The sequence below is a fragment of the Rhinichthys klamathensis genome, unplaced genomic scaffold (genome assembly GCF_029890125.1).
Source record: "Rhinichthys klamathensis goyatoka isolate OS25496 unplaced genomic scaffold, OSU_Roscu_1.1 h1tg000059l_1, whole genome shotgun sequence".
Classification (NCBI taxonomy): domain Eukaryota; kingdom Metazoa; phylum Chordata; class Actinopteri; order Cypriniformes; family Leuciscidae; genus Rhinichthys; species Rhinichthys klamathensis.
The window spans coordinates 3,509,481-3,634,896 of NW_026606604.1; the positions used below are offsets into that span (position 1 = coordinate 3,509,481).

Consider the following 125,416-nt stretch of genomic DNA (forward strand, 5'->3'; position numbering starts at 1 on the left):
TTGTTACAGGAAATTGCATATAATAGTGTTTTAATGAGTCTGCTGTAAATGACCTCATCATTAATGCTTTGTTTTATCCTTTAAATTACTTTCATTTGCACATAAGACTGATTGAATCACAAAGGTGATCTCAAGAGCAAGAGACTGAAGACTGCATTTCATTAGCCCGCATATATGATCCGTTTTCAGATAATTGTGCTCAACCATCAACTGGTATTAAAAAACAAATAATGTGGCAGTTGATTCAGTAGGCCTCAAACCACAATAAAACAAAGACATTGTATCGCTTCATATTCACTTATATTAGTACTAGGAAACTCATGTGAATTTTAAAATAATATATGCTTTATGGAATCCATTTTACACTTCATAGTATACACTTTGCTCAACTGCTATAGCATGGCGCTAACAACGCCAAGGTCAAAGGTTTGATTTGCAAGGAACATACTATGAGGCACTTTGGATAAAAGGGTCTGCCAAATGAATAAATGTAAACCATAAACTGTAGCACACATTTCTGTGCACCAAAAGAGCATGTATAGTAACATAATGTGGTCAGATGGGAATTTTACACATTTCGCTTCAGTTACACAACTGAGAGTGTGCATAATGTGTCCTGCTAAAAACAAACAGCTCCAGTCAAATGTTTGGACACACCTACACATTTAATGGTTTTAATAATACAGTGTAAAAAATGTAATTAATAGATTTAAAGTGAGGAAATCTGATGCCTATTTAAATCAAATGTATTTAATTAAATATTATATATTATTATTATGAAATAAAATATGTTGTGGTCACTGGTTTATATTTAACTACTAAATATTTGTAATGTTGTAGTTTAATTTAGTTTTACTAATTAGGGAAATGGGATTCATAGTAATAGTACAGTGGGAAACAAAAGAAGTGGTATGGGAACAATGCAGTGACCCAAAGGTCGTAAGCCTCTATACATAATAAACTATAAAAGTACTTGTAATTCACCTTATAATGCATTTTATGGTCTCATGAATAATTGTAACCACAATTATGATACATTATAATACTTATCTATTAATTGTTGCACCTTTAGAAAGTATAATGCATTAAAACACAACAAACAACCAATTTCAGAAGAAACAAGGAGTCTTCAAATGTTATAACGCATTTTAACTTTGGTTACAACTCTTTATGAAAAGATATAATGCATTATAACGTACATTATTAATACCTGGTGTTACTAAAACATCTAATAAGTAAGTTCTTAAAATTAGCCAGATTCCAACTCTCAACCAACTTCATGAAGTACATCCTGGGATGCTTTTACAACAGTTCCCGTGGGTCAGATGATGTCCAGATCATTGCTTGATCCAACTTATTCATAAAAAATATGTTTTGATGTAAATAAATATGTAGGTGCAATGTATGTCTATCAACTTAATTTCAATAATTCAAGCATCAACTTTTAGTTTTTCTCAAGTTTTTTAAGAACATGAGAAACAAATCCAGTCTAGTGTGTACAAATGTTTGACTAGCAATGCTTCTACAGCAAGTCAAGAACCAGAAAAAGCCTTCAATATTCAAATAAATATCAAAACACTGTTGGAAAAAAGTCATGTCCTGCTTGTTTGAACTTCTAGTAGAAAGAACAATGTCCACAACGTATCCAAAAATGTCCATTCACACAGTCACAGTTACCATCCATCCAAGGCCCGTGAGAGAAAAAGCGTGAATGAAGCAGTGGGTTCCCCACAGGACTGTCAGTGCCACACTCAGCAGAGCCATCCAATCTGTGCCAGCGAGCTGCGTCTCCACGTGGGCAAGGCAGGGAGACGTAAGCATGCCACACCTCCTGGAATGTTCCCACGAGAAGGAGGTGGTGGAGGGGGGGAGCTGTCAGGGGCTTGTCATAATGTTCCTCTACAAGATCCTCCAAGATCTTTCAGTGCAGGTGTTCCCCTACATCACATCCTCTTGTACTTCTCCCCTCCTCCCACAGCCCTGCCAGCACGCGCCCTTCGCTGCGCCACCTGCCATTATGCATAGACATGTAAATTTGCTTGTTTAGCATGCCCCCTTCATTCCAGCGCCACACAGCGTATGCATATATGCAAAACAGAGGCACGCGCCGGGCTGGAAAGGCTGGAGAATCCACAAACACACAGACCACAGCCGGTGGAGGACTGCACAGAGGTTCCTGAACCGCTTCTGTGGAAGAAACAAGGAGTAACATGGCTACATGCAGCATTGATTCATCCGCACCGGCCAATTAATTGTCCTTGGCTGCCTCAAGAGTGCTTTTCTTATCTATTTTTTTAATGCAGAATTGCATATTCAAACTGGGTGGCACAGGAGTAATCGGTGGCGGAATAAAGACGAGCAGAACTTTGCTCATTTCGTCCGCTTTCCGCACTGATTTTCTGGGAAGAAAAAAAACTAAGGCTTCATTAAAATTGCCAGTTGTCATCATGCATATGACATGTTCTGCATGCTGAATATCATTAGCGGCTAACATTTTCCCTCTCGTTTTTTTTTCCGCCGCGGCTCCGTGTGCCAGTGACGATAATTATCAATCAGAAAGGACGCCATCAGTATCCACGGATCATTGTAATGAGCTTGACACACGCATATTTGATCACGTTTTTCCCCACGTCCAAAAAAAGAGAGAGAGAGGGAGAGAGAGAGAGAAGAAACACGGAAGAATCCTTTGAAGATCCCTTGTGTGATCTTTTGTGTTGAGTTATGAAGACACTCCAACGCTTCTCTCATTTTCAAGTGTATTTTCCCTCATGTAAGGAAAAAAAAAACTGCTTTGCACGCATAATAGCCTTTAATTCTTCCCGACATGGCTGGCTTTCTGATCCATAAAAATGAGCTGCGTGCGATTTGCATAGCCACATTCAAATGAGCTCCATTGTGCGGGGAAGTGTAATTAGCCCGGCTCTGCGCGGATGGGTTAAGGTCTCGTTCGCCAGCCTTCCTCATTTAAAAAAGCGTCATTGTCTTCACGCAAACTAGCATTAATTCCGACAGGAGTGAAGAGAGTCTGATCCTGATGAGCCGTTAGTTTATTCCGCTGTGCTGTTTGTTGGCTAATTTACACCAAGCCCCTGCTGCTCTTCCCTTAAGCTATCCTCTTTGTCTTGCCTTGAAATTTACAAAATCTTACAAGAAATCAATACTTAATTGATTATTCACTTTTCCGCAGCTTCAAACGGCTCGTGCGCATTAGATCCCACAGCATTCCCTCCTTCTCCCGGGCAAGCAAAAGGCAGACAGGCAGCAGGCTGGAAGCAGGGAGAAAGCTGGCTAGGTGGCAGAGCTCTTGGAGGTAAGAGCAGACGGCTGTAGCGAGAAACCATGTGAGGAGCTTAGTGGCCGAGTGTGTACACTGGCAGCGTCCCGACGGGAAAACAACACTGGTCTTCACGGACAGGAAAAAGTTCCTATGTGTGCAAGGATCCACCGCTCACACTGAACTCATCAATGGAGGAGGACTAGAGGACATGACTAGGAAAAAAAACAGCAAGAGGCATTAACAAAAGGACTTTTTTCAGACAAGGTGTTTTTTAGTGTTATTTAGATGCTAAATTTTCTCCTGCCTGATATCATGGTCTTTATGCGTGTGGCACCAGCGTGGACCGGGCAACCTGCCACCTGGCCCTCGGAGAGCCCTTATCGTGGTGGGGGCAGGAACACGTTCCACCCGCCTCTGACAAGCAAATGAGGATGGGAGGAACGTAACATTATGAGCAAATTGGCAGGATGGGAAAGCGCATGTGAAGGAGGCAGATGGCAGATTTGGCGCTGTGCCAGCCCTGCTGCTGCGAACACGCTGAATAACTGCACACCGCAGATTCTGCCACTTGTTGCTCCGCCGGGCCCCCTGCCATCCCCGACGAGTGGATTGCTCACGTGTGCTCCATACGCAACAAACAGAACTTCCGCAAACGGGAGCTCGTGTGTGCGGGGAGGGACCAAAACTGAGCCTAATGGGAGGCTGGCATTCATGACTGTGGATATGCACTGCATGCTAATAATGTGCTGAGTAGACAGACACGCGTCCACCCGCCTGCCCGCGTGCCATGGAAATTATGTCTTCCGGAAAGCCACCATATTTAACAGCATGGGATGCCCTGAGAAAAAACGATGCAAGAAACCCACCAAGGAGGACAAAGCCCATCCCAGAGTAAACCAAGCTGGTTTTGGAGGAAGCAAGCTGTTGGAGGAGTTGAGGCAGAGCAGATTGGTCTGATGGTCTGGATAAAGGGAGACATTATGGGATGCCCAGGGGGCTTTGCAAATCAAACGCAATGTTTGAAATAGAACAGTTTTGAGGTACATTACAGGGAAGTGCAATTTGAATTGCCAATGAGGTGATGCATATCTGCATGTTAATTAGAAGGGTGCGAGTCTGCAGCCCCCAGTCTGTTACCGATGGGCTGCGAGCTCGTCTGCGGGAACCGGCGCTCGTTCCGAATAAATTACTGCCTTTTGTTCTCTCATTTTGTTTTCCGTTAAGACACAAACATCGAATATGCAGTGAAAAGGGGGTAGGTGAAATTAAAATTATTGATTGATCCGGCATCCGTTTGAGAATCTAATTAGACGAGACATGGACAAAAGCTGATATTGTAATAGATCGTCTCTGTGTTAGCAGTCAGATTGTGCCGGGACGGCAATTTATCTTCCTTAACGCAACCTGGATATTAAAAACTGTAATCAAGCAAAGGAAAGCTGCTGTACTTTTTTTTTTTTTTTTTTTTTAAATACAGATGATGAGAATTCTGCTGCTAAAAAAAGGTAGGTTTAATGGGAACAAGCACTTGTGATCATTTAAATTCTGCATGGTGACTGCACTTACATTTTTTTGCTATTATGGAAAGTGTACTACTGGCCAAAAATGTAATAAATGCTTTTTCTTCCACTATTTAGAATTTGTGTGATTATTTTGTATCCCATACGGTTGTGCTCATAGAGATAAACGGTTGCCATGTGAACATAAATTGCTTATTTATGGTGGCGGAGAAAAACGAGCAGAATGAGGGGTCATTATAATAAGTACCGATAATGAGAGAGCAGTCAGATGTAGAAGTCAGGGCTATTGCAATATAAAAACATCACGCAACATGCAAATGTTGCTTGCAACCGCTTCAGCAGCAGCTGATGTCCTCATTCAGTGTATGTAACCAATTTATATATATGTCATGTGTGTGTCCCCCAGTTCAATGTCACTCACGCAGGAGACCAGCGAGGGGAATTCTGGCTAATGCATATTCGACCGCAGCCGTCTGACTTCTCATTCAACTAGTGTGGCGGCATCATGTCCTTGAATTAGAGAAATAACTTCACCCTACGTTCCTTACTCATAAACAAAAACGTGCAGGTGATCGAGCTGCGTCCCCTGGATACCCTATAGAGAATAGACTTGGTCAATGGCTCCATTTGTCATGCTGATCTAGAAGGTATCAAGAGACAAGAGAAGTTACTCCAGCGTGGTGCTCGTTTAAAAACAGGAATAGCAATAATTTCACCTTAATTTCAATACAAGTGTTCTCATTACGTTTTCCGTTCCGTGCTCGTTTAGAGTGTAAGAAAACATCAAGGCCTTCCGTGGTGGTATCATCACGGTAATGGTCTTTCATTTTGCAAGGTCATTAGGGAAGATATTAATGCCGTCTCCTGTTTTTATATGCATAGCTAGGCAGCGGCTAGGTCAACATGTTGAACTCTCATCTCTCAACAAAAGGCTTTCTGCTCAACAGCCCCATCCACACACATCTTTTAAGTGCTCTTTTATGCATATGAAGCCTCTCTGCTGAGATTGACCACAATATTTATGAGCTCTAGATGAGGTGCATATTATTATTGTTGTTATCTGTTTCAGGGAAATAACATTAGCCGGGGCGCCGGCAATCATCAAATTGCCTGATTTATGCATCGGTAATGCCAAAGAACACCCTTTCGCAGGACAGAAAGGTTGTAAAAATTTGTTTTAGCAGATTAATTAATCAGTGACGGCAGCCACGCCTCCATTTAGTGTTTTTTTGTTTGTTTGTTTTGACGGGAAAATCCAAAAGGCAACCTTAAAAAAAAAACTGAAGTGTTGACCTAAAGTGCAACCTGAAGAGAGCTGGTGAGGAGGAAAATAATGTGATCCACTAAAGGTATAAAGCACTGCTATGTGAGCTGTGTACTTGAGTATGTACCTGGAACGCTCGATAGGCATCCATTCCCTTGCTCGCTGACAGTGTACATGGTTTATTAGCTTGTCTTTTTTATTCCTGGTGGGTAAAAACACACAACAGAGGTACTGAGGAAAATACTGTGAAACCATGCAGAGGAGACTTCATCATTTAATTTAACGTTCTTCAAAGCTTGAAGGGTAATTGGGTACATTTTTTTACTAACTAAGCCATTCTTCTAGCTGGGGCTTTATTCTAGGGTCTTATGAAGTGAGTTCAACCCTTGAAAGACACTGAAAACTGGTAAAATCATCTTAATTCATGCATGTTGTGTTTACTTACACATGTCTACGCTAGAAAGTCAATATCTGAAAGATCAAAGTATGGGGTTTAAGCTATCAACTTTTTCATTAAAACAGGGATTTTGCCACAGACATTGTACCTCACCTAAATCTGCAAAGTAAATATGAGGATTTAGAGCTCCAAAATGATGTGTCTGCAACACGGGTGCCACCAAAAGGTGACACAAAGCCAATATGCTTACACCAGGTAGGAAGCCACAATTCTCCAGTGTTTCCATCTCATTTACATACGCTGTCCTCCCGATGACCTGCCTGAGAATGCATATACATGTCTGACGTGATCTCATTAGTATTCAGATGCAAAGTGTGGTTCTAGCATTTTCATGCTTTGCATAGATGATATCAATAACATACAATATCAATGTGTTGACAGACATCTAAACGTAAATCCTTCATATGTACAGGCATCATGGACTCTGGAGACATACAAATGTTTACAAGTCCTTTAATTGAACCATGAATTCATTCTTTTAATTAAAGAAAAATATTTATTTTATTTTTCTTGAAATAAATATAAAAAAATTAATGTTGCCACATATATTTAATGTAGATAACATAATTTGACATTAGAAATAACAAAATAGAATGAAACCTTTATATGAATATTAATCAAACAATTGTAAAATACACAAATCAGTAAATACAATCTTAAGATTTAACATCTTAAAAGCTGAAGTAAACGTGTAAAATCCTCCAGTTTTCTAGGTTTTGTCTTTTAAAAATCTATAACATGTCTTTCCATTGCTTCAAAATAAGTTCAGCAATTTTCAACTTTTTTGTTATACAAGATTCAACTCATTTTTTAAGTCAGTTTAATGTAATTTAAGTTGAAAATACTTAAACATCAGAGTTGATTGGACTTAATTTAAGGCAGCAACTGTATGTGCGTGCGTGCCTGCGTGCGTGCATGAATATGAATGAATGAATGAATGAATGAATTGTGCTTGAATTAGGGGAAATAATCTGTGCATTTGCAACAGAAGGATGAAGGATGTCTATTGCACTGCATCCTTATGAGCAGATGAGAGCATGCTCCACACACTAGATTACAAAATCATCCTTCAAAGTCATCCATTCAAAGATATCCCGCAGAGCAAAACAAACATCTCGCACTACCTCATATGGGCCTCGGTCCACTCTGGGCACATGAGACCTTCTGTAAACTGATAAATAAGCCCCCTCTGAGAACAACTCCTCCATCACTGATGAGACCTTCAAGGCACAAACCTAGCAAGAATTCTCCATACATGACATTAAGGAGCTATTATGTGTACCCGAGAGTAGGATTACACAGTGTTTTTTTTTGTTTTTTTTAATCCTGCTCTTTGGAGGAAAGAAACAAGAAACATATTTGAGAAGGCTTGAAAGGCCAGAGGAGGAAAGGTACACATTCTCATAATAACCCAGAGAAAACTAGTCCTACCTTGAGCATTCTGAACAGCCATTATGAGGGTAATTGATTGATTTGCTGAAATCTAAAGGGAAAATAATCGTGAGAGTGCTATTCAGAAATCGCATAAAACGAAAGAGCAACATTCATTACAGCTAATCTCTACATGTTCGCACAGTGCACTACGGGAAATGAGAATTGTTTTCTGAGTACCATGGATCCTTGGCATGAATCTTGTTGTCTAACTTGTGCAGGTTAGTTAAATAACTCATAACAAAACCCAATTAAGATACCGTATGTATATTCCCTTTTAAACCAATCTGAGGTTGGATGGAGAGGCATGGAGTAAGATCTACTTTCTTTGGCCTCAACCTCTAACTGTACACTTGCCAAAAGGAACCTACAATAACATGGAACTACCATGACTTTATAGACATATGGGTCAATAATGGGATGCTTTTCTGTCTGATGTATTTATTTATTTATGCAATTAATTAATACAATGACTTGAACATACCTCTTCTATGATGAGCATTTTTTTTTTTCTAAATTAAAGGTTTGTTAGAAATGTTTGGGGTTTTTTTTTGGGGGGGGGGGGGGGGGGGGAGGTGACCACTTACTGTCCTGATATTATAATGAAGGAAAAAGCCAATTAAACTATTCCTGGGGGGGGGGGGGGGGGGGGGGGTGCAATACTTGCCAAAGTTATTTCTTAGGAAAAAAAGAAGAAGATAGTTTTACAAAATGTCTTCAATAAAACCAAGGCCAAATCAAGGTCATGTGGATCCACTAATATTTGAACATAAAACAGGACATATCACTTCATACAAGGGACCCCTTTTTCAAGGTCAGTAAGTCCCTCAAAATATAATAACATAATTTGACCTTTTTGTGACTAGGTAGGTTTAGCTCAGGTTGTAAAATATCATGTGCATGACTCAAAAACATATTTTACTTTATTTTATTTTTTTACATATTTATTTTATATATTAAAAAAAGATATATTTTTCATTACATTAAAAGAAATTACTTTATACTTTTTAAAAAGAAAATCACAAAGATGTGTAAACATGTATTCCAGGTATAAAAAATATATAATGCTTATTTTAAAAATGTTAAATCACAACATTTTTAGAGTCATAAAATTTAAATCTTGCTTAAAATGGTGTAAAGTGTTTCAAAACCACATGAAATCAAAAACGAATTTAAAAAAGTACATTTCTAATGTCTTTTAAACTTGATTTCAAACAGATGTTTTCTTTTTCTTTATCATGGACATTTGCATAATCAACCCATGTACTATGGAAGTGCCATGACATTTTTGAAAACACCCAATTCTACATGTTTCAGTACCATGGTATTTATCAAAGTACCATGACATTGTCAAATACAATCACTGTACAACACTTGCGAACAACCAAAATGCAAAAAAAGTCACATTAGTTAATTAAAAATAACATGAACACAAAAATGCCTTTCAATCTCCAAGAGTTCACGCAAACAGTCACCACATTGTCCTCTCCATCACGAGCCGTAGCAAAAATTCCCACTGACGTGAACACGGATTATGACAACATGGCTGCAACAGTTCGGCACAGTTAGCCCCAGAGCACCAGTGTTATGACACAGCTGTCTCGCCCCGTTCCCGCCCGGCTGTACCATGTCGCCCAATCTGGCTCTTGTGTCCGGAGGACACCCTCATGAATTTAAACCAGCTTCCTGCCCCTGCACAAGACAGCAGCTCGCAGCCTGAAATTATCATGCAAATGAAGCCTGTGAATTGTTATCGTGAACATGGTTATGGTAGAGTAACCATGAACCTTTATCGCCAATAGAGCTCTTTAATTAAAGATTCAGAAAATATGCAAGCATGCTTCTCTGCACGCGGGTCACACTCATGGAGATTATTGTAAATATGGCCATTGTGAAAGAGTGCACTTCAGGGAAGAGAAAACAAATATTTGGTCCCTCCAGTCCTGGAGACTATGCGTGATGATCTCCATTTTAATGCACTGCGAGTGTGTGCATGTGTAAGAGTGTGTGTGCGTGCGTGTGTGTTTTCAAAGGGATGAATCTCCATTCCATAAGCTCTGATGCCTGGTGTGGTTTTTAATGTTTTCAGACGTAGAGAGCGAGGCTGATACAACGCAAATTACTGCAGCAACAACAACAAACACCTCGCGCTGATGTCAGCCTGAAAAACAGCTCCAATTACATCTGCTGAGAGCAATTGGGACATTTTTAGATTTACGTTTTTCAGACACAAAGGAAGAGCAGTTGTTTACATGCAGCTGCAATGCCCCCATCTGTTTTTGTCCATTATGACAGCACTAATAACAGACGAATGTAGCTTTTCAAATTTTGTGATCTTTGTTTGTGCACAGTGTGCCTTAACCTTTGGATGATTATGCATGTTTGTGCTTACTGTCATCTACACGGTTGCAGAATTATTGATTTCATAGGTTTGATTCGAAAAAGTAATGATTGCTTCCTTAGAGGCTTGATTAAAGCCCATTGGGTATTGATGGGAACGGTACAAAGAGCCATACAGAGCTTCACAGCATCACAATCAGGCTGATTGGAGCTCCGGCGTCACCCCTGCATGCGGATTTGTACCCACCTTAAGTCAAATAGCCCTCCCCCTTCAATCAATAAGAAGGCATCCAGTATATTAGCCTTGTCTGGGAGTTGAATTTCAAAAAGAGAGGAATTTGCTGCTGACATCTTAGCTGGATGTAAAGGCATACTTTGAGACAGCTTACCTGCAAGGGTTTTACGCTACTTAAAAGAGCGAGGAGTGATGTTTAATGCCTCTGTGAATAGTGTAAAAACACAACGGCTGTGGAGCATGACCTGAACGTGTTTAAAAGCGATTCTGGCTGTTTAAAAAGTCAAAGTTTAAAACAACTTGGGTGCACTTTAAATTGAAGTGTTTTGCTAATTTAAGTTTTAAAAAAATAAATAGTACTTTAGAAAAACTAGTTTTCTAATAAAAAAATAGTTTCATTTCAAACAGAGAGGGTCGCCTCCTCGTGGGTGCCACCATGTTGAGATCACATGACCAGCTGTGTCGTGCATTAGACTTTGTAACTAACTACAAATCAAGAATAAAGAATAAGAATATTTTTACCTGCCAATGGTAAAGATGATTAACTTTGTACCAGCACAAAGCATCAACAATGCGCAAAAAATAGATGGGTACTAAATTCAATTAAAGAATGTCCATTTTATCATTATGTAGTTGTATCTGTGAAACGACAGCAAACAAACTTTTTGCATCCACGCCTATAGGTGTCAGTATATTGTTCGAGATCACTTGGATGAATAACAGCAAACAAAGAGTATAAAACAAACAGTGTACTTTTATTTATAGTTATTTAAGTCGCATATATGAAGAATGAAGCTGTACTATTTAATAAAACACTTTTATAGTTAGTCTTTTAAGTTTGATGAAAGAATGAAAGGTTTGGAACAATATAAATGGCGGCAGAATTTCATTTCTGGATAGGGTTTATGGTACAGAATATTTTTTGAAAACTAGCATTTGTCTTGTTTTCCCGCCTCTGTGCATGATCACTTAAGAGCTACACAATATCATCTGATAGGACTCTGACAGACTATCTACAAAGCCATTTCTCATAAACGGACAAAAAGTTCAAATTATTGTTTGACTCGAGGCCAGAAAACAGAGCTGCCGTGTTCAAGCGAGGGCTTTCATCTTAAGTGAATTTAGGCAGTGCAATGCAATTTCACAATCCAAATACTCCAGCTGTTTAAAGTTAAAGTTCCAAGGTAACCATGGCGCCCCTCACCAGGAACAGACGATAACATGTGGAATAAGTTTAGATGCGTTCCTCCAAACATTCCCACTGTCTCTACTTTTAAGGATCTTCAACACCGAGACTATACTTACATCAGGTAAACACGACACAGGTCACAGATAAAACAATATATACAAGTAAAATATGTCTGGAGTTTAGAAAGGAAAAGAGACAGTATGTAACCCCTCCATTAAACTAATTTGGACTTGTTAAGGGTTACTTGTAAAGCCAATGCTAATTACTACCCAACCTGATTATATTTACAAATGCAATTGAGTCTTGCCCGGAATACTTTTATCCATGGATGTCAAATCACAGAAACAGCATGAAAAAACAAGTATCCATTGCCTAATTATGCTTAGTTAGTTTATTTGTGAATCAGTCTTTCTTTCTTTCTTTCTTTGCAGCATGCGGCTTAAATTTTTGCGGTCTTTCATTATGACATGAAATACAATGTCCATGGAGCGAAGTAGACTGTCTGAAATAACATAAATAAGTGGTTTAGAAAAACAGGTACAGGTGGGCCAAGAAAAATGTGGGAAAAAAACAGAAATAAAGGACTGAAAATGATGGAAAGCCATCCAAGGAAAACTATTTTACAGCATTGCAGTTTCTCATGAGAATTTTTGTGCAATACGTAGTCATAAATTTACAATACAATGCTTTGGCTATGTGTCTAGAGATGGGGCGTTGGACTTTGCAGACTCTGAGGACTGATGTGAATCCAACACGAAGTAAATGGAGACAGACACCCGTAACTATCGCCCCTGTAAGTGAATATATAAGCCAGCTATATTCATAAATATTATATATCTTCTATAAGACCAAGCCAAAAGAACTCAGACAATATAATACCATATGGGAGATGAATTGAGAAGGGTAAGGACGAGAGGGGAAAACAATTTGAGAAAAGCACCAATAACTGTATAACAGCATTTATGGTACCAAAATACACAATACAGAAAATAAAAGAAGTAAATAAAGAAAAATAGAAAAAAAGGAGTGTAAAAAAAATTGTAGAAGAGAAAGTTTTTTACTTCTATTTTACCTCAAAGGAAAATAAATTCAGCAAAATTATACTTAAAAATGTACAAAAACACACACAGACACATACCATAGAGGATATGAATGAAATTGGGAACAGGGAAAAAATCATTTTAATAAATGTCTGGTTACAAACATGGTTTGTGTAGTTCATCATGCTCCCAGAGGCTGAAAGATGCACATAAAGAACATTATTAGAAAGTGCAGTTCATTCCAATAAAAGCCTTGGTGCTGAACAGTCCTACAAAATAAAACAGGGATGAGGTGTATGTGTGTGTAAGAGAGAGTGTGAGTTATGGAGGGGATGCACCAGTTCTAGGAGCACGTCCCATGTGCAGGAAGGAATGATGAATGTGCTCAGGTGATCAGGCTCCTCATTAAATAAAATGTAAATGAGGGGGCCAGTGAATAAAAAAGGGGGTTCTGGCAGCATGGCGGGGATCTAATAGAAAGTGCTGGACAAAAAGCAACGGCAATGACAGTGCTTCAGGGCACAGCGGCGTGCCTGGGGTGAGATTCAAAATGAAGCACCCAGAAAATGAGAGTCGAGCAAAAAGGGAAAATGGATGGCGGCTGCAGCCACTAGAGCTGGAGAGACTAGCACGACGGATCTTCCTGGAAAACAAAATAGCTTAAAGCAGCTGAATCTAACATGAGAGAAAAATTAAAAATGGCACAAAGAGGGAGAATAAGAGAAAACTGAGGGGGAGGGAAACATCTCGCACTCCAGACTGTCTATTACGCTGCTCAGAAGGAGCCTGGCTATTGTTAAGGTTATTAAAACAAAGAGAAACATTGAGAATTAATCATACTGCTTGAGGGTTGTTTAGATTTCCTAATCCTGGAATGCCGTGGCTTTGCCAGGTCTGAGCATATAAGCAAATTTTCACTTTAAATGTTTGTATATGCATACTTTTTTTTTGTTGTGCACCTCACAATTCTCCACCAAGAAGGTGCTGGTACCAGATCCAGTGCCTAACCTGAAACCATTCAACTTGTTTTCGCTGAAGAAACAGTGGTTTTGAGACAGAATTTTTTTCTTTGCCAAATATAAAAATATATATATAAATGAAGGAAGCAGGCCTGTAGCATTCAAAATTGCAGGTCTTTCTAAAATACACACGACACTGTGCCATACCTGAAAACATGAAAAATGTTTCACCCCAAAAACGTCTTTGTAAGAAGCCACAACACTTTCACAGCAATCAGAACTCCAGGTGATCTGGAATTAAGTTTTTTTGCAACCAAGCACCATGGTAACAGACGTCACACTGATTGAGTCCACACACATACACACACGCACGCACACACACCAATAGATATTGCTGGATTAATAAATGTCTGACAGATCTCCTTTCCATCCTCGAAACGGGGCAAAGCCAATTCCAGCCTGTGACAATCCTAACTGTGAAAAATGGGCTTCTTATTTCTTTACTTTTGATTTTCTCTGATAGTTCAGAGGTATTTGTTCCTCACAATTACATTTCATACATAGAAATGCATTTCTGGAGTCACCAATATACACAGACAATTCCAGAGTTGGCCATTCAGGAACTGTTGAATGGAAAACATGTAAACGTCGGTTTTATTCAGCAATTGTTAGCTGATGTAGTGAATAAAAAACAGAACAGATATTAAATATAGACCGGGCACTCACATGTGTGGTATAAGCTCTACTCTGACTGCTCAGGTAATGAAACACATGAGCCAACCAGCACAAATTATAATAATACCATGCACAATGGTCTATAAAAAGTGTCTATAGAAAAAAAAAAAATCTGTGGTCTTTTTGACCTGGCAGGTCATGCCTCTGAGGAGTAAAACAAGGACCTAAGGTGACCTTGCTCCTCATAACACAATAAGCTTTTCAGTTTATAGGTAGTTTGTTCATTCAAGGTCATAGCAAAACTAGGTTTAGGACAATTTTTGAAGAGTCTCCACAAGTTTGCGGTGAGTACAATTTTTTTTTAAAGAAATTAATACTTTTATTCAGTAGGAATGCATTGATTGATCCAAAGTGACAGTAAAAGACATTTCTAAAGTTACAAAAGATATTGGTAACACTTTAGTTTAGGGTCCAATTCTCACTATTAACTACTTGCTTATTAGCATACATATTACTAGGATATTAGTACTTATTAATGCCTTATTCTGCATAACCATATTCTACATCCCATAATCCTACCCAATACCTAAACTTAACAACTACCTTACTATAATTATTAGTTTATTGAGGCAAAAGTCGTAGTTAATAGTGAGAATTGGACCCTAAACTAAAGTATGACCAAGACCTAATTTCCAAACTCATTTTCCCATCAAATTATGACCCCAACTTTTGAATGGTAGTGTAGCTCTTGCCATACTGCCATCATGGCTCTCAAGCTTCCAAAAAGACATAAATATAGCATAAAAGTACCAAAAAAAAGTGATCCATGACTATAATCCAAGTCTTCTGAAGTAATAAGATATATGGAACAACAAAACTGATACATTGATGATCTTTTTTTCTGTTCAGTAGCAGAAGACTAGAAACAAGTGCACAAGTGGTATGGACTGCTTTAATGACACTTATGTATTATAAATTCCTCCAAAAGTCTCTATTTGTGGTTCACGTAAAAAAAACCAAAAGCATGCATTCTTAGAATGCCATGAGGGTGATTTAATAATAACCAAAACATTTAGTTTTTTTGTGAATTATGAAAGTGTCAGTGTATTTAAAAAAAACCTTGGATATTTAAGTATCAAAATGTTTTGTGAAATTCACAAGTAAAATCTAATGTGATGTATTTATATCCACTTTTACATTTATGTACATTCAGATAGCCTCCGTGTGTTAGGTCCTTTTGAAAATGAGTATCTATTGCACAATTTGCACCTGAAATGTAAATGCACCATTTCTGACTTATCTGAGATATGTTCGTATACCTTTTTTATAGCGGAACATTTTGTTTCTGAAGCTCCTTACTTTGTAGAGAGGTTTTCAGGCAGTGTTCTTTGATCTTTTTTTCCTACTGCCCTTTCTGAGGAGAGAATATCTGGATGAGTGTGTCTGATTCTAAGCTTCATACTTCATTTCCCTGAAAAGGGACCAAAAGGAATAAACAGAATCCAAACACTCACACAGATAGATTCAGACACTCAATAGCGCATCTCAAAGGCATAGCGGTAACATTGACAAATCTCATGAGTAACATACCTGCGGGGAACTCGAAATCTGCCTCTTTTTTGTCCTCCTTAAAAGGTGCTGCTTTAATAAAACATGCAAAGCATTTTAAACACACACAAAATAAACTCCACACAGAAAAATTTGTCTGAATTAATGCAAAAAAATGCTAATTTTCCTTTACCCTTAATAATTCCCCCTCTGATGTCATGGGAATAAATGCATTTGTTTATTTAGTTTCATCTGCAAAATTCTGCACCTGCGGAAGGATTTATCAAATATTCAGCGCTGATGAGAAAAAGAGGCCTTGTGGACACCAGTAAATGTAAAGCTTTTGTAAAAGAACAAAGATTCAGCATCTCACCTGCTTCCAGTACCGAGAGCCCTGCATGAAGACACTGGCTTAGCATAGGAAGAGTGAGCAACATGCTGAAAGAGACTACTGGACAGGCTAACGGCATTCCCAAAGGCTCCTCTATGCTTTCAGCGAGCTTGTTTATGAAGGTTTACTTTCCACTCATCCTAGGGGTCCACAGTCTACAGGCTTATTGCATGTGGAACATAAGACCACTAGCTCATGTCAGCTGTTAGTTGGTGTCAGTAGCCTATTTGAAATGGAATTTAAAATCTATATGTTCTGCCTCGTTTCGAGCCGAGGCTTTGTTTTCCTAGAAAGGCCCTCAATTTAGGCCCACGGGTTTGAGGCGTGAAACAAACAAGCATGATTTACTCTGCTTTCCTCTTGTAAAATGAGTATAAAAGGCATTTTCTCAAAACAAAATGCTAACAGACAATGTTTATCGTACATTAAATCCAACAAAAATCTGATTGACAAAGACAAATCCGGTAGGGACGTTTCGTATGGGGGCTCTGAATAATTCAATTCATTTTTAATCAGGGATGAGACTCCAGGTCTATCTTCTCTCTGCTGTTTGACAAGTGTAATTCATCAAGGGTAAAATCTAGTCAGTCAGGGAAGTGTCACTGAGGGAGAAATTGACCAGTGGACCTCATGCATCACCATCCACCTACAGCGGCTTGCCCGCATTCTCCACCATGTTACCTGGCTCGAGGTTCCACCCATGTATCATCAGTCATTCAAACCAATTAAGCGCTTCTCAATAAAATAAAAAAACGTACAGTATTTCCAAGCAAGACTGAAAGAGGTGATCCAGAAAGTCATTTTCCTTCGAAATCCCATTAGAAAGGTGAAAAAGTCTAGCTGATGTCATAAAAGCAGGGATTTTGTTTAAGGACTGGAAGGTATTACAGAGCAGATTACTTGTGGCTTATTTTCTTTGTTGGAAAATTACATTTTGGAGTACTGGCTTTCAGCCGCACAGGAACGACGAAATCTCATCCGACCAAGTTTTTAAAGTTTAAGGTTGTCTGCAAATAATCTGCTCTTTGAGATATCGACAACTTTCACCAATGTACACACTGAGACATGTTGTTATCAAGTGTTATCATGCAAATATCTATGCGTTTATACCAAACAGTTCTATATCTTAAGGAATTGTGGGTAATGAAATGGTGTCTGATATCACATCTCTCGGTTCTCATCTTAACATCCCACTGAGCTGATGTTTTGCTCTTGCTACAGTCGACACTACATGATTCTATTGGCCTTCATGCCATAGAGTCAATGGAAAGTCAATAAAACTTGAACTGCCATCTAATTTTGCTACTCTGCTAGAGGGAAAAAAAAGTGTGATCTTTTAAGGTCCCTGCAAAGTTTCCTTGCGTTGTTGAACCTATTAAGTTCCAAACTCGGAAGGCTCGGCTAAATCTAAGTTTTATTTGTGGATGGTTTAAAATAGTGGAAATGGGGCAGGTTAAGTAAGAAGACATTTTAAAAAGACAATGCTGCTTATTTGCTCTTGACCAGTCCATGACCTGTTTACTAGGGGTGTAACGATTCATTAGTTTTCTCGATGCATCGATTACAAATCCTGACGATGCATATGCATCGATCTTGAAACATGTATTTCGAATCGTGAATCGTTTATTTCGGTCAATATTCAATTTAAAATGCTAAGAATCGAATAATTTGCGATTCTATATCGATCCAGTGCTTTAAAACATATAAACATTAAATGACTACATGCGCGAATTAATGAGGCGTTGTGCGGCGTAATTTCGCATCCTCACAGCTCTCACATACTCGCTGCACTCTTACCATCTTTCACTGGATTTCGCTCGCGCTCGGTCCCATATAGCTCTCATCTGCAGATTTTTGAGCAGTCCATGTTTGAGCTCTCCTCAGGACAGCCATTGGTGTTCACATGAGCAGATGACAGCTCTCTATCGAGAAAGCAAGCCATTGATAAAGCTGCCATTTCATTGCGCAGGCACTGCTATGAAACAACGCGTTCGTTGTGTGGGAACGTGACCGTTATTTTCTTTAAGATAAGATACTGAAGTTTTACGGAAATGGGTCATACCCGTCCTGAACAGTTAAAGTGTGTCACCACTTATTCAAGGGTGCGCATTCATTACATGGAAAGAGAAAACAAAGAGTAGCTATTCCACGAGGAAACGTTAGTTAAGGTTTAGTTGGTAAAGTTCATGGTATTTTTAGTCTCACAATGGAAGGATGTTTAATGTACCAGGAACACTTTAAGGTTGTGTATCCATTCCTACAAAATAGTTAGCATGATGAACTAACTATACTTTTAAAGCCTTTTTAAATCTTGGTTTACATTTTTACAAATGCTAATTTATAGGCTTTGGAAATATTTTTTATACTAATAGATTTATTAAAAACTAACATGAACTAATGTTAACAATAGACAAAACAAATTTTTTTTTTTTTTTTGTTCCCACTCTCTGACCCCCGAAGGCAGCTGTAGCCTATAATTCACACCCTGACTAAGACCCATTGGGGGAAGCATTTAAATAATCCTATGAATGCATATAAAAAATTAAGAATCAAATCGAATTAATCGCATCGAATTTTAATGTGAATCGCATTGAATCGAATCTTTCTGAATTTGCAAAAATCGTTCTTGAATCGAAAACCTATGAATCGTGAATCGAATCGATTCGCTGCCTACCCAAAGATTCACAGCCCTACTGTTTACCTGTCATTCATTATAAGGTTGTCCCTAAATACATTACCACCTTCACCTAGACCTATAACCCCTGCAAACTTCCCGACGGGCCTCTGTAACTTTATTTACTGGGTGAAGGTAAGACAACATTGACGAAAAGCAATGCCTTTGCAAATTAATTAGCGGTAACAATACAACCAGGGTAGTCATTGTAGTGACATCACTCAGGACATTTTCACTTCACATACTGTCAAAAACCTCAGCAAGATTCGTATAATATCTCTATGCAAGCAAGTTAGTTCAACTGCAACTTGTTTTTTAGGTAATTTAAGGTAACATTTGAATTATGATTGGTTAACATCATGATCTAACAATGAACAATGGTGTACATTTTGTACAGCATTATTAATCTAGGTTAATATTATTTTTTACATGTAATACATTTTCAACATTTCAAATTGTAAAAAATGTTTTTAATAAAAACGATGTATTATGAAAAAAATAATTAACAATAAGTGTTAGCAAGAAAATGGGTATTTAAAGTTTTTTCCTATAGCCTAAATATACAGTATAGATATTTATCATAGATGAACATTCATATTATAGTCAATGAATAATATATAAAAACATACATGAAAAGGAAAAAAAGAGGAATTTGATTAAAAGGGTCAGTTAAATTTACAAACAACTGAGAACAAATATTTTTTTACTCCTAAGAGGAAGTGATCCGCCAGATATATGATCCTAGTGAATTACCAGGACAAGAATCAATGGGCAGCAGGTCTTGAGGTGTGGCACGGGAAGCCTCTGTCATCCAAGGATACGCTTTAATATATCAGCTCATTTATCTCTGACAAAAGCGCTGTGCCAATCTCCTGGCTAATTGAAAGCTTACGAAAGCAAGTTATTTAAATGACAAAATAGATCCAGGCACGACAGCCAATTAGGAGCTCGCACTCCGGTGACTGCTGAGTGTCAATGCATCTTTGCCTTTCTGGGAGACTCGGAGGAGTCCCTCTGGCCTCAAGGCCACGGAGGTTTCATTAAAGAACATGTCCAAAGCTAATACAAATGAATTATGGATCTCAAACAAATGAGACCTGGACGGACAAATTGTCCAGGCAGATTGAATGAATGAACGTCAATGCGCGAGGGTAAGCAAATTTGCTTTAAGCACTACCACAGATTGGGGGAATCATTTTCATTTTTTTATTAACTTTTCCCAAGATGGGATTACACACAATAATACACAAGTGCAGCAAGTTACTGCAGCTTTACAAAAATAGCAAGTACTTCTCTCGCACAATCTACTCCCTATAGCTCTGGACTCAAAGAGAGGCTAACAAGGGAGCATTCATTATACCTGAGACAAGAATGGAATCTAAATAACCAGGCCGAGCCTCTGCCAGAATACATTGAGAGAGCAATACTGTTTTAATTCCTTATGGGCGCAATTGGCAGGTAACAGAGGCTTTCATGTTGAGAATGACTTTTATATAGAGATCCATCTGAAAAGCAAAGCCCGAGACATAAAGGGACTGCACTTTACACTGTGTGACTACTGCATAAAAGCAAAAGGCACAAATGATCCCCAGTGTCTGATCAAAGCCTCCTTATAGCATTCAGATATATATTTGAAATGGAGCAATTACAATGGAGTCCAATCCAAGTTGTTATACTCTCCTAAAAAGGAGGGGAGAAAAATCATGGAACATTTTATTTAGTTAGTCTGACTCACTCTAAGCAAATCCATATGGCACATGTGTGCAAATGTCAATATTTAACAAAAATTTTGTGATTGTGCTCGTCCAAGACTTAACATGCACAAAGCAAACAGTGATTTCAGGCGTGTTTTCTGAATGAGCCTCTGACATTTTAACTCTGAGTGATGGAAAAAGAAAAACACACTGATTTTCACTCTTCAAGAGATGTATTCAACACCAATGAGTTCACTCAAATGGCTTCTGGAGGAATTTAAAGCTCATGTATGTGCTAATACTTTCTCCTATCTGACTTAATTTACAGAGACAACTATAAGTAAGCCATTTGCAGGTTGATTTCCGCGAAACGTCTAAAAGCATTGGCGCTTTCAAAACAGTGGTTCTTACTCACCAACTGTGCAAATAAACTGTGTACAAATGTTTTCACATAAATCATGATTAATTAATAAGTCCACACTGAAATGTATTTAAATTTATGATAAAAAAAACACATACAAACAAATCCACATACTCCTGCCACCCTTAAATTATAAATACACACACACAGACATATACATATATACATACATACATATATATATACACTCACCGGCCACTTTATTAGGTACCCCATGCTAGTAACGGGTTGGACCCCCTTTTGCCTTCAGAACTGCCTCAATTCTTCGTGGCATAGATTCAACAAGGTGCTGGAAGCATTCCTCAGGGAGTTTGGTCCATATTGACATGATGGCATCACACAGTTGCCGCAGATTTGTCGGCTGCACATCCATGATGCGAATCTCCCGTTCCACCACATCCCAAAGATGCTCTATTGGGTTGAGATCTGGTGACTGTGGAGGCCATTTTAGTACAGTGAACTCATTGTCATGTTCAAGAAACCAATTTGAAATGATTAGAGCTTTGTGACATGGTGGAAGTAGCCATCAGAGGATGGGTACATGGTGGCCATAAAGGGATGGACATGGTCAGAAACAATGCTCAGGTAGGCCGTGGCATTTAAACGATGCCCAATTGGCACTAAGGGGCCTAAAGTGTGCCAGGAAAACATCCCACACACCATTACACCACCACCACCAGCCTGCACAGTGGTAACAAGGCATGATGGTTCCATGTTCTCATTCTGTTTACGCCAAATTCTGACTCTAACATCTGAATGTCTCAACAGAAATCGAGACTCATCAGACCAGGCAACATTTTTCCAGTCTTCAACTGTTCAATTTTGGTGAGCTCTTGCAAATTGTAGCCTCTTTTTCCTATTTGTAGTGGAGATGAGTGGTACCCGGTGGAGTCTTCTGCTGTTGTAGCCCATCCGCCTCAAGGTTGTGCGTGTTGTGGCTTCACAAATGCTTTGCTGCATACCTCGGTTGTAACGAGTGGTTATTTCAGTCACTGTTGCCCTTCTATCAGCTCGAACCAGTCTGGCCATTCTCCTCTGACCTCTGGCATCAACAAGGCATTTCCGCCCACAGAACTGCCGCTCACTGGATGTTTTTTCTTTTTCGGACCATTCTCTGTACACCCTAGAGATGGTTGTGCGTGAAAATCCCAGTAGATTAGCAGTTTCTGAAATACTCAGACCAGCCCTTCTGGCACCAACAATCATGCCACGTTCAAAGTCACTCAAATCACCTTTCTTCCCCATACTGATGCTCGGTTTGAACTGCAGGAGATTGTCTTGACCATGTCTACATGCCTAAATGCACTGAGTTGCCGCCATGTGATTGGCTGCTTAGAAATTAAGTGTTAACGAGCAGTTGGACAGGTGTACCTAATAAAGTGGCCGGTGAGTGTATATATATATATATATAAGTGTATAAGAGTGTATAAGATGCTAAAAAAACAGCTGCAAACAAACTTCCGGTGTGTGCTTTCTCTGTTCACCTGGATTGAAAGCAACAAATTGTAATTGTAATTTGTGAAATGTAACTAATTTAACCACAACTTTAAAGTTAAATAAACCAGGGAGTTTATGTGTGAAGCCCAAAGTATACTTCAGTTTTTACGTGTACGTGAGGGTCCGCGTACATTGCGCATGAAGCAAATTTCGCCACCAGAATAAAGGGGTGCAGGTATGACGTCAGAACCCGGAAGACTAATTCACCACTGGTTCCTTTGAGATTTTCCTATGGGGTTTTATAATGGTTAAATTAGTTATGTGTAAAATAAAGCCTGTGGTAAACTTTATTTATGGTAAACTTGACGATACTTTGGTGTTTTGTTCCACAACGTAAATTATACACACCCATAGAAAAAAAAGCTAATTTTGAAGCAGTTATGTTCATTTTTGAAAATGTACATTTTTAATAAGTAACTACAGTAGATAAGACAGATTGGGGTGTGAGTGTGTGCAGTGTACGTTGTAGAACAATACGTTACAGTATAGTCAAGTTATGTTTACCACAGGCTTTATTTTACTCGTATATTGAAAAACCCATTATAAAGCCCCATAAGAAAATCTCAAGGATCCAGCGGCGAATTAGACTTCTGGGTTCTGATGTCATACCTGCACCACTCCTGTACTGTGTACTGTATGCGCGCTGCCAGATATTTACATTTTTAAGAATGCAAAGACATTTTTTCTCGGTCATAACTTCTGGAGAAAAATAGCACAGACACTGGATAAATATTAAACTTCCTAGAGCGCATGTGTCGACCGCCTGCATTCATGCATTCTATCAAAAGGAGTTAGTTAGTTCTATATTGCGCATTCAAATGTACACATACGCTAGTGTACATGTAAAAGAAAAAAAAATTAAGTATACTTTGGACTTAATATGACTGAAAAACAGGGATGTCGGGTCATCCTACACTAGTGGCAAAAAATTACATACTTCAGTTTTAAGTTCCAGTTTAAATCCAGGCTTTAACCCACATGGTACATTTTCCATTTTCAACATCACCCCTGAATGTTCCTGATTATAACGGGCCTAAATTGAATATGAACCCAAGTTACACAAGAACATGTGTGTCAGTCAAGTAGTCCAATCTGAAAACAGCACAGGCTAAAAGAACAATTACATTTCATGCGTTTTCAAACTGCCCTCCTCCTACTCTAAATTCTTGAGAGAAATAAAATAACAAACCACACAGTCCCGCGGTTTACGTGTAGCCGTACGTCTCTTTTATAGAACGTTTTCAAGCATATTTCTTTCATTACAATCTGCGGTTTGGACGGATTTGTCCTCTAAAGCAGTATTTACACTATAGTCTTAACAGTTCACTCCATATTCCAGCCAGTTTTGGACGGCGATGGAGAAAACCTACGACCGCCTGTGATGCATTCATGTCACCACTCTAGAAAATCTCTTTAAGAAATAAAGTTGTTGTTAAGCAAAACACAGAATGTGCATTTAAACAACACTGAAGCCAGGCTTTCAGTTCCTCAACCTTCCCGTGACCCGTACGGAACCACACCGGCTGTAGCCGCTACTGTATGGCACAGACTTCCCTCCGGAGGCCAGAGAAATCAGGACGATTCAGTGGAAGCCAGCAAACATCTGCCAGACATGTTTGGGCAAAAAACAGTGCTGTAATATACATTATAGGCTATACATGGAGCGTCGGGTCGCATGGATACACAGAGCACACAAAAGACAACAAACTAAGCATGCTGGTGGTTTTCAGGAAGGATGGTTCTGGATTACACAGGGGAAAACACAGGAAACATCTCATGGGAGCATTAAATACAGCTCATTCTAGGTGATCAGAACTCTTTATGAGGAAAACATTTATTTTAGTGTGAAGGGAAGGGTAGAGTATAAATGGTTTCTGTGGACTAATAAGAACTGACGATGAGTCCTATTTACCCATTTGGCGCGGAAAGACAACGGAAACCCAGCTTATTTCATGACTGCAGATCTCAGCAGTTAAAAATGTAGATAAACCAGATGGTCTCTTAGAGAGTATGGAATTTGCATTTATTTATTTATAATGGTCTAACACATTTCCTGGTGATTGTCTATATTGGGATTCCAGCTGAACGAAGCAGCAGGGTTGGAAACGTGCTAGAAAACCGCACATACGTGCACGGTCATGCCAAACCAAGTTCATCAGGGAGTTCAGGGCTAAATCAATGCATACTTTCCTCAATCACATTCATTCCAGCAATTCAGTTTAATTGGTTTTCTTTTCTCTGATGGCTGAGTATAAGGAAGGATTGACTGAAATATAGTATTGTTTTTGACAGAATGCTTTAAAATGGTCTTTTTTGTTTTGCATTATTGTACGCACACACATATGGAGAGTTCTAAAAAAAAAAAAAAAATCTGAAATTGTTTCTGCTCAGGACATATGGAAATATTTCTTGCCCATGGTCTTAACAAAGAGTGAATGAGCCTTGACCATTATTTTCATAAAAGCAATAAAGACCTATAATTACAAAAATGCCAATAAGAATTTATCTTTCAAAAATCTATAAAGCTATTAAGGGTATAATTAAAAAGATCTGTTATTTTTGCACAAGCGTCTGTGAAACTTAATCATGTTTATTTTCACGCAAAGTCTTGAACAAAAACATTAACTTTGAAATATTAATCCAATCTCCCTTATTGATAAAAATTCAACAGCGAACACAAAGCCATGGCTCATACATACATGCATCATTACACTCTGCCGCAATTACACAGGTTCATTACCTTCCCAAGAGCATCAACAGAGAGAAAGAGAGGGGGAAAGAGAGAAGATAATTGCATCTTATGACACCCAGAGGTGCCTGTGGGCTGAAGGTATGATGTGAAACAAAACAATGGCTGGTTTTTACATTTCATATCCTTGAAAATTGAACAGATTCTATGAAATATGATATTCAGCCTAAACGTACCTAGCAGCCACTTACTCCTCCTCACTAACCTATGACTTTTTGAGCGTAAAAAAAAAAAAGTGTCTGGAAAAAAGTATGGCTCTTTTCGATGCCCAGCGCCCCTTTCCCCTTCATCATGGCCAAATGTTTTGATCCACAACTTATTTAAGCCCTGGATATTAAGCAATTTTCCTAGGCCTTTAACGGGATTTGATTCCCTGAGGTCAATCCTCCCCGAAATGGCCATTTCTTTACATTACCAACTCAGGTATGATGCTCCAACCGCATCCCATCCCTCCCCCTCGTCCTACCGGGGATAAATAATAAATGAAAGTGGTATTTGAGTCTTCAAATCATCCGACGGGTCGGCAGCCCTTCCTCAGCCTGAACTTTGAGAGACGTGTAGTGCAGCCTTCCCATGCTAAAGGTTAGCCGCTTGGACAGGCGCCCCGGTTTACGCTAGCGAGCGTGGGCAGTTTATAAGCATCTCCTCGGCATGTCATTGAGAGACTTTTCATGGTGTAAATCCTTTTTTCGTTCTCTTCAGGGGCGGGGCGAAGTCGGGAGACTGAGAACAATAGGAGGAAAAGTTAGCATGCTCCCTAAGTATATATCAGCAGCTAAGCTGCTATTTTGTATTGATTTTTCCTGAAGCCATGCAATTTTGAAAGCTTGTAACAGAAGATGAGATAAATATCATTTTATTTACTCAGATGGTCTTAGACTGGATCGGCATGTTGGAGAAGTAGCGACAAGAAAATGTGGACCAAAAGCAACAATTTCATATAATTGTTTTCAGACCTAGATCACTTTTCCTATCAAATTAACTTCTGAAAAGAGAGGAAAAGAAGGTCTATCTGGTTAATTAAGAACCATGAAAACAGAACAAACTCAAAAGAGACAGATGCTACTCTTACAGGAAATAAGGCAATGCACTTCTAAGTAATCATCTAAGAATTTAGAGAGGCAAGTATGACGGCAATGCTTAATGTCATCCTGTCGGATCCAAAAACACACAATAGCTTGTTTTCATATGACGTCACGCCACTGCGTTGCCATGGCGCGAAATGCAAATGGAGGGCAGGAAGTGATTTGCTGTATTTAGAAAGCACTATAACAAACTCAAAATGCCTATGTTTTGCGTCGTTTATGGTTACTTAAATCGATCAAACCACGAGGAGTTTTTATCGTGTACCAAAAGTTGTTGTTCATAAGGGGGGAAATGCAAGAAATTGACCGAAAAACTCCGGGAAAACGGCTTGCAAACCTACGTCTGCGGTCGGGAGGAACCGAATGGGAAAATGCCCGTGTGTGCCGTGATCACTTCGTCAAAGGTGAGTTTATACAACTTAAGTGGCTATGTTTGTGTAACGTGTAAGTTAACGTGTAACGTTTACGAACTTTGTAAAGTCAAAGTATGTCTGTAAGACGAGGTAGTTGCTGATATCTACCGCCTCGATGGCTGGAAATCTTTCAATTCAGTTGAAAATCGCTCCTCTTAATAACGTAAGGATCACGTCCAACATGTTTGATTTTTTGTTTATATCTTTCTCTTGTAAAATAGTGTGAAAAGTAGTACAGTACGGACTTTCCTCCATCTCGTCCATTGCGCTCTTCACTCCCTGCCCTCCATCTGAATTTCGCGCGTCATCATAATCACGTGACTGAAACCCAGCTATTAAACAATGAATGTCTTGTGAAGTGTGGACAATTACTAACTGAATCATGCTAAAAGAAAAATGCTCAAAATGTTTTGTATCTACCCTAGTACGCTTGTACAGTATCCCTCTTCTTTTTAATTTGAAAAACTTGCATTTAAAGGGACACCGAACACTGAATGAAATTCAGTCATCAACACTCACCCTCATTTCATTCCAAACTTGTACTATATGCTAGCCTGGTTAAAACCAGACCATTCTCAGTTGTAACTGAGTTATGGTCTGGCAAAGCGTCATAGACAAATCATTTCCAGAGGGGCGTCACCAACGGACGTCGCGGATAGACCTAAACCTAATCAGAGCGATGAAGGAGATGACGTATGCAGAGCGGCGGAGAAACTCCGAGTGTTGTTCTTTACTCGGTTTTTAACAAAAAGGAAACGTTCAAATCGCTTAAAACAGACGCGATAGCTGATTCGAACGAGTGATGTTCGACGGCGGCATCCATCTTTGTAATGTAGGCTACAAAATCTGCTTCAAAATCCCAGCGCTGTCGACATCGTGTAAAGCCGCCCCAACGTTTCTGATTGGTGCCTCGATTTCGACGGATTGGAAATGGGCTTGAATGAGCTCTTTGCCAGACTAACTTTCAGAGCAAATCTAAATTTGCCAGAAGTTGTCTGGGTTTTCCCAGGCTAACTATATGCAATTCTTTCTGCAGATCACGAAAGAAGATATTTTGAAGAAGTTTGGGGTCCAAACAATATAGGATGCCATTGAAGTTCATTGTATGGACGAAAAAAAAAAAAACAGATTCAAAATATCTATTGTGAAAGACATGCATGTTGGAGCGACCAGTGTTATTTTAGTATAATTTATACACTATTATAATATTAATATTTAGCTTTTATTTTTATATTTTCAGTTTTCATTTCATTTTAGTAATTGTTAGTTTTTGTCATTTTTATTAGTTTAATATTTCCAAAAAGTTTTAGTAGTAGTAATTTTAGTACTTAAACTTATTTATTTGAGCAAATTTCCATTCAAGTTTAAGTTTAAGTTTAAGCTATCTAATATTTATTTTATTTTATTTCAATTAAAAAAACAAAAACAATTTGAATAGTTTTTGGTGTAGTTTTAGTTAACAAAAACAACACTAGGAACAACATGAGGGTAAAAAACAGATTTCTAATTTTTGTCTGAATTTTCCCTATAAGACTATTTGATTTTCTGTAGAATCGCTTAGCATCTCAAAAAGAGACCCTTACAAGCCCCGTTTCAGCAGTCCAGCAGTCATTTACATTGATGATGTAGTGTGTCAGGCTGTTTTTCACTTCAGTCTTTACAGCCTGTGTTATTTTGGGAAATGCTTATTAGCTAAGGTCAACTAATTATTTGTACGCTTAATGAAGGTCACTATTGTAGTCACTCTTCCCTCAGAGCTCTATATGTGATTGGGTTAAGCACCCTTGTTCGACCCGTTTCATCGTTTGTCTTTAGACTGTAGTGGACTGAGGAAATTACAGTCTGACAGTAGAACAATGGCCTTGTTTTTACCCTGTATGCAACCATAGGACAAATACTTTTATTTTCATTGCACTGTGCTTCAATTCCTCAAGCCCTTCACAGACAACAACAACTGCTAATACGGTCCTTTTACTGAAATAATGAGTACAGCAGACACAAAGACGAAGATGTTCTTGAGTAAAATATTTCATTAGAAGACGAGATGGCATAATAGAGTCAAAATAATGAAGCCTTACATGAAACTATAGGAAAGATGTAATGCTAGTTGAATCAACAGCAGCCTTGTCTGACAACCCATAAATATCTGATAAACAAAAATAAATATAAAATAATATTCTTTAGCCTTTCACAGACACCATAATGAATCATGTAATCATAAACAGATCAATAGAACAGTCAAATATAGAAATATGACAATCCATGAATTTCAAACTTTATTATAATAATTATAAATGCATGTAGTTATGCATTTCAAACGCTATTATATTAATTATAAATGCAGGTAGTTTTGCATTTCAAACTTTAAATCTGGAAAGTCTTAGTAATTTTAGTACTTAAACATTTATTTTAGTTCATTTCTAATTCAAGTTTAAGTTTTCTTATATTTATTTTTTATTCATTTTCAAATTTTAATTGTTTTTGTTGTAGCTTTAGTTAACAAATATTTCAATTTTCAATAAACAAAATAAAATGAAAATATCAAACTTTCATCTATAAATGCCATTACGTATATTATGGATTTATTTCCATCTGGAAAGCAAGGAAATAAGTTATATATCTCTCAAAAAAATAAAAAATAAATTCCGGATACAAAATATGCAAATAACGAATAATTCATTCATAAAGTTAGCATCCAATCATTTTCTATTCACAAATTACTTTTCTCCTGCAAATTCACAGTTCAGTTGAATCATTTATTATGACCGTATGAAAGTCTATCTCTCTGAGCCAGTAAGACTGTACAGTTCTACAACATTACCACATTCATTACAGTTTCAGCACAGCCAATCTGCAGTATATATCTCTGAAAGTAGTTTTGAACTGAAACTTCTCCCTCAGTGGGAATCAAGAGTTTTGGAGGATATACTATTTTCCTGAAACACTCAACAGAGGATAAGTTTTTCTGCTATGGCAGAGGCGTTGAACTGGATGGGGTGGGCATCTCTCACACCAGACCGTGCCGCTCTTCCTTGCCCGGGCTCTCTAAGTTGCATGGAAAACCCGGTTTATATTCCCACAGATGTCTAACAAGCTGTGGATATGGTACAGGATTATAGACAGGGCTAGATCAATAGCCTGCTGTCTCTGAGGCATCAATATAGATTATGAATCACAGCTAGGAAGTAGTGGGTGATGGCTGTTGCTGCCAGCTCCGAGGAGCTGTGTGTGTGTGTGTGTGTGTGTGTGTGTGTGTGTGTGTGTGTGTGTGTGTGTGTGTGTGTGTGTGTGTGTGTGTGTGTGTGTGTGTGTGTGTGTGTGTGTGTGTGTGTGTGTGTGTGTGTGTGTGTGTGTGTGTGTGTGTGTGTTTGTGTGTGTGTGTGTGTGTGCAAGCGAGAGTGAGTGAGTGAGTGATTTAGTCTGCTTTAATAGACTCTTTGTTTGGGCAAACACACCAGGCAGTGATCACCACCATCTGCCAGCTTTTTGCATAATGACACTAACATGCACTGATTCTTAATGATAGAGCGAGGACCCGGGGCCAGGACAAATGCAATAGTCAATTATGCTTCATCCTCCCTCTCGTGCTTATTCTTTCTCTGGCTTTATTTCTCCTTCAACTGTCGCTGCGCTATTATAACATTCACAAGGCTCACAAGGACTTGTGTATGATTCAATACTGTTTGACTTCCCCAAATCAATGGCCCGCATAAAGATCCGTCTCAACACGTCTGACATGGGCTGTGTTTAATCGTACCAAATCTCAATCGGGGACATGAGCATCGCACTTCACCCAAAATCCATAACCTTGATGAGTTCGCCCTGAGCGGGAGCTTTACATATCCAACATATTGAAGGGTCTTGATCTGCTTTCCATTAATATTGGCATGTGTCTACATCCCAAAGAGCCATCTATCACAAAAGGAGAGTATGCGGTTACTTAAACACAAACTAAACATGACATCTTCCTCACCCAGAGCTGCCCAGCACCCGCCTATAGCGTAGTGCCCCCTGGCTTGTTATCTCAAAGATTGCTATTGAATACCTGTCAAAGGTTATGGTGCCCGAGGTTGCCCTGCCATGAGAAAAAAGGTGCAATGGGGTCACTGAAATTAGCCCCGCAATATCAAGCATGTTGTGTGTGCCTCGTGAAAATTAGCCTTGCCAAGTGAGTAAATAAGGTATTACAATCCATCTAAGGCCTAGGTCTTCAACCCTGCTCCTGGGGACCCACTGTCCTGCAGAGTTTAGCTACAACACTCCTGAAATCAAACACACCTGATCGCTTGAAAAGTCACAGTCCAGGTGAGCTGAAGCAGGATGGAAATAAACTTTGCAGGACAGTGGGTCCCCAGGAGCAGGGTTGAAGACCTATTCTTCGTCCGAAAGATGGACGTACTACTGCCAGTGCCAGCATTATTTTATTGTCATGTGACCTACCAGTGTCAGTTGCGTCCCTTCAGTTACATTCATGAATCATCTCCAGTGGCCTCATGGGAGGGTAAAGTGTCCATTGCACTTCAGAATCATGGTGGAAGTATAGGTCGTCCGGGGACTTTTCGCCTACTATATGGTAGGGAAGTATTCGATTTCTTGCCTGTAAAAAAAAATTTCTGCCTTAAATTTAAATGCAATCAACTTGGAAGTTTAAGTCATTTAAACTTAAATTACATTTAACTGACTTTTAAAAAATTGTTGAATCTTGTATAACAAAGTTGAAAATTGCTGAACTTATTTTAATGAGTTAAAGTAATGCAAAAACACATGTTGTCATAACTTACTGATCATATCATTTTTTACAGTGACGAGTTGATCTGATCACAAGATCTGGTTATTATGTGCATCTCAAATGTATCTCATAACCACTTGTGATTGGATTTCATTAGCACATTATCAATATGGATTGATTTTTCTCCACACAAAAAAAGGGCACAAAAAATGTTTGGTTGAACAATCTTTCTTTTTTTTTTTGAACAGATTTCACAAAAGGCAAAGATTAGCCAATATGATGCTTCCAGTTTTTTTGAAAAAATGGCAGCCATAGAAACACGTATACTTTAAGAAAAATAATGCAATTTCTTGGCCAGTAAAAAACTTCTATTACCAATAAATGTTGGCAAGGGTGGAAAAGAGTTAATTTTGGACCAAATTTAGTTACAAATGAATGGAAGTCTTTGATGAACCAAACATCTGAAAAAACGGTGAAAAAAACACTACTTTTAAAGATTAAAATGTTCGTTGACAATAAAAAACTGCACCTTAAAACATCAAATCGCATTAAACATGAATTGTGTCTCTCCTCTGACAGATACGGACTGAAAGCCGTTACACCAAAAAAAGACCAGCAAGTAATTGGAAAGAGTCTTTCTGAGAACGGCTTATCATGACTTCTATTGCTTTTAATTCCTGGACATTATAGGATGAAAATGCCTGAATTTATTGTACCCTTTTGCCTCTCTCTCTTCCTTTTTGGGTTCTTTTTTTCTGAGAGGCTCTGGTGCTGTCAAGGTCGGAAGGAACACAGGACGCTGGAAATGATTAATCTGTCAATCTACATCAAAGCTTCCCGCTGCGTTCCCTCCCAATTGCCTCCCCAGCTCAGCGTGCGGAATGATAGGCTCTGCATTCTACTCTTCCAGCTCCAGCGTTCCCACTACAGCAGCCAGTAATATGATGACAAGCTAAAACGTAGCACATAAAATTACTTGTTGGAGCCTATTTTACATCTCTACCCCAGACTGTGCTTCCCTCTCTTATGTCCCAATGGCGGGCCATTTCACCATAAATACAATGATTACTGCTATTTTCAAAGCAGGTTCAAATCAGACACAAAAAAAACCACAATGCCATCTTTACCCGCCTCCTTGTCACAGAACACCGAGAAACAATAAACAATGCACTAACGTCCACGCAAAGGGCAAGTATCTCATGAATCAGATGTAAAATGTGCTATATTTTGAATCCGAGATACGCTTTTTCCAATGTGGTAAACAACAGGAGTGAATAAACAAAAAACAATTTCAATGGCATAATCAGCAGACATCGCCCTAGCACAGAATCCAAATACCATCTGACGTAACATTAAATCAGGACACATGCACTAAGCAGGTCAAAAATAACAGCTAAATAACTTTAAGGGGCACCGGGGCTATTTGTCACATGGGCAAGTTGTCACAAAGACTAATTCAGTAACTACAAAGGTTTTGAGTAAAAAACTGTGTTCTTATAACAAGAGAATTTGTATAAACGTTACATTTATATTGGGCAGGTCACATGTTTATTGATTAGTTACATATTCTGTTGGCCAAAACAATAGGTTTTTGGCACATCACTCAAAAAAAAAATGTTTAAATTTAAGATGTATTTGAATTGCTGATAAAAACTATCCTTAGAATCAGCATAAATTAGTTAAAAGGTATGAGCATGGTTAGAATATGGCTTTATGACAAATCACATTAAACGTATTAGTTAATGTTAAAACTGGGTAATGCAAATTAATCTTATAAGCAATTCAAATACATACATCTTAAATTTATATTTTATGTATATTTATATGCCCATGTAAAAAATAGTTATCTTAAGAAATGTGCTATATAAATAAACTTGCCTGGCCTTACCTTAAATTTAGGCCTAAATATTTTGAGAGCAGAGTTTTTTTACGGTTTACATTTTGCTTTAAAACATATCATAGGCTGTTTAATGGCAGGTTCCCAATTCCCATTGTGACAACTTAGCCAATTTAGAGTGACAAAATCCCCCCCTAATGTCATGTAACCAGGCTGTTGACTAATGGCATAAGGTCTATGCCACACTGAGAAAGTACTTGCCAAATTTCTGTGCAATGTGCATCAGATGGTATGCATCAAGAGACAACGGGCAAAACTCTTTCTTCTAATTGGTATATGGCAAGGCATACTTGTCAATTTTTCGTTCCTTGCAATTAGTACCAGCCTGTTGTGACTCAAGAGGAAAGACTGGTGTTTTTCAAAGTGCAACCAGAGCATTAAGGTGCACTTAAGAACAACACTGTGTCTTCATGTAGGTTTAATCAGAAAAAAGCACTCTTCCACATGCACTCGACTCTTTGAGCGATAACCAAACCACATTATCCACAAAGCCAGCGAATGCTAATTGCGGACGGCCAGTGTAGTTTATTAAAAGTTTAGAAATCAGTCCAAGATGCGCACAAATCCATTCGATTTTTATTAGTGCCTTAAAAGAGTTATGCGATTCTCCGGGATCCAGTCCGCGTCAATCAGCCATGGTAAATTGGATTCTTGAATAGGGAAATCCCAGGGGGAGGGTTGATGCTATCTGGATCAGACGCAGTGTTGATTTTTTCCTAACCCTTCACTGCTCGCTGCTCCTGTGCTCTCCAGGTTCTGTTCTCACTTTAGTACCAACCAAACCATAATACGTATTGATTAACTCATTATAGTGCATTATTCACTTGCTTTGGGCTTGGACTGTGCTTAAAGTCAGCACCTTAGGACCTGTCAGTTTGAGGTGGCCAAGGAGGGAGGTTTCTGGACACCTGCAAGGCAAGGAGGGGGGTAAACTGTGTAGGACAGAAGAGGTCCCATTTCCTGCACTTGTGTGAAATGGTGTCTTTTGCTGATTCACAGTAACTAGGAATTTACTGATGGACTACAAATCAAGACAGTTTTTTTCTGCATTAAAGGCTGCTAAAAATGTGTGTCTAAAACATTTGCAATAAAATAAAATATACACACATGGACATACATACATATACATATAAGTACTGGGCAACGATTAATTGCGATTAATTGCATCCAAAATAAAAGTTTGTTTACATGTGTGTGTACTGTGTATAATTATTTTGTATATATATATATATATATATATATATATATATATATATATATATATATATATATAAATAAATACACACACATACATCTATACATTTAAGAAATATTTGCATGTATATACTGTATATATATTTATATCATATATATTATATATAAATAACACATTTTTCTTAAATATATAAATCCATGTGTGCGTATTTATATACACAAAATAATTAATGCAAAATTATTCATGCAAATTTACGCAAAATAACATGCATGTATATATTTAAGAAATATTTGCATCTATATACTGTATATATATATTTATATATATATTATATAAATATTTTCTTTATAATTAACACATTTTTCTTAAATGTATACATGCATGTGTGTGTATTTATATATACAAAATAATTATACACAGTACACACACATATATTATGTAAACAAACCTTTATTTTGGATGTGATTAATCGTTGCCCATGCAGCACTTGTATGTATACACACATACAATATATAATACACTATATAATATACTGTATAAGAAATACATAGTTAAACCTTTGCATACAAAAAACTATTCACTGAATTCTAAATCCAGCGAAGAATAAAAGAGGATGTACAAAAATGACTCATAATAAGGGTGTTTGTGTTTTCACAGAAAGCACATAATTGAGAGGAAGGTTTTGCTTTCAATAAAAAGATGTAATCTGAGGTCATGGCAGCAATTAGTTTGTATGTCAATGCTCCCATGATGCTCTGCACTGGTTTCAGCCTCCCCATTAGCGGTCTGCTTGCCAGCGAGCCAAAGCTCGTTGTGCAATATCGAGATAATCAGAGATCAGGCCGATAAATGAAGTTTGATTTCAGGGGACAAGGTCAGGCGCTGAATGGACACAGGTCAAAAAACTAGCATCAGGGTGAGCCATCTCCTTACAAGCGCCGCAGACCACGCCGCATGGATGGGTCGACCCCCTTTTAATTCACAAGTCATTTGCTTCATCTGCCGTGTGAAAGCGACACATTAGGGCACCGCAGTGGCCATTGTCCAGTCACGTGACCGCAGGAAAATTAGACCGGCATGTTTTTGTATATTTTCCGCCATGTCCGCGGCTTGCTTGATTGAGTGATTTCCGATACAGCGTCAGGGCGAATCACAATCACTTAATACGATCTTTGGGAAGTGGGGCTGAAGAGGACACAAGTATTAATATAAGACTGTGCAGAAACTGACACTCTGTCCCTAAGCCCTGAGGCAATATTACTTGCGACCCCCCTCCCTCCTTCCTTGATAGAAGAAATGCTGTCTCTATAGCAATTACCTAAGTCTTTTATCAGTCATTTCAAAGGAAGAAAATTAGGGCAATTGTGTCAGGACAGTCATATGGGCAGAAATTGCACACTTATTCGGACCACTTATGTCTGTGACTTTGTTCCTGGATGATGGGGGCTATTGTTCGCTGCCATGTCTTTGAAAGCTTGATTGGGTTTGAGCAGATGTACTGTACCAGAAAGGGACAGCTTTTGTTTCCTCGGCTACTGCTTTTTATTTTAGTTCTAGTTGAATATAAATTACAGCTCTGTCTCTGTTTACACAGAGAGCCTTTTAAAGACATCATACTCCTTATTTCACCGGCCGTAACCAAATATGACGGTAAAAAAAAAAAAAAAAAATCATAACACGACTGATTAAAATATCTGTTTTTATCACATTTATGCGTTTTAGCTCATTTTTTGAGACGGCGGAAAAAAACGGCACTTGAACCGTGGCTTAAATTTAAGTAATTGAAGAGCATGCATTAATTACCAGAGCAGAACATTTTACTACTTACAGGGAACTGACACTGCATATTGACTGAAATTACAAGGGGGGGGTGGGAGTTAAAAATCAGTAAAATTAAAATGAGCAGGATTTATGGTCAAAATCATGTAATTAGAAAAGAGGAAGATAATTGCTCGCAGGACCTAATCCAGCGCCCCGAGTATTGTAAGGGAAAAGCCCCGATGATTTCCTTGCACGAGACGATAAGTCTAACTTAGCTTAAATGCTAGCAATGTACAGCCAGGGACCTGCGAGCCTAATCTATCCCCAGTTCACTGCCCATGCCCTGTTCTCTGTCTGTCTTAGCATATTGATTTCCAAGCTGTCTTATTGGTTCCTAACATAATTATACTAGGAGTAGGTCTCTTAGTGCAGCTAATACATTTACACCATGGCATCTAGGGAAGCTTATAGTCATGTCATTTATTCAGGCAGAGGATTGTGGCTGCTAAAAGGCTGCTGTAAGCAGTGAATTTGAGGATTTTCTGAAATGAGAGAGAGAATTAAGTTGCAGCCCACAAGAAATGCCCAAATCAATACGCTCTCATCAAAAAAAAAAGGCCTCATAACCTATAACCATGAAGATGAACTGCTTTATCTATGGACTGCTATGTGTGTTATATCACAAAAAAAGAATAATCAAATGTGAAAAAAGCCTTAAAGTTAATGTGACGTGTAATTCGCAACCACATTACGTATGTAAAATAGACATATTTCCAATTGAAAAAGGAAAAATCAAAAAGAAAAAAGGAGCAGGACCTTACATACCAAGTACAATGTGAATCTACTTAAACAATGGCTGCTTAAACAAAAATAAGTTAATGTTTCCAGACATCCCACCTCTTCTGGAAGGTCCAGGAGTCTCCCACACAAAGCGACGCCCAGACACCTGTGAATTACAGTATATACAATATCCCGGAAACTGAGCGAGTGAGAAAGCCTGTTTCCACCTGGTATTAAGATGCGTTTTCAGTGAACCGATCCCAAGTGGTCAGCCAACAGGTATTACCGTTACACCTGGTATCATCACACGTTTCAAATGCGTCTTCTGTGACCACTTGCATTTGGGTTTTGTGGAGACCCTCGGCTCTTTTTTCGTCACACTCAACTACAGCGCATCACTCTCTCTCCTCTCCCATCATGAGTGGACACGCCCCCTACCGCTGATTGGCTACAAGTTTGCTGTGGTGCTTGGTCCGATCCACTTTTCTTTTTTTTTATCCCTTTCTGCACCTTTAAAGTTAACTACACATTGCCATGTAAACAACTAGTCAGTAACTACTATGATTATTTTAATTCACTAAAAAGAACCGACTCACTTGAGACCTTCATTCGGGAATCGGGCTGCACTGGTCACGCATGTTTTTGACTCACTATTAAGGACCGTTTTATAAGAGTAAGGGGCCATTCAAATAGAATACATTTTGTGTAAATAAATAAATAAATAAAAATTGCAAGACAGGACAGAGGAATGAAAAAAAGGTCTCAATATATAATTTAAAAGTTGAACTTGACTAGAGCGCTGCATTTTTTGGAGAGCCTTCTCCTGTGAGGGGTTGTAAAAGACGCAAGACAAGAGTGCAACGGTCAAAGACATCTGTGTAGTGTATGCTTACAAATATAACGGAAAAGCAGTGCAGAGGAATACAAACACGTTCTGTGTAAATGACCCCTAATTCGTTCGTAAATTGGACTACATGAAGACTGCTGTCTGCTTCACGCTGTAGATTAGCGGCGTTGCGGTGCTGCTATGTAGTAGCTCACTTGGAAAACTATGTGGTACGGTGTTCCGAATAAATGTGCGAGAACTGTTAACAGAACCGAATGTCATAAACTAAACAATAAGAAGCTATTTTGCTATTGGTTCACATCATCATAAAAGAACAGATGTTTCAGAGGGGCAAGTTATTACTTTTATTTTAATGAGATTATAAAGTTCTTTGGAATAACACACAGTGATAAATCGTTCACAATAAGACCAGGAGCGTGCAAGTAAGTAAATGGGGTCAATTTTGATTTAATGTTGACTAGAGATGCACCAATGTATTGGCCAATAATCGGAATCGGCCAAATAAAAAGCTATTATTTTCACTATCGGCCATCGGCCGATTGTTTAAAAACAGCCGATGATCAGGGCCGATTATATCCTGTCAATCAAAAGGGTGCAGAAAAACGTGTCCGACTGCAACTCACACTCTCGTGTTCAACTTAGGGCAAGTTAAAGCGTCAATAACGCATTAACAGCTAAAAACAGCTACATAAATGGAGGCTCTTTGACCCTATGAATCACCCGTAGATCAAGCCAGGGTTGCCAGGTCTGCAATTTTTCCCAATACTAAACATTATTTGTAGCGCGCCTCTCATCCAATAATCGCAAATAGCTCTGCGCTTTGTTGAATTCTAAAAAGAAACAAGTGTCATCTTCCAAATTCTGTCCCTTTTATTACGAAATTGAAACAATAAATGGCGTTTTGACGCTCTTAAATGTGAAGTGACAGATCGCTGTAGAGCCTCAGTTCAGGCGGCAGCGCAGGGCCCGAGCCTTTTCTTCCACTTTAATACAAATTATATTAAAAAAAACATGCATGAATATTAGAAGGCATGTTGAAAGATACAGTACAACTAACCAAAATCCGTATCATGTCCCATGTAAACTCTCAACCTTCACAAACTGTGGAAAGATGTCAATAAAACAGCTTGTAAACAACGTCACTTAACATTGCACTTACCTCATCCACTTAGTCATCCGTTTATTAGTTAGCTATTAAAAAAAAACACTAGCTTATTTACTGTTAATTATATATGTATGTTTGAATAAATTTGCCATGAAGACAAGTGCTTATGAAAACTACCCTATATGTGCAACTGAGTTGTATACAAACATTTCATTTTTATTTGGGTGTAATTATTATATCTGAAAATAAATAGCAGTTTAATATAATACCTCTGTTGTTAATTGCAACCAATATTATAGTGTACCAAATGAGATTTTTTTTTCCCATAAGAAAAACCAAACTATTGGTATCGGCCGATTTCACTCTTAATAATCGACTATCGGTATCAGCTGAGAAATGTAATATCGGTGCATCTCTAATGTTGACTTTAAAATCTACTAAGATACAACAGCTACTAGTAGCAGTGAATGGGCTCATATGCTTAGCACAAGATTTACTGTACAGAAGAGACAGTGAGAAGCAAGGCTAATGCCAGAAACAGCTCCCTTGTGCCTCGTACTGCAAAATTAGCAGTTTAATGATATGATCACTCAACAAGCGACCCTGACTGCTTTCCCTTGCATATGCACATCCTGTCAATGGCAGATCATGTTCGCCTGCATCTTACGGCAGAGGGAAATACAGCAGAAAATAGGGTCATTGTCTATTTATTCTTCTCCTCCTAATTGTTGTCAGAGTCTGACCTGAAATTCAGAGACAGTATTTTTCAAAGTCAAGGCTGCAGATGCGCTCGGCCATTTATCACGGTTTGTTCCTTATCCTTAGAGCAGCACGGGCGTGCGAAGGTCTGTTTCTTCTTTAATTCCCAAGATTTTGTTGTTAATGGAGGAAGCTGCCTCATAAATTAAGGAAGCACTCAATTACGGAGCTTGACAGAGGTAGATCAGAGGGCAGCCATTGGTCAACCCTGGCAGGTGAGGCCAAACACCCACAACACAAGATTTATATGAATTAACAGGCATTACCTGAATTGCATTATATTGACCAGCGCCACCAGAGCCCCTGAATGTGCCATGCAGCATATTCCCAAAATTCAAGATGGGCCCTCATCACGGCATATTATTCTCAGAAAAGATATTAAAAAAAACTATCCTTCCTCCCCGACGATACATTTTTCATTTCATCAACAAAGCAGACCCACTGACAATTCATAGCTTTTGCCAGCATCATTTAAAGCTGGGGCTGTCACTTGAATGTCTCATTTCTATTTTATTCATTTCTTCATAGGGATGGCAAGCGCAAGACGCTCTATTCTTTCCCCGGGGGAGAGAGGACAGGCTGAGGGGGGTGTGTTTCTAAGGCTGAGACCCTTTCACACACACAAGCCACCGGCCATCAGATCACACCACAATCAGGCATTCCTCCACCTTGTCAGAACTGGAGGATCAGCCGGCCGCTGGGGCTCACTGGGTGAAAAGAAAAAGAAAGCCGAGCATTTACATTTCAGCTACCAGCGGATGAACCTTATGAATCCATCTGAGGTCACATGTCGAATGCGTCAAAGCGCGTGAAGAATAGAGGCTCGATGATAAATCTAATAAAGAAGCTTTGAGTATTAGGAAAAACAGCGTAGCTGAACAAAACCACATTTGCGTTTGAGAGGAGCCACTTATCAAAGATGATCCAAGCTTGTGGCAATCTTGAAAGCATGTACATCTTTTGTTATGAAATTGCATTGCTCGATAGCGTTTTTTTTGTTGTTTTTTTTCATGCACCTTTTTTTTTCCGTACAAGGTAAGGTATTAATTCACGCTAGACACATTTTGCAAATGACTTTCCTTTAAATCATGTCTAAAAGCCCTGGAAAAACTAATGATTTTTATTAGATTACTATTCTTAAGGATGCATTAGACAAATAGCAGGAAGTTACACTCTGCAGCCCTGGTAATGCAATAAAGTTCCAATTATAACACTTACGTACAATAAGTGGGCTTCTTTTTGCAGCGCTGCACACAAATCATCATTATATTTCTAATGCTATCTGGATGTGAAAGCTTCAGACACGTAATACGTTTTTCCGCCGCCTAAAAAAAACAGGGTAATCGCCCCAAAACTGTCAGGCAGCATTTGTTCGGATATGACGGCATCAATCATACTCTACGGGACACCCTGAAGGTCGGAGGTTAGAGGAATATCAGCTACCCTTGTTCGGTTTTGCCTTTTTATTAGCCTCATCCCATGTGTTCCCTCTCAGTCCCTAGTTTAGCACTCGACGGTGTATTTACAGGGGGTGCCAGGATTAGCCGTTAGCTCATAAACGAGAGCCTGTTCTTTGGCTGTAGGCAAGGATCTGCCTGCTAGGCAACACGGATGACCTCGGCGGCCAGCTGGTCGTCGTTTCCAAACGCAACCGTGTGGCGCAAGGCGGCAGAACATCACACGATCCCGGCCGCCCGGGCTTTACCGCAGTTAAAGGGTACCGTTTGGCTTCTCCTCCGCTCCGCCCCTTTGGCAACAGAGGTAGGACCATGTGACTCTCTGTAGGGAGAGAGGACCAAAGCTAATGAAAGTAAACATGCAGAAACTCAACAGTAGGCTTTCCTTTCAAATGAAGTTTTTTTCAAAAAGTGAAAAACATGTTATTCAGAGAGAGTCAACCTGCAGGGACTGGCTGAGAGACACAAAGGCTGGAGAATGATTGAAAACATCAAACGGCAGTGTTTTCCATCCCGCTGGTGTGGCCTCTGAGATTGCCTTAGCTGGAGATGTTCATTGGTGTCAAAGGATTCCACATTGAACTATAATGATATTCAAGTATCCTTCTCTTTTTTCCTTTCAAGAAATATATCATTCACACAACATTATCATTCCACTAAGAAACACATTGAGAATTTATTTATTTCCTTTCTTCATGGGTTTAATAAGCCTTCAGGGGGACTTCCGACGGAAGGAATCAGTTTTCCGGGAACGTGATGATATACGCTACACATTTCACATAAAAGGTTGGCGGGGTTTAGCACGGCATTTGACCAAAGGTCAAACAGAAACAAAGCATGGAGGGTGGTCAGCTGGACGAGACTGCGAAAGCTTGCCAGGCTCACAGCTCACATCTAAAATAGGATCTAACATCTCTGCCATTTGCAACTATGCTCCTGCAAATAATTATTTATTTATTTTTAAGTCTAATCAAATAAAGTATAGAGAAATCATCAATAAAAAATGGAATCTGGTTATTTCACAAGACCATGAAGGCACAGTCACAATGCACAAATATTCTTTCGAAATATCCGCTAATCAAAATGACATCTCACATTCACTACTAATAAATTCCCTGGAAAAATAATAAAGGCAATGTATAACTGTTGCCTTGGCTTTTGGCTTGCTTAGTTGGGGACATGTAATATTCAATAATATTATTGATCTGCCTTACTTAAGGTGGACGTTGACGCAATTTTCTTTTAGAAACAAACTTTGTTATATTGTTTTCATGTTATCACTGTGAAGCGCTTTCATACAATCTGTATTGTAAAAAGCACTATATAAATAAAGGTGACTTGACTTGACTTGAATGTATAATGACTGAAATATATATACCTGTGTCTGTGTGTCTTCATGGGGACTAAACATCAGTAATACAATAAGTTGTGGGGACATTTTTTGATCCACACGAGGAAAACAGTTTGTAGATCATACTAAATAATGTTTTTTTGAAAATGTAAAAATGCAGAACGTTTTCTGTGATGGGTAGGTTTAGGATTAGGGATAGAATATACAGTTTGTACAGTATACAAATCATAATTTCTATGGAAAGTCATTATAAAACCCAATGTGTGAGTGTGCATGTAACCTACCGGTACTCTAAGTGTTGAACAATTACCTTTTTTGTGTGTTTTTGAATGCCCACCAAGGCTGCATTTATTTTATCAAAAATGTATTAAAAAAAGCAATATTATAAAATAGTTTTACATTTTAAAATACCTGCTTAAAAGTGGATGCATTTTAAAATGTAATTTATTCCTCTGATGACAAATCAGTGTCATATGATCCTTCAGAAATCAATCAGATACACTGATTTGGTGCTAAAGACACATTTCTTATTATTATCAATGTTGAAAACAGTTTTTGCTGTGTAACAATTTTTGTGGAAACTGTGATATACTACCATTCATAAGTTTAGGGCAAGTAAAAATTAAGAAATTAATACTTTTATTCAGCAAGGACACATTAAATTGATCACAAGTGACAGTAAATCGATTTATAATGTTAGAAAATATTTCCATTACAAATAAATGCAGTTCTTTTTTTACTTTTTTTTTTCACCAAAGAATCTTGTAAAAAAGGTTTCCACAAAAACAGTTAAGCAGCAAAAACAGTTTTCAACATTGATGATGATAATAATATAATTTCCCACAATGCATTCGCCTAAACCTTTTTGAATGACAGCCCTGAATGCATATTTGCTAACTCATGAATCTTTAAAGGATCTATAGATGAACTGCTCGATTTGCTCTGACGTTCAGTTATGTGTCCTTAGGTGAAGGCCTGGACTGGTCATGTTTCTCTTTACACTACCTTAAGGTGCTTAAATGCTAATACACTATTGCTATCATAATGACCTATGGGAGATAATGGAACTTGGCCCAGATATGTATGCCAGAGACACAATGGGACATGTTTTTTGACAGTTTTATAATTAAACTACAAAAAAACAGCTCCGTGCTTGACACAGAGATCAGCAAACACCACAAATTTTGAATGAGCTTTATCCAAATCTTGACTTTCTGTCTCGTGTCATATTTGAAGGGTTTTCATGCTATTTTGTTTCCTTTTTATGTGATGTTGAGGCTTTATATTGGGTGTTGTGTTTCTGTACACCTCAATATTCTCTAGGGAAATCAAAACAATTGGAAGGATGTTTGATATCATTGATCTTACTGGCTTTTTTTATGTCAGAGGCGGATCGTAAAACCTGTGCATTTAAAACGAGTAGAACAGACTAAAAGTAGCATGATGAAGGTCTGATGACTAATTTAGCAACCAAAAGAGTTGTTAGTTGTCACTGCAACAGCGAAACTGCCATTCATGTCAGACTTGCTTAGCAAGAGTGAATTATAGAATTAAGTGTTGAAATACAGATGAAATAAACTGATGAACATGAAATATATGAAACCTATATACCTATCCATCCGTGTGTGCGTGTGTGTGTGCGTGTGTGTAGTATCTATATGTCTGTCAAGCCTCAAACTTCAAATGTTCGAATAAGGCTTTGTCAAGCCAGCATTCAGTTTGGCTTGACAAACTTTGCTTTTCTAGTTAAAAACTCACATGAACTAATTTGAATTTGTAATTAATTTGAATTTTACTTCCTTAAATTCAAAGTTGAACTATAATTCGCTTTAAAAAGTGACTTTTTGTGCCATAGAACGCAAAAAGTTCTCAAACCACCAAAGCAGCTCTTTTCCATACAATAAATATACAAGGTGATCATTAGCAAGTGCAATTGCAAATTTCCTCAGTTATGTTAAACAAACCATTAGACTGAGACATCTTACACTTAAAGTGCAACTTTGCTGATTTTCAACCACTTTTTTTTGTTACAATGACAGTAGTTTATGTAAATTAACAATAATTAGGCCTACTCGTTATCTTGTGATCAGTTACATTTATCGGTCCCTTGTTCTCGTTGTAAATCCAAAGGTGATCGAGCTTTCTCTGTACTCGCCCCAAAGCTCTGGAACGGTCTACCCTTAAACATCAGGGCCTCTCCATCACTGGATGCTTTCAAATCCAGTTTAAAGACCTATTTTTACTCTCTCCAAGTGATGCCGTGTATGTATTTTTAATTAGCTGGTGTTCTACGTTATGCATGTATATACATTTTGAATGATTTTGATACTTGATTTTTTATCTTCATTTCTGTTGTTTTTTTCTCTACTCCTTTTCTCTTTATTATTTATTGTATTGTAAAGCACTTTGGATCAACTACGGTTGTGTTAAACTTGTGATCTATAAATAAAACTTGACTTGACTTCTGTGTTACCTGGATAAGAAATTCATATTTATATGTCAGCAAAACTTTTGACAGCTCCATGGCTTTCGTGACGTCCACGAACAGTCGGATCGAAAGAGGGTTATTAACAGAACAGTTACTGTAAGAGTAGTTTTATCACTGAAAATTGTATCATACTTTGTCTACTCTTTAAACAGCATAAATGGAACAATATAGCAACACCCTTCTTACCTGTATGCAACAGGTTTTTGAATCAGCTTTTCCCCTTCCGTTTGCCCTAAAACAGTGTTCGTTGTCATCCAGTTTGAAATGTTGACTACAAACACGAAGGTTTATCCTATTTTCTGTCGCGGCGTTCTCTCTGTATTTACAATTCTTTGCAGCCTCACTCCCACTCCCGCTCTTTGAATTCTTGCACCTGGGAACAATACAAGTCGACACCATTATGACTAAAAGTTTGCTAAGTATTTCCTACATAAGTAAGGTGGTATTTGACTCCGGTAAGCAGATCCATAGCAGACTAGTGGGAGTGGCCTTGGACTGCGACATGCACAGTGCATTATGGGTGTTGAAGTTATCCTACCTATTTGGCAAAAGGGAAGACAACAACAGCCTTTTATCTCAGTTTTCTATAGTCAGGTAGCCCCGATTTCAATAATACTTCATCTTTCTACTTTATAGCCAGCCATGTTTTATTGAAAGACAATTTTGCCAAAGGTGAAGAACCCCTTTAAATATCAAACTAATACGTTTAAGAAAACATTCCCTCTCCCTTATCTTATCAAGGGCACCATGTGATCCTCATTTTCTACATTCACCACCTATGTAGCATGGTAAATTTGTATCTAAATACATTTGAATTTGGACAGGCCTTCGGTCTCATTTCAGATGACATAGGCCACTCCCTCCTCATCACTCTTAGTTTGGCCTGTCTGAAACAACACTTTCTAGTTAAACACTATCTCCATTTAAACAGGCCCAGATGGTGGACTCAGGTCAGATATAGCTGGTGGTATATAGCAGTGGTGCAGCACTCGAGCAGGGGGGAGGGTGCATAGGTGAGCGAGAGAGGGGCGGGGTCTATTACAAAAGAGCCGTCTGGGTCAGACTCAAACCTGCATCAATGGAAAGCCAATTAGCTAACTCCATTCACATCCCAAGCAGGGCCAGACCGTTATCCTCTGAGCAAGGGTCTTCTGGACAGACCGTTTGTTTAAGAAGCTCCCCCTATTTCTTACTCGCCACAGGGGAATGACCTTCATTTAAATACAGCCCCCATTATGGACCCCAAAGGGAAGCCATAGCGATCCCCTGACAAAAATAGCATATGCCCACTGCAAGGCTGGTAGTCGTTAATGATGTATTTTGATAAATTATGGTTTTGATATGACTAAGTTTAAAATAAAGCATTTTAGAGTTACTAAGCATTTACTATGGGAGGAGGAAAGGTTTGCCACCGACAAGCTTCTCCACAAATGGACTCCCATTTATCAGGAACAAAGGACCCCAAAAGTGGCAGAGAGTAATGAGGGGAGAGAATCTCTTCCTTTGTGATAATATGGAGAAATTAATTAAAAATAAAGAATGGTGGCTCCTTCTTCGCTCGCAAAATCATTTATTACAATGGTAATTGCTCCTCCCTATTGCAGGTTAATTCTTTAAACAGTGTTCTACATCAAGATATTCTAATTCTCCTAATCTATAATTCATGATATACTTTGTACCAGGCAAAGCTGTTAAATATTTAGTGAATCATTGGCCCTAAACTTAAATCACCCTGCAGTAACCGCTTGTGTTTTTTAATGCATTTTTCATTTTTTCCATTTAGTTAAAGTGATACACTTGGTGGTAATTTCACAATCAGGGATTAACATAAAACAACTTAACACAATGAATTAATTAACAGACTTTGTGTGGAACTGCCCTACCACACAGCGTGAGCAGTAATTACCATTCTGCTTTATAAAGTTAAGCATGATGCATATTTTACGCTGATCTAATGGAACATTCATTTGGTATTCTTGTTGTACCTCTGTTTACTCCTCATGCTTAAATCTTCCACATTAATGCCGCAGGCCTGCAGAGCAGGAAATGTGATCAGCAAGGCCATGAGGCGTTTCATCACTTCCTGCCACTCCACTACAAGAACTCACCATCAAAACGAAGCAGAGTCATCCCTAATTTGCAGTACATTTTTATATGCTCGTCATAAATGACTCAATATTGCATAAAATATTAAAGAGTTTGCGGTTTTCAATATACAAATTTATATATATCTCAAAAGGTGGCTAGAAAGAATGATATTGTTTAAAAGAAAAATTAAACTGACTCCCAATCTCTAACTAAAATTACTAACTGTATGGTTCTTGATTTGATTGGTTTTTGATTTGATTGTTTTAATGCCTAAGTGTCCCTGTAATAAAAATGCACAAACATATTCATTTATTAATATGCTTGTGTAGTTACAAAGTGCAAAACAGCGTAACACGCATGATTTTATCCAGATAAAACTTGTTTTGGTACATGATGATAATGTACCAGTAATGATAAAAAACATTATAATGTAAAGCCTCAGTTAAATCAATGATGTAACTAACACACAGCGAGTTGTTTGTGTCTCTGAGTGATTCCACATTCATCTTCCTGTTTCTACCTTCTCTTTTCTGGATTCAGAGGTGTGATGATATTCTTTTACGTGCGAGGTCGCCTACTTAGCTGTGAATAACATCACATCAGAACGAGGTGACACAAAGACTCCGTCACCTCACAACAAACAGGACACACTGCAACAAAGTACACAGTTACATTTTAAACAGCCCATTTCAATGATTCATTCAAAGACACTTTGTGCCTGATGTATAATTCATCACTCTGCCGTCATCCCTCTCCACCCCTGTCAAGTAACAAACAATGAGTTTTTGATGTGAATAATTTAAAGTGTGTTACGCTGAGCTAATATTATCCAAGAAGAAGAGGGCTTTTCATTATAACACATAATTTCCCAGTAGACCCTTCATATGAAAAAAAAGAGACTTTTCACCAAAAACAATATTCAACATCATGAGATTAAAAAAGAAAAACAGCATTTTATACACCTATTTGTAGCATGGTGAGTTAAGGTATGTTATGTATATGTTCAAATAAGATGCTGTTTTCTAGTGTGCAACCAATACCAACCAATAACAGGATTTCAAAAAGGGGTTTATACTTCAAAAACTCCATCCCATGATCCCAATGCTTCCCAAGGCAGAATCCAGAGCTCAGGCAGCATCAGAGCAGATACATCAAAATAACTCTGTCGTGAATTATATCCTAAAGCTCCTAAAACCCCCCTCCCGTCCCAACTCTCATTTGTTGTTGTGTGCAAATGAAGCAATTAATGGATTCCCCAGAGGAAACTTTTATTGCTCAGAGGTTGCACTTTCATAGCTCACGAGACTTAATGGAGTTCCCAGTTATGTTTCATTTAAGTATGAACTTTGTTGCAGATGTTTCTCCTGAAATTCTGAGGAGAAATATAAAGAGGAAAAAAAACTAGAGATTTATATAGATAGCATGGATATGAACGGTAATATCATTCATACGAGAAGGTACCATATCGTAAGAAATTGTATATTAAAACAACCAAATCCTAAACCTAATCACAACCTAAACCTTACACCTAAACAAGATTGTAATAGGGAAAAGAAAAGTCATTGATTTGTGGATTATTCAATTGTCATGAGAATTATTGCATTGCCAGGATGATTCAGTTTTGCAATAAATTACAAAAATGCATTGGTTCATAATCAAAATCTGACTTTTGATTACATACATTGTCATCCTGGCAAATCAACTCTGACAATCTAGTGAAGGAACATATGAGATTACTGGGGGTGAAAAAATCTGAGCAAAAACTGTTCTTAATCCAATCGCTACTGTACATAAAAGAAACCATTCAGTTAATACAAATTTTGCAAAATTATGTCCGACTCCTATTATAAATTCGACTTCCTTCTGTGGAACACAAAAGTTTTTGTCCATACAATGAAAGTCAATGGGTTCCAAAACAACACTGGACCCCATTGACTTTCATTGAATGGACAAAATAAAAAGAAAACATGGAGACAATTTTCTACATATTTAAACTGTGTGTTCCACAGAAGTCAGTCAGACATACAGGTTTGCAATGATGGTAAGTAAATCATCAGAATTAAAATTGTTGGGTCCATCTCTTTACGTTTAAATGCAATGCGGCAACCAAAAGTCACAAACCCTATTAAATCCATGTTAACAAGAACAAAAATATACATATTAAACTGGTAACTGTTAAAAGTTCTATCTGTGTGGTAATGTCTGCTTTCTCTTCTCTCCAGCTATCTTGGAACTTCTTTCAGGGTAGATTGTGGTGTACTATCAATATATCAAGGAAGCAGAGGTTATCTATACCATTCACACTATCAGAGTGCAGGAGGAGCACAGAATCAACCCATCAAAAGACATTTTCTATAGTTTCATTACAAAAGATTTAAAAGATGAGGGCCTCAGTCAGATCATTGCAGATACAGCTCTTATAGATTGAAAATATGCCATAAATCTATAAAGTGGAAATAGGCAGCGCACGAGGAGGAGGGCAGGTATTAGTAACCTATTGTATAGATAATTGACGATTTCCTATGAAGCTTTTCAAATGGGCCTCCCATCTTTGAATCACTTTCATCCCATTGAATGTGAGACTCTGATTGTGTGAAATCACCACAAGTACCTTCAATTACAGGAGGCAGTGAGCGTAGGAAATGGCTGCTGTAGGTCAGGAGGAGAAACGGCTCTGTGAAATGGCAGACGAAACGTCGCCTTCAGACAGCAGTCCACATACCTATAAGAGCAGATAACGTTTATTATTTAGGGCTTGATAAAACAGAGCCCATAAAATGAAGCATTTGGATAAACAATGGTGGAGGAATGCATAGATACAGAGACTCTGAGAGATTAGAGAAGAGAGGATGAGAGAGAAATGAAGAAGGGGAGAGGGAATGTAAAATGGGGAGGACAATTTTCACAATAGCAATGGATAGATCCATCTTGAATTATCGATACTTACATCTTTAAATATGACAATTCACCTTCAGATAAATAAAATAAAAAAATAAAATAAAATAAAATAATAAAATAAAATAAAATAAAACAAAAAATAATAATAAAATAAAATAATAAATTAAAAAAAATAATAATAATATATATTTTTTAAATAAAATAAAATGCTGAAAGACAGTAGTAGTCACAAAAAGTATCCAATCACGGCACACATTCACACAGAAAGAGAAAAGTAAAAATGTCATCTGGAGTTATTTCACACTATAATAAATGGCAAAGCTAAAAATTATATTTCTTTTAATTGGTTTGTGAGATGACTAAATTAAAATTTGGTAAAATATTAATCCAAATCTGTAATCATTGCTAATATATGACTAACGTAAAAAAAAAAAATGATGGTAAATGATGACTTTCAAAGATAATGGCTACAATTACCCATTTTAACCTTAGGAAACACAAAAACCTTCCATTTAATATGGATATTGATATTGGTATCGCTATCAGTGATATTAGCATTGGCAGTAATAGGTATTGAATTTAAAAAAATGGTAACATATATCCCAAATTTTTGTCTTCTGCTTGCATGTCAATTACATGATTCATGGCAAAACACACACCTTAATGAAGCCAGGATGTTGCAATAGGTTGCTTTGAGTGTTTTTAAGCATGTTGCTATGCTGTTACTAGGGTGGATGCATAAATGTGACTTTGCAAATGAATAGCACTCTCCTCAAAAAAACAACAACATGATTTTGAGGCATCACCCTTCCCTGTAGCATAAACAGTGCGGGACAAGTTACTTGGCAAAGTAGAATTTTTCCAATCAAACCTCAAACCCTAAATGTGAGCAATAGTAATAGTGCACTAACAAATAGGCCTAGACCAAACCAGAATCCACCCAAGATAGCGAAGGCGCTGTGCTCTTGGACACAGCAGGGGATAATCTCTCAATCAGCGTAATGAGGAAATATATACGGTTTGATCCCAGCAGCTGATGCCTTGCCTCAAGACCAATTTACCTTTTAAATCCTAAAAGAACTTTTTCCACCATTACACTATCCTTCAAAGAGAGAGGGGTTCAAATCCTCCCAACAAACCTTGATTTATTTCCCCTGTTGGACGTCCCTTCTTTGTTTTAATTAAGGCAAATTCCGCCGGGGGCGAGTCGCACGGAGGCCGAAGGGAATTTTCCTAATTATTGTACCCATCAAGACCGAATCTGGGTGATTAAAAAAGCAGAACTTCCGAAGATGCCATATATGACCGGAATCGGAACAGCGGCGTGCTTTTTGTTTGTCTGTGAATTAAAAGGATTTTCCTAAACCATAAACCAACCTTGCCTTTAATGAAGATCTCGAACTGAAGATGATTTTGCCCACAAGATGAGGTTTCTTTCATCAGTACCATATTTCAAAGTGTAATACAAGCAAGATAAAAGCATTCACAGCCTGCTTGATTTACTGCCCAGCATATTAAAATCTACATTGATTCATTAATATGTAAACTGCCTCTGTGTCATTAATATTGGGGGTTGGAAAGGCCAGGCTAAGGCCGTGGTTCCTCGGACCTGTGTAGATTGGGTTCAGGGCTTCTATTTCAACTGGGCCCCTCACCTTTGTTCTCCTCTTGTCCCAAGGGTAAGCGAGGTGAATAAATATGCTTGATTACTTATGGTACACTCCCATCAAGAGACAAATATATGCAATTATTTGAGCGTCTCATGCAGCCATAAGTTAAATGGAATTAAACATGATGCTACCTCCTTCCTGATGAGCGCCAAGATTGGGTTAGAAATGTCACGTAACATTTAAAAAATGACATTTGGCTGCCGTTTCTCTGATGCTTTAGCGTGCAGACACACAAAAAGAGTGGAGGAGCGATTTATAGGACTGGAGCTAATTGAAGTGTGTTCTTATACACACAGATGAAATTACATTCCTTTCATATTTGAGGCCTTTTCAACAGATGAATGCTTTACATTCATTAAATATACAAGGAGAAATTTATCAAAATAGCAAATAGTGGAATCAGAGGCTGCTATACAGATAACCATCCGCCGCTTTGACGATGATGACCTTGAGTTGTAAATTGTGTAAATCATGCTATATTTTAAACCGTCAGCAAAATATCATAGCGCTTGAGATCTTTAATGTGACAAGAACTTGTGTGGCAAAACCTTTTTTTCTGTTCTAGAAATTAAAAATCCAGATGATCTGGTTGCCTGATTTAATGAACAATATCACTTCTCATCTAATTCTCATCACTCTCCTGCTCAATTTGCTCCCCTTTTTAACCTCTAATAATATCATATCATATATCATATATGTTTTTAAGCTAGTTATTTTATTATTTAGAATGAAAATTAGTGTCTTAAATGGCAAACAAAAAAAAAATTAGTGGACACTGGATATAGATAACTTATTTGTAAACAGACCAAATGCCAGAGACCATCTTGAATTATCCATCAATGTTTTTAAAATCCGCTAAATAACATCTAAGTGAAATGCAACTCATTTCTACATGCCCTCTCTTTCTTTCTTCACTCTTCCTAACACCAAGGGTAGATCTGGCCCAGAATGCAGCTTTATCTAATTGGTTTATTGTCTTGAGAAGCTAGTGACAAGTCAGACAGTCATAGGCAAGCTTTCATCAGAGGTTATTTGGAGAAATAACTAATTTCAGTCTTTCTCCCAGCACGGACTCAACCTGCTGCCTCAGAGTCAGGCTCTCTGGAGAATTCATTAAGACAGTGGCATTCCAGATCTCCTAGTCAACAACTAAACATGGCAGTAACCTTTATACTGCCACACTGTCTCGTCTTGCCTTCGCTGCACATGCTTAAATTCCAGTGTCCCACTCATATTAGTAGTTTGCACAGACAAAGGACATGGAATGGTTTACAGAAAATTATATAGCTGTGGGACAATTCTACAAACAAGAATGAAATTAGACCACTCAATTAGACCATAAACATTACTTGAAAATCATTTGCTTGAAAATAGCTTGATATATTAATATTTTAGACATTAGAAAAACTAATGCAGAGAATAGCTAAAGTTAATTGCCTTACTATATGCAGAGACTAGCACCAACACAAAATTGGCTTAACCAATAGCATGCATGATTGTTGGGACTCTGAGTTTGTTTGACCAATGGCAGACAGAGTAAGAGTTTGGCAGCAACTGTTTAAAAATAATCATCAATATTTATTATAAATATTACAATAATTCCAATTCTTTTTGCATTTCTATTAGGCAATTATTCCTATTAGTCCTAATTAACCTAATATTGATATTGTATAATAGTGGTAGACTGCATCACTAATTTAACAGAATTGTTCATATATATCATATCAATATCATAACAGAAACAACAACAATAAAAATAAATAAATAAATATTAGAAGCAATTGTAATAATAACTGTTTTTCATTTTGCAATTATTTATAATGTTTTGTATATGATAACTGGCCTTCAACAGCCTAGAAGGCACAGATTTGTATTATTATATGATCTGCATCACTCTCCTGAACGAACAAAATTGCACAAAACTAATATAATAATTAATGTATATATATATATACACACACACACACACTCACCTAAAGGATTATTAGGAACACCTGTTCAATTTCTCATTAATGCAATTATCTAATCAACCAATCACATGGCAGTTGCTTCAATGCATTTAGGGGTGTGGTCCTGGTCAAGACAATCTCCTGAACTCCAAACTGAATGTCAGAATGGGAAAGAAAGGTGATTTAAGCAATTTTGAGCGTGGCATGGTTGTTGGTGCCAGACGGGCCGGTCTGAGTATTTCACAATCTGCTCAGTTACTGGGATTTTCACGCACAACCATTTCTAGGGTTTACAAAGAATGGTGTGAAAAGGGAAAAACATCCAGTATCCGGCAGTCCTGTGGGCGAAAATGCCTTGTTGATGCTAGAGGTCAGAGGAGAATGGGCCGACTGATTCAAGCTGATAGAAGAGCAACTTTGACTGAAATAACCACTCGTTACAACCGAGGTATGCAGCAAAGCATTTGTGAAGCCACAACATGCACAACCTTGAGGCGGATGGGCTACAACAGCAGAAGACCCCACCGGGTACCACTCATCTCCACTACAAATAGGAAAAAGAGGCTACAATTTGCAAGAGCTCACCAAAATTGGACAGTTAAAGACTGGAAAAATGTTGCCTGGTCTGATGAGTCTCGATTTCTGTTGAGACATTCAGATGGTAGAGTCAGAATTTGGTGTAAACAGAATGAGAACATGGATCCATCATGCCTTGTTACCACTGTGCAGGCTGGTGGTGGTGGTGTAATGGTGTGGGGGATGTTTTCTTGGCACACTTTAGGCCCCTTAGTACCAATTGGGCATCGTTTAAATGCCACAGCCTACCTGAGCATTGTTTCTGACCATGTCCATCCCTTTATGGCCACCATGTACCCATCCTCTGATGGCTCCTTCCAGCAGGATAATGCACCATGTCACAAAGCTCGAATCATTTCAAATTGGTTTCTTGAACATGACAATGAGTTCACTGTACTAAAATGGCCCCCACAGTCACCAGATCTCAACCCAATAGAGCATCTTTGGGATGTGGTGGAACGGGAGCTTCGTGCCCTGGATGTGCATCCCACAAATCTCCATCAACTGCAAGATGCTATCCTATCAATATGGGCCAACATTTCTAAAGAACTACTCGACCTCAGTGCTGCATTTGACACTGTCGATCACGACATACTTCTTGACAGGCTGGAAAACTGGGTGGGGCTTTCTGGGATAATCCTAAAATGGTTCAGATCATACTTAGAAGGGAGAGGTTATTATGTGAGTATAGGAGACCATAAGTCTGAGTGGACATCCATGACATGCGGAGTCCCTCAAGGCTCAATTCTTGCACCACTCCTATTCAACCTGTATATGCTCCCAATGAGCCAAATAATGAGAAAGAACCGAATCTCTTACCACAGCTATGCAGACGACACACAGCTCTACTTAGCCCTATCGCCTAACGACTACAGCCCCATTGACTCCCTGTGCCAATGCATTGATGAAGTAAACAGTTGGATGTGCCAAAACTTTCTTCAGTTAAACAAAGACAAAACTGAAGTCATTGCGTTTGGAAACAAAGAGGAAGTTCTCAAGGTGAATGCATACCTTGACGCTAGGGGTCTAACAACTAGAAATCAAGTCAGGAATCTTGGTGTGTCTCTAGAGTCAGACCTTAGTTTCAGTAGTCATGTCAAAGCAATAACTAAATCAGCATACTAACACCTAAAAAATCACCTAAAAGAGCAAAAGACAGTTGCAGCTCATACAGAACGCTGCTGCCAGGATTCTGAGCAGAACCAGAAAATATGAACATATCACACCAGTCCTCAGGTCTTTACACTGGCTCCCAGTTACATTTAGGATTGATTTTAAAGTATTATTACTGGTATATAAATCATTTAATGGCCTAGGACCCAAATACATTGCAGATATGCTCACTGAATATAAACCTAACAGATCACTCAGATCATTAGGATCACATCAGCTAGAAATACCAAGGGTTCACTCTAAGCATGGAGAGTCTGCTTTTAGCTATTATGCCAGCCGCAGCTGGAACCAGCTTCCAGAGGAGATCAGATGTGCTCCTACAGTAGTTGTCACATTCAAATCCAGACTCAAAACACATCTGTTTAGCTATGCATTTACTGAATGAGCACTGTGCCACTGTTCGTCCGACTGTTTTTACTGTACTTTATTTTATTTTTTATTCTAAACTGTTTTAATTATTCTTATTTGTTTTGATTATTTTAATTTCCATTGTGTATGAAATGTGCTATATAAATAAACTTGCCAAACTTGCCAAAGAATGCTTTCAGCACCTTTTTGAATCAATGCCACGTAGAATTAAGGCAGTTCTGAAGACGAAAGGGGGTCAAAGTCAAACACAGTATTAGTATGGTGTTCCTAATAATCCTTTAGGTGAGATATATATATATATATATATACACACACTCACCGGCCACTTTATTAGGTACCCCATGCTAGTAACGGGTTGGACCCCCTTTTGCCTTCAGAACTGCCTCAATTCTTCGTGGCATAGATTCAACAAGGTGCTGGAAGCATTCCTCAGGGAGTTTGGTCCATATTGACATGATGGCATCACACAGTTGCCGCAGATTTGTCGGCTGCACATCCATGATGCGAATCTCCCGTTCCACCACATCCCAAAGATGCTCTATTGGGTTGAGATCTGGTGACTGTGGAGGCCATTTTAGTACAGTGAACTCATTGTCATGTTCAAGAAACCAATTTGAAATGATTAGAGCTTTGTGACATGGTGGAAGTAGCCATCAGAGGATGGGTACATGGTGGCCATAAAGGGATGGACATGGTCAGAAACAATGCTCAGGTAGGCCGTGGCATTTAAACGATGCCCAATTGGCACTAAGGGGCCTAAAGTGTGCCAGGAAAACATCCCCCACACCATTACACCACCACCACCAGCCTGCACAGTGGTAACAAGGCATGATGGTTCCATGTTCTCATTCTGTTTACGCCAAATTCTGACTCTAACATCTGAATGTCTCAACAGAAATCGAGACTCATCAGACCAGGCAACATTTTTCCAGTCTTCAACTGTTCAATTTTGGTGAGCTCTTGCAAATTGTAGCCTCTTTTTCCTATTTGTAGTGGAGATGAGTGGTACCCGGTGGAGTCTTCTGCTGTTGTAGCCCATCCGCCTCAAGGTTGTGCGTGTTGTGGCTTCACAAATGCTTTGCTGCATACCTCGGTTGTAACGAGTGGTTATTTCAGTCACTGTTGCCCTTCTATCAGCTCGAACCAGTCTGGCCATTCTCCTCTGACCTCTGGCATCAACAAGGCATTTCCGCCCACAGAACTGCCGCTCACTGGATGTTTTTTCTTTTTCGGACCATTCTCTGTAAACCCTAGAGATGGTTGTGCGTGAAAATCCCAGTAGATTAGCAGTTTCTGAAATACTCAGACCAGCCCTTCTGGCACCAACAATCATGCCACGTTCAAAGTCACTCAAATCACCTTTCTTCCCCATACTGATGCTCGGTTTGAACTGCAGGAGATTGTCTTGACCATGTCTACATGCCTAAATGCACTGAGTTGCCGCCATGTGATTGGCTGCTTAGAAATTAAGTGTTAACGAGCAGTTGGACAGGTGTACCTAATAAAGTGGCCGGTGAGTGTATATATATATATATATATATATATATATATATATACACACATACATATACACACACAAATCTCTATATATAGACGTGCAGTTCACGTTCAACAAAACAAAACCTGTGTGTTTTCAGCAGAGTTACTAATTTACTGACTAGCAACCTCTGATAGGCCTGACGCTCGATTGACTGCAATGCTCAACGCTCGTAAAAACTTATTGTAAATAGAAACCTTTTTTGCTCAGAAGGCGCTCAACAAACACTAACGATATTGTTTGAAAGCAGCGTCTATCAGTGGGTACCAAATATACCTGTACTCTCGGTACTACAGAAATGCTGGTACCATCAACTTTTCACTTTTGTGCAGACTGGTACCGGTAGTACCAGTTCGATTGACATATACTAATAATAATAATACACATGCTTATATAATAATAACTCCAAATCTGTGCCTAGGTTTTTGAAGGCCAGCTATTATATGCAAAACATTATAAACAATTGAGACAAAGTCACGGCTAGAGAAAAGTTGTTACTTTAAGGGGATTTATCCCATCTGCTATAAGCAAAGGCAACACGTACAGTGTACCATCTGAAATTCCTACAAACCCATCATGTGCTTATAACATGTCCCTCACCATGCTACCCATGTGCCAGGCTTATGGTGCCAAGTCAGGCTTGAAAAACCCAAAACTGCCTATGGCTCCCACACCACTGAAGGCACAAGAGCCCGTGAAGATTGTGCTAATTTGTCCACTTCAGTCAACATGGATGAAAGCGAGAGAGTAATTATTAATTCATTATTAAAAACTCGTATTATTTATTAGCCCAGGGATGGTGCTGCCCGGTGTGTTTGGCACTCTGTCCAAAGAGGACCCTCTCTGTTGATGAACACCAGCCCCAGGCACTGTACTGCCCCCTTTCTCTGTAGTCCAAGACGAGACGCGTTCCCCTGGGCACCACGCCACCATTCAACCAGGCTTCCACCTGAGACACCAGCTCCACTGTGGCCTGTCATCCATAGGTTTCTTCTGATCATAAGTGACCAGATTCAAGCTTACGAGCCGCAGTTGTTCGCTTCTGACCTGATTTATATTTTGCAGTGTCTGTACACTCAGACCAACGCAAAGGAGCAAAAGAAACCCATTGCACGATGCAACGGCCCAGGGCTAAAGGTTGGCTAGTGATGAAGAGGACTTACAGAACGAGCTGTGATCAGGCCATATTGATTTTTCAAAGCACTTTCAAAGTCATAGCCAGCTTGTTTGTGAATCACAGAGTAATGCACTTCTTTCAGGAGAGCAAGTGGACTTCTATAAATTACAGCAGTTTATTCCATCGCTATGTTGAAGAATACATTTGGATATTTTCAGCTGCAGGAAACGTGTTAAATTGGTTTGCTTGTATAGGCCCTTTTTAAATAATGGAAAATATGTACAGAACTGTATAAAAGTTTGAGAATTTTAATTTTATGTTCACTAAGGCTGCACTTATTTAATCAAAACACAGTAAAAACAGTTAATGCAATTTAAAATTTCTATTCCTATTTTAATACATTTAAAAATGTAAATTATTCCTAAGATTACTCCAGTTTTCAGACTCACATGATCCTTCAGAAATTATTCTAATCTGATGTTTTGCTGCTCAAAAAACATTCCTTATCATCATCACAGTTCAAAACATTTCTGCTGCTTAACGTTTTTGTGGAAACCGTGATAGATTTGTTTCAGGATTCTTTGAAGAATAGAAAGTTCAAAAGAACAGCATTTATTTAAAATTAAAATCTTTTCTTACAATATGAAAGACTTTAGTCACTTTTGATCAACTTAAGGCATCCTTGATGAATAATTTATTTTAATTAAAAAAAACACAAATGTTTGAATCCAAGTTTATATGACAAGATCCTTAATGAAATCCATCTCCATGTACAGCGGATCATAATAAACCCATGGGCAAATAAGTTCTGGTCGAGACAACTCAATGTTGGAAACGTGTCACATTGTTTTGCTTTAGGGGAATCAAGAACCCAGTCCCTCAAACACCTTAAAAACAGTGCGCCAAAAACAGTCTGCGAATTAAAAGCATGTTAATGGAACTGGTGGCAGCAGCCAGGCCCTTGATCAACCAAATGCTTAAGTGTACAACTGCAAAGTGATATTTATGTATATGTTTAAAACTCAATTTAACACCAGGATAGCATAACTATAATGGCCAGTACTTTTTCAGCTCAGGGCCAATCAATAATTGCTGAAAGCACAAATGATTCTATTTTCTTGGGGCCACTGGAATGATGAGAAAATGGCTGAATTTGATATGTAACAGAATATTCTGGCAAATGTGTTAGATAAGATTATCATTACGAAACCATCAGACATGGGGCCTTGAAAAGCAGTTGGAGACAAACTCAAATCTGCACTGATTGATAATGAAAGGATTTCTGCTCTAATCATTGCTCCTAGCTAAAAAAAAAAAACTGTGTTGAATGCATTATTCTGGCTGACAGGACACGGGAGGATGCAGCATTGTTTGTGTCGCCCAGAGACATCCAGCTACAATAATACACTTTTAGTCAAAAAAAAAGAGCTGAATCCAAGCAAAAGAACGATATACAGTGTGTGGTCCAGGAAGTGACAGAACAACACCTACAAAAACATCCGATGTCATATCAATCAGCCCATCCATCACATTACTTTCTTTAAAGCTTTTGAAGAACAAATGCTTTTTTTGTGTCATCTAAACTACTAGATGTGTTCGCTAAACTATTATCTAACATAAAACTAACGCAACACAGTAGCTCAAATACATATTCTCTTAGTTCATATTACAAGATCCAACATAAGATGCATCTCCATGGTACAGATCATTGTAAGAAAACCAGTTCTAGTCAGGACGCAGGTAAGTCCTTAACAAAAATCTATTAAAAAAGATAAACTGACAGATACAAGATTCCCTAGCCTGTGCTGTGGCTGATTGTTCCTCTATATCAGGGGTGCCAAACTCAGTTCCTGGAGGGTTACAGCCTTGCAGTGTTTAGTTCCAACCCTTCTCCAACACACATACCTATAGTTTTCAAATAACCCTGAAGGACCTGAAGGATCAGGTGCATTTAACTAGGAGCTAAACTCTGTCGGGCTGTGGCCCTTCAGGAAGTTTTGCACCCCTGCTCTATTTAAAAAGTTTAAAAAGTCAGTAGAAATAGTGCAAAATGTACAGTATAAATATGAAGGAATTTTCAGTATACAGTAATTTATTTTTTACCTGTATTTTGATTTACAACCACATGGCTTTGTCTTTGTTTGCCATGTCCTGCTCTTGTTCCTCCTCCTTGTTTCCCGTTACCACGCCCTCTTGTTTAGTCCTGGTCTAGTGCTCGTTTGCTTGGTTGTTTTCACCTGATCCTCATGTGCTGGTCCCTTTATATGGTGGCTCTTTCCCTCATGTCTTTGCTGGTTCGTTATGTGCGTGTTATCATTTAGCTTGTCAGTCAGTTCTACAGTGAGGCTATGTATACACGGAAACGATCTGAAGAGAAAACGCAAAAGTGGCGTTGCGTTATCACTTTTTATTCTGCGTTTAGACGAGCGTTATGGTTGGGAAATCCGCGTGCATATGGTGACGCAAAAGTGTGTGAAATTCGATGTAGTATGCACTCCAGGCGGCTAGGTGGCAATGTGAAGCACTGCCACACAACAACACCAATATCTTAGAATATTTTGTACAACTGCTAAAAAGACTCTTGTATGTTTTTCAGAGCTGCTAGGGCAACTTGAAGGTCCGACGTATGGAAATAATCTGACATGTTGGTTGTTATTTTCCTGTACTAGCGCATGCCTGTGACGTAAACGCGTACGCGACGAGAGCCACCGTGAGCAGATTTGCACTTTTACCGTTTAGACGGGAACGCGACGGTGGAGCGTTTTTAAGATCTCCACTCTGGAGGGTGGTTTCACTTTTTTGCGTTTTTAAGCCCCCAAAACGCCGTTGCCGTGTAAACGAAAGGCACATCCGATAAAATATTTTTACGTTTTCACCCGGAATCGTTCTCGTGTAAACGGGAACTGTCAGTTCTGTCAGTTCTAGCTTTAGGATTTTCTTTTGGGGGTTTTTCAGTCTTTTCTTTGTTCCTGATTTTTAGTCTAGTCAAATCCTTTTGCTCTAGTTCTTCCAAGCTTTATTTTTGGTTCACCTCCTGTTTTTTTTCTTTTGTTAACTAATCATTTATTTATTTTTCTCTTTAGCTTGTCTTCAAGGTTGCAGTCTTGTTTTATTTCTTGGTTTACTAGTTCCAGTTATTCATTTATATAATTTATTTTATTTTTCCTTTGCTATTGCTCCAGTTATATTTAGTTTCTTAATGTTTTCTGGTGTTCTAGTTTTTATTTTGCTGTTCTTTCGTTATCTCTTGTTGTCTTGAGTTTTGTCCCTGTCTGCTCCCCGAGCGTCCGACGTGTTTTCCTCTGGAGTTGGTTCCAGCAGTCACCCACAGCTGTCCTGACGTTGTTTCCTGTTGACCCTTCTATTAAAATATTTTTTACAGTGTAGCGCAAACTTTTACAGTTTGCAATTACAAGCCAATATTGTAGTAGCACGGTCGGACGCCTTTCTTTCCACTTTCTATTTAAACTCAGAGAAAAGTCTGAAAAAACCCTAAATCAGGTCTGATAAACCCTCCGTCAATGATGATCCTTACAAAAAAGGATACTGTAGTTATTAATATATAGTGCCCTGTATGACTAAAGCCACACAACACATACAGACAAAAAAAAACCGCCATGGCCTCTAAATGTTAAGCGTCGTTCGGATAAACATTGCTCATTTTGAAAACATAAACATGGCAGTTGTAAACATTTTGCCTTGAGAGCCAATTCAGTATGGGTGGATAAAGGCTTCGGTTAACAATCAGTTAATCAAAACCTGAAGGTTTTTTGTTAAGAGTGTGCTTTTCTGTTTTCAAGGGGTCTAGCTCTCGAACATAGAACCAAAAGAGATTTGTTTTAGTAAAAAGGAAGTAGATAAAACATGCTCTTCACAAGGACGTCAGGCAAGCGACTTCGTCAACTTTGGCACCGTCAATAGACAGACAGCCAACATATCACGAGCAGATGAATGGCACCCACAAATAAATGTCTACCCTGCCTGCTGTTTGAGATGTAAAGCAGATGTAATTCGATTTCTCAGAAAAAGGTGTCCCTTCTTATTTCATTACAAACACCTTGGAAGTCTGGTGTTAAATGCTGTTTAGGTCACCTCTATGCAGTCTAAGCGCAATCTATCTTCCTTTGTCACTGTCACAGATCCAGGGTCAAAGCACAGAGCCACAGAGACTCTGCCTTCCACTGCCTTCCAGAGTTCATTCCAAATCCATGGGAGAAAAAAGGAGGGATTAAAACAGGAATAGCTTTATTGATGCAGCCGTTAAAGGAGACTTGTAGGGCATTCAAAACACAGATGTACAGAAGCTCTGACTTTATCCACTTTTTGCCTAATGATACTGCGTTTTAGATTATGGGCTGCACCGGTTTGGGAATGTTCCACTCAAAAAGACTTAAACCAAATCATAAGGTTGCACTACAAATAATCTTGAATGAGCTGTAAAATGTCCTTCGTGTTCTCATGTTCAGACTTGGTGTTTCAATGTAACGTGGTATAACAAGAATATCTATGGCAAGAGCTCTTTTCAGTCGCTGCATTCGTTTCCTCCTGAGTATCTTATTTTTCCCCTTTGTATTCCGCTATAAAAAAAAGACAACATACTGCGGATTTGTGCTCCGCTCTCCCAATTTAATCTACAATATATCCTATTAATAATTCACTGGAATGCACTGAGAATCTCTCGTTTTCTTCTCAAATCCTCACACCTATTTTCAGGTTTGTTTACACCTTGTCTCCCCTTTTCACTTCTAATCCCTACAAGTAATGTTTACTGGAATGTTTCTAAAGCAGGTAAATATGATATACATTGATGGAATTCACTTTGAATTATCATCACTCAATGTTCCAGTTAATTAACATTTCTGATTAAGGCAACGTGTTACATGATACAGACATATGACTACAGTGATATTTAACATCCATAATATTGCTTTGGAAATAATCAGGGGTTATTCATGATCTGTGGTAGCAATTTGTTAAAGTTTTTAGACTTTTAAATGTCCTTTTAATATCCGATGGTTGAAGGGTGAGTAGAATAATGTCATTTCATCTCATTATACCCAGTTTTTGAAAATGCTTATTGCGTTTATAGAGTGAACCTTTTGCTAATTGTTAAAAGTTTGACAGAAGTTACTCCCATAAGTTGTGCAAAGCAACATGAAGCATTGAAAAAAAAAAGGTGGATATATAGACTGTACTGGTAAAAATCTGTTTACAATTCAAACATACTTGAGAGAGAGACACGCTCTAATAAGGGTCAAAAGGTTAGAATAATTCAGGTTTTTATGATTTCTGAAAGAAGGCTCTTATGCTTACCAATGGTGCTTTGATGAAAAATACAGTAAAAATCTGAAATATTATTACAATTTAAAACAACTGTTTTCTATTTGAATACATTTTAAAATGTAATTAATTCCTGTGATCATTAAATTGATTCAAGAGAGTAAAGACATTTTAATGTTACAAAAGATTCCTATTTCATTTAAATGCTGTTCTTTTGAACTTTCTATTCATCAAAGAATCCTGAAAAAAAATATTTTATAGTAAGTTTCCATTACTGATAATTGAGCATTTGCATATGAATTTAAAAAATCCATTAACTTTGTTATAAGAGATTTAAAAATATTTAAAAAATAAAGTAATTTCAAATATATAAAATACTTGCAAAAAAATGTATTAAAAAATACATATTCTTTCTGCATAGTCATGAAAGCAGTCATATTTTTCCTTTCTATTATTGTCTTTATGGGGAGGTGTAAATCAAGGGTTACTGAAAAACAGAGGCTCTTGGGCTCAAATTTTATTGGACAATCATCACTGCCAACTGGGTTTTGACCGATTAGGGTTCTTTCCCGTAACTGTTGTGGAGTTCTCCAATTCTGCACAATCAACAAACCATAATGAGAACTTAAGCAAAAGAGAGGCCCTCTGGTTCACTCGGAGGGGAATCACAGAGATGCCAGTGTGATTTATGAATTAAACCCATTTTCAATGAAATTTTGTTTAGTTATATTTTGCAGTATATTGTGGCTTTCCCCCCTCTTTCATTACAAACCGAAGTGGCGTAATGAAAACAGTTGCTTACAGCACAAAGCCAAATTTGAGCGCTTATACGGAGGAAAATTTATCACCAGCGTGCTCGTGTAGTCACACACACATGGCCTTCCCACAAACAATGGAGTCTGGGTTTAGCAAAATAGCAGTCTGAGCTACAAATAAACGTAGCCGTGGCAGACAGATCGCCTTGTTCCACTGTGAAGAGGCTGAGTGTGCCATTGTCTTCCCTGAAAAGTATATTCCAAAAATCAATAATTTACTGACAGATTGTATAAAGATCACCCATCCGCGCTTGCAGAGACCTCATTAGTGTAAATACCTCCAGGAAAAAAACGTGCTAATAAATGAAAATAAAATTAACAGCGCCAGAGCTCTTTTAAGAACTTGCCTGCAGTCTTCCCGTTAATTATTTTAGAGACCAAATTAGAATGAGACTAACCTGGCTTTTCACCTTTGGCTTTTGTAAAAAAAATAATGCAACCTTTGTGTGGCTGTATGTACCTAGAGGCGGTCTTTCAGCGATGAGGGTAAACAATTCGCTTTCACTGAAGTGCAAACACATCTGAAACATGAGCCTTTAATAGATAATGACATGCCATGGCTCGGTTTGAAAGCTGCCATGCTAAGCTCAGATTTAACTAGTTCACTGGCAATTTCTAACATATAATGGGGAAGGACAGTGGCTCTTGACAGAATGTTTGCATGCTAAATCAAATGCAGTCTTTTAAACAAGATTTAAGGATATTTAAATTTTCGCTAAAAGAAAAGAATAGGATCACTAAGCACTGGTCTAGAATTTGATGTGGTACATCTCAGTAGGCCAAACATTGTCACAGAAAAAAACAACTTTTCAAAAATAAATGATGACAGAAATACTCAGTTTTTAAACTGAGGGGTGGTAGAGGATATGAGGAAAAACACTAAGTAAACAAGTATTATATACAGAATTTCACATTATGACCATTTTATTCTCCTTTATTATTTAAGTTATTTCATGATTTTATTTCATGATTTTCATGATCAAGTTTTTAGGAAAATAAAAAGTAAATCTGTAGGACAAACAAATATGCATATAGTTTTGTGGGGGAGTTTATCTCGTCTACCTTGCAATTTGAATTTGTTGATCAATTTTCTTGTAATCTTAAAAAAAAAAATTATACAAACAAAAATGTATAAAATGTATACACCTTCCGCCGGATAATTTGCTTAACACTATGTTCTTTCATCATCTATCCACCCTCATGTTACTCACTGTCACTTTATCCTATGGAATACACTATCAAAATGTCAACGCTAATATTTTTCTATACCGTGAAAATGCATACCGTGATCACTGGCTGCCAAGTTTAGCTACAATCTTGCTTGGTTTATATGTATATATATATATATATATATATATAGTAAGATACATCAGGTTGGTATTTGAACCCAGGTCAAAAACCTGCACCACTAAACTATCATCTTACATTAAGAACCACAATGTTAGTTAAATGTTTTCATCCAACTTAGTGAGCATATTTAGGCAGGATAACCAGTGGTGCCCCCTCTGAAAAACTAGCGCATGATGCCCCAGTAACATTCCACATTTACCTCAATAAATGCTTTGAAAATGTTCAGCTTCAGTAAAATAACACTTTTTTGCGTTCTGCATCAAGTCAGGGCATCGAATCAGGAGTAAGGCCCATCAAACTCATCAAAACACTGAGTAAAATTGCTTTAGCAGTAAGAAACGGACTATGCCGCTGACCCTTGCTTTCTCACTACTACTACTACCCGTTCTTCTGATGCACACAAGTTCACCATAGCCGTCAGTGAGCTGGCGCACGGTCATTTCAATGAACCCCGCATAGTCATCCTTCACAGTGTTGCACTGAGCACCATTTCAAGCTTTTCCCACCTCAGCCCTGGATGTGGCCTCCATAGACCCTGGTGCATTCATGTGTTTACTAAGAGAGAAACCGCAGCATCCACAACAGGAAGGTGCATCTTACCAGCCTCTGTTTGGGGAAGTGGAGGTGTTGATGGGGGTGGAAGAGTAACCACAGACCATTTAAATCGGCCCAGTGAGCCTCCGAAATTGCCTTTGGGGTGGAGCAATTGCAATGTTCTAGATCATTAGGTCAAATAAGTCATGGAGAAATTCCAGTTAGAGAGGGTAAATTTGTGGACATTTTGACAAAACTGTATATCGTGGTCTGGTTTCTAAAGATGGGCCAGAGAGTGGGTTTTGCCTAAAATTGCTCCCTACCGTGAGGACAGAGTTAATGACCTCATAGCTCTCCTGTCTTTTCAGATGGCAGCCTGAGCTTCCAAACAATTTATATTGGTGTGACCGATGTGGATTGCAATACATTAGCCAATTTGATACTGAACAGGTCCACATGCTCTTCAAAATAAAAAACAGCCTGGTGTCTTGTGACTTTTTAAAAAACCTCACACCTTCATACATCATGCAAGAAGTGACTCACTGGCTGCTGGTAAAATAACAGCTGGATTTCTGCTATTGAGTAGTTTGTCAGACCGCTGTGGTTTCACCGTGCAGTCAGCCTCAAAAACTACTATCGTTACTACTAAAGATTATAGTTATTTAGCTTGCGCATTTGTTGAATATCTGTCGAAAGGGTCTAGGTACACATGTTTGGGGTTGCAAAAAGAACAGAGAAACTAAACTTAAAATCTTGGTACTTTGTAAAAACCTTTACTTAAAGGGAATGTCAAATGATTCTCATGCTAAACATGGCCAAAGTTTCAAAAAATGAGTTGGACGTATGACAGAGTATTTATGTGCCAAATACACTACTTTAGGATTCGTATAAGTTTCTGTACAAGTATGGCCCTGTATGACGTCATAAAGGGTGGAATTCCTTGTATGGGCACTTCTCCCAGAAAAGCGCGTGCACACATCAACCAGAGCGAGAGCCAGGGCAACGCAATGTGCTTCGTTCGAGTTACGGAAGACGTCGACAGCGCTGTCATTTTGTTTTTAGACCACCAAATCAACAATGTCACCAAAGAAGTGTGTTTTTGGTTGTGAGGGAAAGACAACCGTGTTCAGCTTCCCAAAAAACCCAGCGTTAGGGAACAGTGGATGCAGTTAGTTTTTCAGACGGAAGCAACAGAGTTGTGCAAGTGTGTTTGTTTGTTCCCGGCATTTCGGTGACATGAAAGATGGAGCGGTCCCAGCGCCAAAATATCCCGGTCATGAGACGGAATTGTAGGCGATAAGTAACATCAAATGTCTGTGTTTTGTTGGCAATTGGCACGTAGGGGCATATCATGTCATGTAAACAACACGAACGTAAAGTGAATCAAAAGTTATCCAGGGATAATGCAATGATGTATTGTGCGCACTCTTTAGCTCTGCCCACCGCACGCCCTCCAGGAGCTCGGCTGTTTTCGGAAAGAATCTGTACGGCGTATCTGTCTTCAATAAATTAAAAGCTTGTTCTTAAAAACACATTCATTTAAAATACATGTAATTGTACACATACCACAACTTTTTTTTAAAGTAGTACTTAATTATAAAAAATAAATTTACTGCTTTTGTTAAATTTCTGAGATATGACCTGAAACACATGAAATTCAAACTTTGCCAAGGTTTGTTTTTGTTTGCATGACTGCATATCTACAACAGTGAGCAATTCATATGGTGCTTCTAATCTACCATTCCTAAACTTCAAATGCATTCATACATACCTAGACATATAATATCAGTCACCACACAAACAAATGTAACACAGCAAGTGCTGTCCAGCTCAGCCCACACAAGTTCAGTGTAAACTGCCTTATCAGACAGAAAGCAAGCACCCAGGGTCTATCAGCACAGTGTACATGTCCATAGCGTACACCCTAAACACCCCGCTGCCTGTCTGACCACGTCTGCGGTGTGTCACAGCACGTGAAAACACTTTTCCATGACAGGTAATGTGTTTCCAGTTAAACCCCCGTCCACTTAGCGAAGGGTGGAAATGAATCAACTCACGAAAGCATCACCTCACAGTTTAGAGCAGCAGCGGCTTCATCTAACAGACATTCGAGGTGTGGCGTGGAGCCCGCTCAGCGCCCTGGGTAAAGGACCCACATTGCCAACTGTTAATAGGCTTAAGCCCGAGCCCATTGTCTTTCATCATGGCGGTGGGTCTACTTGTCCATACTGGTCTGCCAGACCAACAGTTTTCACACGTATGTATAGTTGGAAAGAAATGGAGCAGATGTGGCTTTCATCTCCCCTGACAAAGTTTCTCTAGAAATACAAACTCAAAAAAAAAAAAAAAAAGTTTAATTCTCTGAGGCAGGGTATGATCCATTTTTTACAGTGGGCTCACCGCGTTCGCAATGAAACAACGACCCTACTGTTTGGCATTGCAGCCCATATTTATTTTCAATCCATCCTTTCTTCTTTCTCTCATCTTTTAATTAATTTTTTATCCCCTGCGTGCGACTGCAGCCCCTCGCTAGCCTGGCCTCCTGTCGGGACGTTATATTATTCTCAAGCGTAAATGAAGACAAAGAATTTTTCAAATCACCTCCAGTCAAGCACCATGATTTGTTTTATTCATCCTCATCCAACCCCCTTTTTCCCCCACATCCTCATGCATGTGTTGCCTTGTGTGAAGCCCTTCTCTGCTGTTTGTCCCACATGAGGGCTGTAACTTTCATGCCGCTTTAGCATGCGAGTTCACTGCCGGCGTTCTCCCTCTAGGTTAACATCTCCTTTGGTCCGGGGGCAAGTGCCCCGTCTGCCTGCAGCTTCATCTCCAGCAACACCACCAGCCTTTTTTTAAGGACGAAATTTAAATAACCTTCGATTAGAATGTGTCTATTAAAGGCATCCGCACAAGATGTAATTATTTCTTGCACTCAGACTTTTTAATTAACAGTGCAGTGTGTCCACATGTGCTTATTAATATCTCAGCAGCTCTTTGTTTTATTCAAGTTAAGCTTGCAGGCGACTTATACACATCATAATGTAGGGAGGAATGAAGTAAGCTGTGCTACTTTTTATTCAAGTTCCTATTCTCTAAGAAAGGATCAATGAGATGGAGGTGATAGTTTATGTTGAATTATATTTCAAGATGTCTGCTATCAACTGAAATTAGAAGAAAAAAAATATATAGGGCCATAAATATATGACAAAAAAGAAACAAAATCACATACATTTTTATTTTGAATATATATTTTAAAATGTGTTTTATTCCGAAGCTGAATTTTCAGCTTCATTACTCCAGTCTTCATTGTCACATGATGCTTCAGAAATCATTTAAATATGCTGATTTGCTGCTCAAGAAACTTATTATCAATGTTGAAATCAGTTGTGCTGCTTAATATTTTTGTGGAAACCTTTAAATAGAAAGTTCAAAAGAACAACATTTATTTGAAATATAATTTTTCTGTAACAACGTAAAGTCTTTAGTGTCACTTTTTATCAATTCAATGTCTTTGCTGGCATATTTAAAAATATATATTCTGACCTCAAACTTTTGCACCTGACATCAAAGTCTTATTTTGCTGCACATTATTCATATTTTCAACACCTAGACAGGAAAAGTTTAAATACTCATATTATATTTGAACATAAATAACTTAATTTAAAATAGCATTTTCTTTTAATAAGTGGCAAAGCTTGGTTTGGGGGGGATGCTTAATTTAATAATTCATGATTCATATTTGGCCAAATAATTTACATGATTTTTATAATATTTACATTCCACCAACATACTAAATATTTTTTAATTTGAATAAAGTTGCATTGACAAAATTAATCTTACATGCCATGTAGAACTTTTTTTTTTACAATTTTGGACAATATTTGCATTAAAAAAAAGACTTTTCATGTGCAGCTGCGCATAACGAGGCCTTTATAATAATGAAGAAACTTGTCAAAAATTGTGCACTGTTTGCTAGATTAAGCGAGTGACACATCTTACCCAACTCTCCCCCCTACTGTTCCAGCTTTTGAAAACATTGTTTCCACTTTCAGGGAGTTGCACTACTGTGGACATTGTACGGTGTCAGTCTCCAGTAATACACTTGTGTTATCAGCCCATACAAGAGTTTGTAAACTTGACCTTGACTTGACATTTAAAGCCCTTTCTTGAGGTGTGGACTTGTTTTCAATTACTCCACCCTGTAAAAACCCCCCAAAGTGCCATCAAAAGGGTCTCCGATGCATATTTCTGAGGTTGCTCGGCCTGCTTGACACATACAGAACAGATTTCTCAACCTCGATAGCAGCAAAGACACCAGCGCTGAGAGGAAAATGTACTTCACTGTACCAAATCAACACGCTCATGTCACCCACACGGGAAATGAACACTTTTGTTCGGTTTAGCTACTTCGTTCAGAGCAGAGCTGTAATTAACTCTTTGATTGGACATTAATTGTGAACAAAACTGAAATGTCTAATTCCTTAATGGCTTGCTCATACAATATTCTCTGTATTATAAGCCAAGCTGTCTTTCGAAATTAGCGCGCAAAAAAAAAAACTCAGCGACATTGTGTGAAGAGTAGTTTGAGATCTAACAACTGAGATTACTGACCCGATTATTCGCTAACTGATGAATTATTCCCCATTATCTGCTACTCGCTTATTGCAAAGACTAAGGAGTTTATTTAAACAAATTAACTAATTGCTCTCTCTGTTTTTCAGCTGCCGGAGGGATGATAAAATGTAAATGAGAGAGTCATTACCAATTCTTGGCATCTATGCAGCGCTTCGTGGCCTTATCAAACTGCTTTTTACAGTGTATGACTAATGCACTCTTATAATTTATCTTTCTTGATCATATTAAAGTTCATTGATTCCAGACCCTGATTGCGAGGCCGGGCTGGCAACTGTTATAAATGTATCTGAAAGTGACCGATCAAGAGAAATGTACTGCCATACTTCCATCAGCGTAAAGGTTGTGCGTCTCACGGCAAAGTGAAAATGGCAGACACCTTCTACAGGGAGAGGAACAGACCTTTTGTGCACGACTGACCTAAAGGTTGATGAATTTGTTTCCTTGTTTTTCCTCATCTGTGCTACTGCTTGGAAACAGATATTGCTGGATCCGAAGATGTTTTATTTTATGCATAGATGTGTTTTAATTACAGCTGAAACTACAGTATCTGATTTCCATAAAAGGCAGTTTTCTTGCCTTTTGAAATGGGACATATCAAAAGGGTTGTCATTTTGTTTTAAACAGCCAATCAGCTTTAATTACGTCACATCTATGAATTAAGATTTGCTATGCTAGAAGTACAGTAGATTCTCAGAACATTTGATTGGACTAAAAGCTCTGTAGTGCAAGATGAGTCATCAATATTTTTTTAGAAAAGATTGTTATGAGTACACATTAAAAATCAAAGATGGATCTGAATGTAATACACTACCCTTCAAAAGTCTGAGGCCAGTAAGATTTTTGTAAAGAAATTAGTACTTTTATTCAGAAAGAATGCAATAAATTGATCTGAAGTGATAGTCAAGAAATTTACTGTATAATGTCACAAAAGATTTCTATCCAAATAAATGCTGTTCTTTTACACTTACTGTATAAAGAATCCGGGAGGGAAATGTATCACGGTTTCCACAAAAATATTAAGCAGAACAATTGTTTTCAACATTGATAATATATAATAATGAAAATTGTTTCTTGAGCACCACATCAACATTATATTATTTCATAAATAATATTACATATTTTGGAAATATTATGTGACACTAAAGTCTGGTGTAATGGCTATTTAATTTGTATTTGTAATATATTTTCACAAAATTACTTTTTTACTGTCATTTTAATTTTATGAATTAAAAAATAGGAAATAAATTACAAGAAATACAAAAAATAAAATTCAATACAAATTCAATATTTTAAATTAAAAAAATATATATATATATATATATATATATATTAATTCTGCCATGTTCCAGGTTTCTGTATCACTGTATTTTGAAAAAAATAAATGAATATCAATAAAATAAATATCACTATAAAGCAAAAAAAAAAAACTATTTAAATTCAAATTTATAAAAAAAAAAAGTGAGATGCAAAGTTTTCAAAATTAAGGACCACACTAGCATAAAGCCACCCTCAAAGCAAACAGGCATGTACAAACGTTTAATTTCACAGGGTCTTTAAATATCCAACACTATCATGTTGGGGTGGGAAAAGAAAAAGGTTTGCTCTATTCCTACCACCTTACTCGCATCTAAGCAGCCAAGAAGCATCCTAGAACATCAAGGTTTGTCCCAGAGGCCAAGAAGATGCATAAATTAGATATAACATACTCTGAAGGTGACAAAATGATGTGTTTTACTGACCCAGATCCACCTTTGCTCAGCTGGAGTGGGTCATAAACATCTTGGGCGTGCACACCCATCACTGGCCCACATCAAAATCTGTCAATAGCACAAAAAAACAATGACAGTGGGCGACTGGATGAAATCATCCCAAGACTGAAAGAAAACAGCTGTTATGTAAAAGCATAATTCTGCATTGGCTGATTAGTAGCCGAGGGATGAGGTGTAAAGATCCCCATCGGATGGGAGAGCTCAGAGCAACATACACGATCAATATATCAATATGCATTTAAGGGGTCCGGGTTGGACCTCTAATCAGGATTACAGGGTGTCTGCACGGCATCACCCTCAACAAATCAATTAACAAATGATATGTACTCCATTGATATGTGTTCATCCTGCACACGCCAGACCAGTCACGGGCCGTTTTGTCCCAGCTCAGCAAGCCCTTATCTCCTGACGCCGGCGTCTGTTTCATAGACTCCAGCCATGTTCCAAACAGCAGCATTTCCATGCTGTGCCTGCTGGTGTACAATCAAAGAATGTCAGCTTACATTGTGCATTGTTATTCAAATGCCGTCGAGACAATGGGGTTTGATTTCTGGATGCAGGGCCGTGAGGCCCATCTAATCCTCTCCGGGCCATGTTACGGTTTTTCGTCCTGATTCACTCTACAACGTGACGAGTCAGATGGGACAAACTCAATGTCTCATCACCTCCCAGCAGCCCTAGCATATAGTCACAACAGCCCTGAGAATTAATTCTTGACTCGGTTTTAATTGGCTTAGCCTTTAAAAGCATTTAACACAGTCTGTTGCGTATGTTAAATACGGGAGGACTTTTGGAAGAGGGGCAAACGTGCAGAGGACACTGTTTGGTCAAGGTAAAAAGGAACAGCTGGACTTTTGTTTTTTTACCGGTGATTTTCTTTTTTTTTTTTACTTCCAAGCAGTAAAAAACTGAACGGAGGAGGACATGCAGATAATCCTCCCCATGCGGTCTAATCCCCGGCAGCTCGTCTGAATTTAGAGATAGGCCGAAGCAATAAGAATCCCGATTTCCAGGGAATATTCCGTATAATACGATAGATATCTAGGGTCTAATGCGAAATAAAATAGCACCAACAAACTAAACTAAATGGATTGATAGCTCATGATTGTGATTATGTGCTAAAACTTCATGGAAATTACTCTGGACAGAACTGCATTGTAAGCAAAATAAGTTGTAAAATGCACTTCAATTCGTTTTTTTGTGCTGAAACTGTCTGCATATCTGTCATAACAAAAAAACCTTGCATCATGCTTCATGCAACCTCAACTATCATGCATCTTAAAGTCACCCATCTGCAAAATCAACTTCAATGTCAAAGCCACATTAGTGCACAAAGCATAACCTCTCACTAATATATATTTTTGCCTTTTTTTTTTGTTTGCTTCCCAGAAATGGACCACAGTATTGTCTGTTTAAAAAGCCGCTACAAACAAACCAAGCAATAAATCTATTGTCAGATTTGCATCTTTAGCTACAGTAAGTAGTAACATTTTCTTTACCATAATAGCTTGCGGATGCTTGTGGTCTTTTAGCATATGCCCATCCTTCAATTTCTTCTATGTGAAAACTTAAAATTAAAATAAACATCCTCAATACTGGGTTGCTTTTAGGTGTGTACCACTGAGCATTTGCTCATAAACAAATGTTTGTTTTATCTAAATAATGCTATTTGAAATAATTATATTATTTATCTACAATGCTATTATCTAAATAATGCTTTGTAATAATTTAATAATTTTATCTAACTAATGCTTTTCTAAACAGTGGAATACATACTGATGCACCTAAACTTTTATATCTCAATCAAGTTGGCTGGCTTCTTTTTTGATATTTGTTGTTTTGTTAAATTAATACAGATTTGATACAAGATGATTTGAAAACAACTTTCAGACTGGTGAAAAAAATAAAACATTCATTCAAACAAATATTTGATTAAACATAATTTTTGTATCCATTGTCAACGCAGTGCAGCAGCTGCAGACCTTGAGCGGGCTAGCTAGCGAGCTCATTGGTTGCTCTGCGGCAACTGCTGCAGCCTATAGACGAACTGAATGAACTCGCGTCCAATGAGAGGCGCTCGCGCCTTCATCGCATCACAGCCCGCCAAACTGGGCGTGGCTAGAGTGTAAAAAGCGAGGTTCGTAGGCTGCTTCCCTGATTTTCATCTCTTCAGCGAAGCTCTTCGCATCTGATCCACAGAAGCCGCATCGCCGTCTGAGGGGCATTTTTCTTCGCCACCTTTAGCCATCCGGTGACGTATCCTTTTTAGAGCTAAGCTAGTTCCTCAGCGAACTTCACAAAAGAGCACGAGCGTCTTTGTAAAGATGCCTCGCACCACCTGCGGCTCATGCCGCGCCCCTCTCAGCGCCGGAGACCGCCACCTCATCTGCGCTCTCTGCCTGGGACTGGAGCATGCAGAGCTCGCTCTCGCTGATGGTGGCTGCGACCTCTGCGAGGAGCTTCCGATGTCGACCCTGCGGGCTCGACTCGAAGCGTTCAAAACCGAAGCCGCCGCGCCGCCTTTCGTCTCGCCGTGCAAAACCGAAGCCGCCGCGCCGCCTTTCGTCTCGCCGTGCAAAACCGAAGCCGCCGCGCCGCCTTTCGTCTCGCCGTGCAAGAAGAAGCGCCGCTCCCAAAGGCCGCCAGAACCGGTGCTGGAAGCGACTGTCTCGCCGGAGCCTCTCCCTCGAGCCTTGCTTTCATCGCGTCGCGATGTACGTTGCACGCAGCAGCCAGACTTTCTTTACAGTGAACAGCAGCGATGAATAATAAATGTTTTTGTTTTCTTTCACTGTACAATTCAAAAGATTAAGCCCGAGGTCCGACCCGACCCGAGTCATTTGCAAATATTTTCGACCCGAACCCGGCCCGAACCCGCGGGTCCCGTCGGGTTTGTCGGGCCGACCCGACCCGTTGAGAACTCTACCTGCACGCTCTAACAGTCCAGATGTTATGGCGCCTATTCGGCAGAGCAGAGATAGACCTCTTTGCGTCAGAGGAGAACTCTCACTGCCCAGTATTTTTCTCGAAAAGCGAGGACGCGCTGGCCCAGGACTGGCCCAACCGCCCGCTTTACGCTTTTCCTCCCGTCTCGCTATTGCCACAGCTAATGCAGAGGATCAGGGAAACGCGCTGCTCTGTGCTCCTCATAGCCCCGCGCTGGGAGAATCAGACATGGTTTCCGGAGCTTACGCAGCTGTCACTGACAGCCCCATGGCCCATTCCAGTGAGAACAGATCTCCTCTCTCAAGCTCGCGGCACGATCTGGCATCCCCACCCAGAGCGCTGGGCGCTGCACGCGTGGGTGATCAACGACCACCCGTCGCTTTGCCAGAGGAAGTAATAAACACTATCATACACGCTAGAGCTCCTTCCACAAGAAGACTCTACGCGTCCAAATGGTCTGTGTTTTTAAAATTGTGCACCGACAGAGATCTGGACCCACGGACATGTGGGGTTTCGTCGCTGCTCGTGTTCTTACAGGAGCTGTTGGATAAGGGCAGGTCCCCATCCACGCTCAAAGTATATGTGGCGGCTTCGCGGCGTTCGCTGAACCTCTGCACGGCCAGTCACTGGGAGAAAAAAAAACTAGCTGGTCATCCGCTTCCTCAGGGGAGCTAGAAGGATGAACCCCCCGCGCCCCCAATCGGTTCCTATCTGGCATCTTTCTATAGTTCTCGAAGCTATGAAAGCCCCTCCTTTCGAACCGCTTCAATCCGTGGATGTGAAATACCTTTCACTCAAAACCGTTTTTCTGACTGCCCTGTCATCAGTTAAACGTGTGGGAGACCTTCATGCGTTATCTGTCAGCGCTGCGTGTCTTGAGTTTGGACCAAATGACTCCAAGGTCATTTTAAAGCCTAGACACGGCTATGTCCCCAAGGTGATCGGTACTTCGTTCAGAGCGCAGATCATTTCCCTATCGGCTCTGCCAACATCCGATAGCGAATGTGACTTCAATCTCCTCTGCCCTGTGAGAGCACTGAGATTGTATACTACACGCTCTGCCTCTTTCAGACGCTCTGAGCAGCTTTTCGCTTCGTTCGGAGGGTGCACCCAGGGTCTCGTCGCCTCGAAACAGACACTGTCTAGATGGATAGTGGACGCTATTGCTGCTGCGTACGCGTCAAAAGACCTGCCATGCCCGTTAGGCATTAGGGCTCACTCCACTAGAGGCATGGCCTCCTCGTGGGCGTGGTCCAGCGGGATTTCCATTCACGACATATGTGTGGCAGCGGGCTGGGCTTCCCCCTCCACCTTTGTCAGATTTTACAATCTGGAAGTGCCCGCCCTGCAGGCAAAATTACTAGCGGTCTAATACTCTACAGCTCTCCTGGTGAGCTGCACTGATGGGAAATTTTCCACACAGACCGGCACCGCCGCTCTGTCTCCCTTCCCACTACGTGCTTATCTATTACATACACACTGGCCCGCACTCTTGCTGGCCAAATACTTTTCCCCACTCATAGGGCTCCCCGGGGTTCTCCCCCTGGGCTCATGCAGTGGATGCTTGGCGCGCACGGCGTTGACAATGGGTTCCCGTAGTGTAAGCTAGCTTACGCAATACGAGAGAACCTCTCGTAAGAGAACGAATCGGTTACCTAACGTAACCTCGGTTCTCTCTAGATGAGGGAACAAGTATTGCGTAGCCGGCCGTGCTCGCGCTACGAGCGTTTTTCGCTTCATTCAATGAAAACCAGGGAAGCAGCCTACGAACCTCGCTTATATACACTCTAGCCACGCCCAGTTTGGCGGGCTGTGACGCTATGAAGGCGCGACCGCCTCTCATTGGACGCGAGTTCATTCAGTTCGTCTATAGGCTGCAGCAGTTGCCGCAGAGCAACCAATGAGCTCGCTAGCTAGCCCGCTCAAGGTCTGCAGCTGCTGCACTGCGTTGACAATGGATACAAAAATTAAGGATAATTTTTGGCTTCAATATTTCAGAAAAGATTAATCTTTAATCCGTAGCATAAGCTAGCTTACGCAATACTCGTTCCCTCATCTAGAGAGAACCGAGGTTACGTTAGGTAACCGATTCGTTTTATTGAACAGACTAGCATAACCATAGTAGGCCAGACTTAGAAATGAATCTCTAAATAAATACTACAAATTAAATGTTGAGTCATGGACCTCAATGGATTTCAACAAATAAATCAAAATGGTACAATAATATTTTATTATTTTTTCTGTTATCTGGTCTAATTCTGATTTAAGTATAATACATGTGCATTCACTCACAAATAACCCCAACAGTAAACACAGATCAATACGTCTTAATCTAACATTTGAGATCTCACACAAGGAATCAAGCAAGGACAAAAAAATGAAATAATGCTTAGACTGACCTTTGAGGGGCTCGCTGATCAAATCAGAATTCAGCACAGGCAAGGCGGAAACTTTATTTGCAGGCCAGGGTGAATACTATTAAATACCCCAACAAAAATGACCTTGACTTTTTGATGTTGTGGTGTAAAGGTCGAGAGCTTGGCTATCTTCAGTCTCTTGTGCAAAGAGAATGTGTGTGTAGAAATGTAGAAAGAGCATTAAAAACTGCAGAACTGAGAAAACACATTATTTGAAGGGAATTATTGGAAGGGAGCTCATCTTTTGACCAAAAATCAACTTGCAAAGAATTCTTTTTTTTCTCTGCAACATAAGGTTTGGACTCGGTCTCACTGCTCACAGGGAGACTGAAGCAAAATTGCACGTTTTCACTACCGCACACCCCGTCTATCTTCACCCCCAAAAGCAAATGAGGCCCAGACAGGAATCAGCAGAGGAGATTCACACCGCATGAATCCGTAATACATCAACACCGGCAGCCATGCTGCTTCAGAAATTGCATTTTACACCTGTGTGAAAAAAAAGAGGCGAGTGGTTATAAAATACCAAAACTGGGAGAGAAAAAAAACCTGATGACATGGTTGCAGAATGATTCACAAATCTATTTTATGGTAAATATCAAAAATATCAAATAATATTGGGGGGAAAAACAACGCAATGTTTTTTGGTATCCTATCACACACATTATTACAGGTTGCTTTGGATCATTAAAAGATTTTTTAATAGAAATTATACTTTTATTCAGCAAGGATGCATTAGATAAAAGCAACAAAAAAAAATCTATTTCAAATAAATGCTGTTCTTTTGAATGCTCTATTCATCAAAGAGACCTACAAAAATGCATCACGGTTTGAAAAAATATTAAGCAGCACAACTGTTTTCTTTTCAACATTGATGATAATTAAAAAAAGAAATATTTTCTGAGCACCAAATCAGCATGTTAGAATGATTTCTGAAGGATCATGTGACACTGATGACTGGAGTAATGATGCTGAAATTCAGTTTTGCAGAATAAATTACATTTTAAAATAGATTAAAATAGAAAATTCGAATAATTTTTCACAATATTACTGTTTTTAATGTATTTTTGATCAAATAACTGCAGCCATGGTAAGCATAAGAGCATAAATTCTCTCATTTAAATCCATAATTGTAACTAATTTAAAACCTTTTTTCAACCACCATCCCAGAGATCTCTCCTCTAGTATCTTGAGCACTTATTGTTTCTTATTCAAACCGTACACCTTATCTATGACAGGTTTCAAAAAAAGACTGTACATTATAATGTACTAAATTCACTTTATTCACTATTAATTTAAGTTTTCAGTGAGATTTAATGTTTTAATTTAAAAAACCGATATTATAGATTTAAAATATTTGGCCATTTATCAATATAACATTCGCATGATTATTGTATCAGCCAGAATTGGAGAGATTTTAAATGGACAACAATGTGTAAAATATCTCCGAATTAAAACCGCAAAAAAAGCTAGAACACCAGCAAACAGAAAAATAACACACAAGTTGGAACAGACCTAAACAGAAAAATAACACACAAGTTGGAACAGACCTAAGGAAAAAAGATGCCTCCACAAGGCATTTTATCTTTTTTTTCAGCACATAATAAAACTCTTGCATGCAAATGCATAACTGAATCATGCCTTACAGTGTTTGCAAATTGCCCCATCACTCTTATGTCCAGTTGGACTGGATTGTTTCTCATCTTGCATAACAGTGGCAGTGTTCAATATCCATATACATCTACATCTACATTTAAACAATGAAACTATCAGGTGAGTAACAGCAGCAAGACAGCAAGTCAATACGACTATGAAAGATCTCCAATAATCAACACAATTAAAGTCACGGCATCTCTGATACATCTGCCTATCTTTCTGACAGCTGCTGCTTTCAGTCACTGCATAACAACCCTAAAGTAAATCACTCCAAATGAAACCAACATTATCAGTGAAGAACACACGACTTTATCCAGACCGGCCCTTCATGCGTATTCAGAGAGAAACGGACAGCGGTTACCAGCACAGAATCCCACAGTCTTCACGCATTATCAATTGATAAAATGAAGCTCATAAATCAAATTTGAGGGACAAAAATTCAAAACTTAAGATGTAACACATTAAGATGTAAGCAGACTGATGAAAATGATTAACGTGGTGGATTAAAATATTGACGTTTCTACAGAGTGGTTTGCCACTACAGAACAGGCCTCTTGGTTCAATTTCCTCATGAGATCCCTGTCAACGACTGTACGGCACTGTTATAGCAATCAATGCGAGTCTGGCCTACAAACACAGAGCTGTATTTTCTATCCCTGTTGCCATTGAGCATCTGTTCAAAGGGAGCCATTATACAGCATCATGTATAAACATATTAGCAGGCGGAGAGGGGGAATAAATCTGCTTTCTTTTCACTTGCACACGTTCTATTTCCATAATATGCTTTATTAGATTTTTTTTGTGTGTGCACGTCTGAGTTTTGGGCGAAGATGACGTCCCCTCCAGCACAGGCACTTGGAGAGGTCAGTCCTAGGTCAGGGCCAAATTGGCAATGTACTGAGGGGTACAAGCTTCACAGCTTGCAATTAATGCAAGACAAATTAGTTTATAACATAGTGGGCACTTTTAACAATCTTGAATAAGGAGCAAGCAGAGCTAGATTTTGTGGTACAATTTGTTGAAAATAAATAAAACAATGGCAAAACGAACATGGAAAAATAGGTTCTTTTGCACACCTTTTAGAATTTTGATATTTAATATAATAAACTGTCAAATCATGTGTAAATATTGCTATTTTTTCACAATTTTTCATATTTATTTTAATATCAACAATCTAAAAGGTGTGCATCATGCCTGACACCTACATGAACACTTCACAGTTGGTTTTATGACTAAGGCATTCTCTTCAAATGCTATTGAAGTTAGAAACATGTATACCCATGTCGTATGTAACTTTAGAGACGGTCCCTAAATTTGCAAATATCGAACATCCAATGTCAAGCCAACTTCATGCCAGTATTTCACTGGGAATCGCTTACCGTGCGTTCACACCGCCGCCGGCGAGAGCGTCAAAGTGGCCAGAAGTCATTCATTTTCAATGTGAGCCGGCGGCGAGCTCCGGCGAGGGATCAGGGATGTGGCATGTGGGACACGAGCAGGAAAGAGACCATCGATCTATTTTCTGATATCTTCATGTTTTCTACTTGTTGTAAAAAGTATAAAGAGCTAATTTTATCTTCCACAAGGGCAAGGCATTTAGGCTATGTTTGATTTTGCGCTGCTAGAGAAATCAAAACTAAAAATCACCCGCGTGTGTGAAACGCACTTTACAAATAAACTTGCCTTACCATGTCTAATAACAAGCACAAACTGTGTTAAAAAGAATTTGACGTGCAAGTAAAAATGTAGGCTATCTGTCCTACAGCTTTTTTCTACTTCACCACAGTAAAGAATACGATTATAATAGGTCTAATTAAAAATCGAACCAAGGAAGAAATGTTTATAATCCCCTTCGAAAATGGGTGAGACGTGAGTGAAGATTTAGGAAATGAAACAAGAGATTCCATGCAGGGATGAGTCACGATTTTTGAATATTCAATTAGTTGATTTAATTATAGAATATCGAATAGGTTGTGCGATTATTCTCTAAAATAAAATCTCCATGTTTTCAGTGCTGATGCGGTGGTGACGCGTTCATGTAACCAGAGGGTGACGCTGCCAATAACGCACATAACAGCTGTCACAAAGAACCGGCAAACGTAATGATTATGAATGTGTCAAATATAGCAAGGAGACATTTGAATTATTTATTGCATTAATAAACTAGTGTTTTCTGTGTCAGTGTCGGCTGCCAAGATTAAGTTGACGATGCGGACTCGTCATCTTCGCAGTGAACGCGCCTATAGAGAGAATGCACATTTCATACGGATTAGCCAAGCAAAGAGTAGCTAGGCTAGTCGGTCTTCTTTTACGTTTTGAATTGTTTTGTTTTGAAGTGGACAATTCAAGCTTTCTATATGCATATGGTTAAATTCGCTGATAATCGGGAGACCAGATCGCAAACCAGTATTCAAAGCCAACCAAGCTTAAATTTATGGGCTCACACAGAACTCTCTCATTCGTCATGAATCCCAATGTTTCCATGGCTGCAATGTAACATTTAATTGCTAACCTATTATTTCTTTTGTAAACAAAGCTTTGTGCTTTACTCGTGTCATAATATTCATGTAAAACCCCATTCACAAACAAAAAATTTGTTTTGGCGGACCACCGCCGGTGCCACTCAGCCACTGCGGTGGCGCTTTACAACCGCGGTGGTGCGGTAGTCAAGTTTACCGGTGTTCTGACGATTCATGCTACCCATCGAGATTTGCTACTTAATGGTTATGCGCATGTGCAGACGCACAGTTTTTTTTAACAAAAGGTACATTTTCATGTGTTATATTGTAATTTCCCTTTAAAAATGCTAACTAGCATATGAATATGTGTACGGTCAGCCAGCTGAACAATAATAACTGAAAGTTCCATTTACTAAGGAAAAGTGTGCTTTGACAAGTCAAAGATGAATATTTGATGATAATTTTTAATTTTCACACCGTTTTAAAAATAAAAACAGTAGTCTACAGTATACAGTAGCCTAGCTACTCATAACTTAGAATTGTATTATAATTGTATTTCATATAATATTAATCAACATTCTGTGATCGATTCGCGTTACGGTAGCATTTTTCGACAAGGCAGCACAAATCGTCAGAACACCGGCACAGCCCTAATATATGTCTACCTCAGATGTAACGTTTGATCTATATGTCAGCATCGGGGAATAACATTATAATTTCGTTCACGGAAGAAAAAGCTGCTTACATGTACAAAAGTAACCGTGAAGCCTTAAATGTAAACACAGCTTTTGTGTCTTTATTAGCTTTTCCATATATATATATACACTGGCCCTGATAATCACCACAAATACTTGCATTTTTGTAAATCCGTTTTTATGAATGAATGACTGTCTCTACCCATTGCTCTGGTCTACGTCAACAGCCGCTTGCACCACTTGCTGGTGAGGTTGACTAACAGCAGATAGAGATTATGAATCGATTCGGTAATCTACTGCTATTCCTTCAGTTCCCGGATGCGAAATGTGGAATTTTCTGTCGAATTTGAACCACTGAATTTGTCTAAGTGAATTTGTAAAGCGAAATAAAATGGACCGAAAATTGCCTGTCGAATATTATAGGTTGGATTTTTAAACAGAAAGAACATTTTGGAAGTGAAATCTGAAAGGTGAATATGGATTATGGAATTTTTAATAATGAAAACGTGTTTGAAATGTTTTAAATTGAAATATTTACACCTTAAATATACAACCATGTTGAATTCCAGCAGCCCATAAAAATGCAAGCCCTAAAAAGTAGTGCAATTCAACAAGCTTTTTTGTTTAAAAAAACGTGGCATTATTTTACTTCCATAAACATGCTTTCACTTTGAAAGTGTCTCGAAATACACAAGCACTGTAATATTTAACAAAAATGTCACCACATGCTCGTTTTTCCAATGAGCCTGTTAGAAATAGTTTACTTCCGCACAGAAAAACAAGTTGGGTAAGACTTCAGACATAATTTGAAATTATTTGTTAAATATGTAATAAGCAAACATACTTGTTTAATATAATAAATATACAGATACATCAAGTAATTATACTAATTTGGATGAAGCTCGTTTTCAAAGCAAGCTTGACAGCACATCAGACACATGTCAAATAAGACCTGTTTGATACTCTGAGATATTTTAACGTCTAATTAAGCTCATTAACAGCTGATTAGCGATTGCCTTGCCCGTGGCAAAATAGGGCCTCCCATCATTTGGCCGGCTTGACAGGGGAATAGGGCGTCCGGAGCTTAACAGGGCTGCTTTTGTCAACACTGACAAGCAACATGAGGAGGCCAATGCTGTTTTATTAATTAGTCCCTTTGAAAGTTGAGCCATGTGGCTACACACATTACAAAATTTGTGAGGCTGCTCCCCGCATACACACTTCTCCATCTCCCTCGCTCTCTCTTTATTTCTCTCTGAACGACTGATCATTACAGATGAGCCTTTCTTTCATAGCGTGACCTTTGTGAGTCTGCTTATTTCAAGCACCGCCCATGCATTGCCTAGATTTAACAGGCTTTCACTTTTAATTAAACGCAAATGAGAACGTTTGCTTTGATGAAAATGAGAAAAATCTTTATTTTCAACATGTAAACAATTAGCTTTGTTTTGCATTGTGAACACGGTGAACCCAAGGCAAAGATGCTTTTGTTTTTGTCACGACTTGTTTATTTGCCGGAAAAAACAACAACAAATGATACGTTCGCACATGTGAGATTATATTTTGACAAGACATGTGCAGGGAGCGTTCGGTAGCAGAAAAGCTCGGGATTACTTGCTAATGTTAAATCTACATATGGTACAAGCAAAAATCAGCTTTAATGGGTCAGTAAATCCAAACTAATAGAGATTATTTCTAAGCTGATGAGAAATTAATACTGAATGTGAGGCTGGATTCAAATTGATGCTCAGTTTGGCTCATGAAAATGAACAATAATTTCTGGCCTCGTTTTTGAACTAATTCCAGCGCATTTTTAAAAACAACCGAAGAGAAACAACAAAGACAGACTGAACATGATTGTTAATGACATCGTTTCAGCGGTTTCATATTTTTCCCATTAAAATTATGAATCAGTTCATTCCATCACAAAGTAAATACCATTGTGGTAATATCATAGTGATTCTCAGGGTCATTTTGAGACATTTCATTCCTCTTTTGTGCTAGTCTACACCTTACACTCACATCAGCAGTTGCTCAAGACCTTGGGAATCTTAGGTCTTGTCATAGACCTAAATTAGATTAGTTAAGTCATTAAGAGTGTAAGATGAAGAGGTACCATGGAGATCTCAGGGCAACTGAAGACTGTCTCAGCGTTGGATACCTACTCGGCCTTCTATACACGCAAACCGCTTTTCTCTTCTGTTTTTCTCGCTCCATAAACGCAATGAAAACAGAATCAGATCTGATAATTAATCATATTTGATCCACAACAACACAGTCAGAAAAGTATGTCAGTGGGCATTATTTTCATAATGGCTTACATAAGAAAAGCAACATGTTAAATCCGTTAGCTAAAGCTGCAGTGGGAGGATCTGGAACAGAAACAAGACAAAACAAGCAGGAAAAAAAGTCAGACAGCACAATCAGACAAAATATGGTTCAGATGTAAAAAAAAAAAAGAAAAAAAAAAGTGCAATCTCCCAAACAGCACTACAATAATATATAGCGTGACCTCAGAGGAGGAAGGAATATCAGTGCTAGATATTGCAATGCTGAGAAGTCGCCGTGGGATGTAGCCATAGGTGGGAAATTGACTCAGAGGGCAGCACACCTGCTGTTCATGTGAAGTCCAAAGCCTCTTTGCTCAAGTACCGACTGGCCCAGATCAGATCAACAGCAGCAGGACAGCCAGAGCGGGGGATATATTCTGATGAAAGCTTCACCTTATCATTTGTAAGGTGGAACTAGTCAAATCCTGGGTGTTCTCATCAACACTAGAAAGAAACGTGTTGTTTAGAGCAGTGTTTCTCAACTGGTTTTGCTTCAGGACATTGGACATCAAGTTGCACCGCAACACAGTACCAAAATTGTTTATCATAAAAGAGAAAACCGAAATGTCAAGCAACCCGTCCATGTGAGGTTCTACCCAATTTGCTCTGTGAAAGATGGATTTGCAGCAAAATACTCTAGATCAGTTGTTCTCAACTCAAATGGCACCCAACAGTACTAAAATGGTATCATACAAATGTAAACTAAAATCAAACACTCAAATTTATTAATATTCTAAAAAAAAAAATTGTCTGATTAGACTATGGGTGAATCAGGATGCAGTAATGTTAAAATGTTCCAATAGTTATTTTAATATTATGGTCAATAATAAAATATGATTTAATCTAAATAAAACTAAAAAACACTAAAAACTAAATCGTTTTAAATGCTACGTGTGAATTTAGTCACCACAACATTATAAATGTACAGTATGAAAAATTGTGAGGTTTGCTAAAGATTTGAACTGTTAACTTATTAGTGTTTTTAAAGATAAAAATTAGATGTCATTAAAAAAGTAATATACATGTAAAAATAAAACAAATATCAAAAATCAACTGATCCAATACAATATCGTATATAACATGTTATATACAGTACTGTACATCCCTGTGCATGATAATATATTTAGTTGCATTTTATTGTTCTACTTAATTTGGCTTGCTTCTGCCCAGTCAGTGACAGATGAATTTTCAGTTAAATATAAAATCAGGTACAAAAAAAATTATCGCAAAAGTGAACAAAAAACAAAAGGACTTTGACGTCAACTAAAACAAAGAAGATAAATGCATGATTAGGGATGCAACAAAATACATTTCCAATAATTATTTTAAATGTCATGGCCAATTACAATAAATGGTCAATATTTAAATTCTGTTTTAAAAATTATTTTTAAGTCTAAATAAATAAACACACTTAAAAAAAGAAATACTGTTGATAGTACTTTATATTCTGCATCCCTATGCATGATACTACAGTTAGTTGCATTTTAATTATTTGCATTTTCCACAGTTTCTTTCCCCTGATCTTAGAACAGGACACACTTACAGCCCATTTTTTTGAGGTTGAGAAACCACTGGTTGAGAATATATATGTGCATTAGATATAATTTCTGAGTGAGTGCAAATGCATCATTCTGTCTGATTTGGCTCATTTAGTCAATGTTCCCACTTCACAAGAGCTGAACGACAGAACCAAACTAGTAATCTACATTATTCTGTGCTGTAGTGGAAACTGAAATTATCAGTTATATATAACACACCACAACAGATTGTTGGCCATGTGAAAACCATGAGTATCCAATCACACGGGGACTATAAATCATTGATACGAGTCAATCTTGCACTCGCTTTTGCAACCACGTCTGGCAAAAACACACAGCGGACTTCAGCTTCAGTTCAAGCAAAATGGTGATGGGCGAAATTCAAAAAGCCATAATACTGTAGATGCTAAGTTATACAAGCAGAAAATGGTGATGAAATGCTGCTTTGAATTTGTACATAGCCAGGCTGAAGAACTCAATCCCTCTGACACAGAGATTTGATTAATTTGCTCTGTCTTTAGTGTTTGCTTTAATAATACATTAACACTTGCATAAATTCAGGAATTGCACAAACATAAACAGCTGTCTGATATCGCAGATGGCTTGTGCATTAAAGATGTTTAGCGTTGTTGATAATCACGGCACAATTCAACCGCAATCACAAAAACTGACCGAATGGGTTAAGAATAAACCAATCTTTAGGTTACTAGACAAGTCTCACTCGCAGGTTTAGTTACGAGGCTTTAATTTGTGTGCGCCGTTAGGACAGCGGTCTGTCGCCGAGCCTGAACGAGGAGGAGAAACAAACAATGAACAACCATAATCTGGAGCTTGAATTGCAGGTCACCGGGGGGCTGCTTGCGCTGCCTCCCAGTAAGTGTTGTGATGTCAGCTCCTTTACACACTCGCCATCCATCTTACTGAAGCAATGGAGTCCACTGCGAAAAAACGAGAGAGGGAGAGGAAAAACAATGGCTGAACGTATGTTTAGGGAAATAAATGAAATCTGAGGGTAAAGTACTCCTCCCCAGATGCAAAATTTTTGACACAGAAATGGGAAACAAATGACGTAGGGGCCCCGCTAGGCCACAGCAAGACAGCTGGGGGAACAAATGTCCTCTGATCTAAATGCCCTCTGGTTTTAAGCGTCTAACCTACGAGCATTACGCCAGGGCCGGCTAGCAGCGCGAGAAAGGCTAACACAGGCCATTATGCTCCTCTGCTCTTTACCTCTGCAAAGGAGACGAGAGAGAGAGAAGACAATGGAGCTCATCTTCTGCTTTCCACACAGCACCTGAAGCAGAGCATGTCTTATTCCTCGCCCGAGGCCTTCCACCCCGTACAGGCTCGGATCACACCAAACAGTTCATCTTTAAAGCACGTCGCATGGAGACTCCGCAGTCATACTGATACCCGGGCTAAAGGTGCGAGGCTCTAGCACGTCTTTCTATCCCAGCATGCTAAGCTCAGGAAGATACATGCTCTTAGATGAATACCCAGCAGCCACCTACATTATAAATAATGTCTGAGACCCATATAAATACATTTTAGCCATATCTGAAAACAGAAAAACAGGGGATTTATGAAACAAATTGACAAGATTTACTTTTTTCATCTTTTTCCATATATTTTCCAAATACCTTAACCCTAAATATTAAACCACTATTTTAAATGTGTCTATTTTAATTTATTCAAACAAAAAGACTTCATTTAAATGTAATTTGTATATAATTCCAGATTTATTTATGCTATTTTTTTTGGTAAACTATATAATTTAACAAAGTTTGAAAATCCTCCACTGCAAAGAATTAATAAAATGTTTGGCATTCCAAATATAACCTACAGTGATGACCTCATTGTAAAATTTGCATATTGAATTCTAATTAGTCTTCATTTTCACATCTACCTGTATTTGTATTCGGTCTTCTCTTTCTTGGCTGCCTTTAGATTGTAAAGATGGTGTTACATTGTGTGAATGTGTGATGATAATGATGATTCTTGCCCGACTGGAAATAAAAGCCTGAAACCTAAGCCTGATCAAACTTTAACACTCTCCTTTTGCTGCCATGCAAGCACTGGTATTTACTTCAGGAAATGCAGTCTAGTTATTAATAAACATCTTGAATTTAATAATACAGTGACTTGCTCTGGTTCTAAAGGCAGCATTTTTCTTTCTGTTCCATCATTTCAAACCTCTGATTCTTCCTCTGCCTCTTGAATCATTTCCACTCAGTTCTGTCTCTGGCCTCCCAGTCTTCCTCTCCCACCACCATCATAAATTAAAGACCGGCACTGGTCTTCACAGCAGCTGATGTAATTAAGCATGTCGTCTTCACACTTCTCCTACAAGGCTTCTCTTTGTTCTCCAACCGAGCATCTAAGCTTCCCTTTTAGTCATGAGCCATCTAAATGGGAGTGAATCTTATCCTTCATAAATGCTGTGACAAGCTCACCATATTTTAAGCATGTAAGATATGATAATAGGAACCCTCTGTCAAAGAAGCATCATGGGAAGCAGTTGTACCGAGTTTCATTTAGGATTTTTCTCTTCTAGCCATTTATTGTGTATAATACTTCTCATAAATCAGAAAAAAAAAAATCACACTGTTCATCATACGAACAAAATATCACTTCAAGGAGGATTTTCAAGAATAAAGAAAGAAATGTGTTGTGTTAGTGCACTGCCAGTGTTCTCACAAAGGAAAAATCGAAATATGATCTCAATTTTAGGAGGAAATATAGCCGGAAAAAAAAAAATTTGGCAAGGACCCTAGGACTAAAACAATTATTTTAAATGTTTATCACAAATATATATAATATTAATAATGATAATAATAATAATAATAATAACAAAAATGAAAATGTGTAAAATGTCAAAATTTAACATTTTAATATTTTAAGTGTTAAATTATTAGTCTTTTTAAAGATAAACATTAGATGTTTTATAAATAAATAAATAAATAAAATATTTTTATTTAAAACGCATAAAAATATAAAAAAACTGAACAACCTGTCCACTGAACCAACAGGGAAAAAATTAATACATGTACAGTGTATGTACACAGCACATTATATTATATTTGTTTAACCAATTTTTAAATATTTATACAACGCACGCATGATCCGCTGTTTTGTCTGGTTTGCTGCACTGCATTCTGAAAGTCATTGTCTTGTTAAAGGCTGGTCCTAAAGCATTTCTAATTTCCACGGTCTACCTATGCCTCCTATTGGCCTGTTTCATTCAGTCACCCTACACTGCATCCTGAGCTCAAGAGAGCAGAAAGACAGCGAGAAATAGAGGTGGGTGGGAGGGTGAAGCGGGGGGGAGATGAGGTTAAGAGAGAAAGAGAGAGAGAAGGAATGATATCTTATGAATGTTGACCACTGTCTCCCTACATAAATCTGCACATTAAGTGCAATAAATGAGGCTTTTGCCGCTGAGACCTGGAGAATGGAGTCTGATTCAGTAATGTCATTTAAAAGCATTCACATCAGAGGAGATGGCGGACCCAGATTAAGGAGCCCCAGTTATCATCAAGCTTGCTGCGTCTCACACAGTCCAATGAATGATAGCTCCCAAACACAGCAAAACATGATGAGACAAGGCACACTTAGATTTTAAATTACCCTCACATCAGCGTTTGTCTTCTTAAAAACTGAATTTCTACACGTCTTATGATTAAAAGAAACAAAAAAGTGACTCAATACTGTTTACTATAATATATATATATATAGGTAGGTACACAAATATATGAGTACTGTTAATAGTTCAAGGTGAGAAAAAGTGGCTTTAAATTAAAAAACAACAACAACAAACTCTTCAATTTAATTTACTCATAATTCTAAAATATTAATATTAAACTCTTGATATTGTTAGTGTGTGTGTGTGTGTGTGTGTGTGTGTGTGTGTGTGTGTGTGTGTGTGTGTGTGTGTGTGTGTGTGTGTGTGTGTGTGTGTTCTGAAATGTACTGTATGTATTGGCTTCAACGCGTGGTCAGACAAGCCGCATTTTTCAAAATATAAATATACAGTTTTAACTAAAAACTAAAAAAAAGTGAGGCAGTACCTCGCTTCATTTCTATTAATCTTAATTCTAAAATCTTAAGGTTCTGATCATTTCCATACTGATGAGAGGAACCAGCCTAGATTTACAAGACACTGCGTTTCAGCTTTTATATTATATCTTTTGCAACACAAAATGCACATATTCCATCTGGAACATTTGGATTAAACAAAAGCACAAGACTATTCTGAGCCTCATGACCAGCGAGGAACACTACATCAGTGTGAAGTCACCAAACGCATATACATTCAGCATTAGGGCCGAAACACCATGCATTAGTATAGTAATAAATATTGATGCACGCTAAGAATGACAGCATAAATGTGTGGAATCAGAGGGATTAGAATGTTTGAAGAAATGAAGCATGTAATGACGCTAGATTCACCTCCATTATTTTCAGCCTGCCACAATTCCTCCATTACTTCACTTAAGAGGCCACATCAAAGATGCAGCTGACGCCTTTGAAGCATGTATCGGAAACTGAACTCTCAATGGCCCCATTTTACAAAGCTTGACTCCGGGATCCCACTAAGTTCCAAAAAGAATATGACCCTCCCATTAGGCAGAACACAAAAAAGGGGTCAGGCACCCTTTCGCATTTCCAATACAAGAAACTTTTTTGAAATTCCCCCACAAAACCCCCACACATTTCCATTGGTAATGAGTAAAGCGCTTGTGACTCTTTTTGCAGGGGCGATAATTAATGTCCCTCTTTTCAAAGGCGGTTCATTTTAAATACTCATCTCTGCTAAATCCCTCTTTCTGCACTGAACTGCTGCTTTTTTTTTTTAAGAGTAATCCTGCTATTGTTGAACCTGAACAGAAGGTGAGAGCCAACGAAGCACTGAAGTGGCAAGAGAAAAAAAAAAATTGGGTAATCTGAGTCATCAGAAATCAAGACAGTGATCTATGTGACCGATTCGATTCCCTCTTGACACTCGTTCGCAGAGGCTCTCCCCTCGCCAGCTCAAGCTCAGACCGCATGCAGCGTGTGCCATCCAAACCAAACTCAAACTTAGAGGTTGAGAAGCTAAAGTGTATTGGATTTGGTAAGAGTTAGTCGATTGTTTCTGGCCCCTGGGTGGTGGTTTATGGTAATGTTAGTATCAATACAAACAAAGGCCATACAGCTGTACAAAGCACATCAAGGAAATGAAAGACAAGGCTGCCTCTGTCAGTGCAGTGTACAATAAAAGAGGGATTTAAAGGCAGGCCGACTGATCACTGGGGAGCAACAAAATGAATGAACTGTAGAAATGCTCCGAGTTGATCCTTTTCACTAGCGGTTTAGGGACTAGCTAATGGTCGAGGACTGCGCCCGGGACGGAAAATATATAACCCAGACACGTTTGGGCGTCACAAAGGTCAGGAAAGGGTGAAACCGAGGAGACAGGATGATAGGGATCCTGTCATAAAACGCCGTTATTGAGAGAATAAGTGATGAATTTCTGTAAGCCATTAGATAAAACATTTCTGATTAGGAAGCCGTCGTCAGCCATCAGGTGAGAAATTTATATAGGGGTCAAATCTGAAGTGCAATCAATACGCTGTTTGAATTATTTAATGACAATTAAATGAAGGACGGGGTGCTTCAAGGTGAGAACAACCATTCATTTATGAAAGATATGTGGCGGATTAAAAAAAATGAAGAAAAAATAGATCACACATTTACTGGACAAACTCTGAGTGATCTATTACATTTGTTGTTGTTGTTGTTTAAAATCATGTATAAACAAAACAAAATCACTTTAAAAAAAATACTATATCATCATCATCCTGTACATCAATTATGAAATGGAAAATAAACATCCTTGTGTTGACATTATTACAGTATTAAATTCTTAAGACCGATCTGACGAAGAAACACAACGAGATTGCAGCACTTGATCCATTTGAAGGGTTTATGACAAATCTCTATTATCCACATAAACCCTTTCTTTTGTCCATTTCAAAACATCCTCACTATTAAAATCTGGCAAAATACACTAAGTATTTATGCTGATGGCTTAAATTGCATTGAAATTAAGATACTTATAATAACTAAGAGCTCAAGTCCTCAATAAAAGCTACTTACAATTGCAAAGTTTTTACTGTTTTACTGTATTATTATTTTTCTCCTTTCCATATTACTTGAATATGCTCGTCATCTTGTTTCAGTTCATCTCCCTCTTTCTCATTTCTCCTCTTTCTATAGGTCCGTTTCTCGAATTATACGTAAATTACACCTAAAAGCAATAAAAAGGTCATCGAAAATGGCTGTTTTTAAGATTGAATCATGAATTTCAAAGACCTATGAACGCAGGCTGCCATTATGGTCCATTTCCCAGCTTATTTCCCCGATATACATCTCCTGACCTGTATTCAAAATTCATAGTTCCTCAAGTGACATCAGCATGTCTCGGACATCTGAGAAGTAAAGGCTTATTCCTGACCCGGTCTCCATGGCAACGCAGTGCTGACTAGTAGCTGGCAGGTTTTGACACTGATGAGAAATGTTGTAGGTCTGGCTGTCTTCGTTGAGCATGTAAACTAAAACATAACTAAATTATTTAGAGACAAATTAATAGGAAGTTTTAAAAAAAGAAAATTACTGTGACAAAATATTTGAAGTAAATGTCATAAAAATCCACTGAGTGCAAATTATTGTAGTCTCCAATTATTTTTAAAACATCATAAAATAGTAATTAATATATTGATGTAAAAATTGTAGAAAACAGATGACATATTTGATGATGATAAATTTGGGGGAGAAAAAAAAAATCAATGGATTTAGCTTGCTCAGGCCATCATGCTACAATTCATAATTATTTACCAACCTAGAGTCCTAGAATTAGCATTTTGATTGATACTGACCCTGTTCAGGTTCAGGTCAATATCACTTCCAATTCTAAATCAATTCAGTAGATGCACTGACAATGAATTGACTGCTGAATTCCCCTTTGGTTTCTGTTTAAATGTCCAAAAATATATATTATATATACACATCCAAGTTCACCTCTTGATTCTAATTTACCTCCTTTCTGAATCAGCATACTTGAAGCTATTATTTAGACAAACATTAAAATACATGTGATAATATATGTAATAATGTGTGATCCTCTTAGATAATATTTAATCCTCCTAGTAGTATCAGGCACTTTAGTAAAATTTGACTTTTTTCTAAAAACATAATTTGGACTGAAATGCATTAAAACATCTTTGGGAAAAACCAAACAAAAATGGGATGCAAGCAACAATAAATTGTAAGAACAATCCCTCTCCTGTCTCTTCGTATTGCACGTGAATTGCCAACGCTGACCACCGGTACTTGTAAAAGCAATCTGGCAACCCTCTTTCATTACTCCATCTCGCTCCACAATCCTCCAGCAGTATTAGCGAAACTGGGAAAGGTCACATGATAAATGACTGACAAACAAATCAAACCATATTAGCGTGTAGCTTTGTTATCAGCCGGTCGGCAGAGATAACAGAAAAATGAAGCTTCTCCCGAATAATTCGGTTGTGTTCTCTTTGCCTGCTCTGCAGTCTAAATCAGAGGGAGGGATAGAACGAGGGAGAGGAGGGAGAAAAAAACAAAACAAGACTCTGGCGGTGGCTGTTTGTCTCAGCGCCTGACAGTGGGAGAGCAATAATACGCATTAATGATGGTGCGTGTGCAAGTCTATGCAGCCAGGAGCAGTCAGTCACATTGGCTCCCAGGAGGTGGCAGTGAGCTGGGGTACACTTATACACACCGACACACATATACACCTCCCTAGGCCTTCAAGGTGAGGGTGACCACTGGCCCCCGTCCCCTGTCTATCCGTTCAGTCAAATCAGGGTTTTCCAAAAGACTTTGACTGTTTAAAAAAATGGCACAGGCGTGTGGAGATGCGGGAAGAAATTTGGAAATGGCAGTTCAGAAACAATCAAGGCGAATTTCAAACGGATTAGCCTGGGAGGTTCTGGGCACGAGTTAGATGCTATCTCAACTTTCCAACTGAAAGTCATCACACAGCCAGGAAAAATCAATCACGTCTCCTCCAGGATGAGAAAAGTAATATGAAAAACAAGTGCAATGGCTGCCATCTGCGCAACACAAAACTGTTCTGCTCCGAAATGAATTGCCATAGATATTTCCTTTCCCCTGCTTCCTGCTTTTTATTTGTGTTCTCCGTCAGCCTGTTTTCATTTCTCAGTTGTACTTTTTGTAGTTGTGTACGAGAGAAAGAAAATCGTTCAGCTGAGGAAATTTGGTAGCTATAGTTAGCATGCTATTATTACACAAGCTAATGTCATTGTTACTTACAGACAACAATGAAACGACAAAAGAAGGACAAACCAGTTTTACTAGGTGGATACACTTTAAATATAGACACTTATTGTACTGTGTGTTTTTAGCAAAAGTGTCAGTAAAAAAAACATTTTTCTTTTGTTCTTTTGAACTTTTAAAGAACCCTGAAAGAATATATCATGGTTTTCACAAAAAAAATTGAAGCAGCAAAACTTTTTTAAACATTGATATTAATAAGTAAATGGCTGCAAAAAAATAGCTTTGCCATCACAGGAATAAATTCCAGTTTAAAATATATTGAAATAGAAAACAGTTATTTTAAATTGTAATAATATTTCACAATGTATTTCACATTATTTAATAATAAATGCAGCCTCGGTGAGCATAAGAGACTTGTTATTTAATCTTAATGTGATATACCAAAAATGAAAATTACGTCATCATTTATTCACCCTCATGTTGTTCCAACCCTGTATGAATTTCTTTCTTCTGCTCACCAAAAACGAAGATATTTTGAAGAATGTCAGTAACCAAACTGTAGGTTTTTTTTTTTTTCATACTATGGAAGTCAATAAGGTCTTGGGCCTGTTTGGTTACTGACATTCTTCAAAATATCTTCTTTTGTGTTTAGCAGAGGAAAGAAATTCATACAAGTCTAGAACAACATGAGGTTGAGTAAATGATGACAGAATTTAATTTTTGGGTGAACAATCCCTTTAAATCTTACAGACCCCAAACATTTGACCGGTAGTGTACTTAAAATACAGATATACTTCCACCTCACCGCATCATTGCAGCTGATTCTAAACAATGTTTCTTGCACTGAAATGACCTGGTAGCAACTGTTTCATGCGTTTTCTTACCATCGTAAACCTGACAGCCTCTGTAAACATGGATTTCAGTGGTAGCGGGCCGATTTGGGCGCTTTGGGTTATCCACTCCAACTCATGGACATGACCCGAGTGGGAGAGGAAGAGATTATGGCAGAATGAGCGAGGGAGAGGGCGCTCGGGGCCCGAGATCCCTCACATGAAGCTTTCATTACATGAAGGGCGATCCACAGAGAAACCTGATTTACCATGGGACTGTGTTCCTGCACCAGAGAGCCAGTGCTCCTGTCAACCTCCATACCGCTATCTCTTACTGTAGATGGATGGAGAGAAAGAAAAACAGAACCTAACGGCCCTTGTCAGAGCCAAATACCGTCTTTAGTCCATGTACAGATTTGAAATAATTGCAGTTGTCATTAATGCCAGAAATCAGGCAGTGGCCTGCACTGGTGGAGCCTCGGCAGATGCTAACGAATCATGTGAAGCCATGCATACTTGACATTTATTACATAAAACAATAAGCAGCAAAAACCTCTTGCTGCATAATTACACCATTTAGACAGAGTCAGGATCAGATGAAATGAAAGAGACCTGCAGGAAAAAAGGAATTAGTTGCCATCTGCTTTCCTGGAGGGCCTGCCACCACCCCGGAGAGACATCACACATAATGTGAGACTTTAGGAGCTCGGAATGACACTAATTCTGGCCAATGTTTATCTCCCCTCACTGAGCAGGACTCATAAAGATTTCATGTTACTCAAATGAGCCCTACAGTTCTCGCTCTGATCGTGCTATAGATAGATGTGCTATAGACTCAGCAGGCAATACAGATTAATCTTACCGCATACGTTTTATAGAAATGTATTAAGACAATGTGTCTTCATTTCAGACTTATGGAAAGCTTAGTTTAACACCACGGTGGTATTTCAGCTTAATTTAAATATTTATCAGACTAAAGTTTTAGTATCAACAATTCCCATAAATCATGGGTGAATCTCAATTAGGGGAACTTTACTGTCCACCTTAAAAAAAACATTATACATATATATATATATATATATATATATATATATAAATATATATATGTGGGGGTTTTTTTTACTGACAATAATAATAATTAATTTATATATAAATAAATGTACAATCAATTCATAATATACTTTTATTATTATTATTATTATTATTAAAATCGTTTTAGTTAAGGAATAGCTTTATTGTATCCACAGCTTATCTAAATTTTCTTCCAAAACTGAAACATTTTATTAAAATGTCACATAGCATTACATCACACAGAAAAAAAACATTACAAATCCTCATCTTCACACACACTGCACTAAAATCAAGAAAATCAAGGCCATGATCAGATCCTTATTCTAGGCCATAAACTATAAATGTTGTAACTTCTGAAACATTTTTAGATGAGGTTTCATTTGATAAAATAGTAAAACATATACTACTTGTAATTTGTATATAAACAGGTTAAAAAGATCATCCAACTTTTTTTTATGTTTTTTTACTAAATGTGATTATGTGATATGTTAACATATCACTTATGTGATAATTTATATAGCACAATATTATTAATTTATTTATTATATTGCTCTGTGTTTGTTATTCTGTTATTGTGAAGCACTTTGGGCAACGTCAGTTGTATTAAATTGTGCTATATAAATTAATAAACAAACAAACAAACAAACATAAATACTAATTCTAACATGGTTCTTGTGTATTTCCTTGAATAACATACATGCTATACTTAAAGAAAAGGTCTGATATATTTTTAGTGCAGTAAAAGCATATATAAGGCATTATTTTGGTGCGCTCCTGGCTACAGAGAATTAGAAAATATCAGACTGTCATTGTGATTTGATACTAGGATGAAAAATGTCAAAAGTGGAGATGACAAATCAGCCCAGTGAGGAGAAGTGGCTCTCAGACAGGGGATGTCATTTGTCATGATTGCCATTTGACTGCACTCCCAGTCCCCCTCCTCCACCGGCTTTTCTGCCTACAGATGAATGATACATTGATAGCCATTAATTCTAAATTATCCAAATTTGCCTAACTGCATCTAGCATGTGCGTGGAAATCAAATTTATCAGTGCTTTCCTTTTGCATTCTCCATTTTTTTTTTCCTTCACTCTCCTCTCCTTTGCCTTCCTCGAAGCCTAAACCTTTCTGTGGACAGACGGGGAATTAGATTTGCACTCTGCACAATACACACAGCCAGACCATCAAACCCTAAGCTTGGTGACATTTCCAAATGTTCATCTCCCCTCATTTCAATCGTCCATTTGGAATGAATAAAACGGCCAGGCGACTTGAAAGAATGGCAGCCCCCTGAGCTTCGCTGCATCTATGGCTCATATCTCCACCTCCTCCTCCTCCTCCTCTTCTTCGCATCCCCACCCCCCTTCACCCCCACCCCAACCTTTAGGAAGCCGAGGGGCTTTGTTGGAGGGGGACACAGCTGAGCCTGCCTCACATCCAGAGCCCCTGCATAATACTGGAGGTAATTAAGCCACAGCTTCAAGGTTGCATGGACACAAGACAATTCAGCCTAATGAAGTATCGATCGGCTGCAGCAGAAGTAAAACAAGTTGACATTCATTTAGAGGTACTAGTGAGAATATACCACAATGCCACGAATGACGTAAGGCTTCAATGGCACACGGTTTAATCATATGGAAACAATGTGGTCTAGACTACAATACCTCTTGTTGAGCTACTTTGTCATAAATCAACAATCAGGACCGTGTACGTTTTGGTGCCATCGCGGGGAGTTGGGTTATAAAAAGAAAATCAAAGAAATCTCAGATTTAACCAAAACAATGGATTCCGATGTCTGTCCTCTTAGGCAGATCAAGACTTAGATTGATATCAATCTTGTTAATGGAACAACGGATGTTCGGATTATATCAGACAGTGCTGTATTAGTCAAATTCACAATTATTCCAATTTGAAATGTTCTCCAGAACATTTCCTGACAGACCAAATCATGTTTTTCTCAGAACATGATATTATTGCTCCAATGAGGCCTGATTGAGGTTTGGCTCCACTAAAAAAAAAAAGATCTTATGTCTAATCTGTCCTGAGAAAACCTCTTATAGCAGAAAAAACCCCGAGTGACAACCAGATTTCATCAACAAATCTGACTCATTAAAGAAATTTGATTGACAGATGTTATGATTCACAACATTTGCCCTAGTTCCATGACTGAAAGCTGTAGACCAAGCAGTCGACTACCGCAGGCTAAACTAATGAGTCGATCTCTGAAGACCTTGGACTTGAACGTCTTAGAGAAGCTCCGGAATGGAAGATTAGTCCAAAGATTTTGACTCGAAATGGAATAAGTTTGGGTCCATTAAAACACTATCCACTTCAGTTCTCTATGGATTCAAACATCTCTCTTTTCAGTTCCTCATTAACTAACATGGGATATTACCATTTTAAAATGTCTAATTTCAGAATTCAGAAAAAAAAAAAATCCCTCAATTTAGTTTGATTAAATAAAAATGAGGGGAAAGTAAAACATTGTTTTGCAACAGATTTGCACTGCATGCAATCAATTTAAATTACTAAAATCAAGTACTCAAATCTATGTGTGTTCAAACTACATGATGTTTGGCAATACAGTCTAAAAGAGATTATTTTAAAATCTAAAATCATTCATCTGTCTAGTTTAATTTAATACTTAATGCTAAATAAAAAGTCATTTTCTTTATGGCAGAAAAAACTATAAATATAAAAGTATTTGTTCTACTAGTATTATTGTACAAATTTAAATTAATTTAAAGCAAATCTGCTGAAACAAATGATAAAATGAATTAAATTATAAAAATATAAAAAATACCACCCAATTTAAGTTAAGAATGTTTTTATTTTACTTTTGAGTGTATATTAGGGACATTAGTGAATTATACATTTTACAACAATTGTGTAGAAAGAAAAGGTCTGACAGTCATGTAAACCACATCACCTGCCAACAAAATGCTGATAAGAAACATAATTCACCGCAGCTAATCAATTCATTTTATCCAAAATAAACACAGCTCTGCACTTTACATGTAATTTAAACGGAGCACTCAAAAACACCCACATTTGCAGCTTATCAGCACAATCAAATGCAAACATACGGGAGAGAGCAGAGTTTTTTCCTTAAGTAATTGTCAGTCTTTTAATGGAGTCCACAAATGTCAGTTGCCAATATGTTTTAGCATTAAATGCAGTAGGAAGGATCCAGAAAGGTGGGTTATTCTGCAGAACACAACGCATTGTTAAACAGCTTCAATTATGCCAAATAGCCAGGTTTAGATGCATATTTGCATTGTGTAATATCTACAATCAATGCAGACATGAAAGTCAATTTGACTGGGCCTCATAGGGTGAAACTCACAGTAAGTGAAAACCACTAGCGCTTTACATAAAAGTACAGTGAGTTCCATTTGTCATTGGCACGGTTCAAATATTTTGACATACTTTATGATAATAGCTGCACAAACCGGCTAACAAATCACCAATCATGTGCTAAACATAAAGAAAGGAAAAATGCACCAGTTGGACATTTTATTTTAATGTTGTGCTTTAAATTCGTTCCACTTCCAAAAAGATCACACTGATGCATTACTGTATCGTTGTCAGAAAATGACAGTCAAGTGCCACGGTGTGTTAACATTAGCGCAAGGGCCTTTAAGACATTTACACAAAACACATTCCACCCACAGCAGCAGAATACTGCATAAGTCCAGGTGAGAGATGCTCGAAGTGCAGGTCAGGTGACATGATAAACAGAGAACTGTACATGTTCTCAAATCTCTCTCTTTTACTCTCTCTAGGCACTCATTGCTCATGGCATAGACTGCAAAGATTATATAACATAACATAACTACACACCACATTAAGGATTCAGGTAGAAACCCCTAAAGGCAACATCTCTCTCTAAAAAGATTTCTTATACACATTTATGTGGATATGAATTCAAAATTTGCAGGCCCACAAAACACACTTAGAGCGGGAAAAAAAGAATTAAAAGTCTTTCAGATGCATGGACTAATCAACAAATCACAGACTGTGAAATATAAACCATTTAAACACATTTGATATCACTCTGTACTCAAAAAAACTTTTCTTTTGATACTTTTTGATAGCTTATAGCGATCACAAATCACATAAATTATAAATCAGAGATTGTTTTGACACACATGGAGAAAAAAAGAACCCGCTGTCCAGTTTATGAAAGAAGTCAACATAAATAAAAAATGTTCTCATGGGCAATCATAAATATGGAGAAGTGAGGTGTGAAAATGAATATCTAGTCACCACAAAAAAGAAAGGGGAAAAAAAAAAATAGGGCGCATTGTGCAGGGCAGCTCTCTGCTTGTCTTACTGTGAGTTGTTTGGTATCTTTTCTTACCTGTCACAGACGCAGATGAGTCAGGCCAGGTCCTTAGAGGATTCTTCCGGTACTGAAGACACGCGGGCCATCCAGAGAAACCACACGGCGCACACTTCACTGAAATACAATACATCAGATAATATTACTGTCAAAACATTCACGAGTTTAACTTTAGTCACAGCACGCAAAATGCACAATATTTGCCGTATAAATTTACATGTATTGGATTGTGTACAGCTCTCGATACTATGATCATGTGTATGTATGTCTACAGACAAAAAGTTGTACTCCCCATGGGCCAAGTCTTACTTTAAGTACACTTTCAAATTATTGCTCTTGTAATTAATTATGCAACTAATTCTGTGTTATTGAAATTCGTTTCACAATCTCTGGTCAGACACATAACACAAAGAGTTAAAAGTTTCTTTTTAGCTGTACTTTGCTAGACTGCAATGTCAATTTATGTCATATGAAAAAGTAGGCCAGGAACTATCAATCTAATCCTCATCACTACCCAATCTGCTATGAATAGTGCATGATTAATTCTTCAGTATTAATCATGTACTTTGTTCATATAAAACAAAGCTTAAGCTCTATTTGCTAAGATATTTGACCTTGTGAAAGAGTTAAGACATTACAGCTTGGATTTAAAATGCATCTAAAGATTAAAACTGGTGGTTGACTATTAGAGAGGATTATAGATGAAGGAAAATTATTTTTCATTTTGATGCAAAACTGATTTTGAAGTAAAAAAAAAAAAAAAAAAAAAAATAAGGAGCAGGTGGTACATTATTTTGATAGCAAATAAGGTTATGCAGAAGATGTGTGATCTCTATATATCGTTTTCCCCCCGTCCTTCAATCAGAGCAGTTAAATTAAAGTAATACCTTGCACAAGCAACAAGATTTGTTGTGAATATATGCTTCAGTGCTTCAGGCTATGTGCTACTTCAGAAATCAGCACGGCTTTGATCTTTACTCACTGAAATGAAAAAATCCTTTATGACTATCAAGTAAGTCTCACTTCTTTTTTTTCTTACATTGAATCTTGTTTACCAGTGCAGAAGTGCATGTTTACAGGTGAATGGGAATTACTCTGGAGACACAGAAAAGTTTCGGCTCAGACAAAAATGCATATTTTCACCATTCACGTGCTTTAAAATGCAACCAAGGTCAGTCAAAGATATCCATTTTAGCATTCACACTACCTGAAGCATGTCAGTCTTTTTTCTCTTTTGAAATCAAAAGGTGCACTAGGTACAAGACTACTTGCAACTCTTCATCTCACAAATACAGTTCGCTCAATAAAGCAAAGGTTGGGCAATGACTTTTCTGAATAGCAGGACACAAAAATATAACAAAAACACTTCCCATTTGTATCATTTGATTAACTGCCTTGTATGATCATGTAAGAACAACTAACAATTCACTCTTAAGGACTCCTTTAAAGCAACTATGTCACCATTGGGGATGTGCGAGACTAGATGACTAAACGATCAAGTTTGTACTTATTAAAATCAACTGAATCAATAGGCAGTATGTCTATATTTTCTAACACTGATTAAGTGAATGCTTAAGTTTATGACCATAGTGCACAGCGTAGCGTACAGAAAAATAATTCTGTATGATTAGTCGAATAGTCGGTTACAAAATAACCCATTTAATTGTCAATGAAATTAGTCGTGCCACACATCCCTAGTTGTCAACCATAAGGTCCAAAAGTCTGAGATCACATTGTAAAATCTGGGAATCAAATTTGAACCTGGAAAGTTGTAGGATTTTGAGAAATTTTAAACAGAGAAACACTATAATGTTAAATGAAAAGAAATATTTTAGCATTTAATTATATTTTATATTATCTGCACTATAGGTCATTAATCAAATAAGCAAATTTGTGATAGAGATCCAGTAAATTCCTTTGTGCAAACACCCAGATTCTTGCTTCCATTGAAGCACACAATCAATTAAATCGTGCTTGAGAACATAATCATCAGGTTTTACAGGCCTGGTAAAGCAAAAGGGAGAGACACAAAATACTGAAAAAAGAGATTCTGAAACTATGCTGATAAATAATATAAATTTATAATGGGAAAAAAACAACAACTAGAAAAATGCTAAAAATAAACATTTTTTTAGTATCGTTTTCTTAGGCCATAGGAGACCGATTAGGTAACCGTTCACTGAGGGCACAAGGTTTTACAAATATTTTTACTCAATTACATTAAAATGATCTTGAGTTGATTATGTTTTTAAATCTCTCTTTCACACAACATGGAGGAGGTTAATAGGTCAATAGGTCACATTTCCAGTCTCTGCCAATAAATGCTTAGACAACGTAAAGAGTTTACTTTGTAAAATGATGGATTTCAATCTTGTGATGACAGTATGAGCAGCTGTAAACATATCTAATTTGAAGCAAAGCACTAGAATGCGTTTTTTATGTGGAGGTCCTGAGATCTATTTACTTGATTAAATCTGAGCTCCTAATCCTTCATGAGAGACAATGTTGGTCATGTTTTTGGCATCTGTTGAATTCCACTATTGTTGTTTATTTTATCCACAATACAATATATTACTCTTGCTAGCCAAGAATGCCATTAATTTATTATGGATTTTTCTGATATAATATAATATAATATAATATAATATAATATAATATAATATAATATAATATAATATAATATAATATAAGAAAACATAACATTCAACTTGATTAATTTCTGATTGGAAAAGTTTGATTTTTAAAATAGTTGTTCATAAAATTTAAGTATTGCATAGTATTCCCATATCCAATTAATTCGTTATTAATTGTTTTTGATATTTAGTAACACAATATAAAAAATAATAATTAAATGAAATTTTAAAAAGTAAAAAAACAAAAAAAAACAGGGTAAACTTGATTACTTTTTAAATAGTTCTGATTGGAAAAAGCTTTTAAAGTTGTTATAAACAAAGAAATAAGTAATTCCACATGCCATTAATTTATTATGAATTGTTTTTAATAATTGTTAATAAAAGAAAAAGAAGAAAAAGAAGAAAAAGAATGAAAACTGAACAAATAAAAGTAGAAATAAACAACAGCATAACATTGCAGAGCTTGATTAGTTTATGATTGGAAAAGCTTTTAAAGCCATTCAGTCTCTAAGGTTAAAGTCTTCAGATGTTCTGGGTGCATTTTAATGTCTATGCTTTTAAAATGGGATGGGCAGATGAGAGTTGTAATCCTCTCTCCTCTGGCCTCAGAGGCCCGTTTTGACTCCGTGCATCAACAACAAATGTTGACCTTGCTGTTCAAAACTCAAGGCCTTAAAGGTATATGCAAAAAGCAACATGGACACCTCAAAAGAGGACCGGCTTTTGATGTTGAGGGGCCCGTTTTCAAAGCAAACGGGAGATACCCATAGGCTCAAATTCCATCAAACAGTTTTTCATACATGTAGCTCGTAGGTGTTTATAATTACAAACAAGCGGCATCATGATTAAAACATTGCGAGAGGATCAGAGGCCAGGGAAGACATAATAAAAACAAGAGGGAAGAGAGATGCATTCAGATTTTCTTCAGACATCTCACCCAAACATTCACCTCATCGAGACTAAACATAAACCCTAAAATCCAAAACAATTACTTAAACCGACCAAATCCCAAAGAATGAATAGAAAACACAAAAAAACTCAGGAAAGAGTCATTTTAATTGGTTTCCTCCAGATTCCGCACAGGTATCACTTGAGTGACACCCTGACATGGTAATAATGTCAGTCAATTTAAAAGGGTGCCGCTTCAAAGCGAGGAAGGAAACTTGGGAATAGTCCCATCATCGTCTGTCGGCCTGAGATTTTGTTCCGCGGAAGTCACACGCACAGTCAAATGGTCAAGGGCTGTCGTGTAGAGATTAATGAGGAAGCTCTAGGCACTCTGGGAGGTCAGTGTGACGGGAGGGGATGGGGGTGTGAAAAAGAGCCCTCCAGTACCCCCCCCAAAAAAAACATATGAACACACATTGACTCTAAACGAGAGGACTGATTGGTCTTGAATATGCTCAATCTGACATCGAGTAATTAAGAGAAATTATGTGGTAAGGATTGTTTTCATAATGTCTTCGGGGGCTCTGTCACGGCGCAGTAATGAAGCCTGATGTAATCCAAACCGCTTTCAAATGGCCTGTGACAAATAAAGACTGATGTTACGGCATGGCAGTTTGAGTGCATTGTGGACCATGTTGTTTCGATGATGTAATCATAGACTGAGGATGCTTTTAATTACCAGTTAAATATTTAAATTGGCAATTAAGCCAAATAACGTAAACACCATCAGTCACACTTGATGCGCTGAAATAAATTGCAATAACTGTTATCGCACACAACACCAGCAAGGCTTTTTTTGTGTGATGCATAAACGGGGCTATCGAGAAAATAAATAAACCTGACAGAAAAGACCTCTGACCATTTCTATCTTTCTTTTCTTGTACTGTCATGTCCAATATGGCATTACAGAGAGAGACCTTCACTAGTCTCTTTAGTGCTGATCTCTCTTGATCCCGATGTGTGGTCTAAATGAAAACTCAAACAGATCCATTCTCTCAAGTTCCCTCACAGATGTGAGGATCAATACAGGGACATGTGGGTATCGATCAGTGTAAATGGTAGCAACACTCACAAATTTGCCAAAACAAGACCTTTTTTTCCAGAGGTCCGAGGCCACCGCCACGTGTGCTGTAATGTTTTTACGATGTCTATGGATTTTATTGAGGTAGATTACATAGAATTATGTTGTTCAACTTACAACCAGGACTCTCAGAATGGCAAACCTTTCACTGAGCTTATTGCCGCTGCTCTGGAGGGCAGCTTTTCAGACTGCAATTTAAAAGCAGTATTGAGGATGCCAAATTTGATATGCAATAAACATAAGTGCCATAAAAATAAAGATCTGTTGACCTGGTGTTCTCTAGATTGACAACACCTTGTATGAAAAACTGATGATTTCAAACAATCACCTAAAAACACACGACACAATATATCTCTAATATTTTATCCAATTTTATACACCTACTGTGTTCTATGTGTGTATTTAGGTAATTGTTCAATATAATCCCAACCATATCCTTTATCGGCCAAGGTTTAATTTATCAGTAATAGTTAAATATTTAACTGTGCATGCTCATTTACCTTATTTTTACATTTAAATGACCTTTGCCATCATCTAACGCTCACTTGACAACAACATGAAATTTGAACTCAAAATGAATATTCATTTTCCATACTGTACATTATAATATTATGATTCCTAAATTCACTTGTAACATTACTGATTTTAGTCTTAGACCCAGGAATAGACTTATTGCCTCTGTAAAGAACGTTATATTTTATCGAATTTCTCTGACAACATACATTTCACAGTTTTAAGTCTGTGACGTATTGTAAAAAGCACATTAAGGGCTTTGCAGATATAGGCTACCAAATGATTTGAGGTTTCAACTTGACAACTCTATCTCCTTGGTCTTTAAAAATGACTGAATTATCAAATTGAGCACTGAAATACGGTCATCTCTTGCAATTAGCATTTAAATCTGACTAATTTTCAAATTGTTTGTCAGAAAACAACATCGATTTCATACATGACCTCTGTAGAGGACACAAGGACTTGCTTCATGGCATATCAGGTATTTGAGACACAACAAGTGAATAGGGAAAGAAATTATAAATCAATAATCTTGTGAAATACGAGATATTCCTGTGTAATAATGGTAGTAATAATTGACGCGCCAAGTACACTGCAGCCGTTAACGCCGGACAGAAGGGGAGTCACACCACCATATGGAAAGAAGCGTAAATGGATAAAGAAGCATAGTTTACTGTAAAGCTACGTCTTAGTTTTGCTTATCTTGGCGAAAGCCGAGTACAAATCAGCATGAAGTTTTAACATCTACTCTCGTGTAATGGAAATCATGAAGATCTGGATACACCCAGTGACTGCGGTGAATAGTGCTGCTGGCAACAAGGGAAAGACCTTGTGACAGCCTGGAGAGACAGCTGACAGGAGGAAAGAGACCCCAATGGGGCTGGTAAGGTCGGCAGTATCCAGCTCCATGTTTACAGGATGCTGGAGACACCCGCCCAAGGCTTCTGAGAAATTAAAGAGAAAAATACCCCTAGAGTCTGCGAGAGCGGGGGCGGAAGATGACTCAATGTTGGACAACATGGTTAACGACTTAGGAGTGGAAATGGATATGAGTATGGAGAGTAAGACTAGTTCAAGATCTGCAGTTAGTAAAGTCATTGAACTCCAAGTTTGTGTCTGTGGCTGGAGCAAGGCGACAACGGTCAGGGGTTTGAAGGTTCATCAAGGGAAAATGAAATGCCTGAGGGAGAAGGGACAAGGGCCTCGCATTGATCAGTACTTCTTACGAAGTCAGTCAAGTCAGTCGAATGAAATCCAGCGACAGGAAGCAAACCACAGCTCGCAGGATATCAGCACCCCTGTCATTGACGAAAGGAGGGCTTGCACAGGTAGTGATGAACATATTCATACTTGTGAACCCGGTCAGGCTAACCAGCATAAGAGAGAAAAGAACCTCAACGGGCATAGGCCTGGAGTTAGATGGCCAAGAGCTTGTGAGAAAACTGCATGGGACACGGTAAACACAGATCTATGCTTTGCATTGGAAAGATTAACTGGTACAGTTGAAAAGAAGCTGGATAAATTTGGGGACATCATTTACGCATATGGAAGTGAGAGGTTTGGTGTGGAAAAAAGGAAGGAAAAAGTACAAACTACTCCTGGAATGTCTAGACTGCAGCAGAAAATTGAAGGGTTAGTTAGAGAAAGGAGACAGCAGAGGAAGCAATGGAAAAGAGCAGAACAAAGTCAGAAGGAGGGACTCAATCTCTTACAAAGGGCCATAAAAGATAAGCTGGCAACATTACGCAGAGCTGAGCGCCTACGGAAACGCTACAAAAAGAAGGAACGTGCGAGGGCTAATTTCTATAAAGACCCATTCAAATTCGTAAAGAAGTTATTCACCAGTGAGAAGAATGGCATTTTAAAAACATCTAGGATTGAGCTAGAGAGATATTTGGAGGACACGCATACAGATGCAAAAAGGCATGAGCCTATGTCAATTCCATCAGACATACCACCTATCAACCCACCAGAATACCAAATGGAGGTCTGTGCACCTAAGTGGAAAGAGGTAGAGCAGGTTGTGAGAAAGGCAAGGGCTTCATCATCTCCAGGGCCTAATGGAGTTCCGTACAGAGTGTACAAGAGTGCTTCAGGAGTTCTGCGAATTCTGTGGAAATTGATAAAAGTGGCATGGGAAAAGCAGGTTGTACCTAGAGCATGGCGCAGAGCAGGTGGAGTCTTTATACCTAAAGAAAAAGATGCTACAAGCATCAGTCAGTTTCGTCCTATTTCACTATTAAACGTTGAGGGTAAGATTTTCTTCAGCATTATTGCCCAGAGATTGTCCACCTACCTGTTAAAGAATGGCTTCATTGACACCTCAGTTCAAAAAGCGGGCATTCCAGGGTTCTCAGGATGCTTAGAACACATCAATGTTATCTGGCAACGAGTTCAGTCAGCTAAAAAGGAGAGGAAGGAGCTCCATGTGACATTCCTGGATTTGGCTAATGCATATGGTTCAGTGCCACATGAGCTTCTTTGGGCAGCATTTGATTTTTTCAGAGTACCAATGTCAATAACAAATTTAGTGAAAGCCTATTTTGGAGATTTGCAATTCAGTTTCTCAACTCCAAAATTCAGCACTGCATGGCAATGCCTAGAGGTTGGAATAATGGCAGGATGCACCATTTCTCCACTGGCTTTTACCATGGCGATGGAAGTAATCATTAGGGCATCAAGATGGGTAGTAGGAGGAGAGCGCTTGGCTTCTGGGATGCGACTACCACCAATCAGAACATACATGGATGACATGACAACCATGACTACAACAGTAGCCTGCACTAATCGGTTATTGGGGAACTTAACAGATAATATTGAATGGGCACGAATGCAATTTAAGCCCTCTAAATCAAGGAGCATCTCGATAGTTAAAGGAAAGGTAGTAGATAAAACATTCTTCATTAATGGTGAGGCAATACCAACAGTTTCTGAGAAGCCAGTGAAGAGTCTTGGGAGATGGTACGATGGGGATCTAAAGGACACAGTTCGGGTGGGAGAAGTTAGACGACAAGCAGTAGAAGGGTTGAAGAGCATAAACAGCTGTGCTCTACCTGGCAAACTAAAACTCTGGTGCTTTCAGTTTGGTCTACTGCCGAGGTTGCTGTGGCCACTGACCGTGTACGACGTTTCTTTGACAACAGTGGATAATCTGGAAGCGTTGATAAGTTCATACATCAGGAAATGGTTGGGAGTTCCACGCTGCCTCAGCAGAGTGGGACTTTATAGTAAAGGAATATTGCAGCTGCCAGTCTCTGCTTTAACCGAGGAGTTTAAGTGTGCCAAGGTCAGACTGGAAATGGCCTTAGTAGAGTCACGCGACAAATGTGTAAGGGAGGCAGCCCCTGTGTTAAAAACTGGTAGAAAGTGGTCAGCAAAGAAATCTGTAGTAGAGGCAAAGGCTGCCCTTCAAATTGGGGATATCGTGGGACAGGTACAGCATGGAAGAGGGGGTTTTGGGCTCAGTTTAGCTCCTCCTAAATGGCACAAGGCAGGCCCAGCTCAAAGGAAGAAGCTGGTAGTCAACGAGGTGCGTAAGCAGGAGGAGAGGATGAGGTGTATAAAGGCCATTTCCCAGGCCAAGCAGGGAGAGTGGATGAGATGGGAGAGTGTGGAACAACGTAAGATGGGCTGGCAAGACCTTTGGTCAATGGAAGAGAGTAGGATCAGTTTCCTTATAAGGTCAACATATGATGTTCTCCCATCACCGCAGAACCTAAACCTCTGGGTAGGAGAGGATCCCTCTTGTCCTTTGTGTTCATCACCTGCCACATTAAGGCACATTTTGCCAGGATGTAAGGTGGCTCTTAGCCAAGGTCGGTTTACTTGGCGCCATGACCAAGTACTGCGATGTTTGGCTTTAGCATTAGAAGGCAAGCGTAACATGACCAATAAGTTGCCACCTGTTCTAGCAAGACATTACACGCAGAAGACAATATTCCTCCGCCCAGGCGAGCAACCACCAAGAAAAGGTGTTAACACCAATTCTCGCCCAGGACAACTGGAAGCTGCTAGGGACTGGAAGATGCTGGCTGATCTTGATCAACGGCTTATTTTTCCACCTGAGATTGCCACCACTAACCTACGACCAGATATTGTTTTGTGGTCTGGATCAGCACGCATTGTTCAACTGATAGTTAACAGTGCCATGGGAGGATGCGGTAGATGAGGCATATGAGAGGAAGAAACTGCGGTATGCTCATCTGGCCACTGAAGCAGAACATCGAGGATGGAGAGTCCAGGTTTATCCAGTGGAAGTGGGTTGCCGAGGTTTTGTGGCACACTCTACAACCCGGTTCCTCAGAGACATCGGATTCAGCGGCCAAGAGTTGCGTCGCACAGTAAAGAACTTATCTGAAGCAGCAGAAAGGAGCAGCAACTGGCTGTGGTTGAGACGGAAAGATTCTAGCTGGCTGTGTGCAGGCCGCCACGCTACGGTTTCGTAGAATTCTTGAAAACTTGAAGAGTCTGTTGGTTTATTTGTATACGTTCCTGTGGATATTGCGTGAATGACGGGTGGTTAGGCAGATTTTGTGTTTTGCGGTAGGTGGTATGCCATACGGAACCGTTGTCCACTGAAACTGCATATTAACGCACCAGCGGGGCTCGACAGCCTTAGTCAAACGGGTTGGCGCGTATGGTCGGGTTGCGGAGAGATTGTGAGATTGTGGTTAGGTCTCAGCAGCAGGAGGGATGTAGAGGTCAGTAAGCTGGACTGAGTTGAGTGGGGGACGGAGGGGGGTGACTCTGGGACGCCAGAGTCACTGTCGAGCCCTCTTGAGGTGTCGTGGGCTAGTCGACGAAACACTGAGGACGGAAGGTGCCCACTTGAAGACCCTAGAGATGTCCCCTACTCGGCTCAATCCAGACGGTTGTCGTGCTGGTCCTGTAGTTGCAGCCGTCGCGTGTGCTGACGCGCCAAGTACACTGCAGCCGTTAACGCCGGACAGAAGGGGAGTCACACCACCATAGGGCTGGGTGATATGGCCAAAAAAAATTATCACGATATTTTTTTTATATCAGTCGATATCGATAATTATCACGATAAATGTCAAATCTTTATTTCTTTCAAGTTTAAAGGCAGATTTTTGCTCCTAAGTGAAAGTTGTATAAACCAGAGCGTTGTGGTTTTAAAAATCTGAGGTAGAACATTCAAACATTTGTCATTTTTCCTTAACAAAATAAATATCTGAAAAGAAAAATATTTCTTCAGCAGTTTGCAGTGCAGGCTGCAATATTCAAATTACATGTTTTGTTTTGAAATGTATATTTGACAGTGAGTTGACAGTAAATCTACATCCTAACTCAAGCTAATGCTACTATGTTAAATTTATGTTCATTAAAAAAAACAGTAACATCTGTTTGTTTGTTTTTTTTAATTTAAGGACCACATTTTTATTTTGTAAAATGTAATATTCTGACTGTTTGAGTTTTATTAAAATTAACCATTGGTCATCCAGTCTCATGCATTTAGATCATGATAACCACAGATAAAACCAGGCATAGCCTATAGCACCTCACTATCATGGCAAAATGTAACTTTATGGTTTCTATGGTATTTGTATGAAAAACAGTAGCCTAACAGTTAAATACATTAAATACTGTAATTATATTCCATTAGTCATTTAATACATTGTCTACATTAATACTATTATACAATTCAATATGTATATCCCACATTTCATGGTGCAGTTAATATTACTAGGCTAACGTTACAGTAAATCCATGGTAGGCTAAATGGATTCAGTATCAATTCAGATTCTGACTGTTTCGCTGCGCAGTGTTTCTCCTGTTTGTCAGCGGTGTTTCATCTGCCTTTAAACTGATTTAAACTGGACATTTGTGTTCTTCGCTGAACTTTAGCGCTTCTCACTGGATCTCGTGAGCGAGACGATCAGAGTAAACGCGTCTGCTCTAGTGAGCTTGCGCTGCCATTTGGACTTTGAGCCGAGCGGATAAACGGTCCGTGTGGCGTGCGGTTCAAATGAGTTTCGTTCCGCTTTTGGCGCATACACATTATCGAACATTTATCGACCTCTTGATATCGTTTTATCGAGAGAAAATATATCGCGATAATTATCGTTATCGTTTTATCGCCCAGCCCTACACCACCATATGGAAAGAAGCGTAAATGGATGGAGAAGCATAGTTTACTGTAAAGCTACGTCTTAGTTTTGCTTATCTTGGCGAAAGCCGAGTACAAATCAGCATGAAGTTTTAACATCTACTCTCGTGTAATGGAAATCATAATTAGGAATATTTTCATATCTTTTTTTCATTACATTTTGACCCAAGAAGACATTAATATGCAAATTAGAAACAGTGTATAAAAGCATTGTATAGAATGGGTATGACAGCCATGTTTACATGCATATTGCATAAAGTAAAATGGTATATTAAATCATTCTGTTATATCTTTTATAACATAGTTGAGAATCATCTTGATACAAAGTTTGGATAAAAAAAAGCTTGAAACCTAAAAAAAACATTGCTTTTGTCTGTTCATGTCTTTTAAAGGGGTCATGAACTGATCATTTAAATTTCCCTTGATCTTTTGAAAGTTGTGAGGTTGTTATACTACAAAAATATCCTGTAAGTTTCAAAACTCGAAATTTCCTTATTCCAAAAACAGCTTTTATTGAAACCAAAGACAGAAAATGACATGATCTGATTCTGAAAAGTGTGGAATTATGACGTCATAGTGCCACGAAAGACCGCCTTTGCAGAAGAAGTTCAACGCCTACGTCTATATCACCGCCACCTACTGGTGTGTTACAGGATCAATAACATTACATTCAGGGATGGAAATTAGCACCAGCCACCAGCCAAATGCTGGTGATTTTGTGTTGTGGCTGGTAAACTCGCTTCACCTACCAGCCACCGTGGCGGGTAAATAAAAGTTGCATGCTGTTTCACCCGGACACTTTTAGAGGAGGCACACCTTGAGACTTTACTAGGGCTGTCAACTTTAGTCGTTTAGTCAACTAATCGGTCGATGCCGTCTTGGTCGACTGACATTCTCATTGGTCGACCAGTTGCATTTATTTTATTTTTTTACCAATAGAAAGAAATTTTCATTGATTTACTCCTTGATATTTATCCCTTTTTAAGCAGTTATATATTACTGTATTCTAAATATAATTAGCCTATGTTTTATCCGCCAACTAAATGCTTTAATTTAGGCTATTTTGTAACAGCACCACAGTTTAGCGCACCACGTAGAACGCCGCAAACAAATCCTTAACAACAATAAAAATGTTGCAATGAACGTGCTTTGTTTTAAATAAATCACACACAGTAAACAAAACCTTAACAAAAAAAAACTTTGCAATGAACTTTGCAATTTGGACGCGCAAACTGGGTGCTGGTGCGGTGAGAAATAGCCTACACGCTCGGGCAGATTCGGCTTGAAGTCGTTCATCCTCGGATGCGGCGGCGCGCGCGCTGTTTACAAAAAAAGCTGTGCACACACCCAAGCGAAATGGGGTCTTGCCGGTCTTGCGCACCCAACGCGTTTGCTGCGCGCTCCTTCGCGCTCGTCCGGACGCGTCGAGTATAAACAAGGCTTTTCTCCGTGTCAGCGCGCGCTCTGATCGGTAAAGGGGCACAGACCTTTCATCTCCAGCAGTAGCAGCCACTGAAGCAACACTAACTCCGCCTCCGTTTCCTTCGTAAGCTGATATTAGTATTTAAACATTCTCTATGGTACATTTTTTTTGTCAAAAATATTTTAATAACACGGTTTTGGCGGTTATAGAGTTCTAATGACGGTGTTCAACTATAACCATCGGTCTCACGGTTATATAATAACCGTCACACCCCTATATGACAATTGTTTAATAAATGTTAAAAAAATGCAAAACATCGCGTCTTTTTTTTTGTTTGTTTGTTTTTTTAGTCGACTAATCGTTGCGCAGGACAGGACTTTGGTCGACTAAGGATTTCTTTGGTTGACTACAGCCCTAGACTTTACCCTATGGAATAAACGCTGAAGTATTGTAGATCTTGTAGTATTAATTTTCACATGCAGTTACACATTGTCGGTTCAAAACAAGAAAGTGGCTGGTAGATTTTGGAATCCACCAGCCACAGTGGCAGGTGGACAAAAAAGTTCATTTCCATCCCTGATTACCTTCCAAAGGATCCTAATGGTAGAAAAGTGTTGTTGTTTTTTTACTTTAAACTATGTGAAAGTCTCAGCAGTGCATTATTTGTTTGTATTCGGTACATTTCGCTGTGGATTATTAATTTCGGCGCAGTCTTTGCAAACAGACTTTTATGAAATCTGACAGCAACGCCACAAATGCAAGTAACCGTGTTAATTTTAATGCCTGATCTGTGATCAGTGATTTCTGATGTGTAATTAGTTCAGACAGATTTTCTTTGTCTCAAATTGTCAATCGTTCAATACTGTTTATGCAGCATCAGTAAATCGATCCAGTGACAAAATGATCAACTTCACATTGTTTCTCTTAGTAGCATGAAAATAATCTGTTATTTAAATTGTGGTTAAATTATATACAGAAAACGATCAAAGAACACTCCCTTTACAATCGCTGAAGCTGTCAGTCACACAGCACGAGTTTATCAGGATACTTGCCAAAACTCCAGTTATGTAATCTCTGATGCTGTTACACTGCACAACAAAGCATTTGTGAGAGTGCAGAAATGGCATTGCAATGATGAGATCACTGCATTCACGTGTTCACATGCTCATCACTGCAACCCTTCATGTGATGGGAATAAATTTAAATATAATGCTATAATCAACACTTTTCATGAATCATTAATCTCGACAGCTGTAAATAGAAAAACGTAGTAAAAGTATTTGAGAGGGTTTAAGCCAATCGCAGTAGTGGCGTGGGCGTTTACTCTGAAATCTCACAGCAGAAACGCCCCTACAAACAGAGCATTCAAATCAGAGGGCTAAAAGCAGGATAGAAAATAGCCATTTATTTCTAAATTGTAACAATTTTGATGTAAAAAATCATATTATAAAGTGCACCTCAGGAAACATTATAAAATAATTTTTAAAAAATCCAGTTCATGACCCCTTTAATATATTTGAATTTCCTTAATAAATGGGTCCTGGTGTCCTCTACAGAGGGACACATAGAATAAGGAATAAAATATATTTTTTCAAAAATGTCTTTATTCCAGTTGTTTCTTATGCTCCAAACAATGTAATGACCTACTGTGAATAAAAAAAAAAAAGTTTTTTTAATTTCGTTTTTTTTCTTTAAAACTAAATATTCCAAGTAAATTTTGATATTAATATTAGATATTAGATTAGATAGATATTGCTGTGTAGACTAAGATAGTCTATACACACAGCAAGATAAAATACAGTTGGTTGTTTATAATCATCACGTGGGCTAATCTATGCAACTAACCCAGAAACAACAGATGCACACAAAAAACATCAATATCACAACAAATAAGTAAAGTACATCTATGCACCAAACATGAGGTTATTTTGATCCCAGGCACGAGCTTCCTCTGATACGAGCGTCAAATCCTAGCGTCAATAGGCACGGTCTGCCACTGTATTATTAAACACACACTTTCATTTGCACCCGTCATACCAATGAGGCTCTTGAGATCAGATAGAAATTGTTTTTGTCTTTCACAAAGTCCATCTTGTTTTCTGGAGGGACAAACCAAGAGGCCAAGATGTGCAGTGGAGTGTGTCGAGTTGTTCAGGGGGATGGAAATGTCCCCCAGCTTTATAACGAAGGCATGCTAAATCATTTAATTGTTCCCTAAAAGCATAAAGTCTAATTAGCATAGACATAATTGCTGTGGCTTGCGGCATGGGGCAATTGACATCTAGGCAAGATGTTAATTGTCGTCATTGCCATTGTAACGTTCCTGAATGCACGTTATGCAAATGATGTGCAAAAAAAACAAAAAACAGTTCACTCACAGCGATTGGTCATTTTAACGCCTGTGTTAATTGGACATATGTTTGTTTGAGAACACATGGCAGCACACCAGTGACTAATATCAAACAGCCTGACAGATTAACATGGCATCGCTAAAGTGCGCTAAACATTTTGTGTGGGTCTGCAACAGATTAACGCAGATTCAAACGTTTCATTGAAAACAAGTGTTTGGTGGATTCAGAATGACTTCATCTAACTAATCTTGCACTGATTTACTAATTTAAAAAAAGAATGCAAAACATTATATGTAAGCTATACATGGGCAAAAAATAATTATTGCCAATTCCAAACCCTGTTTCAGTGTCTTTTTGATCTTAGCTGTTAATTATTGATATTTTCACGTCACCCGATGAAGCGAAATGATCCCAGATTGCGTTTATAAGCTGATATATATCATTAGCAGAATGTTTGTGTTGAGTAAGCCCATCGATGGAGAAGCACAGGGGCAGCACGCATCCATGCTTTGCATTTTATGCAAGACAAAACAATTGATTTTTGCAAATCATTTTAAATACATCAGCAGTCCTTTTACCTGGTTTTCCCAATAGACCCCTAGTGTTGAGTGGAACCATGGTTTGTCTTTAGCAATAATGCAAAATCAATGAGCAGAAACAGAGCTATCATCTCCTTAAACGCAAACTGCTATTTCACTGATTTCTAATTAAATTGACAGTGAGTCCGAACAAACAGGCCTCCTCACTGCAAGGATAATACAATACTCTAGGTTTTAAAGACCAAATAATGTGGCTGACTTCAGAGTAACAAAATTATACAATTTCTCTTTCTCGACGCTGAATGAAAACACATCGATCTGTAAACATACTCCTTTGATCGTCCTAAACGCTCAACAAAGCCTAGTGTCTTGAAATAGATATTTGTATGGTAATTCTTCCATTTATCTTTGAGATGCGGTGGGGAGATGAGAAGCCCTCTTCTATTTGCAGTTCCATTAATCTTTTGAAGTCTTAAATGCGTAATCCAATGAAAGACAAAGCTGAAATCCAGAGCCAGTCGTAGCAGATTAAATATTTATAGTGGATGCCTTTCTCCGTTCCTACACCAACAACTTCTACGCTTGTTGCTCTTTGCTATGAAGTGAGCTAAGGCGCTTGTGTGCTCGCTGGCCCATAACGGGGAGGACAGTGCAATCAGAAAAGTACCAGAATCAACATGAAATAGCTAACAATTACTGGCATTTTCCCCCAATTTTTACATGGGCAAGAGGAAACGGGAAGTGTATAAATCAAGCCGCTCTGGTAGAACACTTGCTCTAGGAGGGGAGGGAGCAGGAAAGTAACTGTGCTGTTAAATGATTATGTACTCATTCTAGTTCTGTCACTTTGTGTTTACACCACTGTCGATGGCATGCCAATCAAGAGCTTTATAAGACCTAATTCACACAGCCAAGACTGGTGCTTTTAGGGAATTTCCACTCTTCACCAATGAGTATTCAAAATCATGTCTGCTTAGATCTCTCTGCTGCGTAATATGAGAAAGAACAACTTGCCCTAAAACGAACGTCACTCTGTAGTCTCTATTCAATAAACAAAGTCAAGCACTTCTAATTATTATATGATTGTATAAATAATGATTCAATGAAATTGTCAAATTAAAAGAAAATAAAACAAGGAAGTTGGGAACATTAAATAAATTAACAGAAACCAAAAAAAGCTACGTTTTTCCACTACTTCTAAATCTATGCTTGTCCAATGTGCATTGTGTCAGAGGAAGATACAAATGGACCCCAAAAAAAGGAGTCTCCTGTGTTGATTTGGGATCTGGCTTTGTTTTCTGGATGCTGGTCCCTGCCCTTATAGACCTGCCATAAGGGATTTAAAAGATTCCCTGAATCTGGCTCTTTTCAACAGTAAATCCTGGTATTATACTCCTCCAGGCTTTGACTGTTTTACAGCAGCATTTAAATAAGTGAGCATAGGGGAAAATATGTCAAAGGTCTGTAGCAGATGTCCAGTGGTCTTTCCGATCTCCCTTTGGCTAATTTAGCACTATATTGAGCCTTCAAGGGAGGATTGATGGTCCTGAAGGTGTCCCCCCCACCCCCCATCCTAACATGAGCAAGTCTCAGGAGGGAGCAGCTACAACTTCCAACACTTTATTATTGGACAATTTGGAGTCTTCTTTCAGTTGGGTGACATGGCTTAGGAGATGTCACAGACTGCCCAATCAATACTGGAAGCTTAGCTGGCTGAAGTGTCTGCCACCGCAGTGGCAGCAGCTGTGGCCGAACACACTGCTGACCTGTTTACGGGATGGTAATTACTTCGGAAGTGCCCAGCTTTTTGGCTCTCACTGACCAGAGCGCATTAATGAAGGAAGAAAAGAAGGGGGAAAAAAGCACAGAGCCTGAGCGATCAATCCATCCGTGAGCTTGACCACTGCATTTTAAATGATGGGGTCACTGATGATTAAAGCCAGACAAGGAAACGTGTAAAAAAAAAAAAGAAAAAAAGAAATTTAATTACAAAATCTATCCGTCACTCTGGCCCGCTTGCGGTGGATGTGACTGATGCCGAAAACATGCTCACTTGACAACAGTCATTTTCGGTCTCTCAACAAGTCAGTGATGACTTCTGCAAAAAAGATCCGAGGTTAATATTTGTAAGCGAAACAATTGCTTTGCTGTAACGATTGCACTTGATGGAGTTTTGAAGACAAAACAAATTCTGCCACCCAGAGAATTTCTCTGTGAATCGACAAGCGCTAACTCCAGACGTTTCTTGGCTTATTTCCTCTGAATGAGGAGCAGAAACAGACAGGAGCTGTGAGTCTGGCTGCGGTTGCCTGTGGCTCGATCTACTTGACTTGTGGTGCAACAAAGCGCTCAGCATGTAGGCAATCCAAAGCCCAGTAGCTGGCAAATGTATTGATCCTATGGATTTCCTCCAAAAGTAGTGATAATGATATATCATGGCCAGATTTGGATGAACAAACTGTTGGAGAAGTGTGAAACCAATTTAAGGACATAAAGACCATGACTTCCATTTACAATGCTTCAAACAACAAAGGACAACGGGAGAAAAATCTATAGAGACCTTTAAAGGCCTTTACAAAAGGCTTCATTTGTCTGGAGATGTTAAATATCTAACTGAGATATATTTTTCAAAACTTTTTAGAGCAGTAAACATAAGCATACTACAGAAAGAATGACACAGCTCTGTTAAATAGCATGATGTTGGTTTCAGTTCAGATTATGAAAACACACAAATGTGTACTTGTACACACACACACACACGCATTCAAAGTTTGAGGTCTTTTTAATGTTTTTGAAAGTTGCTTGTGCTCACCAAGGCTGCATTTGTTTGATCGAAAATACAGTAAAACCGTAAATGTTACAAATTAATATTTGTGAAATATTACAATTTAAAATAACTGTTTTCTATTATTATTTAATAATTATTATTATTTATTTATTTATTATTAAATTATTATTCCTGTGATGGCAAAACTGAATTTTTTAGTCTTCAGTGTCACATGATCCTTCAGAAAACATTCTAATATGCTGATTTGGTGCTCAAGAAATATTTAAGCTAATATTATGCCAAAAACAGTTGTACCACTTAATTTTTTTTTAAACCGTAAAACATTTTTTTCAAAATAAGAGCATTTGAAATAGAATTCTTCTGTAAAAAATAATTAAATAAATATTTACTGTCAATTAATGAATGCGTCCTTGCTGAATAAAAAACATTAATTGATCAAATGAATAGATTTTACTGAACCTTTGAATGGTAATGTATACACACAAACAATTTGGGAACAAATGTAAAAGCAGACAACATCCTAGCATTAAGGCACAAAATAGTGCGTGTTGCAATAGTATCTTATGTAAATTATGTCTTGCTCACAGGGCAAAAGATCACTTTAATTTTATTCATCTCATTTTCATACTTTCAAACTGACAGTTAAGAAAACTTTAAACTGTGATGAAGAATAGATTTTTAAAGAAATCTGTATAGTTACACAGCAGTTTTCCTGCATACTGCACATGGATTAAAGTTATGGGAGGACAGAAAGACAACTTATGTGTTTTCTATTATATTCTGGGAAATCTGGTCATAATCCTGCATGTTAAATATCAGACACTTTCATTTTTCATCTTGAATCAATACATCTGTGCTTTAAGCTCCTTAGTATGCCGAAGAATTGGATTTCTGTGAACACACATTACATATACACGTTTGTATTAAAATCTATAATTTATATTCCATTTTCACCTGATTAAAATGTAACATCTGATTATGGAAACCCTTCGCAATCTTTCTGACATCATGAAAAAACATTCATTTTAATCTCTGCAACATTTTAATTACTAGCTCAATTCTGACTTTCATCGGGGGGGGGGGGGGGGGGGGGGGGGTTATCTTTTCACAAAAGCAAATTAATGGTGCAACTTAAAAAGAAAAAGACATAAAATGAATAGAGAAAATTGTTATTTAAACTTAAGATTTCACTCACTGGTATCCAGAAGAAAATAAGAGATGTGCATACTACTCAACATTAAATTTTTTTCAAAATATTAATTAAAAACTTCATGTTCAAAGGAAATTGATAAATATCAATTAAGTTTTAGGTTTCTGTTCATATCTGTAACAAGAAATTTACAGTAACTTTATAGGTGCATGTTAAATATCAGACACTTTTATGCAAATACAATATGAAGCTGAATAAAATGTCAAAAGATATCAACAATGTCTCTTTCTGTTCCAGGCTACACACCTTTGAATCAGCCTTTTCTTTTGGAAATGAAAATGGGCCGCATTTATGTCAGTTTGCTTCTCCCTGCACTGGACATCTTGTTTGATGGCAGTTGTAATTTGGCATGATTTTTTTCCCCCTCTCTCCCCTTATATAAATTCTGAAAGGAAACTCTCAGTCTTTTGTAGTTATGTTTTAAATTCAAGCGCTCGCCAGCATGCTGAGTGTTCATTTTAGAACTGTGATGGCCAAATCAAGATAACAACATGTCTCTCCAGACAAAATGACCACAGCATGATGCTGCCAGCTGAAATTAATTCGGCAGTTGACTCGAGGGGGGATTCAGAGGCAGTGTCTGCCGCACCTAGTGTACAAGTCTTGAATATTTAGGGAGCCTTATCTTTTACATGCGGTTCACAATTCACTCCCCAGCATTTACTGATGAAAATGTACATCGAGCAAAATATTTTCGTTGAGATCCTCACAGTGCCATTAAGGAAATGGTGGTGCTTCAGTCCTACAAAAGCTAAATTTGTTGGGAGCTCTGTGGCTGCCTTTGTGTTTCTGAGGCAATTCTGGAGAGGTCTCAGAATAAAATAATTGTTCCTGCTGACATCTAAGATTTTTGGGAGCAGATTCAAAAGCGCACCACTTTGATCTTCATCTTTAAAAAGAAAAAAAAAACACTATTGCTCAACATGTAATACAATATGCTATATTTTGGGGAAAATATATTTATATTTATAATATATTATATTTGAATGAGTAACGGATCAAATGAAATTTCATGCAAAAATATTTTTTTCTAATTGTTTCAAATAAAATATTTTCATCCAAACTGCATGAGGATTTTTTTATTCGTACATTGAAATGATTTCATATTATTAAGATAAGCTGTTAAGTTACACGTGGACCAAAATATGGCATATTTATTTTTACAAAAATAAAATAAGGCACATTTTGGTCCACCTGTGACAGCTCAACATGAAAAAAAGTTAATAATATAAATAGCACAAGATGCAAATCGTCATGACCACATGGACCAGCCAATAGATCCAGCTCATGGGACCTTGGCTTTGTCAGTCATGTGGAAATATGTTTTCTAGGTCAGGTCAAAATTCTGACATTTCTATTAAATGGAGATGTTAATGTTTGGAATATTGCCAACGTGATTTCGCAGACTGATCAGTATCATACACGACATACATGTAGGAGACAGTTCATATCTCTATATAAACTCAGATTAACAGTCTGAGGACTGGCTGAAAGACATTTTAAATAAATGCATTATAACTTAGAAAAAATAATAAAAATGCTTATAATAACAATAATAGCATAAATATATTAATAATTTTATATAATAATTAGTGCTATCAAATCGTTTAATTACACATAAAATAATGTGTGTGTGTGTGTGTGTGTGTGTGTGTGTGTGTATACACACACTCTGTTAACAAACTTTTATGCTAGATGCAATCGATTTGACAGCACTAATAATAATATTTATATAACATGTATATATTTTTTCCTTTCTTAGTTAATATTTTTGTACTCATTTTATTTGATCATTACCATGTTTAAAGCTACAAAGACACATTTACACCATGGAAGATATGACTCTCAGTTATGTCACGACCACTTGACGTCTCTATTCAGAGAGCAGTGTTGTAAATAATTACACACAATTAGCACTTAATTAATGAGGCTGAAACAACGAGACAGTTCCCCTGGTGCACTTTTTCAGCTTGAGCAAAACACAGCCTTGCTGTTGACAATATGCCATCTGTTTCCAAATCCGGGCCCTGCGAGCTCCGTTCTGTGATAATATGGCATGTTGAAACAGTAATCTCCCCCTTGGGCCGACATAATTACGACTCCATGTTAATCACCTAACAATTAGCAGCCATCAGTTCCAAGGGGCAATCAATGAATTAGGAGACTCTCCCACATGTTCAGTGTTGTTCTGCTCATTTAAAAGCATGCAGCCCATCAGACTGACACCTTCTGTGCACAGAATAAAAAGTCATTTGCACTTGTACCAATTAAGATTACTAATATCCCTTGGTGAATTGAAGCACCTTTCACACCTTTTGTGGTGTTGATTTTTTTTTACCCCCCTCTCGCTTTTTTCATTTCCTCTCGCTTTCTTTTTGTCCACCATGTTTCCGCGAGGAATTATTCTGAATATTTGACTTTCCTCCATCATCATTCTCCTCATATTAGAGCCATTTATTATGAATAATATTGTACAATTTGATTTGAACAAAACTATTGAAGCAGGTGCAGCCCTGAGACTGATCTTCATCCCTATTGTGTTCCATTCGTTTTGATCAACAATATTAAAAACAATCCGAATCCGAAAGCGCACCATCGATCATGTCGCAAATACATCTCCTGGCACACTTCAAGCTGCATGGCTAACAGTGCACACATTCAAAACAGACACGGCTGAGAATCACGTCAGTCGGATTTGTTAATCGACAATAAGAAGCCAGATTCGCTCTGCACGTGTGGTTTATTTCCCTACAGAGTGTTAGACTTTAGAAGCGGGGTAAAACTTAAAAAGAACCGCTTATTATTTCACATAAGGAGCCTTAATTCAATAGCAACCCTGATTGTTTCACCAATGGCCTTTATTCCTTTCATTATTCCTTCTATTGCCACAGATGTTATTACTGTGTACAGATGGCCACCTTCCCTTATTACTATATGGCTGCATGACATGCATGAATTGATGTGTGAGGTGGAAATATTATACATCCGTAATATATGCCTGGTGACATATTGTAATGCATATGGGGGGGTGGGGGGTACACATGCACGGGCCTCCATATTCATTCATAACCAGCTTCTTTTTCCCTATTCAGCGGAATAATCAACAGAGGGTTTGGGAGTCAGGTGCCGGCCCTAGAACCGGGGCAGGGGGCTAATTTAAATGTCAGCCTCAACATCACCAAAAAGTACCTATGGCAATCACTGAAAGGTTAAATAGGTTTTCTGTCTTGTTCTTAATTTGCTGAAATTGCAAAATCAATACCTGCAGTTGTAGTCACAGCTTCTTGTTTTACTGCTTTAAGATAAAGTCTACAGGAAGGCAATCTTCACTTCCAATTTGCAATGTTCAGCATCAGGGTGCCTCTTATCAGTGCTTTTAAAAAGCAGCTGTCCAGCCTAACCACCGCGTTTCCTGCGCCAACACACAAGACTCCCTCCGTGACGTGGGACCTCAAAAACACCTTGGAAAAAAAATTATATTTATATATATGGAAAATGTATCTAAATTATTTGAATTAAAACATGCAGTGCATCTTATTTCTCTCTAAACCATTTCAAAGGGAAATCACTTTTTTTTTATAAAGCTCCGTTCCTATAGAGTACATTACAAACAGCTGTTCATCAGACTTAGAAGCTACAGGGAAACCAAGGAGAAAGGGCACAGCCTTAACTCACAGCCCAGTACGGTTCACTGGATATATATGTGTGTGTGTGTGTGTGTGTGTGTGTGTGTGTGTGTGTGTGTGTGTGTGTGTGTGTGTGTGTGTGTGTGTGTGTGTGTGTGTGTGTGTGTGTGTGTGTGTGTGTGTGTGTGTGTGTGTGTGTGTGTGTGTGAGAATGTTCACATTGGTGTGTCGTCCTTTTTGTCTGCATATAAAACACAAATTTCACCCTCAGAACACAGCTGTTTTGGGTTCTACATGTACATGTGAAATGGCACAGAAAGCTTGATTTACAGCAGGCAAACGTCCATGTGCTCAGTTCTAAAGCCTTTCTTACCCTGTCAAGCATTTAGTGTAAGTGTTTTAGCATTATGCTAATGAAGCTTTGGAAAGTGTGTGTTCATTTAGCTTGTTTTTAAGGCCCTTTCAGATCTTTTGTCTCAGTGTGGGCACTGTTAATCCATCTTAAAACCTCTTTTTAATCTCTCTTTCATTAGTGGAGATAACCGCAGAATGCCACCTCCGCTTTGATTGTGGGTTGGTGGTATGA

General features: G+C 38.3%; 1 long non-coding RNA gene across 1 annotated transcript; it reads right to left on the reverse strand.

Moving 5' to 3' along the window:
• Positions 1 to 31,298: 31,298 nt before the first annotated feature.
• Positions 31,299 to 101,699, reverse strand: LOC130083908 (uncharacterized). Its single transcript, XR_008806880.1, has 2 exons — positions 101,613 to 101,699; positions 31,299 to 31,456 (listed from the first exon to the last, which is right to left on the reverse strand). It is a non-coding gene; the product is annotated as an uncharacterized LOC130083908 (long non-coding RNA).
• Between the last annotated feature and the right edge of the window lie 23,717 nt (positions 101,700 to 125,416).